Genomic DNA, 144179 nt, shown 5'->3' on the forward strand with positions numbered 1-144179 from the left:
TTTAAATTCAGGCGTCGATTACAGTCCGCCTGGTTCAAATATTGAGCATTTATGCAATCTATATGAATTATTGCATAGTCATAACACTTCATCCAACGTTAACTGCATGCGCAATTTTAATGCTCCTGGTGTTCATTGGTCTTGCATGAATGTAAGCGGACACGAAGTAGCTATCGGGCTAGAGGTGGTCCACATTTCATTGTACTGTGACCTGCACCAGATCCTTCAGTATTTCACTCGGCGAACTTCAGTCCTTGATCATGTGTTTGTTGCTACATCTCTTTTTAATTCCCGTTACGAATGCGATGTTATTGATGGAATATCTGACCGCAATGCTGTGCTAATTTCAGTTCCAGGCAGTGTACCTAAATCCCGCCATATCTACTGCACATTTCCTGACTTTAACCACGCTGATGGTTTGGCGATAACAGACGCCCTATGCGATTCTTTTCATGAGCTTAAACTAATAAGTAATCACTAGGGATACTAATACCTCAACAAGATTCTTCGAAAATCTTGTCATTGAGTGTATCAACCTTTTTATTACTTTAAAAACAAAGAAAACAAACACTGAAATTCCTTTGATTACTAGGGACCTTTTGCATTTATCACTTTGTGTGGTCAGATTACGTCGATTGAAAAACTCTGCTGACTCAACGAAACACATGCAATTCCATAGCGCATAAAGGAACTCTGTTCTACAATGGTTGCTGCAAAATAATTTTATTGCAAGGCAACCGTGCCTAAATTCATGATGACTAATCCTCGAAAATTTCGGAAAGCTATCCTACCACCTGGGTCATCCTCGGAACGTTAAAAATTAACAATGCTGCAGTTTCTGATTCACAGACAATAGCTTCTTCTTTTAACACCTGCTTCCACTCTGTCTTTACGACTGGTAATTCTTGAAACCCTGTTTTTGATACCGAACCATACCTTCCAATCTAAGATATATCACTGTCTCCTGAGGGTGTGCTTAACTTAATCCTAAACTTAGACACCAAGAAGTTGTGTGGTCCGGTCGGTATCTGGATTGTTTTTCTCGTTCGATACCCTCTTTGGTGCAGCAGATATCTAACAATTATATTTAAAAACTCTCTCTCAACCGCCACCCTTCCTCCCTCATGGAAACTTGCTTCAATTCTGACCTTATTTAAGTGGGGTAACGCTCAGTTGTTACCTATCGATAGGCCAATCTATCTCCTTAACAGCACATTCATGTAAATTACTCTAACATATTATCTTTAAATATATTCTGGAATTTCTTGAAACTAGCAAAACTTTATACACTTTCCAGCGCGGTTTTAGACGTGGCCTTAGCACTATAACTCAACTGACAGAATTCGTTCATCACATCAGCTACTCTTTAGACATAGGTGACCACATTGATACTATTTTATAAACTTTGCAAAGGCCTTCGACATGGTGTGACACCCTAAACTTATGCACAAGCTGTTCGCTATACTAAAAATTCATTTTTGGTTGGCTGGATATCTGACTTTCTTTCCTAGCGTTCGCAACATGTATGTTCCAACTCTACTAACTCCCCCTTGATGCCTGTTTCATCAGGGGTCCCCCAAGGCTCAGTACCAGGTCCTGTTTCATTCCTGCTTTATATTGAGGATCCGCCCGTACACACCTCTGTTAAAATTCGCCTTTTTGCAGGGGATTGAGTTTATATTGCTACCGAACAGTATTAACAATGGCGAATAAGCGAGCACTGTGAAGACGACGACGATTAGAGGCTAGCGCGGGCTGTTGCCTCTTGGCTTGTAAATATACTAGTATATAACTTTTCGTTTGCGTCTTCCTACGTAACAATATCATACCATTAAATCTCCTTCTGGTCATATTGTCCTTAACAATTATTTTGCTGACTTCTGTAACTGGTGCAAAACATGGCAAATGAATATACATTTTTCCTGAACAGTCTCCATGTCCTTTACGCGACGCTCATCCCCTTCCTTCTTTGGCTATGCTTTTAACAATATTATTTTAACTGGGGTCTAAGAATTCCCATATTTAGGTATCCTACTAACACACGATTTGTCATGATGGAAACACATTGATGTCACTAGTAACAAGGCCCTTGAAAGACTAGGTTACTTATACCGCACGCTGCGTCCCGCTCCTCAAAAAACGAAACTTTTTACATATAAAATGCTCATTCGCACCATCCTCGAATATGCCTGCGTTGTATGGAATCCATACAAACATTGTGACGTCAAAAAACTAGCATCAGTGCAAAAAAAGGCGGTGCGATTTGTTTGTAGGAGACATTACGAGGAATTTTCGCCGTCTCTCTTCCGCAACTTGGTCTCACTGGTCTTGCAGAGCGTCGCAGATTTGACTCCCTCAAATTCCTTCACACGTTAATGAATTCTCCTCGCCTCTCCTCTCTAGATATCTATCTGACTTTTTGGAAACCGTAATGTACGAGGAGTCACCATGCTAGAAATATCTCAACCTTTTTTGCCCGCACTGATTCCCTTAAACCGTGCAAGATCCGGTCACTACCACTGAAGCAATTCACGCAAGGTTGTTTATAAATTTTGTGTGTTTGTTCATCCCAATCCTGCAATAGCCTCGCTGAGGCTACAGTATGTCTGTATTTAGGTATGTATGTATGGTGGTGCCGCGGTGGCGTAGAGGTAGAACACCCGCCTCGCGTGCAAGAGGTCCGTGGTTCGAATCCCGGTGCCGGCAATTTTCCACCGGATTAAAAAAAAAATCCGCGTGTTGATAAAATTGCACAAACAGGCCTGGAGTGTGGCCTGATCCCGGTGACCAGAACCGGTAACGCACTCCCTCACCAGAGCAGGATTGGCCACCCTGGTGCAGAACTTGGCCATAACCTCCTATGAACACAACAATCAAACCCCGGCCCTCAGTCCCCAGCAGCTGCGAAGCAACTGACCACGGCGGCGGTCAGACCTGCGACGCAGCAGAGGGTGCTAAGAATCACTGGCTCCGGACAGGCCGCCATTGGAATATGAACCTGGCAACGTTTAACGCTAGAACGTTATCTAGTGAGGCGAGTCTAGCAGTGCTATTGGAGGAATTAGAGGGCAGTAAATGGGATATAATAGGGCTCAGTGAAGTTAGGAGGCCAAAAGAAGCATATACAGTGCTAAATAGCGGGCACGTTCTGTGCTACCGGGGCTTAGCGGAGAGAAGAGAACTAGGGGTCGGATTCCTGGTTAATAAGAATATAGCTGGTAACATACAGGAATTCTATAGCATTAACGAGAGGGTGGCAGGTCTTGTTGTGAAACTTAATAAGAGGTACAAAATGAAGATTGTACAGGTCTACGCCCCTACATCCAGTCATGATGACCAGGAAGTCGAAAGCTTCTATGAAGACGTGGAATCGGCGATGGGCAGAGTGAAAACTAAATACACTATACTAATGGGCGACTTTAATGCCAAGGTAGGCAAGAAGCAGGCTGGAGACAAGGCAGTGGGTGAATATGGCATAAGCACTAGGAATAGCAGGGGAGAGTTATTAGTAGAGTTTGCGGAACAGAATAATATGAGGATAATGAATACCTTCTTCCGCAAGCGAGATAGCCGAAAGTGGACATGGAGGAGCCCGAACGGCGAGACTAGAAATGAAATAGACTTCATACTCTGCGCTAACCCTGGCATCATACAAGATGTGAACGTGCTCGGCAAGGTGCGCTGCAGTGACCACAGGATGGTAAGAACTCGAATTAGCCTAGACCTGAGGAGGGAACGGAAGAAACTGGTACATAAGAAGCCGATCAATGAGTTAGCGGTAAGAGGGAAAATAGAGGAATTCCAGATCAAGCTACAGAACAGGTATTCGGCTTTAACTCAGGAAGAGAACCTTATTGTTGAAGTAATGAACGACAATCTTGTGGGCATCATTAAGGAGTGTGCAATAGAAGTCGGTGGTAACTCCGTTAGACAGGATACCAGCAAACTATCGCAGGAGACGAAAGATCTGATCAAGAAACGCCAATGTATGAAAGCATCTAACCCTACAGCTAGAATAGAACTTGCAGAACTTTCGAAATTAATCAACAAGCGTAAGACAGCTGACATAAGGAAGTATAATATGGATAGAATTGAACATGCGCTCAGGAACGGAGGAAGCCTAAAAACAGTGAAGAAGAAACTAGGAATTGGCAAGAATCAGATGCATGCGTTAAGAGACAAAGCCGGCAATATCATTACTAATATGGATGAGATAGTTCAAGTGGCTGAGGAGTTCTATAGAGATTTATACAGTACCAGTGGCATCCACGACGATAATGGAAGAGAAAATAGTCTAGAGGAATTCGAAATCCCAAAGGTAACGCCGGAAGAAGTAAAGAAAGCCTTAGGAGATATGCAAAGGGGGAAGGCAGCTGGGGAGGATCAGGTAACAGCAGATTTGTTGAAGGATGGTGGACAGATTGTTCTAGAGAAACTGGCCACCCTGTATACGCAATGCCTCATGACCTCGAGCGTACCGCAATCTTGGAAGAACGCTAACATAATCCTAATCCATAAGAAAGGGGACGCCAAAGACTTGAAAAATTATAGACCGATCAGCTTACTGTCCGTTGCCTACAAAGTATTTACTAAGGTAATTGCAAATAGAATCAGGAACACCTTAGGCTTCTGTCAACCAAAGGACCAGGCAGGATTCCGTAAAGGCTACTCAACAATAGACCATATTCACACTATCAATCAAGTGATAGAGAAATGTGCAGAATATAACCAACCCTTATATATAGCTTTCATTGATTACGAGAAAGCGTTTGATTCAGTCGAAACCTCAGCAGTCATGGAGGCGTTACGGAATCAGGGTGTAGATGAGCCATATGTAAAAATACTGGAAGATATCTATAGCGGCTCCACAGCCACCGTAGTCCTCCATAAAGCAAGCAACAAAATCCCAATACAGAAAGGCGTCAGGCAGGGAGATACGATATCTCCAATGCTATTCACAGCGTGTTTACAGGAGGTATTCAGAGACCTGGATTGGGAAGAATTGGGGATAAAAGTTAATGGAGAATACCTTAGTAACTTGCGATTCGCTGATGATATTGCCTTGCTTAGTAACTCAGGGGACCAATTGCAATGCATGCTCACTTACCTGGAGAGGCAAAGCAGAAGAGTGGGTCTAAAAATTAATCTGCAGAAAACTAAAGTAATGCTTAACAGTCTCGGGAGAGAACAGCAATTTACAATAGGCAGCGAGGCACTGGAAGTCGTAAGGGAATACATCTACTTAGGGCAGGTAGTGACGGCGGATCCGGATCATGAGACGGAAATAATCAGAAGAATAAGAATGGGCTGGGGTGCGTTTGGCAGGCATTCCCAAATCATGAACAGCAGGTTGCCATTATCCCTCAAGAGAAAAGTATATAATAGCTGTGTCTTACCAGTACTCACCTACGGTGCAGAAACCTGGAGGCTTACTAAAAGGGTTCTACTCAAATTGAGAACGTCACAACGAGCTATGGAAAGAAGAATGATAGGTGTAACGTTAAGGGATAAGAAAAGAGCAGATTGGGTAAGGGAACAAACGCGAGTTAATGACATCTTAGTTGAAATCAAGAAAAAGAAATGGGCATGGGCAGGACATGTAATGAGGAGGGAAGATAACCGATGGTCATTAAGGGTTACGGACTGGATCCCAAGGGAAGGGAAGCGTAGCAGGGGGCGGCAGAAAGTTAGGTGGGCGGATGAGATTAAGAAGTTTGCAGAGACGGCATGGCCACAATTAGTACATGACCGGGGTTGTTGGAGAAGCATGGGAGAGGCCTTTGCTCTGCAGTGGGCGTAACAGGCTGATGATGATGATGATGATGATGTATGTATGTATGTATGTATGTATGTATGTATGTATGTATGTATGTATGTATGTATGCATGCATGTATGTATGTATGTATGTATGTATGTATGTATGTATGTATGTATGTATGTATGTATGTATGTATGTATGTATGTATGTATGCATGTATGTATGCATAAATAAATAAATAAGGGCTGCGCAGCTCGATATCAGTAAGGGTGCAGATCAACTTCATTGGGAGTATTGGGCCACGATTTATGAGAAATTGTTCATACTGGTGAGAAGGTGCATTGCCTTCCTAAGCACTGGTAAACCCAGGAGAGGAAAAGGATGTTCTCGCTCCTTTATCTGTTGTCTTCGTGCAAAGCTGTGCTGGGCGAATCTATTGAAGAAGGGGAGATAAGACCTAGCTGTTACCCCCCCCCCTGCTCTTCCCGCCATCTCATGCACTCTGACAGACATGATGGTAAATCAGCGCTAACAACACTGTTTGTGCACTGCAGAAGGATGGTGCTTACGTGCAGCAAAAGACGCACGTTGTTCGCAGCGCCACCCATTGATGTGCACTACAAGCATCTGTAGCGAAACCTGAGGCCAGGCTGTCTGCTGGGGGTAGCAGACGACGAGATTTTCGACGCCCCCTGGAACCCATAGTGTTAGTAGGAGAGCCAGTCACGACTGCCTTTTTAGGGAAGCCATTCTCGGCCCATTTTGTTAGATTGCAATGTCCATGATGATGACACTCTTTGGAGGAAACACGGCAGTAGTTTTGCCACAAAAGTCTTTTTTTTTGCGTTGATATTTAGGCCGTAACAAAGCTTTGGAACATCTTTACGCAGTTTACTTACGCCACAAGAAGTATGCGCCGTAGGCGATGCCGAATAACATAAACTATATATGCACGACTGCGCTTGCCACGGCGCCACCCGTAGCTTCCACTCCACAGCAAGTCGTTGATACGGAGCATCTGGTCGCTCGCACAAATATACCTCCGAGAAGTGGCGCACACTCGACCCGTAGTACTGCTAACTGCGCGTATCACGTGACCCGGCACTACGGGGCATCATCGCACATATGGGGCCGCAAGAGGAACACTTGCGCTGAACGCACTCGACCAGGGAGGGACGGGGTCGAACGCTATCGAAAAGCAAGGCAGTTAAAGATCCAAAAATTGAAACAGGCCAAAGTCATCCACAGTACGCTATGATGCCAAGGCTGAGCTAATTAGGTTAGATCGCACACCTTACGTGCACATATATAAATAATCAGGGTCCATTTTAGCATAAACCTCATTGGCTAGACTCATTCGCAAGAGCAAGTGCCTGACAATTATGATGCTTGCTAGGTTATTAGCGAAGGCCGTCAGGCAGTGGCAAAGAGCACTTATGAATGAACCGCTTTTTGGAGTGGGCCCCTGACCACTGTCTCACCTGGTCGTTCCGACAAGATGTCTGCTCCAACAAGTTTCCTGCAGGTTCCTGACAGGCTGCAAGTGCACAAGAAGCCGTCTTTCCGACACGCCACCTGAACGTTTACGTGCCCCTTTCACGCGATGTAACTGCATAAAAAGCGGCGCAGACATAAAACCTCATTGCATGAAACCCAGCACATGGCGCTTAGCATAATTGTACCGGGAAGAGTATTTATGGAGTCCGTGCAAACACTAAAAACACAAAAAAAGTGTCACAGTGCTAGTGTCAGCGTGTTACAGATGAAAACAGACAGGGTGTCAATAGGGGATGGCACGATAGACAGAGCAAAAAGAAAAATGAATTTTACGTTTTACTGTCAGAAAAGCATGCGAATCCTGACGAATGCGGCAGTATAACGGCGAGCGTGGACGACCAATCCAAGCCACCTAAAAATGACGTCAAATCCGCACATTGATGTATTCAAAGACACGCTGCTTTGCTGATGTTTGTCGCAATTCACCCGCCCGCATTTCTCTACGTTCTGTCCCAAAAACGCCGGAAGCACATATGCAAGGGACAGTGATCAATATGCAGCCTAAAGTTCTGAGTGAGTGCACGTGGCATCACACAACCTGTATTCTGCGATATCTCTCTAACTTGGCAAGGAGAGGGCCGCAGCTCTACGCTTGCCAATGAATGGCGCAGAGAGAAACTAATCCTGATCCCTAAGGCTCGGGGGGTTGATGAAAACCTGTGTTCATTCCGGTGGAACGTTCTATGTCTTGTGGTTAACGTGGAAACTAAACCTTATCTTTTCTCAAAAGGCCATTTCTCGGTTTTTAAGATTTATGATGCATCTTTTCTGGAAACCTATTCATCAGATTATAGCCAGTCGTTTATAACTCATCGTTAAACGTATTGCCAAGAAGCATAACTTAAAATATTAAGACATCCTTAATGCAATATAAAGAAAACAAATGAAAACGCGGAGCTCTTTTAAAAGTAACGATAAGTGCAAAGAATATTTTCCCGTAAGGATGCCTGTAAACACCAAAATTTTAAAGTTCCGTTCGAACAGAGTATTATATTGTAGTGCTGGCCAATTTAAATTGTCATCCTGTCAATAATTACATTTACGCCTACATCTCTATCTTCATAGAGAAATACAGAAAATATTAGAGGTTCTGAGTCGAAAAAGCTGTTTAATGTTAAGGTAGAGGGCATCCCCATTCAACACGGTAAATTTGAGATGAGATAGGAAATAATTTTTGCTGGAGAATTCGAAAACCGATGTGACCCATTAAACCCACCATTCCCCCTTAAGCGCGGATGTTCGAAAAGCAAAAAAAAAAGACAAAATTTTCGCGTGGGGACCTATCCGCGTCACCCGGCGTTCACGCCAGATGAATTTCTTTCACGTTTCGACCTCGACATTCGCTCTGTTACCGCGTGCCGCCAACTTGGTCAGACATTGGCTTGTCAAATGTTGCCTCCAGATTTGATATATAGTTTGCTTGCCACAAACGCGCTTTCGCAATGTATAAGAGCTTTTTAAAGACAGCTCATTCTTATTTTAGCCAGTTTGGTCTGTGGTCACCGCGATGATGCGTGCTCGTCGCCTCTTCTCGGAGTCTGCCTTGCTTCTCAAGTCCCGGCCAGGGTCGGCGCTGGCGTCAGGCACAGGCAGGCTTCGGCGCTCGGCGAGCGCAAACCGTTGGCCGAAACTGTTTTTAAGGGCAACATAGCGACGTTGTGGGTTATAATGTGCCCGCCCAAAATGCATCGTAAAGTTGTAGCCTGTGATCCGAGCATTAGACGCAGTGATTTTTGCTGGTATTATAATGTTCATTGGGCCGTAATACACGTTAATGAGTATCAAGCTAACAAAACAGCGGCAAGGAGGAAGAGGCGATATGCCGGTGCAAAAACACGTGCAATTTCTGGAAAGTAGCGCTCGGCAAAGGAGCTCATTTGTGCACGAGGAACGTGGCCGCCGCATGTCCCTTGGTTGTGCTACGTTAGATGTAGTTGTATTCTTATAGATCCGTGGTATAGTACGGATATTGTTATTTGGCGCTACTCATCGACAACTTCAGTATAACAACAAATGTGTCATATGTACCCTTTGATGCCAACCGGAGGCGACAACATTACTGAATGCTGTTACTGCCGGTGATATAGTCGGTGGCCCCTTGTTTTCAGTTCAGCAAGGTATGCATAAAGTTTTTAATTTTGCATGCTGTGTTTGTTTCTCCAGTCTTTAGCTTTTGCGCGAACGCATAATTTGAGCACGTATCCTTTCCCTTACACCCGGACAGCCTGAACGCTTTTCAAATGCAGTGGCTGTTGTTCAGCGTCTGCGATGGAGTCACCAAAGACTCCAACAACGCTGCGTCCGCGGCTGAGTTCTGCACATCACTAACCAAGGTGAGACATGGCGGAACCTGGCTTTCCTGCCTGCTTAAGAGAAACGGCGAAACTACACATACTATTAGGCACTTGATTTGGCACTCCACAAGTTCACTTCCTAATGCATTTTTCTAAGGTATCGAAAATAACAAAAAAGCTTACTTTTTCACGTCGCATATATTATTATCCATTCAATTAAACTAAGAAAATAAAATAGATCGTGATAAAGCTTACCCCACATTGCGAAACTGCGGGTTTGATGTTTTCTGCTCCTTGAAGAATCGCACAGTTGGCAAACGGGTGTGCGTGTTGCAACAAGGTACAGTGCTAAGCGAGTGAAACGCGATACTCTGAGCCCATGGCTTCCGTCACATTTCGCAGCACCGACGAGCGCTGCTTGATCGATGGATGGTGATGGGTGACACGTGACGTCACAATGCGCCATAAAGGCTCAAGTTCTCATCGCGTGCCAGAACGCGTCAACTCGGTGCCCCCAGCTTCCAACAATGGTGCAAAAAGCACCGGAAGCCAAGCACTCCGAATACGCATTTTAATCGCTGAAAATTTAAGCCTTTATTTTTGCTGCTAAAAATGTAGGCAGAGAAGTCACTGCAGAGAAATTCTTAGAAAAATTCAACAGCCTCTTTAAGCGAGCACCTGCAACAAAGCAGAGTGGCGAACTGAAGCAAATACCGGTTTGGTTCGGGTTGTGGTTCAGTTCGCTCCGGTTTTGTTCCCGTTTAATTCTTGCTTGGAGAAATCAACAATTATAAGAATTCGTAAACCGATTCGGCGTAGTCCATTGTTTCATGCCCCCCCATGGCAGCATAGTACTATCGACTTTCCTAAAGGCACATGCGCAAGCGTCATCAAGAGGATTCACGAATGAATTCTTTAAAAAGCCATCCGATCCCGCACGGCCTTTCATGGGTTTAGCATCACCACAACTATGGTGACAAGCTCTCACCTACGACGCTTGTTTGTCACGCAGGCAAACTACTACTATTCCTTATTCACCCCTCGACGTACTCGCTATGCTTGGCAGCGCCAGATTACTGGTGCTGCGAAACCTAAGCTGTTGTTACGCAATTTTTTACGACTATTTCCGTGTTCTTCGGCAAATACTAATTTTATCCGGTGACATCGAGGTTAGCCCCGGCCCTAGCACCCGCAGCAATGAGGCGCCATATGATATAATGGAAGCACTTAACGAAATCCATACTGGCCAAGCATCATTACTAAATGGCATGAAGTCAATCAAGCAAACATCTCAGAGCGACAAATCTTTTGATGACATAGAAAAGACGACTAACTAAAATAAGGAAAGACTGCTCAGCACTTATCGAGGTAAAATAATGAGATCGACGAGCTCGGGATGCTCGCCGAGCAGAGCGCAGATAAGATTGTGTCCATTGAGGCTAAACTTGACGATCGCAAAGATACGGTGCGAACATCAAATCTTGTCTTTGGCTGGAGAGACACTGAAAATGGAACGTGGGCTGCGCCCGAAACCCTGGTGATTCAGCACTGCACTACACAAACCCATTGAAGATTTAGACATAGAAAGAGCCCACAGATTAAGTCGCTTTAATAGTAACAGAAATGTGCCTGTAGTTGTTAAGTTCGTCCTTTTGAAGCAAAAGAGCGCGTGTTGTCGTGCGCTGACAAAAACTAAAAGGAACTGACTACTGGATCTCAGAAGACCATTCTCCTAACACCCTAACTGCTACAAGGCACCTAGTTCAGTTTGTCAAAGCGCAACATAGACCCTTCAAACTGCGCCACGACAAATTACTAATCGGACGTGCATCTTACGCATGCAACCATAGTTCTGATAAGATAGTGGCTCGATCGCCGGGTTACTAGCATTCGACCGTCCCAATACCCGTCCCGATAACTGTCCCAACAACTACCTTTCAATTCTTTACACCATTATCCGCAGTATTCTACCCAAACTTGAGGCCCACCAAAGCTTGCTCAGTGCAACGTCATCGAACATCACCATACTTACTAAAACTTGGCTTAGCCCACGCATTAGAAATGCGGAAATTCTTTCACATTTCCCAAATTTTTCTATTTTTCGACGCAACAGAAGCCATAATAGGAGTGGCGGCGTGATGATATGTGCACACAAAAGTCTTCAGTGGGCTGAAATAACAGTAGCAACAGCCTTAGGAATTGTCTTTTTGATGAGTAACGCTCCCAGCCCAGCTGTTGTTATCGGTGCAAGCTAGCATCCACCAGACGCAGACCGCTCTTTCGTAGGTGACTTTCATTACTTCAATCGGAAACAGGGCTTTATCCCCAGTCTCCTCTCATGCTGTTCGGCGATTTCAACTTCCCTGCCATCAATTGGTCCAAGATAGCTGAAAGCCTAAAAAACACCGTTGAAGGTGATCTAATTAATGCGTGTCTCACGTTTGGCCCAACACAAATCGTCAATAACCCCACGCGGCGAAATGAAAAGTCTATTAACATACTAGATCTTATCCTCCCTAAGCACTCCGATAATGTTTCGCCACTAATGGATTTACCCGGCCTTAGCTATCATTCAGTTCTACATACCTCATTCCCATGTGGCATCCCTGCCTTCATTAAATCTAGAAAAATTATTTCGCTTTACGGCAAAGACAACTGCACTGATGTGAGTAATAAACTTGCAGAATTTGTCACCTCTTTCTTTACCGGTTTCTCAGAACGTTCTGTTGAAACTAACTGGTTCATTTTCAAAAATACCTTACAAAAACTTGCATACCTACTATCACTATAGCAGAAAAGAACTTATCACCGTGGTTCAACACGGCACTGAACCGACTCAACAATCAAAAGAAAAGGCTTTCCCGCGCTGTAAGGCACTCTGACTTTGAGTGTGCATGGCATGAATACTACAACGCTGAAAAAACGTACCTATCGCTTGCCAGTAAGAAAAATACGCCATTTTTTACACTGCCTTACCAAACACTCTGCAATATAACTCTAAACAATTCTGTAATATTGTAAATCGGAAACGTTCGCAACCACTTGCACTGTGTGACGAGCAAAATAAGCCTATTCCTGATCGTGAAACGGCCGAAGTACCTAATCACGTATTTTCCTCCGTGTTTACTAATGAACCCAAAGGTGAACTTCCTGGTTAACTTCCTGAATTACCATATTCAAATTAGCATACGCCAGCAATCGCCTTTAGTTTTGATGGCATCAGGAAATGTATTGATTCCTTGAAGCTGTATTCCTCCCCTGGCATTGATGGTATTAATTCCAAAGTCTTCAAAAATACTAAATATATAACCAGCGAAATCTTAGGTAATTTTTAAGCAGTCTTTGTCATCAGAAATGGTGCCGCATGACTGGAAAGTGGTTAAGGTCATATAAGTCCCCCCACCGCCCCCCCCAAAAAAAAGGTCCATAATCATTATGTAATAGTTACCGCCGAATTTCTCTCAGCGGCGTCTTTACTCTCACATTGCTACGTTCCTCAAGTTTGTCAATTTCTTCTGCCCTGACCAACATGGCGTCCGCAAATGTATTTCTTGTGATAGCCAATTAGCTCTATTTATAAATGATGTAAGCTCTAACTTTGACCAAACATCCTAGTTGATGCCCTCTTTTTACATCTCGAAAAGGCGTTAGATAAAATTCCGCATCGACGGCTTCTCCTAAAACGTTCTCGCTTGCACCTAATGCTCTTGTTTTAGGCTGGATACGCATTTCTTAACTAACAGACGACAGTGTGGGTATGCTAACAACCACTCCTCCTCTTAAAGCCCCGTTCTTTCCGGTGTACCCTAAGGCACAGTCCTTTTGCCCCTTCTCTTCCTTATATATATTAATGATTTACCCGCTAAACTTTCTTCCAGCATTCGCCTTTTTGCTGACGATTGTATCATATATCGCCCAACCCTTACTTGTTCCGACAACCGCACATTGCAAGATGATCTTGCCAAAGTTACCACTAGGTGCAATGTGTGGCTAATGTCCCGGAACGCTACGAAGACTTTACTAGTACCTTTTTATCGGTGGAAGCATCACCATACCCCGAAGTACGTTCTCTGCAAGTCTGAAATATCATTTGTGGAGTCATGAAAGTACCTTGGCCTTACACTTTCAAGTAACCTTTCCTGGTCTTCTGATATTACAAACATCACTAACGCAGCCAGTCGCACGCATGGTTGCTTCCGCCGCAACTTGCGTTTCGTACCCTCTTCCTTAAAAATACTAACCTATCCATCTTTGTCAAACCTAAACTAGAACACACATGCTCTCTTTGGGACTCGCACCGAACGGCCCTTTCTAACCATCTAGAAGCTGTTCACCATCGTGCAGCTTGTTTGATTTATTATGATTATTCATACCACTCTAGTGTCTTTCAGCTAAAATCAAAAGCAGGAATTTCCAATCTAGACATAAGGCGTCATGTTTTTACACTATGTCTTTTCCACAATTTTTATCACTCGGCTCCTAGTACTTCAGACATCATTCCAGCGCATTGCCAGTCTGGCCGGCTACGTCACGAAAAGTCTGTGTGCCCTCTGCCTGACCGGACCACTGCGCACCTTCATTCTTTTTTCGTGAAGGCTGGCCGGGGCTGGAATGACCTTTTCGCCGACGCCGTGCACAATTCCATTCCATATCATTTTGAGGCTGCCATTGAATCCGCATTTCACTGAAGGGATTTTAATACCCCTCATGTAATACCCCACACAAGGGCATTCGAGGTATTAATAACAAAATAAATAAATAAATTAATTAACGCCGGTTGAGGAGAAATTTTTACACACATATCGTATTAAAGACCGAGTTGATTAGTGACAATACTTGCGTCAGCGTAAGGTTGGCGTAGCTTCCACACACGTTGCTTTCACAGCAGCCGTCAGGTAATTTTCGTTTTGCATCAGTCGTTACACACGTACATATGTTTTGATGCGAAACCATCAAATGACCCGTCAAGCGAAAAAGACGGCGTCTGTCGTCTGGACAAGCAAAAGAGTGCAGCTAAACCCTGTTCGCTGCGACGCCACGGCACGACCGCGCCTCGATGGAGCAGAGCAGGCGAAAGGGGACACCTGGCGGCCGCGATACCATGCCACGTGTTGCGTGAGAGCAAAGGGCATGGCCGTGACCCCACGTCACCCTCGCTCTCGAAAGCCTGGGTTTTCCGCGCGTTGCTTGTTCGCGAAAGCTCGGCTGCGGGCTAAGTGCCCCTCCGTAAAGCCAAATCATAACGAGGCCAAGCCATTGTCTCCTAGATAGCCGACCTGGGTACTGCGCATTACGACGTCATGCTACTTGGACCAAAAATTTCCTTGCAAAGCCCGGCGTAACGAAAGCGGTGGCGTTAAAATCACTGCCGCTTACTCAGGAGCGTCTCCATTAGATTAGATGGAAGTCGAGCAAGGTAGCATGACGTCACGGATCGAAGCGCACCGGTCTTGTGACATCCAGGAGGCGCTGGCTAAGCGCCTCAACGCGCTCGCTTCCCTACGAGGAGTCAGGTTGTGGACCGCTCAGCGGCGTACAATCGTACAGGAATACTTTCCCATTCACAGCTCATAAGAATCGCTTAGATGTCATCGCATATTTCGTCGTACATTCTCAGGAAACGCAACGTTCGAAAAACATGAAACACAATAAAATGTTTGAGTATGATTAAGCGTGATAGCCGGGACAAAGTAAAGTGAGGCAGACGGGTCAAGCTCTACTAACAACGGCGAACGTTTACGGAAAATTTTCGCCGCAGCAGCACAATGTTGCCGCATGCTCCCAAAACACACTGAAACTGGCAATAAATAGGAGCAGGCTGGAAAAGAAGGCGATACGCAAAAATTCGTACAACGCGTGCACTATCACTTACATGAAACTTGTCAAGTGGGAAGAATGTATAGGCTGTAAACTGCGCGCAACTGGCACAAGTGGCATAAAAAAATAAACAGAAGGGAATGAACCAGCTTAGTCGTAGCCACCCGTGAATCACGCTTCTTCTTTTAAAAAGTATCGCCAAACCCACGCTAATGCGCGCATCAGATACACTATTCTTTATTAACACTGCTTGCAAAAGCTCACATTCTAATTTTGTTTTTGTTTTTTTCACGGCCTACAACTTTCGCATTCTTCAAACGCGGGTAGCAGCTGCAACTTTTGCAGTGGAAAGCAAGATCTAGCGTTCTCCTGATTTCAAGCACCTAAAGTGCTGTCGCGGCCTGTCGTACAGGCACTGGCTAGTTTGTCCCATGCAAGTAAACACGACCGCACCTTAAAGGAATTCTGTACACGACACAAGTAGTGCACAGGAGATACTGACGCTCATATTACGTCGTACAGTATTTCGTTATTTGACTGGCCGCGACCCCTTCGCACAGTTGTGCCAACTTGCATGGTGCAGAAAACACAAGAACGTGAAGTCACGAAGTTGGAGTCAGCCAAGGCCAAATCGACTGCGCTGATGAACCTGCATGTGTTGTACAAGCAAGTCAAGGACGTTAAATCGGGAGCTCTAAGAGTACTTTTCTCTGAAGTAGTGTTTCCTAAAAACAGACAACAACGTGTGCCCCTTGAGCATAATTGTCTCCGAGAAGGGGAGCTGGCAGAGTGTCCTGAGCAGTTCCCTGCTCGCGCACTTAAAGAAGTTTTCATCCGGGGATCGCTTCGAGGTGAGGAGCTACGAATATGTGACAGATGCTCTGCGAACCTTGGTAGGTCCATCGACGTCGAGGAACTATTTTACGCTGTCCCACACGGCGAGTTGTTTCTAGCTGTGAGATAACTCATTGACTGTTCCCGCAAGGTTGCCTTTCAAAACGAATGGGACGTTTCCAAGGAGCAGTTGCTGGAGCTGGTGAGATGTTATCTTGACGCTACCTTAGCTTATTTCGAAGAAAACTCCAACATTCAGAAGCAGGGCATCTGTATAGGCTGCTCTGTAGATCCTGTCCTCTGTAAAACTTTTCTAGCCAGCGTTGACAGTCAACTCGTCCGTTCGAGGCAACCCTATCAGGTATAGTAAAGCTATCTAGATACTCCGACAATTTCTTAGTTAGTTTAAAATTGAAAGTACCGACACGCTTAACATTGGTGGCTATGTCGGTGCTAGAACTTTTTAGCCCGTGGTATTCCTCACCGAACTTGATGTTTGAGCTGCAGCAGGCACATTTCATGGAGTTATTAGACCTTCGCATACTTTGTCATGAAAGTAACCACATCTGCAGAGCTGGCATGCCAAGATCCAAGGGAATCATTCTACCCTTACATTTAAAACTGTTTAAAAGTGCAATCACTAAATCATGTTTGAGGTCGGTTCCTTTCCAAGTCCTACCCCCCATACGATAACGAAAAGATTGTCACCAGGCAACACGTTTGCAGCAGGCGGTTGCCCGCGTCCGATCTTTTAAGCTGTCGCAGAAACGCTGCTTAATCAACGGTGCAAAAAAACTGCGGTAGACGTTGGGGGTACCCCGCAGAAGAGGCCTTTGTAGGTCCATCGACGTCGAGGAACTATTATACGCTGTCCCACACGGCGAGTTGTTTCTAGCTGTGAGATAACTCATTGACTGTTCCGGCACGGTTGCCTTTCCAAACGAATGCGACGTTTCCAAGGAGCAGTTGCTGCAGCTGCTGAGGTGTGATCTTGACGCTACCTCTTGGTTCCTTCTACCTAGTTAATCCGAAAATTGTGTTACTTTGCCGAGCCTCCCGGATGAGGGACTATGAACTGACGCAAAGCAGAGGCCAACGGCCCGAGTTTTCAGTAGATGCAAGGACGCCTGAGGTCTTGGTCATGGGTGATGGTCTTGGCCTAGTGGTGACTTTGGCAAGGTCATCATGCAATGTGCGGTTGTCGCAACAAGTACGGGTTGAGCGATATATGATACAATCGTCAGCAAAAAGGCGAATGCTGGAAGAAAGTTTAGCGGGTAAATCATTAATATATATAAGGAAGAGAAGGGGCCCAAGGACTGTGCCTTAGGGTACTCCGGAAAAAAGGGGGCTTTTAGAGGAGGAGTGGTTGTTAGCATACCCACACTGTCGTCTGTTAGTTAAGAAATTACGTATCCAGCCTAAAACAAGAGCATTAGGTGCAAGCGAGAACGTTTTAGGAGAAGCCGACGATGCGGAACTTTGTCTAACGCCTTTTCGAGATGTAAAAAGAGGGCATCAACAAGGATGTTTGGTCAAAGTTAGAGCTTACATAATTTATAAATAGAGCTAATTGACTATCACAAGAAATACATTTGCGGACGCCATGTTGGTCAGGGTAGAAGAAATTGACAAACTTTGGGAACGTAGCAATGTGAGAGTAAAGACGCCGCTGAGAGAAATTCGGCGGTAACTATTACATAATGATGATGGACCTTATTTTTGGGAGGGGGGGGGCGGAGGGGCGACTTATATGACCTTAACCACTTTCCAGTCATGCGGCACCATTTCTGATGACAAAGACTGCTTAAAGATTACCTAAGATTTCGCTGGTTATATATTCAGTATTTTTGAACACTTCGGAATTAATACAATCAATGCCAGGGGAGGAATACAGCTTCAAGGAATCAATACATTTCCTGATGCCATCAAAACTAAGGGCGATTACTGGCGTATGCTAATTTGAATATGGTAATTCAGGAAGTTAACCAGGAAGTTCACCTTTGGGTTCATTAGTAAACACGGAGGAAAATACGTGATTAGGTACTTCGGCCGTTTCATGAACAGGAATAGGCTTATTTTGCTCGTCACACAGTGCAAGTGGTTGCGAACGTTTCCGATTTACAATATTACAGAATTGTTTAGAGTTATATTGCAGGGTGTTTGGTAAGGGAGTGTAAAAAATGGCGTCTTTTTCTTACTGGCAAGCGATAGGTACGTTTTTTCAGCGGCGTAGTATTCATGCCGTGCACACTCAAAGTCAGAGTGCCTGACAGCGCGGTAAAGCCTTTTCTTTTTATTGTTGAGTCGGTTCAGTGCCGTGTTGAACCACGGTGATAAGTTCTTTTCTGCTATAGTGATAGTAGGTATGCAAGTTTTTGTAAGTTATTTTTGAAAATGAACCAGTTAGTTTCAACAGAACGTTCTGAGAAACCGGTAAAGAAAGAGGTGACAAATTCTGCAAGTTTATTACTCACATCAGTGCAGTTGTCTTTGCCGTAAAGCAAAATAATTTTTCTAGATTTAATGAAGGCAGGGATGCCACATGGGAATGAGGTATGTAGAACTGAATGATAGCTAAGGCCGGGTAAATCCGTTAGTGGCGAAACATTATCGGAGTGCGTAGCGAGGATAAGATCTAGCATGTTAATAGACTTTTCATTTCGCCGCGTGGGGTTATTGACGATATGTGTTGGGCCAAACGTGAGACACGTATTAAAGAGTTCACCTTCAACGGTGTTTTTTGAGGCTTTCAGCTATGTTGGACCAATTGATGGCAGGGAAGTAGAAATCGCCGAACAGCATGAGAGGAGACTGGGGATAAAGCCCTGTTTCCGATTGAAGTAATGAAACTCACCTTCGAAAGAGCGGTCTGCGTCTGGTGGACGATAGCTTGCACCGATAACAACAGCTGGGCTGGAAGCGTTACTTATCAAAAAGACAATTCCTAAGGCTGTTGTTACTGTTATTTCAGCCCACTGAAGACTTTTGTGTGCACATATCATCACGCCGCCACTCCTATTATGGCTTCTGTTGCGTCAAAAAATAGAAAAATTTTGGAAATGTGAAAGAATTTCCGCATTTCTAATGCATGGGTTAAGCCAAGTTTTAGTAAGTATGGTGATGTTCGATGACGTTGCACTGAGTAGGCTATGGTGGGCCTCAAGTTTGGGTAGAATACTGCGGATAATGGTGTAAAGAATTGAAAGGTAGTTGTTGGGACAGTTATCGGGACGGGAATTGGGACGGTCGAATGCTAGTAACCCGGCGATCGAGCCACTATCTTATCAGAACTATGGTTGCATGCGTAAGATGCACGTCCGATTAGTAATTTGTCGTGGCGCAGTTTGAAGGGTCTATGTTGCGCTTTGACAAACTGAACTAGGTGCCTTGTAGCAGTTAGGGTGTTAGGAGAATGGTCTTCCGAGATCCAGTAGTCAGTTCCATTTAGTTTTTGTCAGCGCACGACAACACGCGCTCTTTTGCTTCAAAAGGACGAACTTAACAACTACAGGCACATTTCTGTTACTATTAAAGCGACTTAAACTGTGGGCTCTTTCTATGTCTAAATCTTCAATGGGTTTGTGTAGTGCAGTGCTGAATCACCAGGGTTTCGGGCGCAGCCCACGTTCCATTTTCAGTGTCTCTCCAGCAAAAGACAAGATTTGATGTTCGCGCCGTATCTTTGCAATCGTCAAGTTAACCTCAATGGACACAATCTTATCTGCGCTCTGCTCGGCGAGCATCCCGAGCTCGTCGATCTCATTATTTTACCTCGATAAGTGCTGAGCAGTCTTTCCTTATTTTAGTTAGTCGTCTTTTCTATGTCATCAAAAGATTTGTCGCTCTGAGATGTTTGCTTGATTGACTTCATGCCATTTAGTAATGATGCTTGGCCAGTATGGATTTCGTTAAGTGCTTCCATTATATCATATGGCGCCTCATTGCTGCGGGTGCTAGGGCCGGGGCTAACCTCGATGTCACCGGATAAAATTAGTATTTGCCGAAGAACACGGAAATAGTCGTAAAAAATTGCGTAACAACAGCTTAGGTTTGGCAGCACCAGTAATCTGGCGCTGCCAAGCATAGCGAGTACGTCGAGGGGTGAATAAGGAATAGTAGTAGATTGCCTGCGTGACAAACAAGCGTCGTAGGTGAGAGCTTGTCACCATAGTTGTGGTGATGCTAAACCCATGAAAGGCCGTGCGGGATCGGATGGCTTTTTAAAGAATTCATTCGTGAATCCTCTTGATGACGCTTGCGCATGTGCCTTTAGGAAAGTCGATAGTACTATGCTGCCATGGGGGGGCATGAAACAATGGACTACGCCGAATCGGTTTACGAATTCTTATAATTGTTGATTTCTCCAAGCAAGAATTAAACGGGAACAAAACCGGAGCGAACTGAACCACAACCCGAACCAAACCGGTATTTGCTTCAGTTCGCCACTCTGCTTTGTTGCAGGTGCTCGCTTAAAGAGGCTGTTGAATTTTTCTAAGAATTTCTCTGCAGTGACTTCTCTGCCTACATTTTTTAGCAGCAAAAATAAATGCTTAAATTTTCAGCGATTAAAATGCGTACTCGGAGTGCTTGGCTTCCGGTGCTTTTTGCACCATTGTTGGAAGCTGGGGGCACCGACTTGACGCGTTCTGGCACGCGATGAGAACTTGAGCCTTTATGACGCATTGTGACGTCTAGTGTCACCCATCACCATCCATCAATCAACCAGCGCTCGTCGGGGCTGCGAAATGTGACGGAAGCCATGCGCTCAGAGTATCGCGTCTCACTCGCTTAACACTGTACCTTGTTGCAACAGGCACACCCGTTTGCCAACTGTGCGATTCTTCAAGGAGCAGAAAGCATCAAACCCGCAGTTTCGCAATGTGGGGTAAGCTTTATCACGATCTATTTTATTTTCTTTGTTTAATTGAATGGATAATAATATATGCGACGTGAAAAAGTAAGCTTTTTTATTATTTTCGATACCTTAGAAAAATGCATTAGGAAGTGAACTTGTGCAGTGCCAAATCAAGTGCCTAATAGTATGTGTAGTTTCGCCGTTTCTCTTAAGCAGGCAGGAAAGCCAGGTTCCGCCATGTCTCACCTTGGTTAGTGATGTGCAGAACTCAGCCGCGGACGCAGCGTTGTTGGAGTCTTTGGTGACTCCATCGCAGACGCTGAACAACAGCCACTGCATTTGAAAAGCGTTCAGGCTGTCCTGGTGTACGGGAAAGGATACGTGCTCAAATTATGCGTTCGCGCAAAAACTAAAGACTGGAGAAACAAACACAGCACGCAAAATTAAAAATTTTATGCATACCTTGCTGAACTGAAAACAAGGGGCCACCGACTATATCACCGGCAGTAACACCGTTCAGTTATGTTGTCGCCTCCGGTTGGCATCAAAGGGTACATATGACACATTTGTTGTTATACTGAAGTTGTCGATGAGTGGCGCCAAAGAACAATATCCGTACTATAACACGGATCTATAACAATACAACTACACCTAACGTAGCACAACCAAGGGACATGCGGCGGCCACGTTCCTCGCGCACAAATGAGCTCCTTTGCCGAGCGCTACTTTCCAGAAATTGCACGTGTTTTTGCACTGGCATATCGCCTCTTCCTCCTTGCCGCTGTTTTGTTAGCTTGATACTCATTAACGTGTATTACGGCCCAATGAACATTATAATACCAGCAAAAACCACTGCGTCTAATGCTCGAATCACAGGCTACAATTTTACGATGCATTTTGGGCGCGCACATTATAACCCACAACGTCGCTATGTTTCCCTTAAAAACAGTTTCGGCCAACGGTTTGCGCTCGCCGAGCGCCGAAGCCTGCCTGTGCCTGACGCCAGCGCCGACCCTGGCCGGGACTTGAGAAGCAAGGCAGACTCCGAGAAGAGGCGACGAGCACGCATCATCGCGGTGACCACAGACCAAACTGGCTAAAATAAGAATGAGCTGACTTTAAAAAGCTCTTATACATTTCGAACGCGCGTTTGTGGCAAGCAAACTATATATCAAATCTGCAGGCAACATTTGACAAGCCAATGTCTGACCAAGTTGGCGGTACGCGGTAACAGAGCGAATGTCGAGGTCGAAACGTGAATGAAATTCATCTGGCGTGAACGCCGGGTGACGCGGATAGGTCCCCACGCGAAAATTTTGTCTTTTTTTTTTGCTTTTCGAACATCCGCGCTTAAGGGGGAATAATGGGTTTAATGGGTCACATCGGTTTTCGATTTCTCCAGCAAAAATTATTTCCTATCTCATCTCAAATTTACCGTGTTGAATGGGGATGCCCTCTACCTTAACATTAAACAGCTTTTTCGACTCAGAACCTCTAATATTTTCTGTATTTCTCTATGAAGATAGAGATGTAGGCGTAAATGTAATTATTGACAGGATGACAATTTAAATTGGCCAGCACTACAATATAATACTCTGTTCGAACGGAACTTTAAAATTTTGGTTTTTACAGGCATCCTTACGGGAAAATATTCTTTGCACTTATCGTTACTTTTAAAAGAGCTCCGCGTTTTCATTTGTTTTCTTTATATTGCATTAAGGATGTCTTAATATTTTAAGTTATGCTTCTTGGCAATACGTTTAACGATGAGTTATAAACGACTGGCTATAATCTGATGAATAGGTTTCCAGAAAAGATGCATCATAAATCTTAAAAACCGGAAAATGGCATTTTGAGAAAAGATAAGGTTTAGTTTCCACGTTAACCACAAGAGCTAGAACGTTCCACCAGAATGAACACAGGTTTTCATCAACCCCCCGAGCCTTAGGGATCAGGATTAGTTTCTCTCTGCGCCATTCATTGGCAAGCGTAGAGCTGCGGCCCTCTCCTTGCCAAGTTAGAGAGATATCGCAGAATACAGGTTGTGTGATGCCACGTGCACTCACTCAGAACTTTAGGCTGCATATTGATCACTGTGCCTTGCATATGTGCTTCCGGCGTTTTTGGGACAGAACGTAGAGAAATGCGGGTGGGTGAATGCGACAAACATCAGCAAAGCAGCGTGTCTTTGAATACATCAATGTGCGGATTTGGCGTCAATTTTAGGTGGCTTGGATTGGTCGTCCAAGCTCGCCGTTATACTGCCGTATTCGTCAGGATTCGCATGCTTTTCTGACAGTAAAACGTAAAATTCATTTTTCTTTTTGCTCTGTCTATCCTGCCATCCCCTATTGACACCGTGTCTGTTTTCATCTGTAACACGCTGACACTAGCACTGTGACACTTTTTTTGTGTTTTTAGTGTTTGCACGGACTCCATCACTACTCTTCCCGGTACAATTATGCTAAGCGCCATGGGCTGGGTTTCATGCAAGGAGGTTTTATGTCTGCGCCGCTTTTTATGCAGTTACATCGCGTGAAAGGGGCACGTAAACGTTCAGGTGGCGTGTCGGAAAGACGGCTTCTTGTGCACTTGCAGCCTGTCAGGAAGCTGCAGGAAATTTGTTGGAGCAGACATCTTGTCGGAACGACCAGGTGAGACAGTGGTCAGGGGCCCACTCCAAAAAGCGGTACATTCATAAGTGCTCTTTGCCACTGCCTGACGGCCTTCGCTAATAACCTAGCAAGCATCATAATTGTCAGGCACTTGCTCTTGCGAATGAGTCTAGCCAATGAGGTTTATGCTAAAATGGACCCTGATTATTTATATATGTGCACGTAAGGTTTGCGCTCTAACCTAATTAGCTCAGCCTTGGCATCATAGCGTACTGTGCATGACTTTGGCCTGTTTCAATTTTTGGATCTTTAACTGCCTTGCTTTTCGATAGCGTTCGACCCCGTCCCTCCCTGGTCGAGTGCGTTCAGCGCAAGTGTTCCTTTTGCGGCCCCATATGTGCGATCATGCCCCGTAGTGCCGGGTCACGTGATACGCGCAGTTAGCAGTACTACGGGTCGAGTGTGCGCCACTTCTCGGAGGTATATTTGTGCGAGCGACCAGATGCTCCGTATCAACGACTTGCTGTGGAGTGGAAGCTGCGGGTGGCGCCGTGGCAAGCGCAGTCGTGCATATATAGTTTAGTTATTCCGCATCGCACACGGCGCATACTTCTTGTGGCGTAAGTAAACTGCGTAAAGATTTTCCAAAGCTTTGTTACGGCCTAAATATCAACGCAAAAAAAAAAGACTTTAGTGGAAAAACTACTGCCGTGTTTCCTCCAAAGAGTGTCATCATCGTGGACATTGCAATCTAACAAAATGGGCCGAGAATGGCTTCCCTAAAAAGGCAGTCGTGATTGGCTCTCCTACTATCACTATGGGTTCCAGGAGGCGTCGAAAATATCGTTGTCTGCTACCCCCAGCAGACAGCCTGGCCTCAGGTTTCGCTACAGATGCTTGTAGTGTACGTCAATGGGTGGCGCTGCGAACAACGTGCGTCTTTTGCTGCACGTAAGCACCATCCTTCTGCAGTGCACAAACAGTGTTGTTAGCGCTGATTTACCATCATGTCTGTCAGAGTGCATGAGATGGCGGGAAGAGTAGAGGGGGGGGGGGGTAACAGCTAGGTCTTATCTCCCCTTCTTCAATAGATTCGCCCAGCACAGCTTTGCACGAAGACAACAGATAAAGGAGCGAGAACATCCTTTTCCTCTCCTGGATTTACCAGTGCTTAGGAAGGCAATGAAAGCCACTGAATTGAGCACCTTCTCACCAGTATGAACAGTTTCCCATTAATCGTGGCCCATTACTCCCAGTGAAGTTGATCTGCACCCTTACTGATATCGAGCTGCGCAGCCCTATTTATTTATTTATGCATACATACATACATACATACATACATACATACATACATACATACATACATACATACATACATACATACATACATACATACATACATACATACATACATACATACATACATACATACATACATACATACATACATACATACATACATACATACATACATACATACATACATACTGTAGCCTCAGCGAGGCTATTGCAGGATTGGGATGAACAAACACACAAAATTTATAAACAACCTTGCGTGAATTGTTTCAGTGGTAGTGACCGGATCTTGCACTGTTCAAGGGAATCAGTGCGGGCAAAAAAGGTTGAGATATTTCTAGCATGGTGACTCCTCGTACATTACGGTTTCCAAAAAGTCAGATAGGTATCTAGAGAGGAGAGGCGAGGAGAATTCATTAACGTGTGAAGGAATTTGAGGGAGTCAAATCTGCGACGCTCTGCAAGACCAGTGAGACCAAGTTGCGGAAGAGAGACGGCGAAAATTCCTCGTCATATCTCCTACAAACAAATCGCACCGCCTTTTTTTGCACTGATGCTAGTTTTTTGCCGTAACAATGTTTGTATGGATTCCATACAACGCAGCCATATTCGAGGATGGTGCGAATGAGCATTTTAAATGTAAAAAGTTTCGTTTTTTGAGGAGCGGGATGCAGCGTGCGGTATAAGTAACCTAGTCTTTCAAGGGCCTTGTTACTAGTGACATCAATGTGTTTCCATCATGACAAATCGTGTGTTAGCAGGATACCTAAATATGGGAATTCGAAGACCCCAGTTAAAATAATATTGTTAAAAGCATAGCCAAAGAAGGAAGGGGATGAGCGTCGCGTAAAGGACATGGAGACTGTTCAGGAAAAATGTATATTCATTTGCCATGTTTTGCACCAGTTACAGAAGTCAGCAAAATAATTGTTAAGGACAATATGACCAGAAGGAGATTTAATGGTATGATATTGTTACGTAGGGAGACGCAAACGAAAAGTTATATACTAGTATATTCACAAGGAAATTACCCGCACTTGGCCAAGAGGCAACAGCCCGCGCTAGCCTCTGATCGTCGTCGTCTTCACAGTGCTCGCCTCTTCGTCATTGCTAATACTATTCGGTAGCAATATAAACGCAATCACCTGCAAAAAGGCGAATTTTAACAGAGGTGTGTACGGGCGGATCCTCAATATAAAGCAGGAATGAAACAGGACCTAGTACTGAGCCTTGGGGTTCCCCTGATGAAACAGGCATCAAGGGTGAGTTAGTAGAGTTGGAACATACATGTTGCGAACGCTGGGAAAGAAAGTCAGATATCCAGCCAACCAAAAATGAATTTTTATTATAGCGAACAGCTTGTGCATAAGTTTGGCGTGTCACACAATGTCGAAGGCCTTTGCAAAGGTTATAAAATAGTATCAATCTGGTCACCTATGTCTAAAGAGCAGCTGATGTGATGAACGAATTCTGTCAGTTGAGTTATAGTGCTAAGGCCACGTCTAAAACCGCGCTGCAAAGTGTATAAAATTTTGCTAGATTCAAGAAATTCCAGAATATATTTAAAGATAATATGTTAGAGTAATTTACATGAATGTGCTGTTAAGGAGATAGATTGGCCTATCGACAGGTAACAACTGAGCGTTACCCCACTTAAATAAGGTCAGAATTGAAGCAAGTTTCCATGAGGGAGGAAGGGTGGCGGTTGAGAGAGAGTTTTTAAAGATAATTGTTAGATGTCTGCTGCACCAAAGAGAGTATCGAACGAGAAAAACAATCCGGATACCGACCGGACCACACAACTTCTTGGTGTCTAAGTTTAGGATTAAGTTAAGCACACCCTCAGGAGACAGTGATATATCTTAGATTGGAGGGTATGGTTCGGTATCAAAAACAGGGTTTCAAGAGTTACCAGTCGTAAAGACAGAGGGGAAGCAGGTGTTAAAAGAAGAGGCTCTTGTCTGTGAATCAGAAACTGCAGCATTGTTAATTTTTAACGTTCCGGGGATGACCCTGGTGGTAGGATAGCTTTCCGAAATTTTCGAGGATTAGTCATCATGAATTTAGGCACGGTTGCCTTGCAATAAAATTATTTTGCAGCAACCATTGTAGAACAGAGTTCCTTTATGCGCTATGGAATTGCATGTGTTTTGATGAGTCAGCAGAGTTTTTCAATCGACGTAATCTGGCCACACGAAGTGATAAATGCAAAAGGTCCCTATTAATCAAAGGAATTTCAGTGTTTGTTTTCTTTGTTTTTAAAGGAATAAAAAGGTTGATACACTCAATGACAAGATTTTCGAAGAAACTTGTTGAGGTATTAGTATCCCTAGTGATTACTTATTAGTTTAAACTCATGAAAAGAATCGCATAGGGCGTCTGTTATCGCCAAACCATCAGCGTGGTTAAAGTTAGGAAATGTGCAGTAGATATGGCGGGATTTAGGTACAATGCCTGGAACTGAAATTAGCACAGCATTGTGGTCAGATATTCCATCAATAACATCGCATTCGTAACGGGAATGAAAAAGAGATGTAGCAACAAACACATGATCAAGGACTGAAGTTCGCCGAGTGAAATCCTGAACGATCTGGTGCAGGCCACAGTACAATGAAATGTGGACCACCTCCCGCCCGATAGCTACTTCGTGTCCGCTTACATTCATGCAAGACCAATGAACACCAGTAGCATCAAAATTGCGCATGCAGGTAACGTTGGATGAAGTGTTATGACTATGCAATAATTCATATAGATTGCATAAATGCTCAATATTAGAACCAGGCGGACTGTAATCGACGCCTGAATTTAAAGACATATGTTCAAGTTGAACTTTACACCACAAAGACTCAGTATAAGGTGGGGCAAGGAGTACAGAAAAGTTAAGGTGAGATTGAAGAAATAGAGCAAATCCAGCTCCTCTCCCGAATTTTCTGTCTCGCTGAACCATTCAGAGTTTGAAAATGTTACTGATGCCTGGAGGATTTTTCTTTGTTTTCCAATGTGGAACCTCCACCTCACCGCCCAATAAAAGTTACGTTGTTAAACTAGTTGTTAAACAACTATTAAACTTGAAGCTCATTTGGTCACTCGGTACATGGGAAGGGCAAAAAATAAAAAGCTCCTTCCCTAGCTGCTTTCACGCAGGCAAAACATTGCACAAAGAATATAAAAACATGAACATCAGTAGTGTATTGAAATACCATCAATAACGTCCTAACATCATAACATCAATAGCATAGTAGGAATAGAGTAGTAATATCCTGTAAAAAACAATAGAATGCAAAAAAAAAATTAGCGTCTTTATCACACCGTAGACATTCTTGCACCCTTCAGGCTGCCGTTGTGTCTGAGCTAGCCTCAAGCTATGAAAGCAGCCCCGGAACGCGAACCTCTAGCTGAAAGGACCAGGAAGTACATGGCCACGACAACCCTTACAATGGCAGCCCTAGTGCCGCCAACATCGATCGTGCCGCAGCAACCACGTTCCACGGATCAATATTTGACGGACCGGAAAGCTGGCACGAGACGTATGAAAAGAAAGGCTCGCTACATTTAGCAAGTCGAACAGCGACGACAACCAGCGCCACTTCTTGTCCTCATTGGAAGAGACCGCCAGGACGTGTTTCGAGAATCAGGAAACCACCTTAACAGCCTGGGACCTGTTCCGCAACGGCTTCCTCTAGACCTTCACGAACGTCGTGCGTAAACAGCGAGCGGACACGCTTTCCTACAAACCCGCATGGAGCTACTCAGCGAGAACAAAGGGATCGTCATCGAGACGACTCGCCTGTTCCAAAACGCCAACACCTACCTGCCCGTGAAGCAGAAAGTTCGTTTCCTTAAGCGTGGTGGGAAACAACCGAACTGATGCGCAGCCCACCGAACACCGTAGAGAATTTCTCACAGAGGCCACGAACATTGACGAGACGCTAGAAAGGCGAACTAGACAATATAATCGCCGCTCGCTGTAAGACTACGCCGAGTTTTACGCACTCTACACGGGTTTTCGTGGGCAGCGTAAGAAGCGCGCAGGAAGAATTGCGATGAATATTTTTAACGCCGGAGCCCCATGTTCCATTGCAACAAATTCAACAGCCGCTAGGAGCCCCAGAATAGCCGCAGCATCGACCTGAAGGAATGAGCTACGCAACCACAGCTCGCCGTGAAGTCCCTCCTCCGCGCCCAGATGAAGTACTCAGATGAAGACATACGCGTGGCGCGCTCCTGACCACCGTCCACTCTGCTATCACTGCGGAAAAGTGGGCCACGTGCACCGCCGGTGTCCACACCGCGAGGAGGGACTATGAGGGTTCACCGTCAACGCGCCACCCCCGTAGTAAGGTGAATGGCCTCATGATATCGCTGAGTAAGTCGCCGCGACGCAGTGGAGTCCCCTACGTTCATCCCGTTCCCCGTCACAGGATGCTACCAAGTGCCGCAGCGCCGACCGTACTCTGGTCCAGACCCGGGCTGGTCCGTAAATTCACATCGGAAAAGCTAAAAGCAGCAGCAGATGGAGGTACAGTTGCTGTACGTCGAAATGCCCAAGATCCTCTGCCGCTGACGACAACGTTGCAAGAACTACCTCGACGATGCCGCAGTGAAACGCCGCCATTCAGACACTGCTTCGAGGTAAAGATGGCACGACAAGGAAACCCTCCGACGCTACGTCACTGCACCGGGAAAAAGCGACGCAGCCGTGATCCAACGCCAAGGCCTAACTGCAGCGCAAAGCCAAGAACCGTCGAACTCGACGTTCTCATCGATGGCCAAAACTTCCCGGTTCCAGTGGACACGGGAGGCGACTACTCTGTCGTCAGTGAACTGTTCGCCGACGAGTTGAGGAAAAGTAAAGACTGCTTGGGAAGGCCCTCAAATCCGTACAGCTGGTAGACACCTGATAGCATCGATAGGAATCAACACGGCAAGAATTACCGTTCATGGCCGGACATACCCTTCCGCCTTCCTTATCCAGCAGTGCTCGAGAGACGTCATTCTCGGCTTTGACTTCCTGAACAACCAGGACCTGATCATAGACCTGAAGTCCAAGTCGATAGCTCTATCCGAAGACCAAAAAATACCGCCGGAAAGTTCTCCGAGTTACTGTGCCTAGAGTGTACTCAAAGATCAAGGCAACGTCCCGCCTCACTCGATTATCATTGTTTCCGTCGGCACCGAAGCACGCGTGGAAGTAGGACGCGTCGTCGAGGGCAACCAACGTCTACTGCTCGGCCGTGAAATTTGTGTCACAAGAGATATCGCTCGACTGCACGGAGGAAAGGCGAAAGCAATGCTGACAAACTTCAGTCAAGAATTTAAACACCTTAACAAAGGCACCAAGATTGCCTGCATGCAAGAAGTTACAGCTGCCAACGATACGTTGGCCCTGTCAGATTCAGCCAATGCTACGGCGACTTTCTGTGTTTCTGAAACAGCCTTCGATATTAATCGGAGTCTTCCCAAATATAAGCGCGTGTAGTTCAAAGGTCCTCGAGAGATACAAGGACTGCGTCTCGCCGTCATCAGGGATTAAACAAACATCACTTGCTAAGCATCGGATAATAGCATAATAATGCGCTCGACCACTCCACCAGAGCCCTTACCCTGTTTCGACGCGTAAACGTGAAGCAATAAGGCAATAAGTCGACGAAATGGGGCGCGACAACATCATCCAGCTGTCAAAAAGGCTGTGGGCGTCTCCTGCAGTCATGACCAAGAAAACGACGTCAGGCTTATAGAGACACGGACGAAAGGAAGGACGAAAGACAAGGACGAAAGGAAGACGTGACACATACAGGCGACGTGTTACCAGCATACAGAGACTGCTCCATTGTAGGAAGAGCCAGAGGAAGATTAACTCGCGAAATTATGGAAGCAGAAATGATTGATAGGCTCGGGGGATAACTGTGTTCAAAAACCATCAATTGCCCTGTCCCGCAAAGAGTTAGCTTAGCTGCGTAATGGCATGTAAGATATTTATTTGCAAACAGCGCATGTATAATGATGTATCCGAAAAAGTTGTATATATGTGTGGGTCCTTTCCTCAAAATAAAGATTGTTGCAAGTTGCGCCGGCGCGTGTCACGTCTTCCTTTCGTCCTTGTCTTTTCACGCGCTATAAGCCTCACGATGTCATATCAACAAACCCAAATCACTGCCGCATACACGACCAGTTGGACCGGCTCTGCAGTGAAAATATTTGCCGTCGATAGACCTAAAAGAGATGCTGCTGGCAAATCGAAGACGACGTGAGGGATAGAGAGAACACCGCCTTTTTCACCCCAGACGGGCTATATGCATTAAAAATCGTGCCATTTAATCTTTCTCGGCACCGCAACTTTCCAGTGTGTAACGCACACAGTATTGGCTAGATTAAATGGCAGACTTGCTTAAAGTCTACTGTGATGACGTCGTCGTCTTCGCCTGAAACTTATATGATCACATTATTCGCCCTAGAACACTACTAGAGTCCATCAAGTCATCTGAGCTGCCTCTGAAGCCGGAAAAATGCCGCTTCGGTTACGAAGAACGCGTCAACCACACGCTGCCTCTCGACATCTCCCGATTAGCGAGGCAGTCGCACACTTGGCTCCGTTTGCAACGTGCCGCACGAGAAAGATTGTCTGCGCCAGCGAATACATCGCGTAATGAAAACAGGTATGCAGCTGCACTCAGATTTCGCATGAGGGAGTATCGCACTCCTTGGTGACTTTTTTTATCCATTCTTCCTATTGCGCGGTCGCCAAACGTGCCATACCATAGGCACCTTACTGCCCTACCACCCCAATGCCTTCGAGTATGCGCCATTTCCGGAACTTCCCGATATGCCGAAGAATGGTAGTCAACTGGCCACGTGCTTCACTACGACCGACCAGCAGAGCCAGAAGGGATGGCGCTCTACCGTCGCATCCATCTCCGGCCGTCGCCGGCAGAGAAGAAATGTGGGGGTGCTAAGCTGCGAAGAGTAGGAGGACCGCTGGAGGTGTAGGGCGCGAGCCCCCCTTGAGCCGCTGCTGGTGGTAGTAGCAAATACTCAAGTGGGAACCTTAATAACTGAAGTGGAGAAAATGGTTACCTGTGCACAGTAGTTGAACATGGGTCAGTCAGTCATAGGCAAAGAAGAAATCCTTTCAGAAGCGGGCGTGTTTTATTTTTCTGAAAAAAAGACGGGTGTTTTCTTGGGAGAACCTACAGGAAGTCGAATCTGTGTCAAATGCATGGCTGCAATAACTTAACATATCACTATCAAATAACACCGAAAACAAAGCTTATACGTGTTCGCATGATGAAAGATCGATTACGATGTCAAAATAAATACAGTGAATCTTTCCTCGAACTTCTAGGCTGTCGCTCAATCTTAGACCTTACTTTTCTATCAAATTTACAGTGGCCTCATCATGTGAATATCGTTCGAGGGAAGGTAGTTATGTCTATCGGTGTGTTCAGTCACCTTCGGAAATTTGTGCCCTCTAGAATAAAGATATAATTCTACTTTTCAGTCATTCACTGTCATTTCAACTATTGTTTCTTGTTTGGGAAACGGAAAATAAGAATGCCGTTTATTGCATGTGAGTGAAGCTGTTGGTATTTCTTTTTGGATGTGTGACACTACACACAGTTCTTGTTGCCTCATTGTTTTCTCGTCTCTTTTTCTTTTTGTTGTAAACACCTTATGGTTGTTACTTCGAGTGAAAATAGCAGCAATAGTAGGGTAAATTTTAGAACGCAGCTCCTTGGCTCCCGTTTCTGCGGCAAGCGTCGGCATGCCTCAGCGTAGTAACTCCGCGTGACCGAGCAAGCGAGCAGAACGAAAGATGAAAGCCAACGCGGATCGCAGCGGGGGATGAAACACGCCAGAAGGAAAGCGGAGATGAAGCTGCAGCGACACCGTGAGGCGGAAAGCGGAGAAGGGTATGGCGAAAGCGGGATAAGAAAAGCGTAGTGCGGCGACAACAACTACGAGATGGCACCAAAGTAGCGTGCGTCCTCTGGCAGGTCTGTCAGCGGCGGCTGCTGTGAATCACACCCGCGCGCCACCCACGCGTTGGTTCTCGCATCTCCAGATTAGCGAGGCAGTCGCGCTGCACTTCACTCCATTTACTACGTGCCACACGAGACAGCTTGTCCACACCAGCCAATATATTGCGAAATGAAAACACGTATAAAGCCGCACTCAAATTAGGAATTTGAGAGTATCGTAATTGTCGGTTAATTTCCTTAGCGTGCCCTTACGAATGAACATTGTTTATTAATGTGGATGCAATCTTAAAATTTCTGGTTTAGCATATACTAAATGATGCTGTTTCTTTGTGTACAGAAGTGATGCTAACCTATCACGAAGCGGGAACAGGACCTTTGTCAGGAAGTCGGTAGCCTCCTTTTTACCTGACATGAGGGCAAATATATGTATTTTTCAAAAGTATAAACAAATAAATAATATACAGGAAGAGTCTCCCTTCAGCTTGTAACGGAGGTACAGAAATGGAGAACGTTTATTATCTTAGTAATACTCCAGTCAGTAATATTCTACTGAGTGATAAGAACAGAATATAAAAACTAATATATTCTTGACATATTCAGGTCTGTAAAGAATATGGTCTCGTTCTGATCGCATCACGACCAAGCAAAATATTCTGCAGTAAGCATGGCATACGAGTTTGGAAGTAAGCGAACCTTGTTTATTCGTGGGATTGCACCTCAAGGGTAAAGTTTCCTGTGTGACAGTTCAACTGGAGCTTTGAAAGAAATTACTAAATGCACTATTCCTCCCTTAAGAGGTGTTATACTGGACGCGTAGAAGGTTTCCACGTGTAAAATTACTAAGGCAGCGAATTTATACGTGCATAGATCAAATAGCATCTGGATAATGCTGAGTACATAGCCAGAATACCTAGGCTAGAAAAAATGCTAATTGATACCTTCGGATACAACGTCGTTGCTAGAAATTAGGTAGTGCTTCTGCAAGGTCGCACAAAGCACGATACTTTTTTTACTATGTTACTGCTCGCACATTACGCATGCTCTTGAAGAATCGCGCAATGTTATCTTTAAAACTCAGATATGAATTATTCGTAAAGTCTTTCGAAGACCTGGCTCTACTACAGGCTATGGAAGCGTATTTTGAACATGAAAACGAGGTATAACTAAACGTTACCACGGACCAGTCGACGATACGAAGCAGCAACACAGGCAACTTAGGGCAGGTTATTTACCACAACACTGACGTGAACCTCCAAAGCTAGATAACTGGTAAATTGACGAGTGCTGTTTCACAGACTAAAGAAACCATACCAAACTGCACTGTGACTTTACCTACCATTATTTGTTTGTTCTTCATTTAGCGAGTTCTTTAACGCCACTACGCTTTCTTGCGGGTGGCTAACACCTCACCAAGTCCCCTTCTATGGCTAGACAAACATGGCTGCAGTGGCCGACTCCGGAATATTAACTTGAGCACGTGCAAGTCTTTAACGTGCACCTCAAGCACGGCAAGCGAGCGTTCTTGCATTTCTTCCCCAACTAAATTGTAGCTCGGCTGCGAGTCGAACCTGCCACGTCGTGCTCCGCAGCGCTACGCCGTTAGCTACTTGGTCGATTGCGGCGAGTTCTACAACGTCTGTCCTGCCTGCAAATTGCATTGTGGTAGAACCGAATATCAGGAGCAAATAATAGCACTCTCTGACGCAGTCGGTATAAAACAGCTTTGGATTCGGTTGCAGTAATTCTTAAGTGGTAATGACAGACAAACTAGATAAAGTGTTAAATGGTACACGGCTTCAGAAAAATACAGTGAAATTCGTAAAAGAATTGAAATGTTGGAACGCCATCAGCTTAAGAATGGATTTCATTTTTGGGGTTCACAGAGATATTCATCTCTATATACACTATAGGAGCGCTACCATGGCTGCCTCGAGGAACGCCAGTAGTTACGCGTTGAATAAAGGATTCGTGATCACTCACGCATACGAGCGAAACCGAGGTTAAATATTAGGACAAAGCGTGTTATATTGTATTCTAGGGACACTGGTTGGCCAAAGTCTTCCTTCACATATATTTGCAACTTCCTGCAGCGTTGACTCAATGGCTATGGCATAGATATTAGCAGTTTAGTATCTGGCTGCGGAACCCAATGTCTTGCGTAAGGCTCCTGACCCCGAAAGCCCTAATCGTAACCAGTTGAAAGTAAGAAAGACTCCGCTGCCTTGACTTATATCTGCGCGCGATGGAAATTAGCGAGAAGAGGGAGAAACATGCGGAATAAAAAACGTGCAAAGCGAACCATCTGGTCGGCGGCACAAATGAAGCTGACAACGCTTTGTGCGTAATAATTCTCCAAGAAACTGGGCCTGCAGCTTTGCAGGTTGGCTATTTCACGCCGCATCACGCACACACCTGCTGTCATCTCATATTAATCTGTGCGGACACAACGTGCCACGTCACGGCCTGCAACCGCGGAAGGCGTGCCTGTCAAAGCTTTCCCGATGATGCTAAGTCTATCACTGGGCGTTGACACAGGATCCCCTTTTTCTTGACTCGAGCGAGAGTTAGGTTGCTCTGCACTCTTGATATCATTTACTGCTTGCTGTAATTGCTGCATAATTGCACTCTCAGCCGGCACACTCGAAGGCAACGGTGAACGCTGCATGAGAAAAGACGCAAGGTTAGGCGAGTTTCGGGGCTTAGCTCGAACATCGTCATTTCTGTGACAGAGAATTATCCAGAATTATCCGCAAATCGCATGACCGGGTTTTTTTACACCGTGCAACGGCCACTCATCTGCTTTCTACGTGTACTGCAACAAAAGGCGTGTCAAATAGTGACATTTCGTCGAAAAGAGTCCTTTGTTCAGGCCGAATGAACAAAGTGGGCCTGAATGGAGCACATAAAGTCAGACTTTATGAAACGACTATATGGTAAAGATGTTGTGCCCCTATTTAGCGCGCATTCTTTGCAGTACGCGTACTACAGACAGTTTTGAGCAACGCGGTCACCAGGTTGGAAAATAGCGTCGGCCTCTACTGCAACACACGTTGGCATACATGTCCACAATGGTCTACTAAGAGGGAAAATGCGGCAGCAGCGTTTAATGGATAAGTATGTTCATTCTGCGCACTGAAGGCATGGATTTCAGTGCTACTACACAGTATAATAGAGCGCCGCTAATCGTGGGAGAATCTTGGTTTGAGCTAGTTGTTATGCCACACGTCAGGGAATAAGCGGCGCAATACGCACCAATGACAGGGGGTAGCGCGATTTTGTAAACTTATCGCATTGAGACCTCTACAGCTGGCAAAATTGATGCATATATAGAGCGCGGTTTGAGCTAACCTCATCGGTTTCATCGGTATACGATCATCATTATCGCAGACCTTCATGGCTGGTGCTATACTGCGGCCTCGCCTAATGAGTGCGTTGGGTCTGGTTCCATCTTTTTAAATGGTGAAGCATCATATATATATATATATATATATATATATATATATATATATATATATATATATATATCCTCCTGAGACCCGGGATGCATTTGGGTGCACAGATTTTGAGCAAACTTTCAAAATAAATCAGGATGGTTATGAAGGTGAAAAGTGTTAAATGTTTTTTCAATAGCCGTGATAATTTCAGCTCAGTGCGATGTCCAATATATTGGACACTGGGATGCTACCCGGTCTTCACCCAGGGCGCACGTAATGACATACCGCGGATATTACGCAAAACTCATGTGCAAAAATATTTTAACAACTCAAAAGGCAAAGTATTCAATAAAGTACACAAGAAGAGCATTCCTCTGCTCAAAAAAAATTTCGCTCTTGTGTTCACTTCCCATGGGCAATTTCAAAACACCTGTTTGTCCTTGGTGATGCAGAAGAAGAGCTGACATTTGGTGCAAAAGAACTTTGTTTTCATGTCGCAGCCCTGTAGTCTGCAGCGGGCAGCGTTTGCAGTGTCTGCCAGTTTTGAGTAGTGGGTAGTGCTCTTTTCTTGCGGTTCTCGAGGAGACAGCCGAGCCTGCTTTGATGGCGGATGCCACTCGGCTTCGTTCTCACTCTCCGTTTCATCCTGCTTCTTCCCTTGAGCCACGAGAGTCTCAGCAACAGATTGGTGGAGCTGCATATATTTGAGTATTTATTTCCGCTGTTTCTTTAGGGAGCGTATGTCCTGCGTGTTCTGCACCCAGGAGTTGTTGAGGGCAATGTCGAAGAGGTGAAAGATGGCTCTGATTGTCCACTTGTTGACGCCTGCTTTTATCCTGTAGTAACTTATCATTCGGTATGCCTTGTCAACAACGCCCATGTTGAAGTTGTACATGCGAACAATATCTGGTAGAGGGATATTGATATTTTTTTGCCTTACGAGACCATCTGCGACAGTAGGTGTCTTGCGGATCGAAGCCATGGATTGAAAAAAGAAACGTTATTGGATTAATTCATAAGACACGCGAGGCCGGTCCCCCGAAGAAAAAAACAGACGCAATTTCGTCCGCAAGCCGCTAAACGCCATCAGTACTCGCCTACTGTTCATAACAAGGCCATTGAAAAAGCGCGGTCAAAATAACCGGGTTGAGTCCTAGCGTCCAACGTAATGGACACGCGAAATCAAAGGAAGAGTAAAAAAAAGGTAAGCGCGCGAATAGTTAAAATTTTTTATTCTGCGCATACGCTGTTGTATCAACTTTAATATAAAATCAAAGATATGCCCTAAAAGCAGGTAAAAATACGAGAAACAGTGCTTACTTCTCCGGCAGCTGCCGTAAAACGCCGCGCAGCTTAATGCCGCCATTGTGGAACTGTTTCGGCGGGAATTTTAACGATGTATTTTCATCAATGCTGCATAGATTGCGCAAGCAGGTGTCCAATAAGTTGTACAGTGCGGTTTTATGAGGATGAAAGCCTTGTCACAGGAGTACTGTCTCATATCTGAATGTCCAATATATTGGACAAATCCCCATAGCGGGGTCTCAGGAGACCCCTCAGCGGGGTCTCATATATATTCCTGTCCTTTTTTGTATTCATCGGGCGACACGTTTCACCACCTAACAAACGTTATCATACAGTGCAAAACACGCCTGCATGTATCGGAAGTTTCTGGAATGTCATCGATGTTTCCATCCGCTGTCTGTAACCGAATCTTGCGTAATGTGATCGCATGTGTGCGCGACGAGAATAATGTAGAACTTTGTGGAAGGCACGCGGGTCCCAGCGATTACTCTGGTACGTTCGATGACTGATGTATAAAAGCCGACGCGCTTGACCCGCTGATCAGATTTTCGACGATCGCCGACTGTGTTCGCCACTGTCGCCGTTATTTGAGGGTAGCCTGTTTTTGAGGGCCCAAGTTCGCCCAATAAAACGCTACTTTCGCCTTTCCCAGCTTGGCTGCTTTCTTAACCGCCACTACCACGTGACAACATTTACTTCGGTGGCGAGAAAGCACACTGGCTGCGTTAGCATAGCACAAAAGAATAAACGTTAAGCACGTGGAAACACGTTCTTTCTTACTTTTTGCTCTCAAATGGTTCGGCTGAATAGCCTGTATTCGTCCGTGCCATACGTAGCAGTATGATAGCATACATATATATATATATATATATATATATATATATATATATATGTATATATATATAGATACATTGTTACGCCCACAACAGGCGTTACTTGGAAACTGGGTAGAGTTAGATGCGATGGCCTTGATCAGCTGAGCGCCTGTCGAGATTCAGCTAGCCAGCCACACGTCGTCTTCTTGGTTCACCACTCTTCGGTGCCCCCCCCCCATATTGTTTGTGGAGGCGTGAACCCACTATGCAGGAAAGAGGCTCGCTACGTTTAACAGCTGGAACAGCGACAAGCTGCGACATGTCTATTTCGCATTTGAAGACGCCGCCTGGACGCGGTTCGAGAATCGAGAAGCCACCTAAACGACGTGGGACCTATTCCGAAGCGGCTTTCTGGAGACATTCACTAGCGTCGTGCGGAAAGAGCGCGCCCAAGCTCTACTACAAACCCGCGTACGGCTGCCCAATGAGACCATAGCGATCTTCACGGAGGTGATGGCCTGTCTTTTGCGGCACGCCGACTCGGAAATGGCGGAGGAGAAAAAAGTCCGTTTCCTGATGCGGGGCGTCAAGCATAAACTTTTCGACGGACTGATCCGCAACCCACCGAACAGCGTAGTTGAGTTTTCTAGAGAGGCATCAGTGACTGAATTGGAAATGCGCACTAGGCAATATAACCGCCAAGTGCTCACGCCCCAGTGTGCCATCCAAGCACTCCGTTCCGAGAACCTTCAAGAGACCAGGGCCATTGGGCGAAGGGCCATTGTGCGCGAAGCACTGCGCAAGATCTTGCCTTCGTCGCTACCCAGGTGGCCTCTGTGACTGGCATTGTCAAGCGTGAACTACTTTGATCACTTGGAGTTTCTGAGGGGCCGCCCGAATCACCCCAACCCCAGCCAGAAGCGATGATGTACGCCGCCGTCGCCCGCCGACACTGTCCACCTATGCGCAACGCCAGGGCCCCGCAGTGCCGCAATTCCGTCGTCCACCGCCGCCGCTGCCAGAACGCCCGACCGTTGCCCAGCGCAGCGTTCCAAGGAATACGTACGTTTGGCGCGCCCCCGACCATCGTCCACTGTGTTATCACTGCAGACAAGCGGGCCACGTTTACCGTCGGTGCCAGAACAGCGAAATGGGACTACGATGGGTTCGCCGTCAACGCTCCGCGCCCTAAGCAAGTTAAACGCCCTCGCGATATTGTCTACTACTCCACCACCACTCAGTGGAGCCAACCTTCCAGTTGGCCGTCACCAGGCGGCTACCAGCTACGACTACTACTACTACTACTACTACTACTACCTACTACTGCTACTACCAGCAGCCACCGATGAAGATGTAAGTTCTCCCTTACGACTGGAAGTGTGGGAAGGTCATTCCAGTACACAAAGCAGGCAACAGACTGTCCGTTAAATTACCGCCCCATATCTCTAACCAGTGTGCGTTGCAAAATAATGTAACATATCATGTACTCTCAGATCATGCAGTTCCTTGATTCGTAAAGCTTTTTTAATCCCTCTCAACTTGGATTTCATAAAGGCCTCTCATGGGAATCCCAGCTAGCCCTTATTCTTCACCACCTGCATGCTAACCTCGACAATAACCTACAAACAGATGCTATTTTTCTTGACTTCGCCAAAGCTTTTGATAAAGTACCACACAAGCGTCTACTAATGGAGCTCCGACGTTCTAAACTGAATCGCCCAATTTCTCACTAACCGCTCTCAGTTTGTTTCCCTTAACAGTGTCAAGTCTAACTCGCTCCCTGTAACGTCCGGCGTGCCGCAGGGATACAGTCCCGCCGGGACAGGATACCAGTTTCTCTGGTATCCTGTCCCTAATTGAAAAAATGAAGTTGTCATCTTCTACTGGTATGGACGAAACAAATTCGAACGAAGTCGACGGCACTGAGGCGACTGGGGTGTGGTTCACCGGGATCCAGAACAGGCAGGTCAAGGCGGAGAGTACTGGCGGAACAATCCATGAGAGAAAAATGTGCGGAGAGGAAGTCAAAGCCGAGGATGATGTCGTGGGGACAGTGGGCGATGACTGTGAATGGCACAATTGTGGAGCGATCGGCGAAGGAGACACGGGCGGCACACATACCAATTACGGGGGCTGTTCCGCCATCGGCGACACGGACAACATGCGTCGTGGCGGGCGTGATTATTTTTTTCAGGCGGCTATGAAGGTCAGCTTATTACCGACAAATGCGCCCCAGTGTCTATAAGAGCAGATACAGGAACACCGTCGACTTGCACGTCAAGAAGGTTCAGATGAGTGGGCAACGTCAGTAGAGGATTTGGCGGCGTAGGGAGCAATGCAGCGTCACCTCGAGGCGCTGCATCATCTAGTTTTCCGGCCGGGAGCAGCGTCCGAAGGGAGTCGGCGAAAAGGAGCGACGGGGCTGGGGAGAGCGAGATTGTCGTCGTTGTGGCGAAGGTGAACGAGAATAGGGGCGGTTCGGCGCAGGAGAGCCAGTGGCGGCATTATCGGAGCGAGCGGCATAGGGACGAGAAGGGCCACCTGAGGGGCGAGAGTAGACAGTATAAGCAGACCGGGTCGGGGAAGTGCAGCGACTTCGACAGTGCCGAGCAATGTGCCCGATGCGACGGCAGTGAAAACAAATGGGCTTGTCGTCAGCAGTGTGCCATTCAGATGGGTTGCGGAAGCGTGGTAGGTAAGAAGATGCGGGACGGGGCGGAATGGAAGAAGCCGGATTGGTATCAGGGCTATGGGCCGAGCAGATGGTGTGAAGGCCCCTGTTTTCGAACTCCTGGCGGACAACTGCCTGGATCAGGGAAACCGTGACTGCAGGTGCGTTGGTGGGGCTGGAGTCGAAGGCAGCCGGATAGGCGGCCTCGATGTCACGCCCGACGATTATGGTAATATCGCCAGTGTTCTTCGGACGAGGAGCGTCGGCACAGGAAGATGTCGCTGGGGTGTTGGGCAAACTGCTGGTCGATACGTCGGCTTTTAGCGAGTTCCAGGCGGCGGCACTCTTTTATAACAGCATCCACCGTCGCGACGTTGTTGAATACGAGCAAGTTGAAGGCGTCATCGGCAAAGCCTTTAAGGATGTGGGATGCATTGTCTGACTCAGTCATGTGTGCATCAACTTTGCGGCACAGAGCCAAGACGTCCTGAATGTACGTGACATAGGGCTCTGTTGACGTCTGCACACGGCCGGAAAGCGCCTTCTGCGCGGCAATTTTGTGACCGTAGGGGTTGCGGAACAAGTCTCGGAGCTTTTGCTTGAGCGAATCCCAACTGGTGAGCTCATCTTCGTGCGTCCGAAACCAAACTCGAGGTGTGCCACCGAGGTAAAAGACTACGTTGGCGAGCATGATAGAAGGGTCCCACCGGTTATTGCGGCTGACGTGTTCGTAAGGCTGATCCAGTCCTCGACGTCTTCCCATCTTTGCCCGAGAATACGCCAGGATCACGAGGAGCAGGGAGAGTGATGTAGGTCGTCGAAGTGGCAGTAGGTGTCGGAGGCGGCTGAGTCGAGTTGTCATCGCCGGGAGCCATGAAGCTAGGCTCGACGTACCGTCCACTGCGAAGCTCCGTGACGAGGTACAGGGAACCTCAACCTCCACCAGATATGTTACGTAAGAAGACGCAGATGAAAAGCCATATACAAATATATTTACAACCGATTGCTACGGTATAGTATTACCGATGAGGAACAGGCAAGCAGTAAGAAGACGACGACGACGATTGGAGGCTAGCGCGGGCTCTTGGCCAAGTGCGGCGTAATACGGTATTACGCCAGCGTCGGAAAACACCTCAGGTGCTACCTGCGGGTCATCTCCAGCCGATCACTGTCCCTGTGGAACCGTTCTTTCGTGTTGGATTAGACCTCCTCGGTCCCTTTCGCACGTCATCCTCTGGGAACAAATGGGTAGCCGTCGCAACTGATTCCGCCACCCGATACGCTATCACGCGGGCTGTCCCTACCAGTTGCGCCACTGACGTCGCAGACTTTCGCTTGCGTGACATTATCTTACTTCATGGCGCCCCGCGACAGCTGCTCACTGACCTTGGTCGTAACTTCCTCTCGAAAGTTATCACCGGCATTGTACGTTCCTACTCCACTCAACACAAGCTGACAACTTCATACCATCCTCAAACCAATGGCCTGACAGAGCGGTTAAACCGTACTCAACCGATATGCTGTGCAAGTACGTTTCCAAGGACCACCACGATTGGGACATTGCCCTTCCTTACGTCACATCTGCTTATAATTCTTCCCGGCACGACAACGCCGGATTTTCTCCCTTTTATCTACTCTACGGTCGCGAACCGGCCTTGCCCCTTGACACGGCACTTCCTCCTGCTTCGATCTCAACAAGCGAGTATGCGCGCGATGCCATCGCCCTCGCCGACCACGCACGCCAGCTTGCCCGTGCTCGACTGACGGACTCGCAAACCACTCAGCAGTGTCAGTACAACGCCCGCCACCGTGACGTACAGTTTTCGCCTGGTGCGCTCGTGCTCTTGTGGTCACCCTCTCGTCACGTCGGACTTTCACAAAAGGTGCTTTCGTGATACACAGGGTCCTACCGCGTGCTGCGCCAGGTGAGGCCTGTGACGTACGAAATTGCTCCTGTGAGCTCAACCTCGTCATCTACTCTGGCATCTAGTGATGTCGTGCACGTCAGTAGGCTCAAGGCCTACTACACTGCTTCCGAGTCCGGCCTTTAGTCGCTCCGGGACGGCGCTTTTGCCGCCGGGGGTAGTGCTACGGAATAGTATCACCGATGACGAAGAGGCGAGCAGTAAGAAGACGACGACGACGATTGGAGGCTAGCGCGGGCTGTTGCCTCTTGGCCAAGTGCGGCGTATTACGTTGCAAATATACTTGTATATAGCTTTTTATCTGCGTCTTCTTACGTAACAGTATTACGCCGCACTTGGCCAAGAGGCAACAGCCCGAGCTAGCCCCCAATCGTCGTCGTCGTCTTCTTACTGCTCGCCTCTTCGTCATTGGTAAAAACTATTCCGTAGCAATATGATCGCAACCCGACATTGCCGTTTGACACCATCCTCCCTTCTGTGCCACGTGTTGTACCTGAGTACGCTTGTGAAGTCATCGATCGCGCTCACATGGCACGTCCAGTCGCCTGATCTCGTTTATTAGCCTCGCAGCATATACAAAAACAGCGTTAGACCGGTGCTATCGCGATCGTAAAGGGACACTAAAGTGAAAAATGATTTCTTCTGCATCAGTAAATTACCGTTCTACAACACCAAAAGCACCACTACTACAACGTTAAGACGTTTGTTAAGCCAGAAAAGGCGCAAGAACGAAATACGGGTGGCGACGCCTACTTAAGTTCCCGCACCTGGGGGCTGTGACGTCTTGGATTATTATGGCATCTTCTAGGGCCTACTAATTATATATGGCGGTACAGATGGACTACACTGAGTTCTAAAGGAACCAAATATTAAACATGGCAAGTTTCGGGAACCTTTATTCAGCCAACGCGGCCCAAATGCCAAACACTCTTTGGAATCCCTGACCTCACGCTGACGTACGGCGCTGGGGTTTCGGCACGAAATTCAAATACTGATACTTGGACCTTCATTTTCTCATCTAATAATCAAACTATCTTTTTGAAATGCCTTCCTGCAGGGTTCTGAAACAATGCTTCATTAGTCTAAACTGATTTATTGTTTCGCATTAGTGTCCCTTTAAGTTCGCGCCAGGTGCTTGGTTGCTCCTTTGGTCACCATGTGGTCGGGTTGGCCTCTCCCGGAAGCTTCTCTCTCTCGCTACACAGGGCCCTATGAAGTCCTACTTCAAGTTAACAACTTAAAATACGAAATTTCACCGCTACAGTTTGATACATCCTCAAGTCTGATGCCTGTTGACGTCGTCCACGTTTTGTGGCTGATGCCATACTTCGCTCGCAATTCTTCGCCTCCCATGCACCGAGCCGGCGCTTCACCACCCGGGGGTCCTGTTACGGAAGGATGAAAAAAGATAGGAAGAACAACATCACGGGGCGCTGGCTGTTGCGTGTTGTTGGCGGGCAGCCATCTTAACAGCTCTGACTCATTTTGTATATATATATATATTGTAAATACACTCTTTCTATACTCCCCAACATACCCGTAATAATGTCATTAATAAAAATCGGGCCCCTCGGGTAACGCCCTTTCTTCTCGTTTATTACATAACGAGGGTCTCGAATCCGGCATCACTGATGCCTTCGGCTAGCATGTGTGGGTTTATTGACCGGTTGCCTTCATCAAAAGAGATCATGTTTTCGTGACGCCTGCGGCAGAAAGGATGTTCCACATCCGCCGCCAAGGTTTACGACCGGTGGCGCTGGCTAACATTTGTTCCAGGATTCTACTGGAAAACATATATACACAAGAAAGTAGATGGGGGAAACGGCGCCGCGGTAGCTGAATTGGAAGAGCATCGCAAGCGTAATGCGAAGGTTGTGGGGTCGTTCCTCATCTGCGGCAAGTGTTTTTTTTTTCATCCACTTTCATTTCCATTAATTTATTCTTTCTTTATTTCATTTATTAAGCACAAGTAATTTCAAACTATGTTGTCTTTGGTGTCAGTGTTTGTTCGCTTGTTATCGATGAGGGCGGATACTCACTGTCAAAAAGGGACCACGACACATTTTTCATCAACTGCGGCGCTTTTCTTTCTGAGGAAATCGTATGGGCTTCCTTGTAGTGCTTGACAATATATTTTTTTACATTTCAAAAGCAATGGGCTCAGGTGAAGCTGCAAGTTGAACTGTGGTCCACTTGTCGTTTGTGATCCATAACTCAATTCCTTAACGCGTACTAGTTCTGCTGAAAAGTAACGACGTAGGAGATTTTTATAGACACAGTACGAACTCAGAAACCATTTATGCCAGAGGAACTTTCGCTAATGTTACGTATAAGTTTATGTAGCATTGGCTCCTCGATGCGAGAGCGTCTCAACATACTTTGAAACTGTGTGGTTAATAAAGCGGAACGGGAAAGCTTTACTTATTTATTTTATTTACCAAAGATGGCGGCAGCAAAAACTGAAAAAAGAAGATATTAAAACGCCTAGTTGCATAAGCCCCTGCAATTATGCCATTGTAAATTCTTCCTATTTATGCTTACACAACATCCCCTATAGATAAAGAAAATATTTATGGAGTTGTAGAAAGGTGAGAGCCTCGTTCAGAATAGCAGAAACGAAAGTAAAAGAGACGAAAGACAGAAGCAACTCTATACAACAACAAACCAGAAGAGAGGTCAAAGCTATCTGTTCCTTTCTATGGAAAGCCATAGAATTATTGCAACGGCGCTGCACCGGAGCAGCCGCTGTGTCCGTCGGTGACTGCAGCACCACCGTCGTGTACACAGTAGTAGCGCTGCTGAGCGACCCCAAGCTTCCATGCCGAAGCCCGGAACTCGATCAGCGCGAGCAGCGCCTGGCGAACATCCGCTGAGCGATTGCTGTCCGTGAACGAGTCCCGGAGACACTTGGCCAGCACCGCCGACAGGTGGGCATCAGCTCGCTGGATGCTCTTGCCGGCAGTCATGAAGACAGATCGGAGGCACTGGATCTGCGGAAGAAGTTGTTATAAGTGCTGGGGCTTGGCATCCCGTGGCAGCGTCTGAAGTAAGGGGACACCTTTGTCGGCGCCTGCGTTTAATCTTAACCTGCATTCGGGTTAACTGGAATAATGCCAGTGCACAGATTATTTTCCGTTCAAGCTCCACCGAACTGTAGCTGATGCGATCAATAATCGAATGCGTGTACAAGAGCGGTTATTGTCATCTGGAGTTCGCATGAAGGACGGAAGCAAGGTCTAAGAACACAAGCGGTACGTTAAATGGGGCATAAAAGAGAGAAAGGCACAGCCCTTATGTCGCATTTTGTGCCACATTTCCGTGGAAAATATTATGTACGAACTAAGCCTAACAAGGCACTTTCTACAAATTCATGATCTACCGCGCGATAGGTTTTTCCGGAGTTTATTCTGAATCATGCAGCGGAATCCTTGAAAGATGCACATCACCCTAGCCTTCGGTAGCTAATGCGAGTTTTGTGTTTGTCAAGCCGTTAGAATCGTCTGTACAGCTCCTCCGGCAAACGCAACACAGCGAACTTCCACGCCAAGCCGCGGCTTCGTTGAAAGAAGCTTGCCGTGAAAGTTCACTCCACGTACTCAGGTGTTTAGGGCTAAGAAAAAACTCGCTGCTAGCTTTTGTGTACCTATGCTTTCCGGGGACTTAATAGGTACTTTCATTAGTAGTGAAACAATACAATGCACCTGCGATGAACTCAGCGCAATTAATGGTCGCTGAATGACATTCACATGCAATTCATTCAAATGGAGCTTAATCGAGCAAATTCCTCACAACTACTGCTGAAAGTGTTTGCTACAAAACTTTCGTCTCTGGCCTTGGTATATACGTGGATACTTGCATTTGCGTGCATGCGTGCGTGCGTGCGTGCCTGAGTGCTGTACACAAATGCCGCGGCAGCATTCACCAAGATCTGATATGATGACGTATATGTGATGTAGACAAAACTCCGTCATTTCGCCTTCGAAAAGCTGGGTTCGACGGTTCAACGGAACGGATGTACAGCGCGAGAGTTAAGACGGAAGAAACAGAGAGGCACTAAAATAAATAAAAAAATTAAATATTCTGCTGTTCTACGTGCCAAAACTATGCTATGAATATGAAGCACGCCGTAGTAGGAGACTCAATAATAACTGTGGCCACCTGAGGTTCTTCACGTGCACGTAAACCTAATTATGCTAGAGTATATTCAATTCATGCCCCATTGAAGTCAGCGGTACAAGACGTGCATGCGCATTTGCGCAAATGTGTTGCGTTTCACGGTGACGCATAACGCATCGCGCAAAGCGAGAAGGTGCACCTGTATCTAAGTACACTATCACTTTCGCACTTCGCTCCCCCGTCGAAATGCAGCATCACGGCGGGAGTCGAACCCGCAACCTCGATCTCAGCTGCGCAAGGCCATAGCCAGTGTGCAACAGCGGCGGGTACCCAGGTGCAGTGAGGAAGACTGCACAGCGCTAAGCACTTTGAGTTTCATCTAATATCTCTTGAAGAAGGCCAATTACTAACACCTCTAATACCTAGATAACTCGAAAAACGTCTGCATAAACATCTTCTAAATACCATCACGTTGTGTTACCCTGGTTTACTCTCTCCTCCCAGCTGCCTGGATGCTTGAGGCCATGTACAGTGGCCTGCCGTTTCATTCCAAGAATCTTCCTCAATAATTATGCGTTACCGATACTTCATGGTCGGTCAAGCTTCTCAGTAAGTAGCACTTTTTGATGAGCATCGTTCACCGATAAACATGACATCGTTACTTGCCTGGTTCGATGGAAAAAAAAAATCTAGGCCATAGCTTAGCGCCATTAACTTTGTGTCATACTTAGAATGCGATTATTGTGAACGTATGGAGATCTGTACGCCCGCGTCACGGGCAGCCTTGCAAACATTCATGAATGTGACGTTTCTGTACATCGTCATGTCTTACAACTTGCCATTTCGAGTACACGGTGACACGCTCGCTTACGCTCAATGCACATCTATCTTTCTGGTAACCTTTTAATGCTCTGACGAAACACTGCGTCGATGGTGAGATCACAATTATAGGTCTACCAGTATGCAGTGCAATGCTAGAATCATTAGGCTACAATCACACGGATTCTTGTATCGCGGAAAAAACGCTCTTTCGAAAGCATGGCGCATGTGCGAAGTGCCAGTTTCTCGCATTCCTCCCTCGTGAAAGTTAGCGCATTGCGACTACACTGCCTAAGGGATCAACCCATGTTTTTGCTATGACCGATACATATAAAGTAGGTGAGGTCCGCTTATAATGCTATCGTATTAAAAAAAAAGAAAGAAGGTACCGTCATGTGCCCACTTGTCCATTCTAGAATTGAGCTGCTGCTGATACAGGGACTACCTTTGCCATCCATTGATAATTAAAGCTGCAGATGAGTTACGCATGCAACAATGCCAAGTGTTTATTGAAGGATGCAGACAACAAAACGAGACCCTTTTTTGCAATTCTAGGGAAAACAAAGTATTGGCAAGCGAGACATCTGTTGGTAATATCACTAGGATAAAATGTCAGCTACGCCAACGTACTTTTTCAGAAGTTTACCAGCTCGATAAGCCCTCAAAACCGCAACCATAGGTGTGCTTGTTTTCCAGTCGTCTTCTGCACACAATTGGATGGCAATGTTCCGACTAGCGGTTAATGTTTTCTTTTTTTCTTCTCGAAACATCTAATGTCGAGGACAAACTGAGTGGAAGAAAAATAAAATAAACGGACAATGCACTATCATTGCAACTTCTGACATATCAGGCAAATTATTATGATAAAAACAACACGAGACGCTGCAAACGTGGCTGAATTCACACGCATCACAAAGAAAAGATGAGAGTGTGTGACAAGGAATGTGAAAAGAAAATCAAACATGAAAACAATATAGGCGTACAACTATTCATTATATTCACCTCCTATATGAACGCAACAATCAAACCCCGGCCCTCAGTCCCCAGCAGCTGCGAAGCAACTGACCACGGTGGCGGTCAGACCTGCGACGGTGCAGAGGGTGCAAAAAATCCCTGGCTCCGGACAGGCCGCCATTGGAATATGAACCTGGCAAAGCTTAACGCTAGAACGTTATCTAGTGAGGCGAGTTTAGCAGTGCTATTGGAGGAATTAGAGGGCAGTAAATTGGATATAAGGGCTCAGTGAAGTTAGGAGGCGAGAAGAAGCATATACAGTGCTAAAAAGCGGGCACGTCCTGTGCTACCGGGGCTTAGCAGAGAGACGAGAACTAGGAGTCGGATTCCTGATTAATAACAACTTAGCTGGTAACATACAGGAATTCTATAGCATTAACGAGAGGGTGGCATGTCTTGTTGTGAAACTTAATAAGAGGTACAAAATGAAGGTTGTACAGGTTTAGGCCCCTACATCTAGTCATGATGACCAGGCAGTCGAAAGCTTCTATGAAGACGTGGTATCGGCGATGGGTAACGTCAAAACAAAATACAGTATACTGATGGGCGATTTCAATGCCAGGGTAGGCAAGAAGCAGGCCGGAGACAAGTCAGTGGGGGAATATGGCATAGGCTCTAGGAACAGCAGAGGAGAGTTATTAATAGAGTTTTCAGAACAGAATAATATGCCGAAAATGAATACCTTTTTCCGCAAGCGGGTTGGCCGAAAGTGGACGTGGAGGAGCCCGAATGGTGAGACTAGAAATGAAATCGACTTCATACTCTGCGCGAACCCTGGCATCATACAATATGTACACGTGCTCGGCAAAGTGTGCTGCAGTGACCATAGGATGGTAAGAACTCGAATTAGCCTTGACTTGAGGTGGGAACGGAAGAAACTGGTACATAAGAAGCCAATCAATGAGTTAGCGGTAAGAGGGAAACTAGAGGAATTCCGGATCAAGCTACAGAACAGGTATTCCGCTTTAACCCAGGAAGAGGACCATAGTGTTGAAGCAATGAACGACAATCTTATGGGCATCATTAACGAGTGCGCAATAGAAGTCGGTGGTAACGCCGTTAAACAGGAAACCAGTAAGCTATCCAAGGAGACGAAAGGTCTGATCAAGAAACGCCAATGTATGAAAGCCTCTAACCCTACAACTACAATAGAAATGGCAGAACTTTCTAAGTTAATCAACAAGCGTAAGACAGCGGACATAAGGAACTATAATATGGATAGAATTTAACAGGCTCTCAGGTACGGAGGAAGACTAAAATCATTGAAGAAGAAACTAGGAATAGGCAAGAATCAGATGTGTGCGTTAAGAGACAAAGCCGGCAATATCGTTACTAATATGGATGAGATAGTTCAAGTGGCTGAAGAGTTTTATAGAGATTTATACAGTACCAGTAACACCCACGACGATAAGGTGAGAGAGAATACGCTAAAGGAGCTTGAAATCCCACAAGTAACACTGGAAGAGGTAAAGAACGCCTTGGGAGCTATGCAAAGGGGGAAGGCAGCTGGGGAGGATCAGGTAACAGCAGATTTGTTGAAGGAGGGTGGGAACACTGTCCTAGAAAGATTGGCCGCCTATATACACAATGCCTCATGACCTCGAACGTACCGGAATCTTGGAAGAACGGTAACATAATCCTAATCCATAAGAAAGGAGACGCCAAAGACTTGAAAAATTATAGACCGATATGCTTACTGTCCGTTGCCTACAAAGTATTTACTAAGGTAATCGCAAATAGAATCAGGAATACCTTAGATTTCTGTCAAACAAAGGACCAGGCAGTATTCCGTAAAGGCTACTCAACAATAGACCATATTCACACTATCAATCAGGTGATAGAGAAATGTGCGGAATATAACCAACCCTTATATATAGCCTTCATTGATTACGAAAAAGCATTTGATTCAGTCGAAACCTCAGCAGTCATGAAGGCACTACGGAATCAGGGTGTAGATGAGCCATATGTAAAGATACTGGAAGATATCTATAGCGGTTCCACAGCCACCGTAATCCTTCACAAAGAATGCAACAAAATCCCAATAAAGAAAGGCGTCAGACAGGGAGATACGATATCTCCAATGCTATTCACAGCATGTTTACAGGAGGTATTCAGAGACCTGGAGTGGGAAGAATTGGGGATAAAAGTTGATGGAGAATACCTTAGCAACTTGCGATTCGCTGATGATATTGCCTTGCATAGTAAATCAGGGGACCAATTGCAATGTATGCTGACTGACCTGGAGAGGCAAAGCAGAAGGGTGGGTCTGAAAATTAATCTACATAAAACTAAAGTAATGTTTAACAGTCTCGAAAGAGAAGAGCAGTTTACGATAGGTAGCGAGGCACTGGAAGTGGTAAGGGAATACATCTACTTAGGGCAGGTAGTGACCACGGATCCGGATCATGAGACTGAAATAACCAGAAGAATAAGAATGGGCTGGGGTGCGTTTAGCAGGCATTCTCAAATCATGAAATCATGAACAGCAGGTTGCCAATATCCCTCAAGAGCATAGTGTATAACAGCTGTGTCTTACCAGTACTCACCTACGGGGCAGAAACCTGGAGGCTTACGAAAAGGGTTCTGCTGAAATTGAGGACGACGCAACGAGCTATGGAAAGAAGAATGATAGGTGTAACGTTAAGGGATAAGAAAAGAGCAGATTGGGTGAGGGAACAAACGCGGGTAAATGACATCTTAGTTGAAATCAAGAAAAAGAAATGGGCAGGGACCGGACATGTAGTGAGGAGGGAAGATAACCGATCGTCATTAAGGGTTACGGACTGGATTCCAAGGGAAGGGAAGCGTAGTAGGGGGCGGCAGAAAGTTAGGTGGGCGGATGACATTAAGACGTTTGCAGGGACAACATGGCCACAATTAGTACATGACCGGGGTAGTTGGAGAAGTATGGGAGAGGCCTTTGCCCAGCAGTGGGCGTAACTAGGCTGCTGCTGATGATGATGATGATCATGATGATGATGATTCATTATCTTCAGTATTAAGCCGGAAGTATCCTATTCGATTGCTTAGTGGTTAAAGAAATTATTATAATAAAAACAACACGAGACGCTGCAAACGTGGCTGAATTCACACGCATCACAAAGAAAAGATGACAGCGTGTGACAAGGAATGTGAAAAGAAAATCAAACAGGAAAACAATATAGGCGTACAACTATTCATTATGTCCAGTATTAACCCGAAAGTATCCTATTCGATTTCTTAGTGGTTAAAGAAATTGCTTTTCGTAGTTGTCGAATATTCTTTGCTATTCGAAAATGGTAATGCAAAACGGAGATGTTTTGACCATATGCCGGGAGAAACACCAACGGAAGTACCAAGGTTTTCGAATGATTCTTCAGCAGGACAGACGGCGTTGTTGTGCAGCGGCTCCTGTCACATAACGAGTGCGTGCAAAAGACAACTCCTGCTCAGTATGTTGCAGTAATTTATTAGGCATAAGCCTGTCCTTTAGACAACCTCCAAAATGGATATATAAGATGCTCTTGCCCTAGCTTCTTTTGTAAATATTTTGTAAATATATCGTTCGCCTAAATGTCCACTCCGACACGCTTTGGTTGAGGTGCGGGCTACGTCACGCCTCGGAACGAAACTCCGCAGCCGCCATCGTGTTGCATATATGTCTCCAGTGGTGGAAGACGCAGCGCCTACATCAGCGCCCGCCGCTTCAATAGATATGCTGTTGCAACCCAGGGATCCTGGCACGTTCGGGGCTTCCGGTGAAGTGGACGTTGAGACTGGCTGGCGGAGTAGGAACGCGTAAGTGCTAACAACCGATGGAACCCTACTCTGATGTTGGCAGATAATATTTTCTACCTCAAGGACACAGAAAAACTATGGTTTGATAACCCCGAAGCTGAGATCGGGAGCTGGGACAACTGCACAGGAATACTGCGCGACGTGTTTGGGAAGCTCGTTGGCCAGATGATCGCCGCGATAAAGGTGCTCGCGTCACGTGTGCAGACGTGTACAGAATCTTACGTGTCCTGCATCGCAGACGTGTTATGGCTGTGTCGAAAGTCCGATGTCCAGTTGCCTGAGGACGAAAAGGTTAGGCATACCTTGAAAGGGTTCACCGACGACGCCTTCAACTTTGTAATGTGCAAAAATTTCTGTACAGTCGAAGGTATTACAAAAGAGTGCCGGCGTTTTCAGCCGGCTAAAAGCCGGCCCATTGGCCATGCATTTGCCCGTATTCCCAAACGCTGGCAACGACTTCTTGCGAAGTCCAGACGCCACCCCAGCCGCCAGTTCCACCAGACTGGGAACACGGACTGTACGCCCCCAACTTGAGGCCATGATACCCTGCTCCAGTTCACGCCTGTGACTCGAGCCTGACTACGAAACCATTCGTCCAAGCCATTGCCCGACAGGAGCTCGCCAGCATGGACATTCCCTCTGTGTCCACCGTGGCCAACGTGACAAAAACTTAATGGCGTCCACGCTCATACTATAAAGATCGGTTCGCTACGCGAACTCGTGACCCTGCTGCCTGGAAAACCCTTGAGGATATCGTCGCCCATTACTGCGCCACTCGATGGTTCTCGCCGCCTCGCAAGCCACCTACCTCTTAGCACCGTCCGGATAGCAACCACTTCCCGCCTTCCACCCAGTTTTATTTCTCCATCGCCGATGCTCCCACAAGGATAACTAGAAGCTCCCCGTCGCCGCGTGGTCACCAGCCACGCTCGCCACCAAGCTGTCGCCCATCGTCCCGCCACGGACGCTCAATGCTCACCGCAGAGTCGCTACCCCTCGTTCCTTTTCAGCCCTGCACGTGCTTATCAAGAAAACTAAGCAGTTTAGCTTCCGGAGGTGACGCTGCATTGACGACACCCACCATAAATCCTCTCCTGATGCTGCCGACTAGACGAAGCTTGTTAAACGTTGCTGTTGTTGGCGCCAGTATTTCTGCGCTCATCGACACTGGGGCACAGATCTCTGTGACGAAGGCAGATCTTCGTCGTCGCCTTCATAAGGAGGAGGAGGAGTAGATTTTAATGAAGAGAAAGGAGGAGAGGTCGGCCTGGAGAGCGTGTCTATAGCCTGCTGCACCTCACTGGAGAAAGGGGAAGTGGGAAATACAGGGAAAGGTAGGTGGCTGGCGATTATGTTATGGTACAATGAGATACAATATACACGTTGTCCAATATGCTGATGCGCATGCAGTGCACTGAAGACGCCATACACGTAAGAGTAATCTTGTCACAAAAAGTTATTGCGCAAACACATTTCGCACTGACTGCACGTCTCACAGCTTCTAGAGGCGTCGTCTGAACCAGTCTCACTAAAAAAGTTCAAAAGTGATATTATGGCATGTTGGGCACAGTCAATACTCCTCCACGCGCCCAAAAGCTTTTCTTCTGAAAAGGGGCAAGAGTCAGCAGTAGATTTGAGTGTTCTTCGTTCGGCCGCATATTGAGGGCACACGCAAAGCACGTAAGCTGTTGTCTCGAGAGTGTGACAGACGCTACATTGAGGGTCCCGTGCTTGTCCAATCTCTTGACGGTATCGGTAGGTGTATGTCACACCCAGTCGCAATCGATGAATGAGTGTTTCCTGGCTTCTCCGCAACCAAAGTGGAAGCCGGAATTGTAATCAGTGCTCTCAACTGCTGCCTCCCGCATCCTGCCGTTCTCGAGTGCGCACCTACCGCGTCTGCATTGCTGGTCATCTCACTTTAGCCGTCATTAAGAAGTGACCCCAGGACTTGATCCTCCGCTTAGATTTTTGTCCAGTTGTTCTGTCCTAATTGAGTGGGCGACCGGTGCTCTTCAGCTTGAGCTGCCCCATCTTCCCCATATTCCAGCCAACATAGCACCAAGCTTATGCTCTCGTCATCACGTTGGCGTGCCAACTCAAGCTGCTACATATGTTATTTTGACGTCTTCACACGATATTCCCAATGGCGACTACGTATTGTTTCGGATTATCGACGTTCTGTTACCCCGTAATGTCACCCTTGCTCACATCATTTTTTCTATTGCTGACAATAGAGTGGCCGTTTCCATTCTCAACCTCAACCTGTTTACGAAGGTTGTCCCGCAAGCATGTCGCTGAGATCTTACACTTTGTCGGTCTCCCTCTAGGTCAAACGTCTGTCGTGACTAATCGAATCAACAATGGTGACGCTAACCCTATACTTAGAATTCATATTGCGTATCCCATCGTGAAGTGATGTCATCCAGAACGAGGTCGAAAAAATTATTACAGAAGATGTAATCGAACCTTCGTTTAGCCCGCGGGCATCCCCTGTCGTTCTCATGAAAAAGAAGGACGGCAACTGGCACTTCTCGGTTGATTATCGGACTTTTCACAAGGTAACCCATGAAGACATCTACACTTGTGCCTGATATCGATGACGCCCTCAAATGCCTTCATGGAGCCCAATATTTCTTGAAAGTCGACCTTCGGTCCGGTTTAGGCAGATTTAAGTCGACTCTATGGACCGCCGAAACGCCACATTTATTATGCCAGATGGCCTCTACCAATTCAAGATCATGCTGTTGAGACAGTGTAAATGATGTCATTATCTACTCGCCCACGTTTCACAGCCACCTCTCCCGTTTATTGGCTGTTCTTGCCGTCTTCCGTCGAACCCATCTTCAGCGCAACTGTGCCAAGTGCCGTTTTGGGCGAAGCCAAATAACTATAGGCTCGGTCACCTCGTCAGTTCTGCCGGTGTTCAGACCCCGATAAGGTGCGAGTAATGCAACAGTTTCCCATGCCATGATCAGCCAATGACGCCCGGAGTTTCATATGATTATGTTCGTACTTTCTTCGCTTTGTCCGGAACTTCGCGTAATCGCCCGCCCACACACAGAACTCCCGAAGAAGGAAGTTCGTTTCGTGTGGGGACCCGAACAGGGAGCTTGGTTTTCTGCTCTCATCCCGTCTACTGACTACACCACCAATACTGGCCCATTTCGACCCCTCATCGCCTTCGCACCGATGCCAGTGGTCTTGGAATTGGCGATGTCCTTGGCTAAAAACAGCACGAGAAGGAACGTGTCATCGCCTATGCCAGTCGCTTTTTTTCATCGCGAGAACGAAACTTTTCCATCACTGAACGCGATTGCCTGGCTTTAGTCTGGGCTGTGGCCAAATTTAAGTCTCACTTGTTTGGCCGAACTTCATCTGTGATTACAGGCCAGCATGCCTTCTGCTGGCTTTCGCACAGAACGTTGTCGCTACATGAGAACGTTCTGTAACTTCGTAATCACTGCTCAGATGGATGGTAATGACAGCTCAGCTTCTGCTTGTTCTACCTCGCATTCTCCGATCCAGCGTTCTTCGCCAGCTTCACGAAGTACCAACTGCCAGTCACCTAGGTGTCTCGCGTACATGCGCTTGCATCGGGCGCGGTTTTTCTGGCCTGGCATGTACCGTTTTGTGCCCCGCTACGTCACTGCTTATGAACGCTGCCAATGCCGCAACCACCCTTAAGTGTTGCCTGCGGGCCAGCTACAACCGATTAATTAGATATCCCTGCAGAGCCATTCTTCCGCGGCGGCTTTGACCTTATAGGCCCTTCCCCTACGTCCATCTCGGGAAATAAGAGGGCTGCGGTCACGATAGACTACGCCACGCGCTTCGCAATCTCCCGGGCATTGCCGACAAGCTCGTTCCACAGACCTCGCGACGTAATTCTACACCATGGCGCCCCTCGGCAGCTATTCACCGATCACAGGAAGTATTTCCTCCCACGAGTGATCGATGACCTTCTTCGTGCCTGCTCCGCTGAACATAAACTCACCACCGCTTATGATCCACAGACGAATGGACTTACCGAGAATCTCAACCGAACGCTAACTTAGATGCTAGTGTGCATGTTTCACCTGATCACCGTAACTGGGACAGCACGTTGCCATTTGTTACCTTCGCGCACGATTCGTGCCAGCATGACGCCGCTGGACATTCTCCGTTTTTATTTATTGTTTGGCCGACATCCTGCATTGTCATTCGAGACTCTCCTTCCATCGGCTCCTCACTAATTTACTGAATACGCCAGCGACGTCGTTGGTTGAGCTTGTGCAGCTCATCAACTTGCCCACGGCCAACTCTGTGCTTTCACAGCACTCCCCAAAGTCCCGTTACGACCGCCAACACAGAAATGTGCAATTGATGCCTGGCTCTCTGGTCCTCCTATGGTGGCCATGCTGCCGCGTTGGCCTATTAGAGAAGCTCCTCCTACGTTACACCGAGCCCTACAAGGTGCTGCGTGAACTCTGTGGCGTTAATTACGAGATTATACCCCTGGGCCCTGCTTCTTCGACGTAGCTACCAACTGATGCTGTTCACGTTTCCCGGCTGAAGCCCTATTTCCCTTCTAGCACCTCACCTTCGCAGCAAGCGCCAGGACGGCGCTTCCGCTACCGAAGGGTGATATTACGGAGCGATTGATACATGGATGAACGGGAGTTCTTGCAGAGCGATGAAGACAATTATGAGATCACTTGCACATTGGCCGGATCAGATATCATCTGTTACCTTAGCTTTCTTTGTAAATATTGTGTAAATATACCATTCGCCTACTTCTCGCCTCCGTCATTACACACACAGAGACATATATATATATATATATATATATATATATATATATATATATATATATATATATATATATATATATATATATATATATATATAGGTGGACACAACCACGAATGGGATTTGTACAAGTCGAATGCTGAAGGAAGGCACCTGCTGACACTCTAACAAAGCGGCCGAAGCGCCCCAGCAACAGCAATTCCTCATCGTCTCTCGTCTGCACATCCAGCTCTGCATCACGACACTACGCCGCGGGGGTTGAAGCGCCGATCCGGCGCAAGCGATTATCGCCGGGCAAAGGGACGCACGTAGGGCTTTAAACGGGGTATAGGAGCAGCATCGGTTCTTGGCTTTACGGACGATGGACCTGGCTCTTTGGGAGCAATCTCGTACGTCACAACGGACAGCTGTCGCAGTATTCGGTAGAGACCTGACTATTGCAAGAGAAGTTTTTCTGATAGGCTCACGCGACGGGACGTTGACCACCGGAACACTAGGGAGCCAGGTAAATACTGCACGTGCCAATGGTGCGTATGGTAACGAGAGTCCCGCGAAGTCTGGGAATCAGTGAGGCGAGCGCGGGAAATCTGACGCCCTGTGCTACCATAAAAATCGCATCGCGGGCATAAGCAGTGTGCGACTGCGTGACTTGTGGAAGTACAGTGTCCAGGGGCAAAACTGGATCAGGGGCAAAGCGGGATCACAGCCAAACAGTAGACAAAACGGTGAGCAACCTGCTATGTCGTGGCGGGACTTTTATGCGACGGTGACATTTGGCAGAGCGAAGTCCCAGTCCTGGTGGTCTGGAAAAACGTACATAGCTAGCATGTCGGTAAGCTTTCTGCACAGTCGCTCTGCGATACCGCTAGTTTGTGGTCAGTAGAGCAAAGGTGGAAGATATTATCAATGATCTTTGACAAGAAGTAACGTCCGTGATCCTTGAGGAGCTCACGTGGAGCTCGTGGTGCAGGATGACGTTGTGTAGGAGGAAATCCGTGACGTCAGTGGCACAACTTGCAGGCAGAGCTCCCGTAATGGTGAAGCGCGTGGCGTAATCGGTTGCAACCGCAACCCATTTGTTTGCTTTAGTTGAGAAAGAGAAAGGGCCATGTAAGTCGAGTCGCAGGCGTAAAAGAAAACACTCTATGGGAATATCGACGAGTTGTAAAAGACCAGCTGGAGCCATGGGAGTGAGCTTCCGGCGTTGGCACAGGTCGAAAGCAGCCGCATACCACGCACAGAGGGGTAGAGATCGAGCCAGAAGAAACGGTGCCGGACTCGATTGAAGGAGCAATTAACACCGAGATGGCCAGTAGTGGGCGCGTCGTGAAGTTGTTGAAGCGCGGTGGTTCGAAGGGGCCCTGGTACGGCCAGCAGTAGGTGAGCACTATCAGGACGTAAGTTGTTTCTGCAGGTCTCCGTCGGAAGTACAAAAGAGACGCAGGAAAGGATGAGGAGTTGGCGAGCTTAGCCGATCTATCATGGTTCACAGAAAGGAATCACGGCGCTGTTCGTTGCCAATGTTGAGGAAGTCTGAGATAGACATAACGCTGGTGTCAGATTCGAGGTTTGTGGCTCCCGATGGGTCAACAGGGTGGTGGGTCAAGCAGTAGGCCTCCTGACGTAAAGGGCCGCATTTGTACATTACAGAGAAAGTGTACTCATGCAAGCGCAATGCACAACACCCAAGACGCCCTGTAGGGTCCTTCAACGAGGAGATCCAGCAGAGTGCGTGATGTTCAGTAATTACGCGGAAATTGCGACAAAATCGGTATGCGCGAAATTTCACTATCATCTAAACCACCGCTAGGCACTCTCGCTCCGTGATAGAATAGTTGCGCTCGGCCGTGGACAGAAGACGGCTTGCGTAAGCGATAACGCACTCTTGACCACGCTGACTCTGGGCAAGAACAACGACAATGCCGTGACCGCTAGCATCTGTGCGAATTTCAGTAGCTGCTGAAGGATCAAAATGCGCTCAATTTCGGGAGCTCGTAAAGAGTCTGATGACTGCTGTGAAGGCGTCGTCCTGCCGCTGTCCCCACCCGAAAGCAACGTCGTTCCTTAAAAGCTTGGTGAGAGCGCGCGCAATGTCAGCAAAATTTTGAACAAAGCGACGAAAGTACGAGCATAAGCCTATGAAGCTGCGAACGTCCTTAACTGAGCATGGCACAGTACAGCCTTGCACGGCTGGAACTTTGGCCGGATCATGTTGAATTCGATTGGCGTTTACAAGGTGCCCGAGAACGGTTAGTTAACGACGATCGAAGTGACACTTCGACGAGTTGAGCTTAAGGTTCGCAGCTTGAAACACAGCAAGAAAAGTCGCGGGACGCTCGATGTGGGTTTCAAAAGTTGGTGCAAAAATGATTACGTCGTCGGGATAACAGGCACATGATCCACTTCAAGCCTAGGGCAAGGGTGTCCATCATTCTCTCGAACGTCGGTGGGGCACTGCAAAGCCCAAAGGGCATGACTATGAATTGAAAAAGTCCATCAGGTGTAATAAAGGCTGTCTTCTCGCGATCCTTCTCATCAACAGCGATCTGCCAGTAGCGCGAGCGGAGGTCAATTGATGAAAAAAATTTCGCCCTATGTAGACATTCAATTGGATCATCGATAGCAATGGATACACGTCCTTCTTGGTGATCTTGTTCACATGACGATAATTAACAGAAGATCCCCAGGTGTTTTGTTGTCTTCTTGACCAGGACTAATGGTGAAGCCCACGGGCTAGCGGAAGGCTCCATGATGTTGTTCAGCATCTTCGCGGCTTCGCTTTGAGTGATGCTGCGCTTTGCAGCAGAAATGCCGTAGAGGCAGCAATGAACGGGACTTGCGTCGCCGGTGTGAATCCGATGAATGACTACGGCTGTTTCGCCGAGCGGGTGGTCCTCAACATCTAAAATGTTGCGGTAACTAAACAGAATGAGCCTAAGGTCCTCAGTTTGAGTTGGAGAGAGGTCGGTAGCGATCATTTTATTGACGTCGGGAACTGATAGGGCTGGCAGAGGCAGAAATAGTGGAGAATAACATGTGCAATAGACCTAAAGTGGACAACAGGATGCCAAGTAGAATTATCGACAACAGGGCGAATTCGGCAGAACACAGGGACTGATGGTGTGCATCAGAAACAAAGTAGCTGTCAGAATGAAGATCCAACTGCACGACACCTGTAGGGCAGTCTATTAAGGCAAAATAGGTCGAAAGAAATTCCAGCCCCAAAATCAGGTCATGCGGACAGCGCGTTAACAGAATAAAAAGACGGTAGTTTGATGGCCGGCAATCGTTACTCGTGCTGTACAAATGCCAACAATGGGTAGCGTACTGCCGTCGGCAACGCTTACTGTGAACGGTACGCACGGCAGGCGTGAGTCCATTTCTGAGTCTTTTGCGAAGGGTGCCACTCATAACAGACATCTGCGCACTCGTGTCGACGAGGCACTTGACTGGGACTCCATCCACCACAACGTCTAATATACTTCCAAGGGTATTCAATGTGATGAGAGGATTTGCAGGCTGGGTCGTTGATGCGTCACCTCCAGGAGCTGCGCCTGGGGCACGAACGCGGGAAAAGAAGAGCGACAGGCCTACGGCGAACGAGACCAGCTGGTTCGGCAGGTCGTAGGTACGTTGTCGGCATTGGTAGATGAAGGATGCACAGAGAAACGGGGAGCACCTTGATCTGGCCGGTCGGACGGGAAGCTCCACTTAGGAGGGCGATGACCAACGACTGCGGCAGTGACGAGCAATATGTCCAAAACGCCGACAATTAAAACAAATCAAACTATCGTCCGGTGTTCTCTAGTCGGCCGGGTTACGACGGCTAGTTGGAACCGTTGAAAACAGAGAAACGGTAGTAGGGCGGGGCCGGTTTAGACGGACAGCGGTATTTTCTGGTCCAGACAGAGGAAGTCAAAGTGGCTATTCCTGACACGAAGACGTCGAAGCTGTATTTGGTAGCCTGTTGAACTGCTGCGCAATGCGGCGACTCCTAATCAGCTCAAAATTGCGGCATTCTTTGATGATTGCGTCCACCGAGTCATAGTTCTTGCAGGCAAGCAGGTTGAATGCACCATCTGCTATGCCATTCAGGATGTGGCCACTCTCGTCGGCCTCGCTCATGTTTTTGTCAACATTACGACAGAAACCGAGGACATCTTGAATATATGCCACGGAAGTTTCTCTTGACGTTTGAGCACGCGTGAATAGCTCCTTCTTCCCTGCCAGCTAGCGACCAAAGGGCTTCCCAAAGAGGTCTAGATGTTTCTGCTTGCAGACGTCCCAACTTGTTATGTCGTGTTCGTTGGACCAGTACCATGCTAACGCTGTGTCTCGGAGGTAGAATATCAGATCCACTAGCAAAAGCGTTGGGTCCCACCGATTATTTTCGCTTACACGCTCATACCAGGAAATCCAGTCTTCTACGCCCGTACCACCGATGCCCATTGAAGGTCCCTGGGTCTTGCGACTTGGACACCACGACTGAGGTAGAGTCTGCGGCACCCGAGCTGGGCGGTCAGTCATTGTGGCGTTTTGGCTGTTGATCATCGTTTCAGGGCTCACGCGCCGACCGCTGCGGAGCTACGTGTTGGTACCACACTTCCACCAAAATTTTTCGAGGCAGAGACAAGCACGAATGTTGTTTATGCAAGTCGAATACTGTGCGTGCGTGCGTGTGTGTGTGGGTGTGTGTGTATGTGTGTGTGCGTTCATGGGTGTGTTTGTGCGTGCATGCGTGCGTGTGTGTAGGTGCGTGCGTGTGTGCGTGCGTGCGTGTGTGGGGGTGCGTGCGTGTGTGCGTGCGTGCGTGTGTGTGTGTGCGTGTGTGTGTGTCTGCGTATGCGTGCGTGCGTGCGTCTGTGTGTGCGTGCATGTAGGTGTGCGCGTGGGTGTGTGTGTGTGTGTGTGTGTGTGTGTGTGTGTGTGTGTGTGTGTGTGTGTGTGTGTATGTATGTGGGTGTGTCGCAAGTTTGTGAACTGTGCGATGCAATAGTGGTGAATGAGGAAGGCGAAGATTAAAGGCAGTGCTCGGGCGATCATGTTTGTATCCGTCCGGAATATCCTGCTCGCGTGACACACGCCGGCAGGATAACAACTTAGCAGCCAGCTCATCAGCAGCACATCAACATGGAAGTATTCCACCCACGCCGTGAAACCTGGAGGTCCCTGAATAAAACTTATAGGTAGCGAATTTTCTCCTCGGCCGGCCTCTCCTTCTCATGGCCTTCTCGCAGTTCGCTCTTTCTCTCGTACTTCGCCCTCGCAGTTTGCCCGTTCGCTCGGAAGCCCCCATAGAGTTACACGAGGTGAGATATTCAAAATGATTGTTGAGTGTTTGCACATTAATTTTTCACCCTACTTAATGATTGATTATTGTGTGCTTTGCTTGGACCGATGATGGAACGCTATCAAACTGGCTGAAGCAGATGTTTCTTGTGCTCTTTCGGCGCGTAACTGCACGCTTGTTATGTGACTTCGAGTTGGCTGCCGGTTTCCAGTTAGAAGAAGACTTTTGAGGCTAGTTTGGTGGACAAATTCTTTCAGTGTCGAGTACCAGCCCCAACATTGGAATTCTTTGTCTCGCTAATAATGTATACGTAATGTACACGATGTTTGTATAGATAACATAGCTTTGTTAGAGTGTGATATCGTCCGCGGCCATGCATTCTACTCCTAGGCAAAACACTGGTGGCTTGCACAGATCAACCCACTTCGCGAGATATTTCTATTGCATTCATCAGCTTCTTTATTTGGCTTTCTAAAGACACGGCCGGCGTGAAAGGGCTGCGATGAAGGTTTTGCCGGTACACGAAACGTTGCACACACGCTTGCGTGTGTGCATCACTATGTAGCTGTCGATTCAATAACTGGGATTCATTTGCGCTGCTCTAAGTGCGCGCATGTGTACTTGCGTGTATTCAATCGACTCATGCCTGTCCGGCTTGTGCAGCTTCATAATTTAGCTGTCTTATATCATGATGACCGAACGCAAGGCGCGGGACATCTTCGCCTGAATAACGCGAGCGTCATGTAGACACGTGCGGGATCAACGCGGAGGATCTCAGTTTTTCTCGTCGTTTCGTCATGACGATGGCATCACTTAATGCAGTGAAACTGGTCCTGCGCTTTTAAAACAAACTGGTGCCCTTAGCTCTCAAGCGTGAATATCAGAGTTGAATCTGTACTTCACTTATAAACAATGCGCATGCAAGGACAAAAGTTACACATAAAAATGGTTTTCATCAATGGACACTTGCCCCTTTTGCGCAGTTCCAAGTAAATATGAGCCAACAAACTCGTTCGCCACTTTACCTTGCCGAGACGGCGAAGCTGAGAAAGCCTACTCACAATAGTCTAAATCACATGCACTGGTAGTGAACAGCTTCTCCTCGAAAAATATATTTGCAGCGCCTAAGAAAAACATGGACGGACAAAGCTACGAATTCTCAGGGCTACAACAATAACACGCGTTACTTTTCTAGCACGATATATGAAAGAACCCAGCGTGCACACTCCATAGCTTCATACACCTGTTGACGATAGCGCGATCAGGAAAACAAATCTGAACGAGCACCGAGAATAGCAGAAATGCATAAGCTTACCCATGCCTGAGCTCCGCACCCCGTCAACAAAGAAAACAGCTCCGTTCGTAAACGGTTTTACCGCCAGTGCTCTTAAAATCGATCCTTAACCAAAAACAAAACAAAAACTCGGTTCTTCAGTGACGTGGTTAGCAACGAAACTTAGCCAAAACAGGCGAAATCCCTTACGAAAGCTTTGCCACGAAAACTCGACGGCCAACTGTCATGGTGGCGAGTGCAAAGAGACGCGGACAAGAAGAAAAAATAGAAAAAAGGGCACGAAAAATACCACGTTATGGCGCTCAACCAATTCGGAAACGCAGACCTTCTCTCCTGCCCCCAGGCATGCTCCTCTCAAAAGCGGCCAGGTAAAGGTATGCCGCTACCTTCCCGTCTTATTCAGGGACCTTATGAAACGTGAGCGCACTGCTCCCCCACCGGCACCGACGAGCATCATGACCGCATCACCGCAAGACTTGGAAATACCCAAGTATACTGGATCAGCGGACGATGGACCCGTGCATGACTAGTTTCGCCTCTTCGAGGTCCACGCATCCGTTACATCATTGTCGGAAAGGGATATGGTCGCCAACTTTTTTTGTTAGGTAGAATCGAAATGGCTCACCGGTGACGTAAGAAACCGGTGAAGCATTTCGATTCTACCTAACACACGTGTTTGATAACGATGAATCGTACGAGAAAATCACGGAAGAGAGATGATCAGTCGATTTAAAGTATACGCGTCAGACGTCCTCATTAGCCTACAGCTGGAGACATTGCAGGTAGGTCGCAGCAGTCACCCACAGTCTTCTCGTAGCGATCATCATATTAGCCACGTATTACCGGACAGTCAACAACTTTCCCTTGTAGTGAGGCTTCAGAGGACGCAGAAACTCACGTCTTGCATGATGATGACGACCGTGGAATCATCTTCACCATCTATGCTCTCGACATTTGACGTGCTCACACTGTTGTCTTGTACGCGCGGCCCGCCACCGGGTTTCTCGTCACATGACACTTCAACCGCTGTCAAGGAACGCTCCATCTCAAGCGTAGCCATTACTTATTCTGATGTAATTAAGCCAACTTTCGTAGTGCCAGAACTAAATCAGAATACAAGTTGCACCACCAACGCACAAAGCTTTCAAGGCGAAGAAAATTTGTAGCCATATGCATCTAGAGATCTAGCTGCTTCGTGACTCTCAAGCCTTCTTCTGCGTACCACACCATCAGAGAAGTCACACGAAAGCAAGCAGTGTGACGGTTGTGACAAATATGCCAAACAGATACTAGGATTATTCCTGAATCGATGCTACAACATCAGCTGTGGCAGCCGCATCATAACGATCCAAAACAATCACTCCCAGATCACCCTCGACTTCCTCGACAACTTCGACACGGACGACGTCGAAGGGCGTCGCCGAAAACAGAGTTGCACCAAGGAAAACGTCAGTGCGCAGGCCAACTAAACCCAAAGCGAATTCACCGAATACCACGTTTTGCAAGAAAGAACGTCGTCGAACACACCTTCAGCAACACCTATGATGACTGCTCCCACCCAAGGATTCCTGTGAGCAACGCTGTCCTGATTGACCAAAAAGACCCAGAAATTTTCCCGGCGTACCGGTCGAACAGAGACTACGCCTCAATGACCCAGTCCACCGAAGGTTCGATCAGCAGACACCGCGTGTCTAGAAGGCCCTACAACACCCAAGTTTCCACAGTTGCCATGCGTCCAAACCTTCCTTCATCGGGGCATGGATATGTCGTCCGGAGTGCAACCGCCAGCCTCGGCCACCAGAGCTCTGCTGGACGTCACGGGACTGCTAGACTGACATCGTTCATGTGAGGACACTAAGACGACGACTGCCTCGGTGCGAGGAGGAAGCGTGTTACCAACCGCACACGGACGGCACGATGCAATAGTGGTGAAGGAGGAAGACGAAGGTTAAAGAAGGCACTGTTCGGGCGACCGCGTTTGTCTCCGTGCGCACACTCCTGCTCGCGTTTATATATATATATATATATATATATATATATATATATATATATATATATATATATATATATATATATATATATATATATATATATATATATATATATACCAATAAAATGTTCTGTAGGTCTGGTGCTTAGGTAGTTGAAGAAACGAAGGTGCACACTTACCAAAATTGCAGCTTTATTGTTTTTAACGTTTCGGCCTTGGCACAGCCTTCGTGAGAAAAACCTGACGAAGGCTGTGCCACGGCCGAAACGTTAAAAACATTAAAGATGCAATTTTCGTAAGTGTACCCCTTCGTTTCATCAATTAACAATATATATATATATATATATATATATATATATATATATATATATATATATATATATATATATATATATATGAACGAGGAGAAAGAGGGTCAACCGAGGGGCCCGATCTTTATTAGTTATACCATACGAAGCCAACAAACACTGACACCAAGGACAACATAGGTGAAATTGTCTTTTGTAAATGAAATAAAGAAACGATACATTAATGGAAATTGAAGTGGATCAAAAACAACATGCCGCAGGTGGGAACCGAACCCACAGCCTTCGCATTTCGCGAAATGCGAAGGCTGCTGCTGGCAGTGGTGTCAGTATTTGTTGGCTTCTTATCGTATTACTATATATGTATATATATATATATATATATATATATATATATATATATATATATATATATATATATATATATATATATATATGTATATCATTGACTGATTGTCTGTTGGTTATATGTCGGGATTTAACAAACAAGTCGGGCAGTGCCGGCCCCTCCGACTCTTCCACCGCCATCCTCCGGTCACGCTACAGGACCGCACTGCTCAGCTCGAACCTGACAGCAAAACGAGCCGAGGAAGCCGCTTCGAGAGGAGGTCTCGGAATCGCGTCCTCGGCGGGTGCCCCAGACCCAGTAGAAAAACGCCAGACTCAAATCTTGTTGATTTGAAAATAAAAGTTTACGCTCTCTCTTATATGGTCAATAAATACATATTCGTTGATGTATTGATGTAGTATTGCAAATAACCTGTTAAAAACTTTGCGTTCATCTGCTACCGCATCTTTTGCTAATTTTGTAACCACCCCTCTCATTGGGGGGGAGGCGGGAGTGCACAGTCAGCTGCTTATAGCTACGCCCTTATGAAAATGGATTTAGAGTTCCTTTAGAACTCCTAATGAGTTCCTATGGAGTCAAAAGGGACTCTATAGGAACTCGCGATATATAGAGTCGTCTGCATAGAATCTCTATAAGAAGTCTATAGAAACCTTTCTATAGAAACAAGTCATTTCACACACAATAGATGTGCAATAGAGGGTGTATTGACGTCCTATGTACTGAATTCTATAAAGTAATTTTTATAGAATGTCTTTAAAACTTCTAACGCGACCTGTCTATAGAATGGCTCTCCATTCGTTCTCTATAAATGTTCCATAGAGAATGTATTGATATCATATGTACTAAATTCTATAAAATAATGTCTATAGAAAGTTTTTAACACTTCTAATGCGGCTTTTCTATAGACTGACTCTCCATTCACGCTCTATAAGCAGTCTATAGAGGGTTTATTGTCATCATATGTACAATATTCTATAAAATAATGTCTATAGAAAGTTTTTAACACTTCTAATGCGGCTTGTCTATAGACCGACTCTCCATTCACCCTCCATAAATGTTCTATAGAGGTCGTATTGACATTTTATGTACCAAATTCTATAGAAAAATTTTTATTGAACGTTTTCAGAAATGTTCTATAGAGGTCGTATTAACATCTTATGTGCCAAATTCTACAGAAAAAATGTTTATAGAACCTTTTCAGAACTTCTAATGCGGCCTGTCTATAGAATGGCTCTACATCCACCATAATAATTCTATAGAGGTCGTGTTGACATCTTATGCACCAAATTCTATAGAAAAATTTATAGAACGTTTTCGGAACTTCTAATGCGGCCTGTCTCTAGACTGGCTCTCCATTCCCGTTCTAAAAATGTGCCATCATATGGCATATGTACTGAGTTCTATAAAGGAACGTTTATAGGACATTAAAGAAGCTAAAGTGCGGCCTGTCTAAGAACGGCTCTATATTTTCACTCTATAAACAGTACCCAGTGCATCGCCGGATTATGGGTCCAGTGCCGCGCGCTGGATGCATGGGGCGCTGGGCAAGCGCGGCGTACTGGGAGGCGCTGGTTACTGGTGCGAAAAACAGCTCTAGCGCGTTAAATACGCGGTGCCTAGACACCGTATGTATTTTTTGAATAGAGAAAGCAACAGAGAGCGTTTTAGTGCAATGAAAAACGAAAAAAAGAACATGTAAAAACTGAAGCGCTCTGACCAGGATTCGATCGTCACACCTGCAAATCCCCAGCCCGGATCACTACCGCTACGCCACGCCAGCATACGAACGCAGGCCGATAATTTAGCATACCAAAATCGAGAAGCACTTTTAGTTTCACAGAGAGAAGTCTTGCACAGACGTGGTAGATGCGTTATCGCCCAGCAACTAAAACTCACACCTGTACCACAAAGAAAAATTTGCTTTCCGTATTCAATAGTGTGCTCGGAAGTGCCATAACATCGACTTTCACTTGCGATTGGTATTTTAACTTCGAAAAAAGTCCTAAATGAACCACCGACCCGGGACGCTGCATGAATGGGCTGTTACTGCCGATTTCGATAGCCGTTTCTTGTTCTTCACGCGAGGGGTATGCTATGTTTTCTTAGTTCAGTGATGTCTTTCAGTCTACACGTCTGTCTAGTCATATATATTCGTCAGAGAAGCGCAGGCTAGTGCTGGGAGCCTTCGGCGACAGCACATATACCTGCGTTTATGACGCGTCACATCGGCGCTCCTCACTTCTTGTGCTGGCACTGTAGACATGAAAAAATTGTTTATTTAAAAGCACCGATGCGAAATCTGAAATATAAAGTAATTTATCCTTATTAGACTCCTTGATTCTTGAGGTTAGACGCGCCGATAGCGTGCAGACAGACTCGGCGGATACGCTATGCCTAAGCTTCGGTGGGGACTGATCTCGGCGCGGGTAGCTGGCGAAAGCTAAAATGTGTTTATTTGAGCCTCAGAACTCTTTTTAGTACAATAGGGAAAGTGGAAGCGCACGAATCGCCTCAGCCTTGTTATCGGTGCGATAATATCAAGCAGCGGTAGGCTTCGAACTCGGGGTCCGTTCGAGCGCGTCTGAACGACTTCTGGATTTCATGTCCACTCCACAACACTGCGACAATGGCGATAACTCCCAATCATATGTTACGTGCGAACTACTAAAAAAGCGGCGTCCTCTGCGTTTGCATGGTTTCGTTCAAGAATTTAGCTATCCGCCTTGTCAAAAGGCAAAATGCAAAAACGAAAGTGATTTTCATTGTCACATGTGCAGGAATAAACAAGGCAGCTCACGCACCTTTATTCCATGCTGCGACACGAAATAGTTCTATGACCCTAAGATATAGCGTTATTTAGGACAAGAGACTAGTATGAAGTGATGAAATTGTATAAAGCATTTAATATTCAGCAGCGCTCGTCCTTGCGTACTGGAGCCAGCGCGGCACAAACACAACCAGCGCAGTTTCCAATGCGACCGTCTCTTCCAGTGTGACCCAGCATTGCTTAGCTCTTATCCAGCGTTCTCACTGGTCTCGAGTGAGTCCCAGCGAGCGCCAGCGTACCCAGTGCGATCCAGTGCTTAAAAAAAAAAAACAATAACAACGCGCTGATTTCACACTGGAAGGCACTGGAAGACGCTGGTTCTTGCAATCGGCATTTCCGAGGTTTTTTACTATGAAGTAAGAGCATCGTTAAAAAGACACTCATTGACGAAGGCAAACATCACACTAATCGAAATTAGGAAAACCAAAGAAATATAACGGAAGCGCGCATTATGGTTTATATCGCATATGCAGGTAAATCACAAATACCAAGAAACACTAAGCAAAACTGCGCCTTAGCAATCGCGTCATATCTATTTGCTGGCATGCAGTGACTGCAGCACTTGGGGCGGAAACACATCGAACGCCGCCGCACATTTCTGGCACACACCACTCAAATGCGACAAATGCACGCTGCAGAAACGATTTTTTTTTTTTTTAAGGAATCTTGAAAAGTCACAGACCACATGAGTGCGATCCGCGCATGATAAGCACATCGCCACGAAAGCAAGATAGGGAACACATAAGCGTAACCTGTGCCTCACGGGTAAAATTAAAAATCATCGTATATAAATTATGTTGCTGTGCGACGGACACAAGCGCACGGAAACATCACACACTGCACATGTGTACCTCCGAGGTTGTGTGGACAATTTCTGGGCTACATTTAAACGACAGCAGGAAGTTACTTCAATGAGAAACGAAATGAGGGCGCATGTAGTGCAGGTAACGGCTGCGCATAAAGTCAGTTAGGGTTTTAAGGCCAGTGACCGAGGTTGAAATCGTTAAAATCACACCCCAGCAATAGCTTACGCAGGGTAAATTGTCCGGATCTTGAAGGCCATGCCTTTTGCTGACTACATGTGGCATAAGCGATTCAAAAGCAAGAATACTGCATGTAATTTATTTCTGGCCTAAACTATAGCACACAATATGAGCATGTCAATGTTTCTTCTTGTCTAGCAACATATATATGTAGTTCGGCCCAAAACGGCACAAAACCTGCTGTAGTGGGTATTATTGTAGGAATCACGGAGGCCACAACAGCCGCACTGTTATACAGACGGCGCTGGCAGCGCCGGTATTTTCGTATTCAACGCGTCAGGTAGAATACGAAGATACGGCATGTTGTAATTGCTCCGTCTTCAACGGTTGTTGTGCGAGCTGCATCGATGTGTTTGTTTGATCGTGTGTTATTAGGTTTGCTGTAATGAAATGAGACGTAGTTCGCGAGCACGAAAGTGCCAGAAGATGGCTTGAGTCTCGCTGTAAGCACGCCGTATGCGTGGCGCGCCAGCTAAATGTGGACCAACGATTTTCATGCCGTGGAGTGCGTTCCCTTTGTCTCCGCTGGTTGTCGTGGAAAGCGGTAACACTGAACTTAGCGTCACACATTACTTCCCCCCTCTCCTTTGGCTTCTGGATTGGATTGGCGCGGCTCGCTACGTGCTTGCGCGCGCTTTTCCGAGCGCAGATTGATGCGCGCCTGGTTTCTGCACTAGGTGTTTACACCATCACTTTTTCGAGCGCAGATTGGTGTGCGTCTGGTTTTTGCACTAGGCTTTTATACGATCGCTTGTCGCTGCTTTCCTTTTCTCTGGTTTGATTGAACACATCGCTCGCTGCTCGCGCTTATATATAAGAAAACGCTGCGCCGCTGGCGTACCGTGTACGTGAGCGCGCAGCAATGCCGGGAAACATTCATACAAAAGCAAAGGGTGAGAACACTGCGCTTTGTTTTTCATTACTTTGTCATGTACCTTCACACTGGGTAGCGCCGAGCGATCGCTTCTAACAAACGCAGAAATGAGTCTTTGCAGCGCGTGTGGCCATTAATTGACTACCCAACCAGTGGCGTAGCTAGGTCGTCTGGCACCCGGGGCCCTTAGCTCTTCTGTCACCCCCCCCCCCCCCCGGTTGTAGTCGAGGAAGGCGAGGATATCGACAATTTTCGGGTGTTTTCAGACGTATATGACACCCCCCCCCCCTACTGGCCCCGTGCACCCGGGGCCCACGGCCCCCCGGCCCCCCGGCCCCCCCTGTTGCTACGCCACTGTACCCAACACAGCCATGTGAGGTGCGACTCCAGGCGGAGAGGAGGTGGCGCTTCACTTTCTGCATGCCAATAACTTTCCATTTTTTTGCGTGTGAACGCCCGTGATCGGGTCCACAAATTTCATGCTGTCTGGTTTAGTTTCCCATTGCAGATTGAGGCTCACTCCGTTAGCATCCACTAAGTTCGGGATGCAGTTGTATGCGGCCCATTCAATCGAGGCCGCCTGATGACGGGCGACAAGGTTCCGCCGAGCCGGCAAAATCACGGCGGCATTGCAGACCTTGGACCATGGGTATTCGGCATGACCTGCGTGACCACCGGGCAGTTCCGACTATTCAAGGTCGACAGACGAGACGCGGCGACGGTAGGCCCCATTATTGCAGCCAACGTTGAACCGGGAATTTCGCTTGCCGCGAAGGAGGCGTTCATCAATATGCACAATCCTTCGGGGCCACCGAGTGGGTGTCGCGCCAGCAGCTCGTCCCGCACGACCTCATGAGCTATCGCGGGCATTCACACGCAAAAACTAGCAAGTTAATAAACTGAAGCGCCACCTCCTCTCCGCCGGCTGCAGGGTAACTGCACCGCTGCTGGAGTCGCACCTCACATGGCTGTGGTGGGAGTCAATTAATGGCCAGACGCGCTGCAAAGACTCATTTCTGCGTTTGTTAGAAGCGATCGCTCGGTGCTACCCAGTGGTAAGGTACATGACAAAGTAATGGAAAACAAGGCGCAGTTTTCTGGCGCGCTTACATACACGGTACGCCCGCGGCGCAGCACTTCCTTATATATAAGTGTGAGCAGCGAGCGATGTGTTCGAAGACCAGCGCAAAAAAAAAAAAAAGCAGGCGCACACCAAGTATGCGCGCCTGCACCAAGCCGCACCGAATCAAGCCAGAGAAAAGGAAAGCAGCGACAAGCGATCGTATAAAAGCGCAGTGCACAAACCAGACGCACACCAATCTGCGCTCGAAAAAGCGACTGTATAAAAGCCTAGTGCTAACACCAGGCGCACATCAATCTGAGCTCAGAAAAGCGCGCGTAAGCACGTAGCGAGCCGCGCCAATCCAATCCAGAAGCCAGAGAAAGGGGGGAAATAATGTGTGACACTAAGTTCAGTGTTACCGTGGAAAGCTTGGTGGACGGCGCAAAGAAGTAATGCGTATTATTAGCGTGCCTCAGCTCGTCCACTACCCAGCGGCTTGTTTGCTGCAAGTAACATCGCAGACGCATCACTGGAAACTTGGAGAGCGCCTTTCGACCTCGCCGTACTGTTGAAACGGTAAGCAATCGTGCTCGCCAACTACACGTGCGTTCATCCGTGTTGTGTGTGCTTCCCGTGTGTGTATAGAGTGCCTTGCGAACGTAGCAAGTGGAACACCCACGTCAACAGTGAACCCTGTGCTGATACTTGCTACGCGCTGGTTGTAAAAATTGTGTACGCAACTCTATTGCTACAGTGCGGAATTGATAATCCTGATAAGCGTTTGCTTCCGCTGAGAAAAGTTTCGGAAATCGTGTTCACCTTGTGCAGCTGTGCGTGAGCTCCCGCCTGTCTGCTAAAGTTGCATAGTAACGACCCGTCTACCTCTTCATCGATTCTTTCTTCAATGACGTTTCCTCACTTATAAATGCTTCGACGTTGTGCACAATCTCTGCTTACGAGGTTTTTGGCTAACGAACAGTTCTAGGGAAAAAATGTAAGCCAATCACAGCTTGCTACTAGTACAGCTTTATTTCCAAGACAAGATGTGTTGACATAACTGACTTAACTAAACATGACAGGGGAACGTTGCCTATACTAAGTAATGGAAAAAACATTAAGATTAGATTGTAATCTGCTGCTGCGGCGCGTCCAAAACTTTATTTGATGTAGAGGTCCCTATTGTCATGACATTCGATAATTTCAAGCATTTGCTCTCTTTCCACATTAGTGCAGACATTGTTTTCATGACCGTTTTAGGTGCTGATTGCATATTTTCACGATATCACAGCTTTATTGTGCCACTGCTATAAGCTAACATAGACCTCATTTTGTAGTGGCGAGGCCGTGACCCACAACATAAAGTACAAGATCGAGGAGCCCCCAGAAATGCAGACCCTGTGGATATATGGCTGCAGCAGCATGGCGTGTGATCTGGATGGTCATGTCAGGTGTGTATGAAATGTATGTGTTCCAAAAAGGGGGCTTGGTGTCATTCATGGTGAATTTTGTCAACACATTCCATACTGCAGCTTACTAAAGAGACTAAATATTTATGCAACCTTATTGAACTTGCTACCTATTTGTGTGCATAGCCATTATGCCCACATTATTGTGTTCTGTATAAAACTATACCTAACCTTTCCTGATGTTTAGTATTTCTTTTGCGTAAGTTGCTTACCTGCAAGTTAAATATAATTTTTGCTTTGTACGTAGTGTATTTATGACTTTTTATTGTGGTTTTATTCTTTGAAAACTATTTCCTATGCTGTACCCCTTATTTGCATAATTTTTTTTCTGTTTGTGCTACAATCTCGTGCAGTTTTCTGTGCATGTAGGAATTCGAAGTGTAGTGGACTAAATATGTCACAGGTCTAAGCATGTAGTGTGCACACCTTTGTTTATTATTGATATCTTTACAGTTACTTCTCTGTTCCCTTAGTAACAGCCACTGCGAAATACACATTTGGTGAGCTTTAATTTCTTGAAAATTAATATGATGGTCAGTATTTCCTATGCTGCATTTACTTCAGTAGTACATAGGCACAGACTGATATGGATACCTTGTGACCTACACAGGATGCCTTTTTTGTTCGTTGCATTAAAAATGGCGGCTCACCCACATGTCTTACTATATATGTGGTATGCCTCATCAATTTCACTTGTCAATTTTTACAGTGGATGAAAACAGACGAACGATTGTAATCCAACATGAAGCCCCGTTGTGGAAATGTACGGCCAAGTTGGATGACCATACTGGTCTTTTGAATGAAATATGGTGGTCTCTTATACACATACGATACCGGCCAGTTTGCCCTATGTACACTTGACCACATGTGAAAGGGATACAGTACGCTGCCTGTGACACACACGCCAATTTTGGTGGTATCTTTCACCGAGCAAGCCTCCCTTGCCTGCTTGCCTTTCTCAATTCTCTTGCACACTGCTGTGCATATAGGCACCCCGACAAGAAAGGCTTGCTTAGATACCACTAAATTTGTCTTGTGTCTGTCAGAGGTAGTGTAGTCTATTCTTGTGATCATGTGTATATTTGGTCAAATGTACATGCAGCAGATTGGCCGGTGCCTCAACACGTGCCTAAGACAGCACCATAATTCACTCCCCGGATCAGTATGTTCGTCCCACTTGACCACGCACCGATGGGACTGGGGCTGCACGCCAGATTAGACTGTTCATCTGTTTTGTTCAGCTGCAACAACCAATTGACCAACAAATTCGCTGAGGAATGCCACATAAAAAGACTGGGTCACAATCTGTTTACTGAATTGTCTGCAACCTTCGTAGGAACAAATTTGTTTGTTGCAACTAGTTTTAGGCACGTTATTTCTTGTTAAATTTTCTGCTTGACCTACAGAGCAGTTATGCAATCAATTTTCAAAGAGACATGATTAGTATAATTTTTGTTTTCTGTTTTTCACATGCCATGTTGCAAGAAGGACCCTTTTTAATTAAAACTGAATTAACTTTTCAGTTGCAATTGGGAAGTCTTATCATTGCGTTTAGGATACATATCAGTGTACATACCTGTACTAGATTAGAAACTAATTGTTTCAATAACTCAAAAAGCTCGAATATACTGTGTCCATTGTATCTGACAGTGACACTGCGACTGTGTTCCAAATACCACTAATTGGCAGTTATCCATCATAATTTGCGAAAACAACTTAAAACATTATTGTTCCCCATACAATGGATACTTACATGCATCATCATGATTGCTCAAGCTCCATGTGAGAAATTTATTATTGGCATATTAAGCATAGTACATACCAACTATGGCTAGCAGCGGATGGAATATCAATTTTGTCTACCGCTCAGCAATAGAAGCCAGCAGGTCATTCCCTTCTTTTCAAAAAATTTGTTTCCTATGCACAGTGTGACGTCTGTATAGGACTCTTAGCTCATGGGTGTTCCTGCTTGCTTATCTTATAAATGGGGAATGTGTTGTCATTGCAAGATGAGATTAAGGTGTGACTAGGCTGTTGTCGTTTGGAGATGCTTTTCGTCATCAGCAATGATATTCTACTGCCAGGCACATTGGCCCAGTGCTGATGTCACAGTATCTTGGGAAAGTAAAGATATTGTCAAAAATGATTCTCAAAAGAACTGCCGCTGTTTGGCAGAGTGGTGGGGAGGTGGGGTGTTCTGCCACTTTTCTGTTAAATTTTTTTTCTGAAATACTGAAATGAAACTTAGCATAATGCTACAACTATATAGATATTTGTGGCATATTTGTGCCTGCTAATACATTATGGCTGAATCTTCATTACACCTTTTGAAAATTAATTTCAATTGTATTTTCCAGGCTCCAGCGTCGCCGTTACTAGACGGACCAAATGAGGCCAAAAACTAGCCTTTCCTTGCTCCTTTCCTGGGAAGTGAAATAGCAGGTGATCATGTAAGAATGAACTTGCAACATGTGAGCAGTAGCCAAAGCTCCATACAGGTCATGCTGGTGGTGGAATGATAAGACAAACCGCAATATTTATTTGTTTACTTATTCACTTAATATTTATTTATTCATATCTCGTGAATACTGTGCAGTTCTTCAGCAAGGAATCAGATAAAATAAAGAAATATCATTGCATCAAAGTAAACATGTTATTTCAAAAAGCATAATTCACGTAGCACAGTACCATGATAAAACATTCTCAGACAACTAGTCTGCTTTTGATACGAATTCATGAAAACTGTAAATTTTGAAGAAACAGAGCAGTAAGGTTAACAAATCTTACTCATAACTAAAAAATTAGATCACATTTCTGTTGGACCTAATACCATAATTTAATCTGGCAAATTAGAGATACCATATGCTGCTCTAATATACAATCACTAATTTATGAGTAGATGTGCGAAACTCTCAAACATTCCAACAATTTCATGTAAGCTGTAAATTCATATATAAAGTTTGTTGACTTTAGACATAGCAGATGGAGTCTGCAGAACTGTGATATCTCTTTCTGGCACAGAGACGGGGATTAGTAAGCTTCGTGGTGTTATTTTTCTTAAACCTGCCAAATAGTTGTTCCTGCAACAAGTTGAATTCTCAAATGCCACAAACTTCAAATTAGTCCTGTGGTTGTCTCAAAATTATTTCTGTATTTTGGATGTATTGGAGTAGGAAAATTTACAGAATTAGCGAACTTGTGCTAGTTCTTTATTTTTTTACACTTGCAAACTAAGTCCTTTTCCTTCAAGTTTTGCTATTTTCAGCAAATTTTAATAAATATTGATGGTTTTAATGTAAAACTATGATTTAAACATTTTTAAATGTATCAAACCTCATCAAATTTGATTCCATAGTTGCCGAGAAAAACTATTTTACTGTTTATGTGCATTGCATAGGAGCTCCTGAGCTAAATCTTTTTAGTCATTGCGTGTGTCGGTCTGGTTTGTATTTCTCACCCTAATTAGAATATTGGCTCTGATCTCAATATTGTTTCCCTTACAACGAAATACAAGCTTTTAAACTTTGTACGATATATGCTGTACTGCTCTATGAAAACCACTGTTTGCCACATTTTTGCAGGGTCTGCCAGTGCTAATTTTACACATAAACATAGACTAATATGCTGTGTGGTTTCGGTATATGGTGTACTTATCTGTGAAAGCCATTATTTGCCACATTTTCGCAGCGACTGCCAGTGTTATTTTTGCACTTAAACAAACTAAAATGCTGTGTCGTTTCGTCAGGCTGACACAACATTGCAGTGCACATTCATATCAGTCTATTTTCAGGCTTTAGTATCCAACCGTTCAATGTGCACTGCTGGAACAGGCACTCCTTTTGCAGTTTTAATGGTATGGTTTCTTGTCCTAGTCAAGCCTGTTATTGCCAGGTGTCAACTGTAATCAAGTCTGCCACTGATTCTTTTACCTCATGTTTCGCGTGTTTGCACCACCAGCTTGACCTGAGAAGCATGTTGGCAGCTACAGTTTGTGTGTTGCAAGTTCGAGTCTGAAGCGTGTATGTCACATATATGAAGTATGTATCTAGTCTGAAGTGCAATAAACATTTCAAACTGAATACTTTGTGGTTGTAGCACCAATTATTTTGCCACTGCATTTACTGTAGTCCTTATTGCCTACAGTAGAACTTTGGTAAATTGCAAGTTCTTTACACATATCGGCCTAGCTTTTATAGGCATTTGCTTGTAGGTACTCGAAAGCAACTGCATAGAAATATTCTATAGAATTTTGTCTTTAGCGTCTCTAAAGCAACTCGATAGAACTATTCTATAGAAATTTGCTTATAGCATCTCTAAAGCAACTCGATAGAAATATTCTATAGAAATTTGCCTTTAGCATCTCTAAAAAAACTCGATAGAAGTATTCTATAGAAATTTGTCTTTAGCATCTCTAAAGAAACTTGATAGAAATATTCTATAAAAATTTGTCTTTAGCATCTCTAAAGAAACTCGATAGAAATATTCTATAGAAATTTGTCTTTAGCATCTTTAAAGCAAGTCGATAGAAATGTTCTATAGAAGTGCGTCTTTAGAGTTCCTATAAGAATGCGGTGGCCAAATAACTTTTGAAACTCTATAGGAAAATTCTATAGGCAATCAAAATAAACACAATAGAGTTCTATAGAGAACATTCAAAAGACTTTCTAAAAAAACACATTAAAAATTTTTGTAAGGGCGAGCTCATCAATTGACTGGACCTACAGCAGTGAACAGCGTTACACGTGTCAAAAAATGTAAATGAGCATTTTTGCTGACGCGTGCTCCACGCTGCCTGTACACGTCCTGTTGTTTAGAACTTAGAAAAAACATGCGGCCTTCAATTCGATAATTGGACGCTAATTTTCTAGAATATCCTTATTCGTACAAATTCTGAAACATCGCTATTCGAACATTCCGATCTATGCAAGTAGGTGATCAGTTGATGCTTTAGCGTCACGACGATGCGACAGTGTAATTGGTACCACCCACAAAACTGACCTCTACGGTGGCGTCCTGCGCTGGCGAGTGGAGCATGATGTGGCAACATTCGCACAGCAGCGCCGCCAGGATGAAGATGCGTCCCGAATTCTCGGCCGACGATTCCGCTTCACTCACGGCCACCAGCAGCTCGGCCAGGAAGGCAACGTAGGCCATCCAGCTGCGGCCGGTGCCTCCGGGATTTCGCGCTGCCGTACGTGCAGTGCACCGCGGCAGCAGCAGCTCGCGCCGCTTTAACCACTCGCTGCACGTCTCGACAAGCCCGTCAAGGAACGCACTGGCGCGCCCCCTCTTCGTTCGTAGGACACAAAACAACTTTAAAAATCGGGAGTTTCGCTCGGAACGCGAAGCACTGACTGCCGACGCCATCGCCAGCCCTAACGAAAATAAGTGAGACGATTAGGGTATCGGCAGCAGTTAACGGTATTTAGGGCACACAGTGCTATAGTTATCGGTAAAATGTGCAGTTGCACCTTTATTGAGCTTTAGGAGTGCTGCCTCAATCCAACCTGTTCCTTCGGCTGCTGTAATTTATTGTTCGCACTTCTAGTGGTAACACAGAAATGTAAATGCTCCGTCTTTTAAAAGCATGCATTTTGGTTTTATACTTCCTAATGCACTCTCACAACTTCATTGTTATTATTATTGTTATTATTATCATTATTAATAATATTATTATTACTATCATTATTATATTTGACGATGGTGGCGAAGGTGATTCCAAAAATTTAAGCCAATTTAACCTCTCGTTGACGTCTGTCGAACATTCCTGTTCCAACACGGATTTCGTAATTATACGGTTCATCTACCCCATCCTTCGTCCGAACTCCCCAAGAAGGCGTCGACTTTCGTCAACTTCGGCTAAGCGTCGCGTGGCCTTGTAACTTTTCAATAATATTATGATCCTGATCCTGTTAGCTTTCTGTAATAATATTTTGCCCGATATTTATCCGTGCCGAACCAAGGTGACAACAAATACGACAACTTCGGGCGCCTGAGCCGGTTCAAGTGAAGAAAAAAGACCGAACTTAGAATGGATCTGCGGTTTGGGAAACGCAACAATTCTTTTCGTTCAAGCGATATCTGTCCGCTATGTGGTGCACTTGGCATGATGCCTTCTGCAATACTACCATACAAACGGCGCAAGCAGCCTGCTGTAGTTATTACTTGCAGCATTTATTTACACACGATCACCAGTGAAGCACGAATGTTACATGCATCTTTCATCGTCCAGATTTTTGCCCAAATCTCGATACTTTTCAAAGAGGTGTGATTAAACTTGTGTCAACACAGCGAGAGGTGCACAGGAGCCCCCCTTTGGTTCTGGGGCGAGGTGGGGTTAGTCTGTGATTGTTCACCTAGTGGATATGTCCATGTCTGCTACTAAAGTGCTCATTGGCAGGGCTGAACTACCACCGAGAAGGAAACAGGCGGGCAGAGCCAGTTTCTTCCTCCCTAGTTAAGGCCCAGTTCATCAACAGCAGCCACAAATCACACACTGCTATGTGGGCAGTTGCAGAATACTGCTCCGGAGACAAATTTTTGCACTACCCGAGTGGCCTTAAAGCGCTTTACAAAGATGAAAGGTTGCGTTCATCAGAAACTCTGCTCTGCTCCTGTGATGCGTTGGTACAAGTGGTTCAATTTCTGTCACGGCGACTTTGCTTCTACACTACCTGATTACGAGAACTTATTTAACGTACTGCAGAAGAGTATACTTTTTGTCCAGCTGGTGCTGTATATTTGAGTGCGCTTAAGCGCGATATACGGGACCAATTAAAGCGAGACAGATAGGGCAAGCGATACTAACGACCGTGAAAGTTTACTGGAAATCGACGCGACAATGTTACGGCATGCGCCAAAAACACGCTGAAACCGGCAACAAATAGGAGCAGGCGCAATAAAGAAGGCGATACGGAAAAAAAAAATCGTGCAACACGTGCACTATCTCTTCATAAAACGTGGTAATTGGGGAGAATGTAAACTGCGCGCAACTATCACAAGCGGCAAAAAAAAAATGAACAGAAGAAAATGAACCCGCTTAGTTGTAACTATCCATGAATCGCGCTTTTTTTTAAAATCGTCGCCAAACCTACGCTAATGCGCATGTCACATGCAGAATGTTTTATTAACACCGCTTCCAAAAGCTTACATCTAATTTTGCTTTTTCACGGCCTTCAACTTGCGCCTTCTTCAACTGCGGATAGGAACCGCAACTTTTGCAGTGTAAGCAAGATCCAGCGTTCTCCTGCTTTACACTGCAAAAGTTGCGGTTCCTATCCGCGGTTGAAGAAGGCGCAAGTTCTAGGCTGTGAAAAAGCAAAATTAAAATGTAAGCTTTTGTAAAGCAAGATCCACCGTTCTCCTGGGCATTCTCCGCTAGGGGCCGTGGAGTACTGACGTGCCTCACATGGGCTCCTGCATCCTGCGTTCATTTCTACAAGAAAGGCCACACACCCCTTTCATTTTGCACCGATAGAATCGGCAAGATTCAAGGAACCAGCGGATACCACCTACATTAAATGTGAGTGCGTTTTATTCAAGATATCGAGCTTCATCTTCGCCAATCACCCGGCGCCTTCCTACGCCTAACCCCGCGCAAGACCACGGTGGTCCGCCGGCGAGTACACCTGTCGCACGTGCAGCAGGCACACGGCGCGTGAAAGGAGTCCGACAACGCACGATGCCGCACGAGCAACAGGCGTTGCACGTGCACTTTGAGCCGAAGCCGACGCGTCCAACGCCCGAGGGTCGTTTCGCGGAAGATATGATAGGCTGCGTGCCGTTCTGAAGTCTCGGGCCAAGATGGTTTTCGCTTCGCCCGGAGAGCGCCCGCCACGCGTTCGCCACCGTCGCCATGCCAGTTTGAGTCTGGTGACACTCGGCCCTGCACACCTCGACAAACTCCGGGCAAGGGAGGACCTGGAACTTCGTGCCACTCGTATGCTGGGCCAGTGTCTCAGTCAACGGGCCACCACCATCGATGTCCCTGTGGATCCCCCCTTGCCTACTACGGCTTCGAAGCATCTCCAGGACGGCCCCCCAGTACAGGAGCTCCATGCTTCGGTCCCGCTGCCCCCCTCAGCGGTCGACGACATGGATATGTCCAGCTCCCGGAAACGCGCCCGGGAGACCGAGAGCGAGGACGAGGAGCCAACCGGGTGACGTAAGCAGCCGTCGAGCTCTCCCCCCAGCCCGGAGCAGCACACGGCAGCCAGCAGCCACGAGCAGCAACCGGTAAAGCCCCTGAATCTCCCAAAGTAGCGCCATTCGCTTCCCTCCTCCTCCGCTCGGCGCGGCCTCGACGGTGGCGCCGCCGGTGGTGGGCCTGCCGTAGCAGACGACGGCTAACACGCTACGGGAGGAAATTCGCAGAAAAGTTCGTTCGAGCCCTGAGGAGCAGTTTTTTCAATCGAGATCTTTCTTCGTCAGTCGGTAACTGGCCTTTAGAATTTCGTGTTGGAATTGCGGAAGAAATAGAGAAAAGGACCATTATTCAAGGCGTATTTAAGGCGTAAAGCGCGCGACGTTGAGAGTTCGTGTTGCTGAAACACGACGCAAGCTCGCGGTGTACTCAAACACGCGCGTAATTACCGAAGTTTCAGGTGTTCACAGCGTGAAAGTATGTGTACGTGGTTTCGTAGGTTCATTTACGCACCTGCAGGATACTTTTGCTCGGCCGGTGCGTGAGAGATTGCTGACCGCCCACAGCCGGAATGGCTGTGTGCGGCTGTGTGAACAAGTACTGCTCTAGGAGGGCACATGTAATGGCTAACGGAGGCCTCTGAAGAGCACGTGACATTACAATAATGCAGGCGTCGCAGGGAGTGTTCACATGCAAAATTGGCTGTCCGCGATCTTATACCCCCTTGGCATGCACAGGCTACGGCGAGCCCCATCCAGCCCTGCTTCTAGCTTTGGTGTTCCCGTTGCCGCTTTGGTGCCCTGGAGGCGCCGTCAATAATACGAAAGAATGGCAAGGTGTTACAACTAGCAAATAAAATTTATTGAAGAAATACAATCGCGCCGAGGCACCAACTTTTAAAGCAGTGCTAGCGCGCCCGCGCGAGTATTATGAAACGCCATTGAGGAATTTACCGGCCCACGTACGACTCTACGATCAAAGTGCACGTTAAACATCCCCAGGCGAGCTAGATAAAGTTATCCGGAGCCATCCACTACGACCTGCATCCTAGCTTTAGTCGCTTCGGAACGTTAAAAACGTTAATCACCACAAACCAAATCAATACATGCGGGCGTACATTCGAAGCTAAAAGACTGCATCGTAAGTCATACTGAGCCTTGCAAAAGCGTCGAGAATGTGCTAACTTCTGGTGGAGCTCAAAACACACCCTGAATAAAGTCGCTTTTATGTCACAGGCCAGCTGCAGATGCGTGCATTTCACCGCAAGACGAAACTATATGAAGCAAAGAGAGCACATTCGAAAAAAAAAAGTCAGACAACGCGCTAAAAACCACGCAGAGCATGAACACACACTTTTTCGAAGCCGAAGGCGTGATCTAGGCTCGAAATAAGAGGTTGTGAGTAGCCGTGGCCCTTACTTCACTAAGCCGTGCGTTCTTTGCCACTTCCTCGAAGTCAGCCCACCTGATCCTGCGAATCCACACTTCTTTTTGCGTTGCGCCCACCGGACGGCAAAGCAAAAAGCTTTTTGCCCTCGCTGTGTGTGTTGCGGCAACCGAAGGCGCAGCAGCATGGCATCGCAATTAAGTTCTCGGCCCTACACATTATATTACGCTAGCGCACTCCGTCAGTCCGCCTGCCGTACTTTCGTCGCGCAGGCCCAATAATGGAGGTCGGCGCGCGCTGGAAAGTAAAAAATATACAAAAGCGCGGCGCCTGCTCCGCGGTGGAAAGAAAAAATATACAAAAGCGCGGCGCCTGCTTCCACGTGACACAGATGGGCCAATGGGGGAGCGGAGGAGGCCTGGGCGACCGGAAGCGTGGAGGAGGACGCGCCAGGGTGAGCGGGGTGGCGGAAAGATCTAAGAATGGCGCTACTTTTGAAAAATTGAGGGGCTTTAGACCATTCACATTTGCCCTTCTGCTCATCTCATGGCTCATCCCGTTACGGCACAGTTAAGCGGCCAGACTCTGTCCCCTTGCGCTTGCGTTTGACCTAATACCGGACTCGCGAAACGCTATTGCGTCAGTAATCTTCCGGTGTAAGGTGACGGCCACAAACGCGCAAATCCTGGCGCCGATGGGATAGCGGCAGTCCGATGCGCAGCAGCCAGTTCGCTCGTACGCTGCCTTGCAGAGGGACACGATGTCGCAGCTTGACATATTGCCAGTCGCTACGTTTGCAGTCCACAAGGCACCAAAGTCGAATCATAGTGCTCGCGAAAAGACTGAGACCGACTCTGACCGCGGAGCTCTCGTCATAATGGAGTACGTTGTAACACAAGCAGACGACACTTGCTGTGTGCCGGAAGTGCTTAAGTGTACTGAAAAATTATTCTTGTGCATTCTCTTTATGTTATTTTCTTTTCATAAAAACAAATTAACTAACATTCCAACTATTACAAAGATCATTTGTTTACCATAAAGTTGGAAAAATTATCGATCACGCGGCCTTCTCAGCCAATCGGATAGCTCGCCCCACTGACGTCGTATGGGTGATTTCGGTCATATGGGTAGGTGCGGCTTAAAATTCCGCCGAGCAGTGTGCTGCGATCGGCAGTGATGTGCATTTTTAAAACCTTATAATAAATTACACGCTTTACGCGGGGCACTTAGATGTGTCAATTAATGATCAGAAGGACCTACTCTAACGACTCTGTACGTTTGTAGAAAATCGTCAAAAGCGTTTCAGGGTCCCTTTAACACAGATTAAAAAATTACTCTCGTTTCTACATACAAAAAACTTGGTCAGCATGGTAGTAAATTTTTACCTCGACTGGTACGTAGTAAAAAAAAAACCAGCAACGGGAATGCGATACAGGACGAGCGGTTTACTCCCGTTTCGCGTTATTTTTGTTTAGTGCGTATGCAGCACCAGCTGGACCAAAAGTATACTCTTCTGCAGTGCGTTAAATATGTTCTCGTAATCAGGTAGTGTAGAAGCAAAGTCGCCGTGACAGAAATTGAACCATTTGTGCCAACGCATCACAGGAGCAGAGCAGAGTTTCTGATGAACGCAACCTTTCATCTTTGTAAAGCGCTTTAAGGCCGCTCGGGTAGTGCAAAAATTTGTCTCCGGAGCAGCATTCTTCAAGTGCCCACATAGCAGTGTGTGATTTGTGGCTGCTGTTGATGGACTGGGCCTTAACTAGGGAGGAAGAAACTGGCTCTGCCCGCCTGTTTCCTTCTCGGTGGTAGTTCAGCCCTGCCAATGAGCACTTTAGTAGCAGACATGGACATATCCACTAGGTGAACAATCACAGACTAACCCCACCTCGCCCCAGAACCAAAGGGGGGCTCCTGTGCACCTCTCGCTGTGTTGACACAAGTTTAATCACACCTCTTTGAAAAGTATCGAGATTTGGGCAAGAATCTGGACGATGAAAGATGCATGTAACATTCGTGCTTCACTGGTGATCGTGTGTAAATAAATGCTGCAAGTAATAACTACAGCAGGCTGCTTGCGCCGTTTGTATGGTAGTATTGCAGAAGGCATCATGCCAAGTGCACCACATAGCGGACAGATATCGCTTGAACGAAAGGAATTGTTGCGTTTCCCAAACCGCAGATCCATTCTAAGTTCGGTCTTTTTTCTTCACTTGAACCGGCTCAGGCGCCCGAAGTTGTCGTATTTGTTTTATCCTTGGTTCGGCACGAATAAATATGCGGCAAAATATTACTACAGAAAGCTAACAGGATCAGGATCATAATATTATTGAAAAGATACAAGGCCACGCGAAGCTTAGCTGAAGTCGACGAAAGCCGACACCTTCTTGGGGAGTTCGGGCGAAGGATGGGGTAGATGAACCGTATAATTACGAAATTCGTGTTGGAACAGGAATGTTCGACAGACGTCAACGAGAGGTTAAATTGGCTTAAATTTTTGGAATCATCTTCGCCACCATCGTCAAATTTAATAATAATAATAATAATAATAATAATAATAATAATAATAATAATAATAATAATAACAATAATGAAGTTGTGAGAGTGCATTAGGAAGTATAAAACCAAAATGCATGCTTTTAAATGACGGAGCATTTACATTTCTGTGTTACTACTAGAAGTGCGAACAATAAATTACAGCAGCCGAAGGAACAGGTTGGATTGAGGTAGCACTCCTAAAGCTCAATAAAGGTGCAACTGCACATTTTACCGACAACTATAGCACTGTGTGCACTAAATACCGTTAACTGCTGCCGATATCCGAATCGTCTCGCTTATTTTCGTTAGGGCTTGCGATGGCGTCGGCAGTCAGTGCTTCGCGTTCCAAGCGAAACTCCCGATTTTTAAAGTTGTTTTGTGTCCTACGAACGAAGAGGGGGCGCAACAGTGCGTTCCTTGACGCGCTTGTCGAGACGTGCAGCGAGTGGTTCAAGCGGCGCGAGCTGCTGCTGCCGAAGTGCACTGCACGTACGGCAGCGCGAAATCCCGGAGGCACCGGCCGCAGCTGGATGGCCTACGTTGCCTTCCTGGCCGAGCTGCTGGCGGCCGTGAGTGTAGCGGAATCGTCGGCCGAGAATTCGGGACGCATCTTCACCCTGGCGGCGCTGCTATGCGAATGTTGCCACATCATGCTCCACTCGCCAGCGCAGGACGCCACCGTAGAGGTCAGTTTTGTGGGTGGTACCAATTACACTGTCGCATCGTAGTGACGCTAAAGCATCAACTGATCACCTACTTGCATAGATCGGAATGTTCGAATAGTGATGTTTCAGAATTTGTACGAATAAGGGTATTCTAGAAAATTTGCGTCCAATTATGGAATTGAAGGCCGCATGTTTTTTCTCGTCCGAGAAGCACCTCTGCCACTTGTCCAGTTTTCCAGAGTTGCCTCGGTAGATAGTGTTCACGGACTAAAACGAGAGTTCGTTTTTTCAGTGCGCTTGACGAATTTGGAACAGCGAAATGTGCTGATCGGAGACTCGTCAGGTACTCCTTTTGCCAGCGACGCCAAAATTGGTCGACCATCCTTTGTCAGTAGTGCCAACGACGGGTGAGTTGCCCAGGGGGCTGAACCACCTCTGTAGTGGAACCACTGTCAGGAAGAGTGGTCAGTCGCATTTCCACTAGTAAATGCGATGGTGCTAGCGGTTCGGGTTTGCTCGCCTCCGTGCAGACGTAGGTCAAGGGTCTAGAGTTGATGACATCTTCGATTTCAGTTAGGATTATCTTGAGCTCCTCGAAGTTGCAGTAGCTGTTTCCCAAGGCCTTCAGCGATGTTTTTATGGACCGAACCATTCTTTCCAGAATCCTCCCCACCAAGCAGCTTTCTCCGCTATAAATTTCAGCAGATGTGGTGGCTAGTGAAGAAGTTACTAATTTCTTCTCCTCTCATTGTTGTCCATAGTCGCCTTAGATCCTTGGAAGCGCGCTGGAATGTCCTGGCGTTGTCAGAAAAGATCACTCGACAAACTCCTCTCCTAGAGATAAATCTTAGGAACGCCATCAGGAAGTTTGAGGTGGACATGTCGATCACCAATTCAAGGTGTATTGCCCTGGTCACTGCACATGTGAAAATAACGATGTAAGACTTCCGGTTATTTCCTTGATCCTTTGTGTTCAGTGGGCCAGCAAAATCTACACCGGTAACATCAAAGGGTGGAGCTTGTGTCACCCTCTCACGAAGCAGAGGAGCGACTGGCTCAGTAGCAGCTCGGCTGTTGAAACGGTTGCAAGTCGCACATTTCTTAAGCACCTTTTTCACCATTTCCTTCGCCGCACGATCCAGTACATTTCCCTCAATTCGGTAAGAGTCTCCAGTGCGCCTGCATGCAGGAGACGTCGGTGGGTTGCGCTGATCGTTAGCTCTGTGAAGGGATGTCTTGACGGTAGGATAACAGGATGCTTCACGTTGTAGGACAACTCGGCTGCACTGAGCCTTCGTCCCACTCTCAGCACTCCATCGTCGTCGTAGATGACGCCGAGATCACGTATCGGGGAATCACTTGGCATGCGTGTCGAGCGGCAAAGACACTGGAGTTCCTTTTGGAAGGCCTCGAATTGTACTTGAAGAATCAAACAAGTATGTGCTTTTTGAACTTCCTCTGTCGTAATAGGTCCCTCCTATTTTTGGCCGGGGTGCTTGGCGTTGTGGAAAAATCGTAAAACCCAGGCTGTCACTCGAACCAGTCTAGAGAGGGAGCTATATTTCTGCAGAGGCAAGAGAGAGTCCTTTATAGCGACGTTGTGAACGCGAAGCGTTCTTCTTTCCTCCTCTGCAATGATCATGTCAGCGGTGCCTTCATGCTTTGGCCAGCAAGTAGATGGCTTCGAAAGCCAAGCAGGAACATTCCACCAAAGTGAGCTCGACTTGAGGGCCTCAGGTGTGACTCCCCTTGTCAAAAGGTCGGCGGGATTTTCGATCCAAGAACAGTGATTCCAGATGTCTGGATCCGATCGTTGCTGAATTTCCAAAACTCTGTTGGCGACAAAAGGTTTCCATTGTTGTGCGGGACCTCGCACCCGATGCAGCGCAATAGATGAATGAGTTCACAGATACCATCTGGCTATTGGAAGGCTCAGTGACCGCTCCAAATATTCCCTCAGTCGAGCACCTATCACCATGCCCATCAATTCCAGTCTTGGAAGAGAAATTCTCTTAATTGGTGCTACTAGAAACTTTGAGAGGACCAGAGTAACCTTTGCTTCCTTGACCCCGGAGATGCGCAAATATGCAACTGCGCCGTAAGCTTTGGGGCTGGCATCTGTGAAGATGTGTACTTCCTTCCAGCTATCGTTGGGTAAGCTACCATATCGTGTTGGCACTGTTATGTCCGTTAAATGGTGTAGCTGGGTGGGCCACTGCGTCCAAGCTGCTTCGACTTCTTCAAGCAGAGGGGCGTCCCACTCAATACCCAATTCCCACAGTTTTTGAAACATCAACTTGGTTGTAACTGTGACCGGAGAAATGAGACCAAGTGGGTCATATACACGAGCCGATGTTTGAAAAATGAATCGTTTGGTGTTGCTGTTTCGGTCTAGGAAATCTAAGATGGCCTCCATGGAAAATGCTAGGTGATCTCTGTCCTTATCCCATACAAGTCCGAGGACCGATGAGACACTTGTTGTTGGACATTCCACGTAGCCAAGGGCGCATCCGGTTCCGTCGTCGTTGAATAGCTGTTGCAGCTTCTTGGAATTGGAGTTCCACTTACGCGGTGTCATGCTTGCTTGATTCATGACATCTAGTGCCCCTCGGTAGAAATCTGTGGCCTCCTCCATTGTGTTCGCTCCTGTTATGAGGTCGTCCACGTAAAGGCTCTCACTGATGGTTTTTCTTATTCCTGGATAATCTCCTATCGTGGGGAGATGGTGGCGCACGGTGGCTGCAAGAAGGAATGGACTACTTGTCACGCCAAAAGGGACATGAGTCATTCTCCAAACCTCAATAGGAGGCTCTGGGTCTTCCTTCGTTGGAAGATGTGCATACCAGAGAAATCGGAGGGCATCGCGATCCGCCAGTTGCACCGAAATTTGCAGAAATGTTTTTTCAATGTCTGCACTTAATCCTATACGATGAATTCTGAAGTTCAGCAAAATCTTAAGTAAATCTGGATTGAAGTTCGGTCCTGGTTCTATGGCTTCGTTCAGAGATATACAACCTGCATCGTGAGAAGATGTGTCAAAGGCGACTCTAATCTTGGTCGAAAGGCTGTCAGGTCTAAAAACTGCACGATGAGGCAAGTAGTATAATCTGCTTACATCATTCTTGCTTTCTTGCGATGGAAGTCGTTCTGCGAACCCTTTTTCCAGGTACTGAGGGATAGCCTCGTCATACTTGATCAGTATCGTCTCATCTTTCATTAACTTCTTCGTAAGGTTAGTCAAGCGCTTCTTTGCAACAGCTCTGTTGTCGGCGAGTTGCATGTTCAAAGGTTTCCAGGGCAGTGCTACCTCATAGCGCTTGTCCATTTTCTCTACCGATGCCGAAAATGTGCTCATGGCTTCGCTTTCTTCGTTCGTTTGGGCACAAGAGTGGATAATTCCAATGCTCTCAAGTTCCCAGAACGATTTAAGCCCCTTGGACAAGCTGGTTGTGTCGGCGAACACTCCGGCACGACGCACTGCCACGGTTGAGCAGTAGGCAGCTGAGCTACTGCTGGGAATCGCTCCTTGTAGAGTCCAGCCAAATTCGGTCTTTAACGCAACTAGTGCGCCTTGCAGCATCTTGACTTCACCACACACCAAAGTCCAGTAATAGCACCGATAAGAATGTCAATCCCGCTTCCCATCAAATGGGCTGGCGTAACAGACATATCTGCCAGTTCACCCATGTCCGCTTGCACCTCTTTTAGGATCATGAAGCCGATCAGAGCAGGTCTGCGGTATTTCCAGAGCTTCGATAGAGTGCTCTTTACGGTCGTATTGACTTCTTAGCCAAATTTTTACTCTTCTGCGCTTGTCTTTGATAATGTTTCCTGCTCCTCCGAATGGGTAGATTGTGATGTACTCTTCACCTACAACCTCTAGTTGCAGTTCACGTGAAAGTCTTGTAGGGACAAAGCTTCGTTGGCTACCTCCGTCAAAGAGGAGACGAGTGAGCGCTCTTCGTCCCTCTGCCCGTAATTGAGCTGTTTGGAGCAGCACAGTTGGCACCTTTTCAGATTTCTTTTCTGTCCAAGAGTGCAACTCTGTGGCTTTGTTCTCGGGTGGCTTCCATGTCGGCTCACACACCTGAATCAGATGTCTTCTGCCACATTCCTTGCATTTTATTCTTTTGTTGCTGCATTCCCTTGAAGTGTGCCCTTTTATGCAGCATCGGAAGCACCGGTCAGCTGCAGTGAGCCTTTTCTTCTTTTCTTCCAATGAGATCTTCGCCTGACAATTGTGAGTCGCATGATCCTTTGCAGCACAGAATGCACGCGGATTGGACTGCTTCGAAGTACCCGCAGAAAAAAGAAAAGCTGCTGACCCTTTTTGGCGTTTGCTCTTTTCTTTGTCTCGATGTTTTGATACTCTGGCTGCGAGACTACCAGGTTGCAGTGCCTTTTCTCTGCTCTCTACTTCTGTTTTAAGAAAAGCTTACAAACTCTTGATGCTGATCCCGTCATCTTTGCTTGCAGCGGAAAGTTCTTTGTGGTATCCGACAACAAGATCGGTTGGCAGCATTCGCAGGAGTTCGGAGGAAAGCAGCGCGCCGTAACTATCTGTTTTGACTCCGAGCGCCGTGACACCAGCAATATTGCGTTGCAGGTGGTCACAGAGTCGACGTAAGCCGATATGCTCCTTTTCGTTCTGTACCAGTGGCAAGTCAAGTAACTGAGTCAGGTGTTCTTGAATCAGCACGTCTCGTCGACCGAAGCGCTCTTTCAGACGTTCGATGACCGTGGTGTAATTTGCCCCAGTCACTTGAATGCCGGCAATGGCCGCTGCGGCTTTTCCCGAAAGCACCGATCGCGAGTACAGAAACTTCTCGGCGTTGGAGAGGCCGTCGTTTCTCTGCACCGCTTGCTCGAACTGCTCCCAGAAGGACTGCCACCACTCCGTGGCGGCGCTGTTAAATTGTTGTAACTCGAGCTTAGGCAGTTTCACTTTGCACTCTGCCCCCACCGGAGGGACGTCGGTCTGCGCCCGCGTCGCCGCCATTTCTGCTTGTTTCGTTACCAGGTCTTTTTCTGCTTCATGGCGGAGTTTCGCCATGTGTGCGACTATACGGTCGTAGTATTCTATGGTCAGCACATAATTTCGCTCTGCGTCTTGGTCTTGCACTAAAGGCTCGATGGCTGCGTCCACCTCGTTTAGCTGTATTTGGAGGTCGCTAAGCCACGCAGACAATATATTAAGAGCTCCTTCGTCAGCATGACACTCCAAGAATAAGTCCGCTTCAAAAATCAGTTTAGTCACTTGAGTTCTCAATGCACTTCTCTTTAGTTTGGGCCGTTCCATCGTGGCATCAATGTTTACAGTTCGCTTACCGCGATGGGGCTTGAGTCGTGGTGTCGGTTTCGGTTGGGTGTGGCGTCCCTAGGCCTTGTTGTTGAAGGCACGCCTCGTCGACCGTTTTCTGCCCGAGGATCGTTGCTGGTTTTCCCCGAGCTCGTTGTGGTGTCGACGTCTGTTGACCTCCTTGCCTCAATGGTAAGTTCGATCGTTTCTCCCGGGTATCGGCACCATATATTGAGGAAATTATGGTGGGTCAAAAAAGAACCGACTACATCGTTTGATGTGAACAAAACAACTAAACTTTATTTCGATAGTGATGCCCGTTGCCGAGCGAGTTCTGAGGAGCACAGGGTTGCCCGTTGACGAAAAGAATGAGGATAAAGTGTCCAGTTTCAAGCAGGTGGTTTTACAGTTACAGTTCAATATGGGGCTACATAGGGTTTCTTAATTTTCCGTTTCTTTCAATGACTAATTTAATTGCGTTAGGACATGTTCACTACTAGTAACTGGCATGTTTAGAATGTACAGTGTATTTTTTAATCCAGGCAATTGTTTTTGAAGTAACAATATGGCTTCGTTTGGGCCAGAAGGTTAACATATTTTATTATTTTTGTTACCTTTGGCGTCTATAATAAATTCTATTCTCTGTCAGTGTGTGTATTGTGTATTTTTCCTTTCATCAATTAGCAACTGCTCTTGAAAGCGTTTGCTGGCCTCGGAGGCACTGCACTAGCCTATTCGCGAGGACGACTGCATGACAGCACACCGTTTGCAAGGAGGAGCTCTGTGATCAGCGAAAGGAAAAATAAAATGTTGAAGAAGTGCGGTGACGGGTCTATTCGCCATTGGACCACGTGTGCGCATGACTTGGTCAATTCAGCGATGGCCCTGTGCCGTTTATTGGGCCACGTGTGGCGAGCACGCGGTGAAATGCTTCGTGGTAGGAGGCCGCGCCTACGCAGTGGAAGACGGAATAGCACAGGCCAAAGTGTAGAACGCCGGCGATCACTTCGAGCAGGCGCAATGCGTGCTTGGTTGGCAGCTCACGGACGGCTGAGTTACCTTGAGCCTTGATCGCCGGCGTCGAACATTTCGGCGTGCGGTGTTCCGTCTTGGGCTGTGCAAGCGTGTGACCCGCGCCACAAACAATTTCACTACGTGCTTGCCAGAACTAAACAAAATGCCTTTACTGCCTTCACAAAAGTACCATTGTGTCTCTCTAATAGCGGTGAAGTGGGCATAATGCTGTACTCCCGTTGTATCCCGAAACATTGACAACCTAAATGGGAGTTTTATTGTACGCCCTTCCATTGCATGTACATTGCATGAGCAAAAACATGTACAAATGGGAATGCGCTAGCGGACAAGCAAAAAACGTCCATCTAGGTGTTTTTTGTTTACATTGCGTCATAGCCAATGAGACAACGCGGTGGTATTCGCGAGTTTTAAATTGGCCATGTACGTCAGCCTATATTCGGTCTCGCCACGATTTCACCAACCCTTAGCAAAGATGAGAGGGCGTGCTGCATGGCGTGCCATTTGCATAAGGAAATAAAGTACTTCGGATGTCTTCCTTTAAGGTGAGCTTGCAGAAATAACCGATCTGTTCCACGCTGTTAAAACTGATGCCCCTTACGTGAAGCCCATCAGTGAAGTAGGTCTTTGAACATTGACCAGTTTGAGATTAAATTCAACCCTTACTCTTGTCGTTTATCAAGCGTGTAGAAAAGGAACTCGGCGGGAACACGTCACCTCTAAAAAAAAAAAAATCCACGGCAGCGAAGCAGAACGTGACCAGGTACCTTCACGCAAATGTGCAAGTGGACGCGGAAGCTGAGGCAAACTCAGATTAAAGACGTCAAGCCATTGTCTTGATATCCTAAACATGCACCCATTACCAACATTTAGCAAGCTTGCATTATTCTTTGAAAATGAGCATTCCATATTACGAAAAGTACAGCGACAAATGACCTTTTGGCTGGTCAGGCCGCATGATCTGGTAAGGCCGCACCTGGAAAGGGCGCACAACCACACAATCGGTCAAAAAAATGTGGATGGGGGAGTGGGAATGCAAGCCGCATTTTTTAGATACTGCGCCCACGTTCTCGAAGCGCCACTGAAACTGCTGATTCACAGTCAATCAGCCAGCCGCTCGTCTTTGCGGTTATGCGATAAGCCATTCCCGATTAGCGCTCGGCGGTGAAAACTCTTAATGGGCTGTTTTTGTCCAGTACACAGCGTGTTTCATGGAGTAAAGAAATCCTGCCCAAGCTTTAACATTTGCTTTAAAAGAAATGTAGTACACCATGAATATGCGAGCTGTTCATAACTGTGCCAAATAAAAAAAAATAAATGGATATAAATCTTGCTGAAATGATTGTGTCTTTTTTGTGAAATGATTCTAAAATTGTTATCCTTTATATACGGAGTAAGTTGAGCAGTTGCTTGGGTAATAAACGCAGCTACGGTCATTTTCAGTAATTGATCTTATGGGGCTTAAGCACATCAGCATTTTCGAGCCAGTACTCGATATTACATAGCTCAGAGAAGCAATTTTTTAGAACATGTTTCTGTAAGAGCCATGTGAACAAAATTCTGTTATTAAACTCCTTGAAAGCGTAACTGACGCAGAAAAAGAACATCTGCAAGATCGGCCTTACGGTGCACAGCCTTTGGCAACATTGCCAAGAATAATATGGCTTCGTGAGTATGTTCCCGGCGGCCACACCAGATTTAATTTTTTTTATTCACGTTGTTTTTCTCAAAGGCAAGCAGTTCAAAGATTTACTCTCTATATACCAGCAAACGTGTACCGCCCAAAGCTTGCTGGGTCGCAGAAGAGATCCACCATGCAATGATAGTGGAGAGTTAGCGCGCCATTGCCAACAAGGAATTGCGCTGCTGCCGAGGTAAGGAACACAACGAAGGCGAACTGCTGCCGGTTATCATTACTTCCGGCATCAGCTTACTTAACTGCTACGAGATTCAGGAAATATGCAATTGATCTAGGCTTTTTGAACCCAGCGATAGCAAATTTTTCACAGTTTTGACACCTCCTATTCCCTTGACACAAAAATTAATTTCGCAGCAGGACAACAATTAATTTTCACCCGGTTACACTGTCGAACTCCATTACTAAACTTTTATCTTCACAGCCCTGGTCTGGTACTCTGCACTCTATGCAAGCACACGGACGAAGAAAACCAGACCTCCGGTGAAAACGCGGAGGATGGCAGACATCAAACGTACGCAGATTGGGCGCGAGAACAAAAGATCGCGCTCGACAGATTTACTCAAGAAGTTGTGACAACGATGCAGACGCCCTTCGTCGACGCCAAACTAGCACACATGTGGGAGGCGCGGCACTCGCTCACGCGAAGATGGAAGCGTCAACGACGAAACAAGAAGCTCGTCAAACGCATCGCGCTCCTCAACAAACAGATCGCTGAATACGCAACCAAGCTGTGCCGAGAGAACTGGATGAGTACGTGCGACGGGCTGCAGGGAAAGCTGTCGGCGCGCAAGACCTGGTGCCTGCTCAGACACCTGATCGACCCGTTGAGCAGCAAGACCGCAACCAACCGCAACCTCACCAAAGTTCTGAACGCGTACGATGGCAACGGCCAAAGGCTAATTGAAGACCTCAAGGCGATCTACCTCAAGACGGAGAAAGGGCGATTTCCGATACCGGAGGAGTACGGGGGACCGGAAAATCCGGCATTGGATGAACCGTTCACCATCACAGAGTTATTAACAGCCATAGACGAGAGTAATAAGACGAGCGCACCCGGAATGGACGCCATTACATACAAGCTGCTCAATAACATGAGTGATGCGGCGGCACGCGGGCTCCTGGGTCACATCAACAGAACGTGGGAAAGCTCGAAGTTGCCCGCAGAATGGAAAGAGGCCGAGGTACGGTTCATACCTAAACCCGGCAAACCTCTGACCATCGAGAACATGCGCCCCATCTCGCTCACGTCCTGTGTGGGCAAGGTCATGGAACGCATGGTTCTCAGAAGACTTCAAGCACACCTGGACGAGACAAGTCAGATGCCGGCGACCACGTATGGATTCCGCCAGCACCTGAGCACCCAAGACGTCCTGATCCAATTACACGAACTAGTGTTTAAAAGAGCAACGAGGCACGCGCCCCGGGGTATACTGGCTTTGGACCTCAAAGGGGCCTTCGACAATGTGTCCCATGGCAGCGTGCTCGAGAACCTGCGCAAGACGGGGTGTGGCCGCAAGACCTACGGCTATATTACAGATTTCCTAACCAATAGAACAGCAACTATCCGGATAGGAAATGAACGGTCAGAGCCTGTGGAGCTCGGAGACAGGGGTACCCCACAGGGGTCTGTCCTGTCGCCTCTGCTTTTCAACCTAGCACTCCTGCCCCTGCCCGAACTACTCAATCAGATCGAGGGCGTGGACCACGCGTTCTATGCCGACGATATAACGTTGTGGACGAACCGCACGGGATCCGATGCCTGGGCGGAGGAAGCCCTGCAGAGAGCGGCAACGACCGTCCACGAGTATGCCAGGACCTGCGGCCTGAGCTGCGCTCCACAGAAATCGGAGCTGCTCATGGTACAGCCTGGAAGACCAAAGAAAGAGCCGCCGCCGAACAGAATCATCACCATCGACGGCACAGAGATCAAACCAACGCAGCAGATCCGGATACTGGGCCTGCTGTTGCGCAGCGACGGCAAGGCGCACGCAGCCGTCAACAAAATCAAGACCATATCCGAGCAAGTCCTGAGCATGATCCGGAGAGTCACCAACCGGAACAGAGGAATCAAAGAAGAAGACGCACTGCGCCTGGTGCAGGCATTCGTCGTGTCACGCGTAACGTACTCCGCCCCGTACCTCCAACTTGCGAAGGTGAACCGCGAGACGCTGAACACGACGATAAGGAAAGCAGTCAAACTCGCCATGGGCATCCCAGTCTACTCGTCAACGCAGAAGCTCCTGAAAATGGGTGCCCACAACACGGTGGAAGAGCTGGTGGAAGCACACCAGAGAGTAAGGCTGAGCCGGACAGAGCACGGTCGGGCCGTCCTACGCAAGATAGGATGGCAAATTGAACAGCTACCGACAACGGAGCCGCTCCCCACAACGTGGAGAGACATTATTAAAACCAAGCCCCTCCCCCGGAACATGCAGCCGGGGAGGAACAACGAGAGACGCTCTACGCGGGCCAAGGCATTGGCTCGACAGCTGGAAGAGGACCCCGAGGTCCTCTACGCGGACGCCTCGCTTCCCAAGCACGGAACCAGAGCAACGGCGGTCGTCACCACCATTGATAAACTGGTCACAGGCGCGTCGATACGGACGACGAATACAGCCGAAGCAGAAGAAGTGGCCGTGGCCCTCGCACTCGCACAACCGGGACTGAGGACCATGGTCACAGACTCCCAGACCGCCTACGCAAGCTACCGCAAGGGGAACATCTCTCCCGCGGCTATAGCGATCCTCACCAAATGCAAATCACCGGGACGGGCCGTTGAGCTCGTGTGGGTCCCGGCTCACTCGCACGTGGAAGGCAACGCACTCGCCGACCACTATGCCCGAGAACTTTCAATCCGGGCCGAGGACGAGCCAGAGCTACCGCACCCCGTGACAAGCTACAAAGAAATCACGCAAATGTACAGAAGCGGCAGATGTAGGCTTCCCCGTCCGCATCCGCAACTCAACCGAATGCAGCAAACGATCGTGCGACGCACGCAAGCGGGGTCGCTAGCGCATCCCGTGCTCTTGCATAAGATGTTCCCAACAGAGCGTGACACTTCATGCCCTTTTTGCAGACGGTCAAAAGGCACTCTAGCAGACATCCTTGCAGAGTGCACTAAGCTCAAGATCCCCCCACCATCCCTACCCCCCACCCTCCCCCGTCCCAACCCCCCCGAGCGATGGGAGACCTTGTTGTCCAGCCCCGACCTACCGACCCAGCTCGCGCTGGCGGCTAGGGGCCAGGAACTGCTGGACGCATATGGGACCTGAGAAGAAGGTTCCACCCCATCTGGTGCCAGCGCGCACCAACCGTCACTAAGGGCTCAGCACAAAAGTTGATTCTCTCTCTCTCTCTCTATGCCCATTTTGTGCAGTAGATGAGTTCATGTGTCATTTTTTTTTCTTATTCTGCCGTGGTTTTTAAATTAAAAATTATAGGGTTTTACGTGCCAAAACCACTTTCTGATTATGAGGCATGCCGTAGTGGAGGACTCCGGAAATTTCGACCACCTGGGGTTCTTTAACGTGCACCTAAATCTAAGTACACGAGTGTTTTCGCCTTTCGCCCCCACCGAAATGCGGCCGCCGTGGCCGGGACTCGATCCCGCGATCTCGTGCTCAGCAGCCTAACACCATAACCACTGAGCAACCACGGCAGGTACCCGCGGTATTTCCTTTGTGGCATTACCGCCCGTCGCTTGTCTAAAAACACTGCTTTAACGCACGACCAGTGTTTCAACTAAGTGTCATAAATACATATTTTAGAAAGGCCCCGCAGAGCGCATCCACAGAGCGCAACCACAGAGCGTGATGCTTAGCCACTTTAAGCTGGTTTGAAGAATGACGCAGCGGAGTTAGCAGCGCCTCCCAAGTGCACATTCCACGAATTGGAGCCATGCTCTGGGCAGGGGAGACACTTGTACGCGTTTATGCGGTGGATCTCTAGCGGTGGTGGGATTCGAACCGGCCACCTCCCGAAGCCGAGGCCGGCGTCCTAACCACTGCGCCACGACTTCGGTTAGCTGAAACTCGATCCTCCTACGATGCTTTGAAATATATATATTTATTGCAGTTTTCCCCATTCGGTTACGCTTGGGCATTTCCGTGAAGTGCCACAGTATGTGTCCATAATTCCTCGGTATGAGATGCAGCGTATAAAACATGTTTTACCAATTTTGGGGTATGTTGCGCAGTGTTGGATTCGTTTTGTCGTGTGCATATTTATGTATTAGAAAAGTCCCATCTGGCGCGGCAAGGCATGTCCTGGGGAGATACGGCCGCTTTGTAAGTGTAACAGCAATGAAAAAAATAATTTGGTGTGATCCCTTTGAACGACGGAAGAGCTTACGATTTAAGGTGTTTTATTCTGTCTTCCATATTCGTACACGAGTCTGCTCATCAGACGGCACCTAATTATTTTTTCTCGCGTAAAGCCTATCCACTTAAAGTTATGCCGTACGTTTATAGGTCTTTTCACTTCGTATGTTTTTTGTTTTTTGCTAAGAACTATTGTTGCTTGGAATTCACTTCTTGTGGATGCGGTGCACCGCAACAATGTTGACGTTTGCCGCACGCGATAATGCCTTAATGGCGCTATGGTTCCCGTTTATGAAAAATGAATAAAGTTCAAGTAATCGGTGACGCTCTCATAGATTTATACTCTTTAGCTTTCACTTCCATGAGCCGCTCACCCGCCGTGGTTGCTTAGTGGCTATAGTGTTCGGCTGCTAAGCACGAGGTCGCGGGATGGAATACTGGCTACTGCGGCCGCATTTCAATGGGGGCGAAGTGCGAAACCACCCGCATACTTAGATTTAGGTAAACGTTAAAGAACGCCAGGTGGTAAAAATTTTGGCACTACTTCACTACGGCTTGCCTGATACTCCGATAGTGGTTCTGGTAAATAAAACCCCATTATTTCTTGGGAAATCTGCAGTACAATCTTCTCAGCAACAACTGCACCGAAATGTATTTGTTATATTGAACTTAAGAGAAACAGTTGAAATGTAGCGACTTCAGAAAGCGAATTTTTTTATCAGACTGGCACCATCTTTTTACATAAATGCTTAAAAAGCTGGGCAATCTCAATAAACAAGATTGAAGTATCCAACTCCTTACATCTGCAACAAAAACTATATCGCCATTCCGCAAGGTGCACCTAACATTTCATCAAAACTGGGCAAAAAATGCCACACTGAAATGTAGTACTAAGTTCTGGATATGACATTTCCAACACCCTTTCATACATTGTAAAATTTTCAAAGGTCATAAATTCATACATCAAATTTGCCCAATTTAGATGCCCCAACGAATGCAGTGTATACAAATGAGATTTCGCTTTGTGAGGCTGAGCTAGGAATTTGTGAACGTCATATTCTAATTTTTTTACATTTACCGATTCTAGGCAATTGTAAAAAAATTCCACGGCCTAAATCAAAATTCTCTTTGCTACAGTCACAGTGATTTAAGTATCCTAAATACAACAGTTCTCATTCAAATCGGTTGACCGGTTTTCTCATAAAAGCATTGTGTTTCACATGTACTTGGGGAGCCGGCACCACGGATAGGCCCGAGGTAAAGCTTTCTTTACTGCATCTCGCCGGTGCTATAGAAAACTCACGAAAGATAACGCTGACTATGCGCAAGCCCGCCGCTGCAGCGGAGCACAAATAAAAAAAAGCAAAGTGAAAACAAAACAAAAGAAAGGAACCTTCGCGGGGGCAGTTATCCCAGCCATACATCTCACTCTGAATGCCTACGAGCTGTCTGACCAGGTGCCCAGGAAAATGGCTGATCCATTGCCAGTCTAGAAAGCAGGTGGTCGTCTTCCACATAAGGCTGATACATAAGCGCATTCTTTTATAAGTACCGAGGTGAAGCAACAGTCTCCATGTGTGCACCTTTTTATTCTGTTTTCTTTAGTAGTGCGTCATGGCTTACGCGATGGCACGAATTTCGATTCTTTCAGGTGGATACTCCACGTGGTGGCAAAAAAACTAAACTGAGCGAGATGTCCAGAATTCGTGGGTACGTCATAAGCTATTCATTGTAAAAATATTGTTCAATATATTTCTATCTCTCTCGCTATGCGATTTGCGGTAAGTCTTTATTGGTGGCGCGAAAGTCCACCCTGCTCAATTTCGAAGCAAGCTGGTGTTGGCGAACCGCACGTGAGCATCACCTGTCTGTGTCGTACGGGGATTTATAATTATTGAGTCATCGTTCTCCTCTTTTGTAGAAGATATACTTCCGAATGAGAAAAAAAAATGTCATGACCAGTCTTTCTTGCTGTGTTGGCAAAACTAGCTACATGCATGCACTCTACTACCGAGTTAACGCAGCCAAAACAATAGCTATTCTGTTTAGAGCTAAAAAATAGCATTTAGCAGTACACCATGACATGGTTTAATTCGGTAAAATAGGTTATTACTGCAGGGCCTAAAAGTATAGGTGAGATATTTTCTTCTTATGCTGGGACAACAATTTGGAGCCCCTTCGTAAAAGACGTAGTCGTCTAGCCGATGCCCAGTATACCCCGTCAGAGCACATATAGTCACTCATCTGAAATTGCAGATTATCATGGTCTTTTTATAGCCGAAAGTAATTACGGTAGCTTAATGAAAGGTAATCGATGCGATTCAACACGAACTGGCACACGATCTTACAAAAGCTTTCCTTCTCCACATAGCCCACACTAACCAAAGCTCAACAATGAAGGGACTTTTTCAAAAATAAAAAAATTATTGGGCTTGTAAATTATTACGGCTACTACGTTTTAAGCGCACTTTACTAGGCCAAGAAAAAAAACATTACAAAGTGATGACACTGATAACATCACTGAAAGGACATAACGGCACAGGCCACAATCGCACTTTCTTTAATGCATGGAAAATAAAACTGCAAATTCTCTCTGCCGGAAGAAGAAGCCGACCAGTGCGTATGGGGAATGTTCGGCTCCCGCTTCTGTGCTCGTTTTCGGACTGATTTCTGTGATTCCTGGCAACGAAATGTGCACTATTCGACGCAGTTTCTTCTAAGGAACACGCCGATGTCCGATTTTTTTCCCGTCAGTGAACTCTTTTCCATTTCCGAGGCTTTTTAGTTCGGACTACGCCGCGGCTCAGCTAGCCTTACCCGACTAGGCCTATAGTCGGGGGCGAGGAGCGAGCAGGCCCAGGCCTCGCTCGTACGTGTGCGCGGCCGTATGCCCGTTATGGAGACCGTTGTGGAGGGAGAGGACATCTCCCAAGAAGAAGCGAATCGCCCAGGCTGGACGACGGCCATGGGCAGAAAAACACACCGGGACCGACCGTTCCGGACCGAGGCAACGAGGGACGAGCAGAGACGAAGGGCGGCCGCCGCACGGCCGGCCCGCAGTGCGCGGTCAAGCGCCTCGTCGCCGCGTCGAGGCTCCCCCGGCTACCGAGGGACCACATTCGCATCATAGTGAGGCCGAGAGACGGCCTCGACGTAAAAAAAGTGAGTCAGATTCGCCTGGCGCAAGCGCTAGCAATGGCGGCCTCACTCCCGCCGAACGAGACCGACGAAGACATCGTTTGTCCGAACGGAACCCAGAACATTCTCGTCGTGTCCACGCCAACCGAGAAGAACGCGAACGCATACGCCGGAGTTCAAAAGCTTCACCTAAGAGAAGGTGCATACAATGTGGCCGCATACATTGCGGCGCCGGACAACACGTGCAAGGGTGTCATCAGAGGAGTGGACCCCGAAATCAAGGAGTCCCAGCTTCAGGCCATGATCGTGAACTAAAGAAATTCCATGGCCTTGGAAGCTGAGCGGATCGAAAACACCTCGGCGGTGGTAGTGCTCTTCCACGGCATGAAAGTGCCGAACTACGTCATGTGTCGCGTAAGCCTAATACGCTGCACGCTCTACAGGGGGCAGAACGACGTGTGCTACGCTTGCGGTGACTTGGGTCACAGAGTCGACATCTGTCCTAATCCTGACAAGAAGAGGTGCCGCGGCTGCAGAGCCAACGACCCGGCTGCAGACCACCAGTGCTCGCCCAAGTGCGTCCTCTGCGGGGGCCAACACCCGACGGCGGACAGCAAGTGCAAGCAACGATACCAAATCCCTTACGTCGTGCGGCGCAGGAGGCGCCGACGCAGATATGCGCAGAAATCGCAGCTGCAAAGCCATCCGCAACAGCTGGAGAGTAGATCACGTGATTCGAGCGTGTCAAGCGCCCCCAGGGGAGGACGTTCGACAATGCCGACACTACAACAGCGCAGCCGATCGAGAGGCCGTTCTCGATCCAGGGGGCACTCCCGCTCCCAAGTGCGCAATCAAGAAGGGCCGACCTGGGCGGACCGGGCCAAGCCAAAACCGCAATCACAATCAAAGGTAACGCAGGTAGCATTGCCAAAGCATAACAAGGAAGACTCTAGAATAGCTCAGCTAGCGGAAGAAAACGCGCGCCTCAAGGCGGAGATTCAGCAAATGAGGGCGGATTTCGAATCGTTTCGGAAACACGGTTCCACTCCTCAGCTAGTCGAACAACAGCAGCAGCAGGTGCCGCAAAGTACACCGACCCCGCAAGGGGAGCAGTCGGTTCGCTCGTCCAAACGCAGGGCCCCTCCCCTGACGGAGGAGGGAAACCCGGCGGAACCCGAGTCCAGTAGCGTCCTATTGGGAATTAAGCAGTCGATTAGCTCTTTGCAGCTAATGGTCAAGCAACTAGCGGAAAGCATGGTAGCGCTCGCGGCAAGAGTGACGCGTATCGAAGGACACGTGGCGCCTGCGGGTGCTAAACAAATCCAAGGCATCAATCATGGCGACCAACTCAACTAGAGAGCTGGTAGTGTGGCAGTGGAATTGCGCTAGCTTCAAAAAGCGCAAGGCTCCGCTGCTACAGTTCGTTGCCTCACAGGCGGACAAACCGCACGTCATAATCTTACAAGAAACTTTGGGTAGCGAGGCGTCCCTGCCCGGCTACCGGGTCGCCTCGTCGAAATTCGAACAGGGTAAGCGCGGAGTGGCGACCCTCGTCGAGAACAAATGCTCTTTCCAGGAACGGGATTTGAAATTAGGCAACGCGAAAGCGGAGGTAACCGTGATCGAACTCATACCGAACAGTTGGCTGAAAAACAGCGTATTCGTAGTGAACGTGTACAGCCCGCCCTCTGACCACAGACAGTCGTTCACATCGATAATAACGAAGGCGGCCTCAATGGCCAGGGGGGCCCCACTAATAGTGGCAGGAGATGTTAACGCGCCCCACGGAGCTTGGGGTTACGCAAGGCCCGTGCCTAAGGGAGAGCGGCTATTGGTGGCAGTCACTACGTGCTCGCTAGAGCTGGTGACGGACCCCCGCTATCCGACTCGACTAGGCACGTCGGTGGCGCCGGACACGATGCCCGACCTGACCTTCGTCAAGAACGTGCGAGGGGCAGAGTGGCGCAACCTGCACGAGAACCTCGGCAGCGACCACTACATGCTGGCGGTCACGATCCCCATCAGGGCGGCACCACCGAGAGAATTTAAGGTCACCGACTGGGACGCCTTCCGCAAAATAAGGAAGGAAGACACAAACGAATACGCTGATCTAGACAGTCTTTTTAGAAGGCTCAAAGAGGACGTTAACACCGCGACGAGGGTTGTCCAAACTGAACTGAACGTGGAAAGGATGGACGCGAGATTGGCACACCTATTAGAGGCAAAGAATTCCATCACGGCCAGGTGGAAAACGCAAAGACTGAATCGCAGACTACGAAAGAAAGTAGCGGCACTAAACCGGGAAATCAAAGCGCACTCGATCGAGCTTTCCAAGCAACAGTGGAACGAGGTGTGCGCGTCGGCAGACGGACAAATGAGAACCAGGCGCAAATGGAACCTCCTAAAGCAACTGTTAGACGAAAGGCAATCCAAAGGCAATCAGAGATTGGCAGTCAATAGGATTTTACAACAGCAAAAGGAGCAGGGCAAAACGGAAAGCGAGTTCCTAAAGGAGCTGGCGGAGACGTATCTCCCACTGGGCCCGTCAGGCGACGGCGACTATCCACAATACCCCGGGGCAGAGGTCGAAGAACTTGACGCGCCCTTCACGGAATCGGAAATTTGGGATGCCTTACAAAGCCTCAACGGACGCTCCGCTACGGGCCCGGACGGGGTCTCGAACAAACTGTTGAAGAACCTAGACGGAAAGTCGGTCGAGAAGCTCACCGAAGAAATAAACAGAGTGTGGGAAACGGGACAAGTACCAGAGGTCTGGAAAGAGGCCTCGGTCATACTTATACCGAAACCCGGTAAACCACTTGCGGCGGAGAACATGCGGCCAATATCGCTCACCTCGTGCGTAGGCAAGACGGCCGAACATGCCATACATAACCGAGTATCTCGGTACATAGAGATAGAGGACCTCTTCCCACATAACATGGTGGGCTTCAGACCGGGCCTCTCCACACAGGACGTAATGTTATTACTCAAGAAGCATATAATTGACGGCATGACCAGAGACACGAGGGGCATACTGGCTCTGGACCTAGCGAAAGCGTTCGACCCGGTCAAACACAGATTTCTAATGGAAACGATCTCGATTATGGGGCTCGGCCGGAAATTCCACTCTTACATAGGCTCCTTCCTCAGAGACAGGAAAGCCGCGATCAAAATAGGACAGACCACTTGCGATTGGTACACGCTGGGCGCGAGGGGCACCCCACAAGGGGCGGTGCTCTCCCCACTATTATTCAATCTGGCAATGAAAGGGCTCTCTGACCGGCTGACGAGAGTGACCAACGTCAATCACGCCCTGTACGCAGACGACATTACGGTGTGGTGCCCGGGAGTGTCTGACGCAGAAGTCGAGCAGGCTCTTCAAGAGGCGCTGGACACAACGGAAGAGTACCTGAAGGAAACGGGACTCCGTCTGTCACCCAGCAAATCGGAACTGTTGCTGTACAGGCCCTCAAAACAAGGCATGAGGAATTTGACGCCGATCAATCAAATACCGATCAAATTACATACGAATGCCAGCCAGCCGATTCCCAGAGTGGACACTATAAGAATACCGGGGCTGCTAATTGAGGCGAAAGGTGGTAACACACAAACTGTCATGAAACTCACGTCCAAAATGGAGAACATGCTCCGGCTGATCCTGAGGGTGACGAACCGCAGAGGAGGGCTCAGCGAGAGCAATCTCATCAGACTTTACCACGCCTTCCTCATGAGTCACGTAAATTACGTAGCCTCGGCGCTAAAATGGACCAAGAGAGACGCGGCCAAAATAGAGACACTGATGCGCAAGAGCGTCAAAAGGGTGCTAGGTCTTCCGATCACTACAAGCACGGAGCAGCTCGATCGGTTAGGGGTCCACAATTCACTATCAGAAATCATGTCGAGGAGGACCTTCCCACTCCCCCACGCTAAACTCACTAGACCACAGTCATCGATATTCAGAATGCTTCAGACAGGGTCGTTCCCCTCGAGAGGCAGACTGAGCCGTTATTCACCAGAAGTAGAGCCGCAATGTCCGGATTGTGGCGAATCTTACTGCTCGCTAGCGCGCATGCTCTGGCAATGCTCCGCGTTAAGCGGCACTGTGTTCACTAAAGAAGAAGACTGGGTGGACGCCCTGCAAAGCGACGACCACCAGACCCAGCTCCGGGCCTTCCAGAGGGCTCACGAAATGGCGGAGGCTCACGGGATTCCCGTCCCAACGTGGGTGCGGCCCGCGACCCCTGCCGCCCACTAAAGCAAGAGTGGGTGGGGAGGGGTTCCTCAGGACACATTAAAGTTATTTCCTCCTCCTCTCTCTACCAATGTTCTCTTTCCAGGCCACAATAGCTCGTGCAGTTTTATCGTGTCAACACCAGCTAGCTCCTTGAGATGATGGCCACGTGTTGATGATGATCTGCATGCTATGGCACATATCCATAACAGCCAAAAATGCACGAAAGGGATGAGCAACTTTAGAGCAGTACACGCTTCATGAGAGCTTCGCTATGCATATATTCCGAAATTCGCGCTATACCTACATAACTATATTATTGGTTGTTATAGTATAAAGTAGGCGCGAAGAACATCATTTCATATTGTATCCTATGCAAAACATGTTCAATTTCCCCTTAAAGTTATGAGCTATATATAAAAGGCAGCAAGAATAACAAAGCAGCAACAGAAGCATTTACGTCAAGTCAATACACATGCGTGCCGCAAGCTAAGCTGTTTGCCGTACAACCACAAGATTATAGGCCCACGCCCCGTTGCTCGTGCGTGCCACATCGTTTAGGCTCATTCCCACCGCCATCGTGATCAGCAGCATTGTTTTCCGAGCGTCGGCATTAGGGTCAGCAAGGAGTTTTGTAGCCTAATATACCTGAATGCTGATTATTTGGTAAGCACTTTTAAATGCTCTTCGAACATTGAATGCCCGTGGGCGACAAATTATTTCAGGGGAAGCGCTCAAAATTTAACATCTTGCCGAATACCTTGCGTTCTTATACAACGTGAGCTCAGTCATAAGGCTGTGGGCATACTCGGGCGTTTTCGTCTTATTTCAGTTATCTCTGTCGGTTTCCCTACATTTTTGAGGCCAGCCGGCGTGCCGCAGTGGTTACGGCATTCTGATGCTGAGCACGAGGTCGCGGGTTTGGTTCAAGATCCCGGTAGCTTCATTTCTAAGGGGGTGGAATGCAAAAATGTTTCTGTGCTTAGACTTAGGTGCAGGTCGAACTACCATCAACGTAAAATATTAACCCGGAGCCAACCACGGCGTCGTCGTTTTTATTTGCGGTTTCCGACTGCTAAACTTAGCAATTTCTTGGTGTATGTATGACGTAACGGGCGTTTAAGCACCGAGTTAAGCACGACACTCGAGTCACCTTTGAAGCCGTTTGCGTGCTAAGTGTTTTACGTTACCACCCATAATAGCTGCGAACTAGGAAAGTGGACAGAACCTTCAGGGGCTCACGTACAGTGTTTTTTATTAAACCTGTTCGGAAAATGTTTAGCATATTCTGTTGCTTTATTAATGCTGACATTTACTGCAATGCCGAATTTTATGGTCCTCATGTTCGTCTGATGCGGTTACTTGTTTAGTTTGTAATGAAACACAAAATGCCATTTTGTCTTTACCCGCATACCTCCAGCTATCCACACTGCACTTAACAGCGAGTAATGGAGTTAGATCAAGGATAACGTTTTGCAGTACGGCAGACACCAGAAACGACCAGCTAATGTAATTGCAACGTTAATTTTGAAATCAATAAAAGCTCAACAACTGAAAAGGTGACGGCGAATTTCAATTTTTCAAAGCGATGTTTTCGCAACTATTCCCGCAAATTTATGTTGTGGCTGCTAGTTGCTGGCTGCTGTCTTGATCGATGGACCATCCCCTTGTATAGTGCGAACTAGTACCGGATATGGTGCAAAGTGAAGGGGCCCAGGGGGGCAGATGAGCTATATAATCACAAACACAAGCTCAAGCCGGCATATTAAGCCATCGTCGTCATGAAGTGTACATTATTCTGGCCGCCATGAAGGTTTCACCAACATTGCGCCGTCCTTAAACAATCGTCATGCCGTCATGGTCATGTCGTCGCCGTAGTCATGCTAGCGCCGTCATCCTATCATATCTGCAGCCGCCGACGTGCTGTCCTCTTCACACCGTGGCAATTATAACCGCCGTCATGCGTGGAATCACCCGCCGTGGTTGCTCAGTGGCTATGGTGTTGGGCTTCTGAGCACGAGGTCGCGGGATCGAATCCCGGCCACGGCGGCCGCATTTCGATGGGGGCGAAATGCGAAAACACCCGTGTGCTTAGATTTAGGTGCACGTTAAAGAACCCCGGGTGGTCAAAATTTCCGGAGTCCTCCACTACGGCGTGCCTCATAATCAGAAAGTGGTTTTGGCACGTAAAACTCCAAATATTATTATTATTATGCGTGGAATCCCCAGGTCAATATGCTACATGTTCACGTTTAGTGAGGCGCCTCCCGGCGAAAAGGTATCCAAATTGGTTCTGCGCTTTGTACTTGAATGTAAATGCTGCTAAATCAAAGCAATTTTTTTGCGAATGCCTGTGATATCTTCACCTAAACTCTCTACGTAAAAGTGAAACCCGATCACCTAAGTGATCATTTTACGTTTTGGTGAATTGCAGTTCCTGAGGTGTATTACAGAATGAAGCGTACAGTAGTTCTGCGGCCCACATATACAAAGGTCACATGAAGGTACCACCGAAGTGGCTGATTGCTGAACACCTATGCGCAGCTGTTTCTGCGTAATTAAATAAAATGAATTTCTACATAAAATCTGAATATGTAATCTCGGCTCCCGGATGTGTATAAAACACAGCGATGTATAAAAGGAAAGCTGAATTGTATTTACCGATTATTTCACTTGCATCGTTTTCCTCCATCTAGACACTCAGTATGTGCTATTGGGTGTGTGCTCCTTCGTGGTTAATGCTCCTGAATAAACATGTCTCATTACGACACCACAGCCACAAAATCGCAAATTTTGCTTGATACGTGTCACACTTTTCTGTGTAGAGACTGGTGGCCGCCATACTTACTTAAACAAGCGCCATACTTTGTCCTTGTGACACCACCGCGTAAACGTCCCACACTATGCCTCCGTCTTATCTGGTACTTGTATTTGACGTAGCTTGTATGTAGTGCATGGATATAAAAATTTAATGATAATAAAATTATCACCTTTGTGGTTGAGAAACACAAACATTTCATGTAATTAAATGCGAATAAGAATTATAGTATAGAAAATAGTACTGATTGCCATTCGTTGGGAATGATTTAATTACCTGCTTCATAACAGCTTCTCTTCAGGTACTTTAGAACAGGTGCGTTCGAGTTGCATATTTTTTTCCTTGACAAAGGAGAGAAGAAACAGTGCCAAGAGATTTGTGACACGGATAATAAAATGCGACAGTGATGCAAAATTTCAGCAAGATGAACGGAAGGGTGAGAAGAAATCTTTTTTTTTTCTAAAGTAAAAATACATATTACGGTATGCCGCAACGATGTATGCAGAGTACATGAACAGTTGTCGTACGGAATAAAGGGCTCTGCCACGATGGTATGTGATATAGCGAAATAAGGTCAGCGGTTTATTATGCTGTGTATTGGACGTCTTCGTGCGACGTTTTGTTACGTGCAGCTGATGAACAAGTCTATTTAAATTATATATACACGTAAGCCATTGGCGGCTAAGATGGCGATGATAATGATGAACCTCTGTCGTGGGTCGCACTCACTAAGGGGGATAGGCCAATAATCGGGCGTATGACGGCCCTGTATCAAACGGGAATACGCCGTCTTCTTGCTCTTCAGTGCAGCCACACAGTGGCGGCTCTTCCGCATTATCTCTCTCGGTAGTGAAAGGTGCGTGATAGGGCTTTTGACTTGCTACGTCAACGCTGTTACTTGCTGCTGACAACGAGGCGGGGTCGTCGGGGATGATTTCATATGTGACATCGGTCACTCGTCGCACCACCCGGCATGGAACAGTATAACGAGACAGAAGCACGTCGGAGACACGAACGCGGCGGACGGGTGTCCAGAGAAGCACCTTAGAACCCGGAGAAAAGTGGACATTGCGATGGTGGGAATCATAGAGGCGTCTGGGATGCTCCTGCGAGGCCTGTAAAGGGGAGCGGCCAAGCTGTCACTCGCGGTTGGCGCGAGCGATCGCGTTGCGGGTGTACTCAGTGGCAGAACGTGCGGGCGAGGGCAGCAAGTTGTCAAAGCGCAACGCGGGTCCTCGTCCATATAGGAGATAGAATGGTGAGTAGCCGCTGGTGTCCAGACGCAATTAATTGTACCCGAACCTCACATATGGCAAACGAAGATTCCAGTCGTAGCGGTGGGCCGCAGCGTACTTCTAAAACATGTTGGTGATGGTCTGGTTGAGGCGTTCCGTGAGGCCGTTGGCCTGTGGGTAGTATGACGTGCTGAATTTGCACTTTGTTGAGGAGGAGCGGAGGATGTCGCAGACAACTGCCGAGAAAATACTATGGCCCCGGTCAGTGTTGTAGAGAAGAAAATTTGCGACGTCAGCTGCGCAACCTGTCGGGAGGGCTCTCGTGTTGGCGTACCGCGTAGAGTAATTAGTAGCGACGGCGACCAATTGGAGCCCGAGAGAGGAACTGGCGCAAGACGTTCTAAACCAATACGGAAAATGTTCTGGAAGGAACAGGCTACAGATATCGAGCTGTAAACGCGGAGGGCTGCTTCCAGCACTGACAGGGCTCCCAAGTGGCAACGTATTGCCGCATAGAGCGGGCGGAGATCCAGCTAAAAGAAGTGACGGCGTATACGGTCGTATGTGCGCAAGACGCCCAAGCACCCAGAGAAGGGAGTATCGTGAAGTTCGCAGAGGACAGTAGAACGCAGGTGTCATTGCATGACGAGCAGAAGCTCACGGCCGTCGGGATCAAGATGACGGTGATGTAATGGCTGCTTCTTGAGGAGAAACGTCAGGAGAGAGGCTTCCCCAGATGTCGAATCTATCCGGTCGACGAGGGCTAGTGAAAAAGGATCGCGGTGGTAATTGTGGATGATTTGAAGCAACTGTGACACAGAAAACAGGAGAGATGGTGTCCGCGTCTACAGGGTAGCCGGACAAAGATTTTGCATCCTTGTCCACAATATACAACGGAGAACGTGTACTCTCGTAGGCTTAAAGCCCAGCGTGTGAGGGTAGCCAGCAGAGAGCGTGATGACAGCATGAACGTCCGTACAACTATGGACGAAACTTCGTAACTCGCCCCACAATAGCTAGGCATTCCCGCTCCTTGCTTGATCATTTGCGCTCACTCGGCTGCCATAGGCTATGACACGATCATGTCCATGCTGTCCACTCGCACCAGTTTGAACTTGCGTTGAGGCACACTGGTCAAAATGGGCTAGGTTCAGAAGGCGTGGTAAGCGAAGCAGTGAGATGAGAAAGAAAGATTCTGTATGACCAGAAATTCAGGAAAACGGAACGTTTTTCTGCAAGAGGTCGGTAAGGGTACATGCAATTGTCGCAAAATCCGTTGTAAAGCGCCGGAAATAGGAGACTACAAAGTTCCTAATCGCGCGAATTTTGTACGGATCAGGTCGCACGCGATTGTATTGCGAGGTGTCCGAGGCAAGGGAATTGGTGGCGAGTGAAGTGATATCTTTAAGCGTTCAATGAAGACGGGCCTGGCGGAACACGACAAGAATCACTGATAGACAATTTAGATGTCGTTGAATGTGGGAGAGAAAACGATGATGTCGTGCAGATAGCACAAAGCGGTGGACTACTTGAACTCCTGAATCAGAGTCCACCATTCGTTCATAGGTGGCCGGCGCGTTACAGAGATTGAAGGGTACCATTTTCAACTGATGAAGACCGCCAGAGGTACAAAATGCACTATTCTCTCAGTCGATGTCGACGGTGATGTGCAGTAGTCGGACTGAAAGTCGATTGAATAAAAATAGGTGGCACCGTACATGCAGTCTAGAGCGTCATCAATACGTGGTATAGGGTTAAAGTCCTTTTTAGTGATTTTGTTCAGGTGGCGATAGTCTACACAAAAGCGCCATAACAGGCAAGTCAAGGCGAAGTGAGCCGGCCGGAGTCAATGAGGGCAGAATGAGTGGCGAGAAAATCCATACTGAGAATGAGTTCGTGAGAGCAATGCTCATTGAGCCTGAAGAGGACGACGATATAGCTTGAAGCGGTGGATATTCGCGTAGAGCACATGCGAACAATAGCGACAGTCCCTTTGTCTGCGACTGGTACGCTCAGTGCGGGACAGGCGTGAAAACCCCCCTCTTCCACCAAATAATGTTTGACGAAATAGACCTGCGGAAACCCACAAGGTTAGCCTGGTTAGCATGGTTAGCTCAGATGGTACAGCGGCTGGCCTGGAAAGGCGGTGGTCCTGTGTTCGAGTCCCGGACCAGGACGAATTTTCTTCAACTGCGAGGCTTTTCTTTCGAGGAACCCAGTTAAATTGCTATGTTTGGGTATATCTCATTTTCCCTTTAATAAATAATGTTACGTATAGCTGACGCACAAGGCTATTTACAACATATTTACACGTAAGCCAGCGGTGGCCAAGATGGTGACCATATAGCATTCGGAAATATGTCATCTTCCTCTTCTTCAGTGCAGCCCACTGTGGCGGCTGTTCCGTATCAATATGAGGGAAATTTATTTTATTTCTTTACGTTGCGAACGCAGTTGTTGGCTCCTTAGTAGCACACGCATGTGCAGACTGCGCATTATACAAAAGTGTTTCATGTCTTTGTATATTTATCAAGATAGCATAGGTACTCAACAGTACAGCCTTCACTGCTAGCATAAAGGCCACATACGCACACATGTAGGGTTCTTAAATTAGCTTATCGGAAACATGCACCGTCCGTTGTATTGTGGGATGTTAGTTTCCATTTGTCTTTGTTAGTTTCTGCACAGCGAAGTTACACGAAGCTATATGACCAGGTTAAATAGGCTAGCGTTCGCTTTTGTTCGTAGATTTCTTAGGGAAATTAAATAGGGGGATTTCGTACTGCTCGTATTTCAGCATCATCACCGTCATCATCAGACTCGATACGCTCGGTGCAGGGCAAACGCCTCTCATACTTCTCCAACTACCCCAGTCATGTGCTAATTGTGGCCATGATGTCCCTGCGAACTTCTTAATCTCATCCGTCCACCTAACTTTCTGCAGCCCCCTGCTACGTTTCCATTCTCTTGGAATCCACTCTGTAACCCTTAATGACCATCGCTTATCTTCCCCCCTCATTACATGCCCTGCCCATGCCCATTTCTTTTTCTTGATTTCAAATAAGATGTCATTACTTGCTCGCATTTATGATTTTATAAATATCACAAAAGCGACGGGGCAACTGTTTTCTTTCTTACGTGATTATTCTTTTGTGCATAGAGCCAGGTTAGTGTAGGTTCTGCTATGGGTGTGCTGCCTGTAAACAGGCAGAACTGTACTGCTAGTAATTTTATTGCAATAGCCCTATATATATGCGTGCTAATAATAGTAGTTACAATTGAACTGAAATCAGTCACTACAGCGCGTCTCTTTTTCACGTTTGTCGCTTTTATCATAAACAGCTGCTAGAGAGCCAGCTTAGCATTCTCTCTGCGTGTGCATGATGTTCTCGGAGACCTACTCAGCATCGACGCTTTGATGACAAGCGTGTACAAGTGTTGGCCTAACCACTACGTAATTTTTGTTCCAGGATCGTGCTCGGGTGTGCGCTGCAAGTCGGCCTAGTGCCTGCAGCTACTGCGCTTGATGCTGGCCGTAATGCTGGTGTCGGCGAAAATCACTCCATAGAGCTGCCAGACGTGGTAAGCCGCGCCGTAAACGTTACGCTTACGGGACAGCCGGCGGTTGCTGCAGACATCGGCTTACGTCCCGCTAAACGTGATGAAAACAGGCCCCAACGAGCACGGCGTATCCCAGGAGCCTGTAACTCTTCCACGGCCACTGCGCGCCCTGCCTTAACGCAGAATCACACCTCGTGGGGAAGCATGGACGTCACTGCGTCGAACGTAAGCGTAGATAACGGCCTTTTCGACATCTTCGTGCAACCACGGCCGCTCGATCAAAACGCACACGTTGTGCGCTTTCATCGCACGGCCACGGTGTAACACAGCATTGGGGAAAATGTTGGCGTTGGTATGCACGAGATACAAGGAACGCTTCGGAACAGCCTTGCGATGGTTACGAGCCCCATGCTGACGCTGTACAATATCAACAACGAAATTAAAAACGTCCGTGTGAAAAACGTCAACATCTGCGCCTCCGCTCAGATCATAGGCGCCGAGTTTTTATTCTGCCACCGGAAGGGCGGGTGCATCGGCCCCAGTTCACACCCTCTGTTCATTTGTGCCCCCCCCCCCCCAATCAAGCTTGCTCCTGGGCAAGAGATATGCACACGCGGAGTCCAATATGAAAGCAGCAGCAAGCCTTAGACGGCTCAAGGGACATAAAATTCAATGTCCGGCTTTATGGCTCCCAAATTCATGGCATCAAAATTCATAGGGAGTCAAACCCACGGCATCAGGTGCGAGTTGAACCCATAACGATGGTTTTAATTCAGGCGAATTTTATTAGGACCCATGACTCTTGGTGGCTCGCAACCCGTCAGCCTTTGATAATAGTCGAACCCACGACTCTTGGTGAAAATTAGCGTCATTTAGGCAATAAATTGCTTTTAAGGAAGCGTGAAGCCAAAGCAAAGGAGAAGCGTGAGTACTATCTGTGGTCCTAATTAAGGAAGAGTTAACTTAGACACAGGTAATTGGGCTAGAGTTAGGGCACTCAAACCGACGACATAGGTGGCAATCGGAATAAAATTTGGAGATATGGCCGGTTCGTCCATATCGCCAAGTTGGATTCCGATTGCCATCGCGAAACTCGAGAGTCGAACCCGCGACCTCTGGTGGGAGTCAAAACCACTTGGAGATATGGGTGAACCGGCCAATATCTAAGTTGGATTCCAATTGGCATCCTGAAAGGACAGAGTTGAACCCCCTTCCTTTGCTCTTAATGAAGGCGAAGATAATAAAGGCACATCTAATTACGATATATTTATGTAAGGAATTTGAGCCCACGACATTTGGTGGGAGGCGAGCCCTCGGCTATTGGTGGTAGTCGAACTCCGGCCTTTGCTGTTAATTACAGCGAAGTTAATTATGAAACAATTCATTAGGTTGAGTTAATTAAGGCACTCGAACTCACGACCTTTGGTGGTAGGAAGTAAGGCATTCGAATGAAAATGTAAAGTAACGTAATGAATATCTCGTGAATCATAGGCTTTCTCCTTCATCCTGTTTAGCGTATGCTAAAGTGGCTGTAAAATTTTGTTCCTACGGTCGAGTGAATCTGCTAAAAAGAAAAACCGTATGATTCTCAAGATACTAAATAAGTAAATGAGAAGAACTAAAAAACAAGTAATTTGTTGGTAGACATTCATAAAGCCCTTATTATAAGTGAGAGAAAGCAATGGGCACCACCGATAGTTCTTCAACAAGCTAACAATTCAAATGTAAACTGATTACAAACCCTTCGTTTGTAAGAGCCCCTGGACAATACAAACATTTCCATGATAAGCTAACAATTCAAAAGTAAAAAGAAATCCTAAACTCTTCCTGTCTCAGAAACACTTGCCAATGGAAACATTTTCACAATACGGTAACAATATAAGATCTAGACAGTCATAAACTCATTGCCTTTGAAGAATGTAAAGGAGCTACCAAACTTTATAGAGAACAAAAAGATGAGAAAAATCCACAAAGGGGAAATGTAATTATGAAGCGGCGAAATGCAGATTTTACGAAAGCGGATAAATTAAGGTCACGGGCTGTGACAGCTTCAATGAAGCTGGGGCATTTCACTATTATGAAGTTCGCTGTCATTTTACACGAAGACTAACAAGAAACAAGAATATTTCTACGCACAATTGATCTCTAAATAATGTTCTCCGCGATGTCACTGAAATATATTTGGCGAGCGAACTCTTTGTGTCTAAGAAAACAGCTATGTGATTTAGCCACGGTTGTCCCCTTGTTGAGCTCAGGTACGTTTTGACACGACAGAGGCATGAAAACGATGTCTTCGGCATGCGTGATGTGACTGCGATAGTGATAGCAATTTAGTGAGGGTTAGCCGCCTGGGGCTAAAGATCTCGTACCTGGTCACAGTTGTCGCCCGACTGCATCTCCACAATACCCTGAAATGTTTCCATGGGTGTAATGCACTGCGTTGCTATGTCTGTGAGCATACTACGTTGAACCTTGATCTATTCAGGCTCAAAATATTGCCAGTAGAACTTCAAAACCTACGTTCTTTCACCTTTCGCAGTGAAAGAATGGTGGCGCTTCCGTAATAACGAAAGTATATCCAAGAATGAAACGGTTATCGGGAAAGCAGATTGGCTGGAATAATTGCGGCGATTACTCACAAACATCTCACAACCGTCCGCGTTGCACCATACGCTGCCGGCCGTGCCACGCAGCGTGGCGCCATTTCTCCAAGTAGGGGGCGCAAAACCGGCGCCGCGGAACCCACGGACCTCTGTCGTAGAAGAGAGCGCAAGCAACCCTGTCTCAGCGCAAAAAGATGACAATGACGTCTATGGTGCACTGCGTCAGGCTTTTGAACATCGCATTTGGAAACGACAAATTAAACTTCTGCGTACATGAAATTACAGCTGCAGTGATACTCTGAACAAAATTAGGAAGAAATTGGAAGCAATATTTTTTTTAGCTTGCTTGGGAAATAACTAGCCTATGTAATGCCGTCCTGTACAATGGTTTGGGCGCAAGAGACCGAACTTTATAAAGCATTGGCTAGTTGCCCGGATGATCACGTTTTTCTCTCCCCCCCCCTCACAGCGATGCTCACATGCTCTCGTTTCGTTCTCGCCTCATTCTCGTCCCATCGCATCTTTCAGTGCCCGTATAACAGCTCGCGATTTTCGCTGAAGGTCTCTTGAAATTCGCCGGTAAAGGGAGCTAAAAAGATTTCATGGGTAAAACTGATCAATCAGTGTCATGTGCTGCCACAGTTCTGGTGGATATCTGTCGTTTAGCTAGGAATCTGCTGTGTCCAATACCTCGTAGACCCGCTGGTGTTACATGTCATCAGCCGTAAGAATTACGTGAGGTATGGATCCGTCGTCACACCGTCGTGGGCTGTTCCTTTGCCTTGGCGCAGGAGCTTCTTTCTATTTAACATTTAGATCCAATTTACGCATCTCTGGGTGTGCCTCGTTCTGAAAACTTCAAAATTCATATTTTGATGACCTCTAAAACTCTACCTGATACTCTTGACCCTTTCTTTTTTACTGCTTGATCAAATCTCAGTGCTGCTTTTTGCAGCGTACTACTTATTGTTTGTAATCGTGGAAACATGAGTGTCAGGAGTTTGATGATGAAGCGTGTGTCAATTTTTGGCAGTGCTTTGAAAAATCCACTGGCTTTGGTTCTTGCGTTATTCGGTTCTTCTATGATAGACCATGAAGAAACGGTACAAGATGGCTATAGTTCTGAACAATCGACTTCAGAGAGGCGGTTTCTAGCGCCCACCTCGTGGGACAAAACTTCCGCAAGTTCACGCTCTCACCTTCTTTATAAAATACCTGTAACATATCTAAGCGCTTTGGTTAGCACCTTACAAAGTTTATCATTTTTGATTTCGTGCCCAAGAAATCGCGACACATTTCAACTTCGGACTCCGCTCCTGCATCACGAGGTTAAGCCTGTGTCCAAGACAGTGTACATACAGTGCTCACTGCTCCTCCTGTTTTGTGAGGGCTTGTAACACGCCATGCTGTCCTCATATTTACAGCGCCATCACAACATTGCCTACGACAAGTGTGAATGCTAAGTTTAATAGGGCAGAAGACGTCCTTTAAAAGGAAAAGAAGACTGCCCACTGGTATCCACAGTATGACAGAATTCAAGAATTGCTCATGTGTTTTGAACTTCTTTAGAACAACACGAAAGTAGATAAATACTTGCTCCTTAGCTGATGTGTACATCGTCTCATCTATGATCACAACATAATGCCTCACTTCGCGAATCTAATTTGTGTGTGAACGGAGAAAATCATTAGCCAAAGTCGTCAAAATTTTGTCAAAGTGTCGTGCGAGAATCACCAGTGCTTGGTTCAAGGAAACCATGATTTCAATTCTTGAATGCCATTGACGCGAAGTTCCAGAAGCTGCCTTAGATTACTTTCCGCATCATAATGAACACGTACTGCCAATCCCTCGCATGCTAAGTACTGCGATGAAGTTAATGTCGCTGTCAACGCTTGCCTTGCATCTTTATTTAAATATTTTACTTCCCAGGTGCACGAGCAGTTGCTCCGTTCGCCCCTTTTCACAGCTGCGGACCCGCTCATAGCCGCACGGTGGAGGTCCGAGGTGTTATAACTTATAAATTCTAACAAAGCTTTCTTCAAGTTAAAAACCTATTTTGCACACACGACAATCGAGAGACCTTACCCATAGAAATATTTGGACGAAAAATGTTCATCTCACAAGCAGCGCGACAGGTGTCACAACATACCTTGTCCACTGACGCGTCATACAAGGACCATTTGTACGCATGTTTCCAAGCTGGTTGGTATTGCCATCCTAGTTGTGCTTTAATTTTTGGACTGAATGCTCACGAACGATTCGCACGCGTGCGGAGACAGTGGTTACAGTGGCAGAGGTCGAGCCTGTGCCTCGAATGTGAGCCTCGCATAGGAATATAGCATCTCGGCCAAACAGTATATAAAACGGTGAATATTCAGCGGTGTCATGCCGTGACGAATTGTACTCAAAGGTAAAAATTGGTAACGCGCTGTCCCAGTCACGGTGGTCAGGTGAAACATACATGGTCAGCACCTCCCTTAGCGTTCGGCTCAGACGCTGGGTCAGTTTATTCGTCTGTGGATGTTAAGCGATGGCGAGCTTATGTTAAGTGGTGAAGGCACGAAGGATGTCATCTACCACTCGTTAGAGGAAGTACCGGCCGTGATCGGTGAGGAGCTGCCGAGGGGCGCCATGATGTAGAATTATGTCGTGGCGGAGGAAGTCAGCGTTGGCCGGAGAACAGCTTGTTGGTAATGCTCGGATAATTGCGAAGCGCCAGGCCTAGTCTGTCGCGACCGCAACCCATTTATTTCCAGAGATACACGTAGGGGAATGGACTAGAAGGTCAAGGCTGACGCGGAAGAATGGCTCTACAGGGATATCAATCGGATGTAGCTCGTCTGCAGGCAGGGCTGAAGGGCGCTTGCGGCATTGGCAGCGTTCAACAAGGAGCGGCGTGGCGACGCACAGAACGGTACATGCCAGGCCGTGAAAACCGACATGCGATGCGGGTGTAGGTGAGTGCCGAAGGTGGCAAGCGAACGAAGTCCATGGAACTGAGGCGACTAGGGTGTGGTTGAGCGGGATCCAGAACAGGCAGGTAAAGGCGGAGGGCACTGGCGGAACAATCGATGAGAGCAGAATGTCCGAGAAGGAAGTCTAAACCGAGGATGATGTCGTAGGGACAATGAGCGGTGACAGTGAATAGCACGATAGTGGAGTGATCGGTGAAGGAGACGCGGGCGGCACATATACCAATTACGGGGGCTGTTCCGCCATCGGCGACACGGACAACAGGTGTCGTGGCGGGCGTGATTATTCTCTTCAGGCGGTTACGAAGGTCTGCGCTCATTACCGACTATTGCGTCCCAGTGTCTATAAGAGCAGACAGAGAAACACCGCCGACTTGCAGGCGAAGAAGGTTTAGAAGAGTGGGCAACTTCAGTAGAGGATTTGGCGACGTAGGGAGCAATGCAGCGTCACGTCGAGGCGCTGCATCGTCTAATTTTCCGGCTGGGAGCGGCGTCCGAAGGGAGTCGGCGAGAAGGAGCGACAGGGCTGGGGAGAGCTAGATTGTCGTCATTGGGGCAAAGGCGAATAAGAATAGGGGCGGTTCCGCATAAGGGAACCAGTGGCGGCATTATCGGAACATGCGGCATAGGGAAGAGAAGGCCACCTTGTGGCCGAGAGTAGGCAGTATAAGTAGACCGGGTCGGGGAACTCCAGCGACTGCGACAGTGTCGAGAAATGTGCCCGATTTGACAGCAGTGAAAACAAATATGCTTGTCGTCAGCAGTGCGCCATTCAGATGGGTCACGGAAACGTGGTGGGTAATAAGATGTGGGACGGGACGGAATCGAATAAGCCGGGTTGGGTATCAGGGCGATGGGCCGAGCAGATGGTGTAAAGGCCCACGTTTACGAACTCCTGGCGGACAACTGCCTGGATTACGGAAACAGTGACTGGAGGTGTGTTGGAGGAGCTTGAGTCCAAGGTAGCCCGATTGGCGGCCTCGATCTCACGCAGGACGATTCTGGTAACATCGCCAGTGCTCTTGGGACGAGGAGCGTCGGCACAAGAAGGTGTCGCTGGGGTGTTGGACAGACGGGCAAACTGATGGTCGATACGTCGGCTTTTAGCGAATTCCAGGCGGCGGCAGTCTTTCATAACTGCATCCACCGTCGCCACATTGTTGAAAACGAGCAAATTGAAGGCGTCATCGCCCGTGCCTTTGAGGATGTGGGAAACCATGTCTGACTCAGTCATGTGTGCGTTAACATTGCGGCACAGAGCCAAGACGTCCTGAATGTACCTGACGTAGGGCTCTGTTGACGTCTGCACATGGCCGGATAACGCCTTCTGCGCGGCAAGTTGGGGACAGTAGGGGTTGCCGAAGAAATCTCGGAGCTTTTGCATAAGCGAATCCCAACTGGTGAGCTCATCTTCGTGCGTCCGAAACGAAAGTCGAGGTGTGCTACCGAGGTAAAAGACTACGTTGGCGAGCATGATAGTAGGGTGCCACCGGTTATTGCGACTGATGTGTTCGTACAGGCTGATCCAGTCTTCGACGTCTTCCTAATGTTTGTTCGAGAATGCGCCAGGATCACGGGGGGCGGGGAGAGCGATGTAGGCCATCGAAGTGGCAGTAGGTGTCGGAGGCGGCTGAGGCGAGTTGTCGTCGCCGGGAGCCATGAAGGAAGGCTCGACATACCGTTCACTGCGAAGCTCCGTCACGAGGTACGGGTACGTGCACCTCACCAAGAGAAGTTACGTAGGAAGACGCAGGCGAAAAGCTATATACAAGTATATTCACAAAGAAATACGCCGCACTTGGCTAAGAGGCAATAGCCCGCGCTAACCAGCTATCGTCGTCGTCGTCTTCACACTGCTCGGCTCTTCATCATGGAAAATAGTGTTCCGTAGCCATAGTGAAATCTCGGTGCGCTTACTTAAAAAATACTTTGTCTTTTTAGATCAGTTACGATAGATGCAATAACTTGACTTTTGATGCTCTGATTAGTAATGCTGTTGTTGCGCATGCTCTGCTGGCCTTGCTGGGACTACGCCGTTTCTAATAAAGCTCAGTTGATAGTCCAGTCGTTGTGGTGTGAACCTCTCTTCTGGTCCATTGTGATTTGTGGCAGGCTTTTTCCTTCAGCCTGATGTAGGCAGTGTTGGCCTTTGGCTAAGGTGACTACGCAGCTTCCGCACATGGTTTGTCTCTCGTGTCCGATTAGCCTGTGGCACCCCGTCACCTATGGAGTGCAGCTTCAACACGCATCACCAGTGCTTACAAACGCCCTACTACTTCGCTCATGATGGCACCACCTAGAAAAGCTCCTGCACTAAGCAAGGACGTTGACGGGTGAATCTCGCTTTAGTTCGGCTAGAGACACGCCAGCATGAATGAGAACGCCTTCGCGCTTTTGCGGCACAAGCTGCGAAGCGTGCCAGTTGCATTCCTGAAGCTGAGTGCGTTGCAGCTGGCTGCCAAAGACACTACAGAGTCGGGCCAAAGTGCTCATACCTTCGTAAAAGCGACTCGGCAGCAGGACTTCGCTCACGAATAGGACGGCCTTGCCAAGCAAGCCTGCAACATGGTCGCCAACCTGCAAATCGTGTGCCTTTCGCTGCAGTGGACGAGATAATTCCACGAGACAAACATGGAAGAATTTCCGTAAAGACACACTTAACTTTTGTGTTGTGCAGGTTCCTACGAAAGAGGTTTCTACCATATTTTTTTATACGATAACTGAAAATTCCGCAATTACCACTCAACGTCGGCTCCCGTCAGATGACCGCGAAAATGCATGCTGCTTTCTGAGCGCTACCAATAAGATAAAGAACTCCCGACCGCTTCCTCATCGCCAGTCACGATGTAGCCGATCTTGTTCACCGAACGTACCCTTGGGAGCAGCACAATATCTCTGCGGAAGTGCTCCGTCGCGTGGCTATTTTTTTATATTTCGCGGGCTTTCTTTACAACCCGGAAAAAAGGACTATGTGAGACGTATCGTAAAGGAAACAACTCGATCGGTGGTTTCTAAAGGTGCTCTAAAAATCTGGGTATCATACTTGCGGTTCTCAACCAAGAATTAAGAAGTTGGGTAAATAAACTAAATAATTCGTGAGTGATGGGTAAAAGAAAAACTGTCTGAGTTACTTTAGGCTATTGCGAATAGTATGTGTTTAGTTCGATTCGCTTCCGATGCACCTTTGATTTTAACTTCTTGGTTCAAGTTATTTGGGACACCCTCTATATGTGTGTTGCGGCAGTGAATAAAAGTAGTTGTTGGTAGTGCTTCTGTGTGTGTCCCCCTCATTTTGTGGTCCATCCTGGTCTTCGCTATTCTCTTTTACTGGACATGTATCAACTCACCCCACAGAAGTTTTACGGAAGATTTACCTTATTATGATGCAATAAATTTAAACTCCGGTGAATATTTCCATGCAAACAGCTCCAGATGGAAACTTTCTAAAGGCAAATGACAACTGGTCTATAAAAACAACTATGCAAGCAGTGGCATATAGAAAATTTCTTATCAAGGTGCTGTTACACACGCTCTTCCAAAGCGTCATCTGAAGCCGCAGCAGCAGTGGTTCCTGAAAACCATACAAACAATAAGTTATTCCAGTGTGGATGAAGTATGCAAGCACTGATACAGTTATAAAAGCTAAATTGGTTTCAATTTGCTAGCAAATGTTAAACCACAAATGTGCACAAAATATTACCTAACCCACAAGGCGTGGGTTCCTCTCGGAGCTCGTGTGAAAATGCGGTCTGCTGCGAGAGTGCAAGCCTGAGTTTGCAATGATAATCTGCCAACAACAGCGTTTTTACTACCGTCCACTTTCAATATGATATAAAGGAAATCGACATTATATGTAGTACCTTGCAAGCAACATGAAAAATAAATTGCTTTATGGCTGTCAAAGTTACAATAACGAAATTCCAATTCTGGACATGTTGTAGACTGCACACTCGGAGACAGCTTTCTGTAGCAATGGGGGGAACTCTACGGCCGCGAGGCAGCTGCACATGTGTTACAGCGCCAATCATTGCGCCAGCGTTTAATTCTTACAGTGTTTCTGGTTGCTCGGAACAGATGCTGAATCAACGCAGCTTCACTTGCCACTGTTTCGTGTTCGCCCAGACGCGAAAGGGAAAAGCCGCAACATAAGTAAACTTTTACGTTCAGTGGTGTGTTTTATCTTATTTACCTGTTGCTAATGATGTGTTTATGTTTTCTCTTCCCCAGCTTAAAATAATGTGGCTGAAAACACGGGGCTCTCTTCAGAATTGCTCTCATTTCTGCGTACTTTGCCTCTGTAGCTTCCCTTCATTGCCACAGAAAGTTGTCTGTGAGTACAGCACACAGTGCTCTACAGCATAATTCCGGAGCCCTGAGTTCTTCATTATAAAATGTAGAAAGAACAGAAATGGCTTGTGACGACAACGAAGGCAGGGATTATCTGCTCCGCTGCAGGTCAGTGAGCTATCGTTTCTCAGAAAGAGAGAATAAGAGAACCTTCTCTTATTCTCGCTTTGAGAGCTCATTGACCTGAATGAAATTAGGCACATCATGATGGACAAGTGTGTTCAATGCACTTAATTGGCTGGAGTTATGTGCTTTCATCGAGCAGACCAAGCAGTATATGTCCCAGTGTAGTCTGATACATAAGTGCCAAAAAAGGAGCTTAGGGTAATCATTCCTTCCCTTTTGTCCTCTTCTTCTCTTTCTCCTTATTGAGGTTCATTGCTTTTTGCACCTTCTGGTTAGGAGCAATTCCATTTCTCCCTATGTTTCTGCACGGCATCAGAAAGCAGTGACGTTTGAGCACAGAAGTGAAATAATGTTGCACAATGCATACACAACACTGACTTTACATTACAACTTTTTCTCTTTTCGGTTTCTTTCAACACAAATGTAACATTACAGTAAAGCTTGGACTTAAGTTTTCACCATTCTTGTTTGGCCTGACATTCAACTATTGACAAGCATTAGAAATATAACCTATGGCAAGATTTGCAGAATATTTAACTTTTACCTGGTAGAACTGCCTAAGAGAATATTAACATAACTAGCATTGCGCGTGTGTGCAAGACAGGCTCGTGTAATGCCATACCAACTTTAAATAAATGTCCGCCAAGTTATACGAGGTGTCATCCTCAACTAAGGTATTGCTTTCTTTTTGGTTTTTTTGTCTCACTTCAGTGGGAGTGCGAAGACTGTAAACCCGTTTCTGTAAATCACAAAAGTTCCTCTCAGAGCCCCGCGTCAACATTCGCACTCTTACTGCTCCTGCAGGACATTTGTGCCATTTTTTGTAGTCAAAAATAAATAATTATTATGATTTGAAATTGGCCCAGTTGTATAGTTCTTTTTTACCACAACTGCATTTATTGGATCTATCAATTGATGTCACATTGGACTTCTTGGGACCAATATGAAAGAACAAAAGCCCTAGATGGGTGTTAGCTTTGACATACCGCATGCACATTTGCAACTGCAATCGAGAAGCTTAGTCATGCATGAACACGCAAACAATTCCCTTCGATGGCTTATCAACCATTCACTGGTTCACTATGTCAGATGCTATATATGTAAGCAAAATTTGGTTGGCAAAGTGATGTCAATAATTGAAAGGAGGGGGTAAAGTTTCAAAGTGCATTTTTAACTGCCCAAAAGGCCATATGCTTCTCTCCAAACTGGAAGGCTCACGTTATAATTACGCTTTCATGATTGTCAAATTTTATTGTTTCACGGGTTTGCTCATGCAGTGACTTCAAGTTCGGTCCAATTGGCTTTTTAAACCTCAATGATGTCCAATTGTACGAACTTACACCTGCAGTAATCTACAAATGCGAGCGATTGGGTCCCATTGAAAACTCCAATTGCACTCAATGTTTTCTTTCATTTAGCCTTTTCGGCAACACAATATCACTGTGCACCGACACAGTACGGTTTGTGTCCCAGCTTACCTGCCATGTGAAGTACCTTGGCTTTATAGTATTCACTGGAGACACTGTCGTCGCCGGTCCACCATTTGGCACGGTCAATATCGACAACGCTTGTCAGATTAGTCTCTTATGGCACCGGGTTGATAAACCTCAGTTGTTGAGTCGACCTCGTAATGCACGCAACAGCGTTTTGTCGGGGAAAGCGCGCAGTAAGATTGTGACGAATGTGTATTGTAGAAGTTCCTGCAGAGGAGGACAATTCAAACAAAACCCATATGCATACGGTGCGCATTGAGCAAAGCCACCATAGACAAACACAGCGTCGAGCTATGGATACGACTTCAGGCAAGCGATCGAATCCGAACCATTAAATCGCGCTCCTAGTGGTGGTTGATCTGTATAAACGGAACTTAAAACACCAAAAAGCTCAGTATTTAAAAAAAACAGTATTCATACACCACTGCAAGCTGTATACCACTTTATTTTTTTACATTTATACGCTGGATTTAGTTCTCTGCATCGGAGAGGCCGCACAGGCAGAGTGCTGCAGGAAGGCCGAATGCGGGGCTAGCCGAAACAAATGAAACACATTACAAAGCACTGCCACTTGTATAGTCTGTTTTTGCGCGACCTTGGCAGTATCCACCACGATCCCCGCTCCCCATCTACTCAACAGGATAAGAGAAAAGCTTTTCACCACTGCAATAAATTCGAGCGAGTCGGTAGGGATTCATGTCAGTGAAAGGCAGGCGTATATACACAGGCATGAGTAACGAAAAGGGCAAGACAGGTGCGGGCGTTTAATTGTCTGAGGCAGCAGCGACGACGACGAAAGGACGCATCCTTACCTACTGTCTGCACTCCTTGCAGATATCGGCATATCATCGAGAAAAGTGGACATCCCGTCTGCTTTCAGCTGCACGCCTGCTGTGTAGGCGTAGCATCAATTGCTCAATTGTGCTTCTGTGGCCTTACCATTATCAGGACCTGGACGGCGCTGCCGAAACCGCCATCTACCCGAGCCCGCGGCAGTTTCAAGCTTCTTATCAAGTCTGTTCTGGGGGCGTTGTCTTTTTGGAACCGGCTTCACTCAGGCAGCAGCGGCAACGACGAAAGGACGCACCCTAACCTACTGTCTGCACTCTTTGCAGATATCGGCATATCATCGAGAAAAGTGGACATCCCGTCTGCTTTCAGCTGCAGGCCTGCTGTGTAGGCGTAGCATCAATTGCTCAATTGTGCTGCTGTGGCTTTACCATTATCAGGACCTGCACGGCGCTGCCGAAACCGCCATCTACTCGAGCCCGCTGCAGTTTCAAGCTTCTTATCAAGTCTGTTCTGGGGGCGTTGTCTTTTTGGAACCGGCTTCACTCAGGCAGCAGCGGCGACGACGAAAGGACGCATCCCAACCTACTGTCTGCACTCTTTGCAGGTTGGTCGACATTTACATTGCATGTCGTATGCACCATTAAGTCCGTCGCTGCTGCTGAGTTTTTTATTGGTTGCGTAGTAGTCAAACGAGTGTTTCTTTTTTAACTTTGAACTGTGTGCCTTTTACTTTGTGTACATACCAGTACCTTTGTGAAATTGTATTTCATCGTGTCTGAAACCATGGCGGATAAGAAATCTTGTGGCATAGGCAGCGTTGCAGAGGCCCTGGCTGAGAAGCAACCAAACAGCATCAAAGAGGACGTTAGGTTTTTAGCTGATCTAGTGGGGAAACTGGATGTGTTTTCAAATGAAGTGAAAGGTGAAATTTCTAAGGTCGCTTCCTCGAACACTAAAATATTTACTGAACTTGAAGGTGTTCGTGATGCTATTGGCTTCATGAACGAGAAGTTTGAGCACTTCAAGACTGACGTAGAGGCTTTCCGCAAAGAAATACATGCGGTAAAAGCTGACAGTGAGCAGTGCGGCATTGAAAATCTAGAACTGCGGAGGGACCTGAGGGAAGCTAGGCGGGAGAGTGTTGAGCTGAAGCAATACAGTAGAAATATGAATATCGAACTACAAGGTCTTCCACAAACCCAGAATGAAGACTTGCGGAAAACTGTTGGAAACATTGCTAACTGCTTAGCAACTGATGTCACAGAAGAAGAGATTGACATTGCGCATCGCGTATGGTCGAAAGATAAAAAGAAATCTAATGTGATCGTCCGATTCCTCACTAGAACTGCGCGAGACAAGCTGCTGTCTGCTGCAAAAAAGGCTAAACTAGACAGCAGTTGTCTTGGTTTTGACAAGAATAACCCAATTTACATAAATGAGCACCTGTGCATGGAATAGAAGATCCTGCTCAGTAAAGCACGGCAAGCAAGGCGTGAAAGGGAATGGAAATATGTGTGGGTATCACAGGGCAAGATTTTCATGAGGAAGGCAGACGGGACACCCCTTTTACATGTAACTACTGATGCCGATCTGACTAAAGTAGTCAAGCCTAGTGCCATCATTAGTACGATTTTTGTGGGGACAAATGGCGAAGCATTCCAGTGCCTCTGAATTGAACTCGTATGTAAGTGACCACCATATGCAGTTGCTGACATTTCTGCATATTAATATGCAATCAGCTCGTCCAAAAGAAGAAAATTTTCTCTTATTTCTTGATGAGTTCAACTTGTTATTTTCCGTTATTATGATGACTGAAACTTGGTACCGTAGTGATACAGACGTGTTTCGCGTTGATGGATATAATGTTGTATACCAAAATACAAAAACAAAAATTGGCGGCGGTGTATGCATACATATAAAGGCTGGATTTGTGTACGAATATGTTGAAGATTTGTCGGTGTGTACAGAGGATATTGAGGCGTTAACTTTAAAGTATCAAAGCTATATGTTTGTAGTGATGTACAGGCCACCTGATGGCAATATTGATTCATTTATACAATATTTAGAAATTGTATTTTCTATTGTCAATGAGCTTATTTATACATTGGTTTTGGGAGGCGACTTTAACATAGATATGTTGAGCAATACACCTAAACAGATGAGGTTTTCAGACTTTCTTGCATCCTTTTTCTTAAGAAACGTAATCACTATGCCAACGCGTATTACCGATAGCAGTTCTACTGTTCTAGACTTGTTCATTACGAATAGTACAAATAGTACAATACAGGAAGGCGTCCTTGATGCCCCAATAAGCGATCATTTGCCCATATATTTAGTCCTTGACAACGTAACTAATAAGAGGAGTCAAACCTTTCCTGCCACTTATTTTCAACAAATAAATCCACAAATCTTATCGGCTTTCAGAGACGAAATTAGCACAATAAGTTGGAGTAACGTTATATCTTGCTCCTCTTCTGATCTCGCTTATGATGGTTTTATTGATGCCCTATGTTCTGTGTATAAAAACATTTTACTTACAAAGCTTTTAAGAGACCGAGGCGGGCTCGCAAACCTTGGATTTCTTCAGCAATACTAAATATGATAAACGAAAAAAATTGGCTATATCGAGCGTTTCTGATAAAGCGAGACCCGGATAAATTCAAAGCTTTCAAGGCATACAGAAACAAACTCACTAACATACAGAAACAAGCTAAACGTAATTATTACTTCATGATCTTTGATGGTGTCATTGATTCCAAACAAATGTGGAACAAACTAAATTCTATCATACCTGCTAGACAAGTTAGTAACGATATTCGTGAGCTCTCTATCAACAATGAATTGTATAAAGGAGCCGTTCTAGCAAAGAAGTTGAATGAGTATTTCACCTCATTGGTTGACAGTACTCCAAATAGTGATTCATTAGATTATTTGCCTCCCCCACTGACGGATTCTTTGTTTGCGAATCCCACAGACGCGCAGGAAGTCATCAGTGTTTTTCGCAACTTCAAAATGAGTAAAAGCGAGGACATAGATGGCCTAAAATTGGAACCTATAATATTTGTCCTTGATCTTATATGTGCCTGCTTAGTTCACATTTATAATCTCGTGCTTACCACAGAAGTGTTTCCGCAGAGAATGAAAAGCGCTAACGTAACGGTTACATATAAAGACTGAGACAGGGGCATTTTAGGTAATTTTAGACCCATATCAATTTTGCCGCTTTTTTCTAGGGGCTGCGAAAAACTTATTTTCATTCGACTGTCTAAGTTTTTAATAGACATAAGGTTATTACGTCTTCACAGTTCGGCTTTCAGTCATGCCTGTCTACCGAAAATGCCTTACTTTACCAAAAGGAATTGATTCCAAGGAATATGGAAGCAATGAAACTTACCTTAGGAATATTCCTAGATTTCTCCAAGACATTTGACAGGATAAATCATGCTACGATGTTAGAAAAACTGCAATGTTATGGAGTCCGTGGTGTCATTTTAACTTTAATCAAAAGCTATTTATCTAATCGGCAACAGTGCGTCTCAGTCAACCAAGAGCTATCATCACTCATGAAAGTTAAAGATGCGGTACCTCAAGGAAGCATATTAGGACCCCTGTTATTTATTATGTTTATTAACGATATTGTACAAATTGACGGCTCTGTAGAATATGTAATCTACGCGGATGATAGCAGTCTATTTTTTTCTGGTGAAATGGCTGATGACCTCATCGTGTCTTCAAATGAAGTGCTAAATAAAACATATGCATGGACTATAGCAAATTCACTTCATATTAACTGCTCTAATACCAAAGCTGTACTGTTCCGTGCGAAATCCAAATTATACGAAACGACTCTCAAGCTAACCCTTCATAATAACGAAATTGAATTTTCCCAAACTGCTAAAACTCTCGGTGTTCTCTTCTATGAACATATGGCATGGAATCACCATACGGAACACATTAGCCATAAACATTGCAGAGTTTTAGGCGTGTTGCGTCGGTGTCACAATATAGTACCTGTAATATTATTATATAACGCTCTCTTTTATTCGCATTTACACTATTGTCATCTGGTTTGGTCCACAGGCTCTAAAGCCTCATTAAATAATCTGGTCGTGCTGCAAAAGAATGCCCTGAGGTGTATTGAAGGTGTATCGTATAACGCACACACCGCTTCAATATTTATAAAGTATAGAATTTTTAGAGTGAACAGTTATTACGAATACAAGCTCTTGACAAGTTTTAAATCAGAAATATGCAGAGGAGGTACCCTCTTACATACGTTGGCCGATTAGCAACCAAGTCCGGCCAGTCGCCTCACCAGACATACAAAGAATTGGTATGTACCATGTCCTTGTACTAATTATGGACTGCAAACATTACATTTCTGCCTTCCGAGTTTACTGAACAAATGGAAATTAACAATTGACAGTTTACGTAATTTGTCCAATACTGATATACTACATAGAATGTCCTGAATGTCCTATTCATGTAATGTCAGGTGACTTTTGTGATGGTTAATTAATGTCATGCGATTATCTCTTGAGTTGTTGTTTAATGTTTTTTTATATATTTCAGAGTTTTATTTCGCTTTTGCTGTGACCGGCCACATGTGTGTTCCTTTTGTATTGTCGCTCTCCGCTGCCTGTAATTTTGTAATGAAATGTTGTTTCCCGGGTGATGGGGCCAATCAAGCTGTTAAATGCAGCTTTTTTCCCATCACACCTAACCACGTTCATGTGCACTTTCATGTACCTGCCATGTGGTTGAATAAACTCAAACTCAAATCTTTTTCATCCTTCTGGCAATTTTTAACCCTTTTTATCGTGCTTGCATATCTGTCCTACGTTGTCATAAAACCTTTTTCTTTCCTCCATGCAACTAGTCCGCCAGCACATCCTCATGAAACGAGTGATGCAGGTGGCATTAAATGGCCCCACTTCTTTTAATAGTGGCTTGTATGCAGGCCGTAAATGCGTCAGCATGCCCATCAACGAGAGTTTGTCGTTCAGCATATTAGCGCAAAAGCTTGCAGCTTGCGCAGTCATGCAGGAACGTGACGTTTATTGCAAGAATTTTGCTTCTGTGTGATTAAGTGTATGGATACGTATTTACAGAAAAGATTAAAAGCAAGCGTATGCCTATGGCTTGCGTGAGAAACTAGAGCTGCGAAAAAATTGTAATGAGATGTTTTTTAATAATGCGTGTGACTTCCTAACGTAGTCAATACCTAATTGAAACACGCGCGCGTGTGGAATCCAAAGTTACGATAGAGTGAGTTACGATAACCTGCAGGACAGGAGCCATAACAGGATGTACATGAAAATTTGCCGACGTGTAGCGTGCACGCATAACGCAGAAACTGTTGGTGATATTTTGTATCCATATTCAATCATCATCGAGGATATTATTCAATTTTTTCTAAGATACCCGTGGAATCTTTTCAGTGCAACGAGCATATAAATGCTGTTTGTAGCAAACATATTTACATGAAGAAGAACCCCACATTTCTTTGAAGGCTTTCGTTCATCTCCTGCATACGGGGGTGTTTGCCTGTTCTTTGCTTCCTCCTCTTGAAACGCTAGGGTTCAGCGAGAGGAAGGGGAAAGTAAACATGTCCGCAATAAAGATTAGTAAGAGGCGATTCAAAGATTGGTGGATGAAAATTAGACAAACGACGAGCAACGACGGTGCACAAAAACGAAGTTCCCAATAGGGATTCCGATAGCCTGGTACAAGATGTTGGAGGCGCAATGAAGTACCCCGTCCCAAAGTGAATGCTCATAGCATTCATTCACCGATCCTTCCTCGACGTAGGATCCTTAGGTAACAATGCCATCTATCTGCGTGTCAAGCGAGAAACGACCCCTCCAGCTGCGTGACTGAAGCACGTTCAGCAGCTAGACCGAAATTTAGTAGTGTATGAAGTGTCGGGAATAATGTCAAAACGTTACCGGCAGTATCTGCTGCCTGGATTGAGGTGCAAAGTGCCTAGGCAAACTCGGAAGTACGCGTCAAAAACAACCACACCTGTCGCCGTTACTAATAAGGTACGTATGTGTACATTGGAAGCTTCAACTTTATTAGAATTCATTGGAGTACAACCACCAAATTAAGAGCGGATAACAAGCAGCAATACTTAAGCGATATGTTAAGAAAACGACACACCAAGCGCCGTCTTTATAGCCGGCATGACTATCGGAAAAATTACGGGTGGCCCACGTAACATTTTTGGTGCTGTGCCACGGCTGCCATCGATTATTTAAAGCCTGTTTATTGGCCTGTGCAGCAAGCAAGAGCGTGGCACCGGCACCCGCAGCGGTAGGCAATGGCGTTGCACTGCTGAGCTCGAGGTTGGATACCGGCCACAGCGGCCGCATTTCGATGTAAGCGGAACGCAAAAATTATCGAGTACCTAACTTTAAGTTCACGTTACTCCTCCACTGTTGCATGCCCCATAATCAGATCTTAGGTTTTGCGCGTAACACTCCAGGATTTATGTTGTTTAACGTTGCCGGAACGCGCTGGGCCGGTACGCTGAAGGTGCAGAAAGTATTCACCGTTAACCGCGGGACATCCTGGATGTGAAGACTTATAACATTCCTTTGAATACGTAGCTAATTACCGCCCGTATCGGAATCGAATATAAATAAGAATTTAAAAAATCGGACGCAGCCGACTCCGCATGGTATTCATGGTGCTATGCATACGATTTACCTTGCACAATTTAGTTATTGTGTGTCAACATTCCTCAAATCTTCATTGCAAGCACAATTTCCAGATAGAACACTCGATATTAGCATTGGCATATGTTGGGCGTGTTGGTAAACTGAAAGCATATTTAGCGCCAGCAAACAAGGACGGAAGGTAGACGACACCACAATGTGCTGACTTCAACAACTTCATTTTCAGGAAATACACCTATATAACCCATGGACAGTGGCGACATCTTATCCAAATCTTACTCATCCAAAAAAGCCGTCTCTTTATCTAACAAGTCGACTGAAGGGGCACTAACACACGTGTCACTATTCCGCCAGATAGCCAGAGCCTAAATAATCTCTCGCACGTCTTTATCTTTGTGCTTCGCAAGAACCCGGCAGGATCCACACACCGGCGCACAGCTGCATTCCTGACAGTGGGTCGACAGATGACCGTATTGCTTATTTTTCACATTTTGGCAATGTTCCCGTGATCGTTCATTAAGACATCTCCCTGTCTGTCCGATGTATTTTTTCCCATAGGACAGCGCAAGCTCATATAGTACGGCTTCTACGCATCCCACTGCGGTGCTTTTCGATGATTCGTAGAGCATCCGGTAGCTGGCTTACGGTACGGGTCCGTTAAGCGACATATTTTTTCCAGCTTTTCTGGCACGGAAAAGACCACTTTTGAGTCCATCCAGCTAGCCATTTTTTAAAGTTTATGTGCCGTTCTATGGAGGTAGGGCACTACCGCTACCTTCCTTCTACGTTCCATCCCTTGATTTGCCGTGTCCCGAGTTGTGCTATTTGACCTGCACTTTTTAGCATCCCCTCGACGACCGAAACTTGCACTGATTCTGGAAACCCTGCTGCTGATAACCTTCCCGATTGATCCATAAGACTCGTATAGATCTTATGGTGGCAAGACTTCTTTAGAGCATTTTAGAGTTGGCAATGCTCATCTTGACGAGCTTCGAGTGGGCTGACCGATACGATAACAGTGGCGTATTAGCTCTAGGTTTATACTCCCAACACGTGTGCCGTTCCATGAACTCGAGCTGAATATCTAGGAAACGCAGCACGGTATTGTTGGGCTCTTCAATCGTGAGAGTAAGTGGGCTAAGGCCTGCAGAAAAAACTTCCTACAGCTCGCCTACTGTAAAACGTGCGTCTGGTTCAAAAAGAACGAGATAGTCGTCAACGTATCTTACAAATTTAACCACCCTGTGCTCCGACACGGTACGAGACAAGTTCCTGTTATGGTGAGCTACAAAAATGTCACTTAGTATGGGCGCCAAACATGAACCGATGTAAACCTAAAGCACAGAATATTTAAACCTTTGCACCACTGATATCTCTTTCGACAAGCCCCATACGACACCTTTGGGGATTTCTCTAGGGCAAGCAAGCGTGCTGAGACATTTGACGAATTTAGATTGGGCCGTCCATCTCTGGGTCAACGGATTGACAACTCTGTAAATGTTCTGGAGCGCGGACACTACTAGCTAGCCGCACACTTGGTTAGAAAACTAGCTTTGGTCGACAGCGGCTCGCGAATGTACAACTGTGGACCAGAAACACGCGATGGAAAGTAAGGCACAGGCATACACTCAGCAAAAGCAGGTCCCACGCAAAAAGGGCGCCTTGGGAACTTGGGGGAGCTAACAGACACACAACCTTTCTCTTTGAAACGCAAATTTACTCTCTGTATGACACAGACTGCTGTACACCGCTGGGGTCGTAAGACGCAGAGCTCGAGGTGGAGGGGAGATGCCTGCGGTCAGCAAAGGGGTTCGATCCGGAGGTGGCGGCGAGGCTGCAGGCATGCATCCCGCCTCTTGCGAGACTGTCTCCTCAATCTCTCAAGCCGTGGCACCTCGGTTTCTGAGAAAAACGGGGCCTGGTAGTGACGGCACCATGTTCGTTGTTTACACTCGACCATCCTGCGCAATCTTGTCCCAAGAGGGTCTCATAAATCTGACTCGCTTCCGCGCTTGCTGTCCGATGCAAATTGAAATTGTTTCATCTTGCTTGCATGGGCGTTTGTGACATAGTCTGGCCACGTCGATACCTTTGATATTCGTAGGGTCGAGATGCGGTATGTGTCTACAGGCAGCACTTCTGTAACAATGTGCGGGCCTCTGTGTTTAGGTTGCGTCTTCGTGGGCTGTCCTCTGTCCTTAACTGTTGTGGTTATGGAGGCGGCGGTAGTCGATCGCCCTATTGTATGTGCCTTCCTTTCTTCCACGTGAGAACGGGGTGGCTGTACGCGGAAGTACTATTATAGATTAATCTATATGGTATCAACTCTTCAGCAATCTCTCTCCATGCCCGGCTCTGGTAGCAGGCGCTAGGGTATGGTGGCTGGGAAACCGGCCTGCTTCGAGGGAGCTGGACGATTTTCACCTCAGCGATGCCAGTGCACCCCAGTTCTTTGATTCGCAGTGTGCAGCAATTATTATGCTTGTTAAGCAACGTGCAGGGCTTTGTTCTTTCCTCGCCATAAGTGATCGAGCCTACATTATTATCGTCTCGGTTTATCAGTTGCAGCGCATGGGCGTACTCATTGGCGGTCCGCAAAATTTGCTCTGGCATGTTGCAAGGAGCGGGTGGACGCATGAGTATTTGTCCTTGCTTTATGTGCAACTTGACATTGCTGTAGTTCGCAACCAGGACCCTGAAAACAGCAGGTGCATCAAGAGAAGGCGTTCCCGATACAGAGAGAACCGTCCGCGGGGAACCCTCAATGCTTTCGTGACACTTGACCACTTCTCTTGCTCTTTCCAATTCTTCGGCAGTACCTGTCAGGCTTTGTGCTTGCCTTTGGTCCAGCACATGGGTACATCCACCAGTGCGGACCAGGAGCAGATCGGGCAAGTCGATCATGTCAGTGCGAATGATGACGCCCAGCCCAACAAAAGTGTTGTCGCTGACTATGTAGAAGTGGACGGCAGGAAGCTCCACATCATCAATGTGCACCTTTAAATCCAGTTAGCCGAGGGATGGTCGCTTTCCACCGACTCCGCGTATGGCCACTCCGGGAGGCGCCATAGGCTCCCTGTTCAACTGCACGGCACGCGTCATCTTTATCAAGCTCAAGTCCGTATCGAGAAGGGCGATCATCTGTTCACCATCAATATACATCTTTTTGTACACCCTTTTTGAAGACGTGGTGCATATAGTGTTAGCCAAATTTCCTGAGCAGCCCTGATGCTTCATTAAAACTTCTTTCTGGGCGAGTCGGTGCATACTTGACATAAAAATTGTTACAGCGCAATCACATGCAACCACAAGTATGAAGGATCAGCGCTTGTGTTCCGTCCTTCATACTCGTGGTTGCGTGTGACTGCGCTGTAACAATTTTTATGTCAGCCCTGATGCGGACGCGATTTTGCGCTGTGCCCATTACGGTTACATTTCGTGCAATAAAGTGGGCGCCGTGTCTCAGGACACTGACTCGACATGTGGCCCGTTTGTTGGCAGTTGTAGCAACGTACCCCATCCGCTCGGCGCTCTCCTTCTTGCACGGTACTGTTGAGTACTGAATCATCTACGTATTGACACAATGCTGTGGGGCTCCCGCACCGCGGGACAACGCGCGCAACGGCCGGCGCCATGGAAGACGACGAAGCGCGGACGCTTCACGCTCTTCTTCTGGCCCGCCATTAAAGAGAAGCGTATATTTTGTAGGATTCGTCTTCAATTTACGTTACATTTTTCTGGTAGAGGTGCTGGGTACATGCTACCACGCCCAGATCGAACGCCGTCTACAAGCCCAGTACGAAGTCCGGTCGAGCTGAGTGCTGTTCACGTACGGACAAGCCGTCGACTTCAGGGACTGCCACATGAGCACGGGCCTCTACCCAATCGAGTCGGAAAGATGAGTACATCAGTTCCGTCTTCTTTCTCAACGGCACCGACCGAGGTCGTCCTTAACTATCCTCGAATCCCCACATCCTTCCATGGGGATACTTTCGAGGATGTTAAGGACTGGCTCGATCCCTTTGAGCGTGTCGGAAAATTGCGGACATGGTTTGAGAACCGTGAGGCGGCCTTATCGACATGGGACGAATTCCGACGCCAGCTAATCAGTACATACGCCAGCCTCGATCGCAAGGAGCAAGCTGAATCTGCAATTCAGGCGAGAGTACAGCGGCCGAACGAAAGCGTCGCAATGTTTGTCGAAGATATGTGCCAACTTTTCCGACGCGCGGATCCATCCATGCCGGAAGAAAAGAAGGACAGGAACCTGATGCGTGGTGTCAAGCAAGAATTATTCGGTGGCCTAATGCGCAACCCACCAAAGACCGTCGCAGAGTTTCTCGCGGAAGCCATATCAATGGAAAAGGCACTGCAGCAACGAAAAAGGCAGTACAACCGCGATGTGTCGACCCTATCGCGTGAGCCTCTCGCTATACCCTTGGACAATACGGATGCCTTGCGGGAGCTCAATAGGCTTTTTGTCCAAGAGGAGCTCCAAAAGCTTCAGGTGGCTCCGGTATCGGTACCGCGACTCGCTCTGGCTGAGGTCGTCCGGGAAGAAATCAGCCAGGCAGTACAAGTCCTGGAGCGAAGCGAGGCACCACAGAACGAGGTACGGCAGCCACGGCCTCGCATGTCGTATGCGGAAGCTGCGCGAAGTTCGTTGTCTCCGACTTTTCACGATGCGCGCGATGTCCCGGACTTCCATGGTGTGCGCGCCATTGAACAAGCAACTGCTGACTTCAGGACTCGCCGCACGCCATTCATGGCTGAAACACAAGCACCCCGCAAGAGCGACGTATGGCGCACTGCAGACCGGAGACCCTTGCGTTTTCATTGCCTTGAAGCCGATCACCTCTACAGGGGCTGTCGTTACCGCCGAGCTGGGCTCCGTGGATTTTCACTGAATGCGCCTTGCCCACGCAATGGTGAACGCCCCCTCGAGGTTGAAGCCCACCTCACGGACGCCAGGAGCTCGTTTGGCCCACGATTCTGTGACCCCCGGTCACCATATCCTGCCCAATACAGGTCTTCCAGCCCCGTCCTCACGCCGAGCACAACAGGGTGTCGCTCACCCAGCCCTGCCTCCCGGGAAAACTGAGTCCAGCGACCTGCGGAGGTGAGGTCGCTGATGTTGCGAATGCTGAAGATCCTCCATTACAACGACTGCGAAATGAGGTAATTGCGACGCAGAGAAAGCAGTGTAGTTCGGTGTCAGTATATTGCGACGTACCAGTTACCGCAGATGACCACTAAGTCACGGCGCTAATCGACACGGCTGCGGACACATCTGTTATGAGCCAGAATCTCGCGAGCACACTGAACAAAGTTTCCACGCAATGGACCGGAACTCAAGTTCGTACTGCAGGAGGGCACCTCATAACTCCGATGGGCCAGTGTACGGCATGAGTCAACATTCGGGGCTTCACGTACATCGGCGACTTCGTCATTCTTCCTGAATGTTCAAAGGACCTTATGCTCGACATGGATTTCCTCCAGGCGAACGGTGCCATCGTCGACCTGCAAGAGTCCAGAGTTAGCTTTGCTACTACGCAAGCCATAGCAAACAGTAATGACAAGGACAGTGACATCGCGCTTCGCGTAGCTGACGATCACGTCACGTTGCCACCCAAGGGCAGCGTGCTTACCCTTGTCCGATGCGACATAGAATACGACGCCGAAGGAATTGCTGTGGCCACGATCTGCCTGCTTCTTGAGCGCCACATTTGCATAGTCAGAGAACTTCTTCAGGTCCGAAACAAATGTTCAGTCGTTTTGCTAACAATCTTTAGCGCTCGCATTCGATCCCACAGATGAGATGAACATATATATATATATATATATATATATATATATATATATATATATATATATATATATATATATATCGTAGTGGGTAATATGCATGTGGCACTGTGCGGACTGCCACCGCTGCGAGGCGAGACCCGAGCACGGGCTGTTGATGCGAAGCGCTAGGACTCGTGATCTAGAGCTACCTCCTATCCCTCGAACGAGCTGCAATAAACCCCATTTCATTTGGTGGAGCTGCGGGGTAACCTTGAAAACTGGAACTCCGAAGCCGGACGCTACCGACTGCTGCGACCATGCCTGACGAAACCACCCAGGAAGATGCACCACAGCCTCCGACGGTTATCGTTTCCGGTGCATTGCGCCAGCGTGATCCTGCCATCTTTAGCGGTACCGATGATCATGACGTGGAGGATTGGTTGTCATCTTACGAAAGGGTGAGCCAGCATAACAAGTGGGACGACGTCACCAAGTTGCACAACGTGCTGTTTTACTTAACCGGCGTAGCGAACCTCTGGTTCCGAAACCACGAGCACCATTTCACAACGTGGAGCAGATTCAAGACAAGTTTCACAGAAGTGTTAGGGCGCCCCGCTTCGCGCAAGCTTCGCGCAGAACAACGCTTACGGGGGCGTGCGCAACATCACGGTGAAACTTTAACAAATTACATCGAAGATGTCATTCACCTGTGTAAGCGCGTGAATCCGTCAATGTCAGAACAGGACAAGATAAAACACATTATGAAAGGCATTGATGAGGACGCCTTTCAAATGTTGTTAGCGAAGGATCCGCGTACCGTGGCCGAAGTTGTCAATTTGTGCCAAAGTTTTGACGAGCTGCGGAAACAACGCATCTTAGCTCGGCGCCCACCGTCTACGGAAGATTCGTTAGCAGCATTCGTTATTGGCGACAACCACACAACTTTGCTGACGCAAATAAAAGAATTTGTGCGCGAGGAAGTCGCGCGACAGCTCTAGATTTTGCCGACCACGGAGAAGCCTTCTCGATATTTGGCTCTAGTGATCCGACAGGTAATTCAAGAGCAAGTGACCGAAGCTCTTCCACCTCCATGTCAGCCGGCTCCCGTGGCCGCGCCTCTGACGTATGCTGAAGCCGCTGCACGGGCGCCTCGTCTGCCGGGATTCTCTCCGCCGCCTTCAGCGCCTCTCCAGCCGGTGTTCTCTCCTCCGCCTTCGCCTCGCCAGCCGGTGGCTCCCTTTTTCAGCGCACAGCAGCAAGGTACAAATCATTCGCGCAGTGCTACAACCGCCCAATATGCCATGCCTGCGGTACACCGGGACATGTAGCCCGCTTCTGCCACCGGCGCTTGCCGGCCTTCGTGCACATGGGCACCGCGCGACCACACAGCTCCGGCTTCCGACCATTCCGTAAGCCTCAGCGACCACCACCGGAAGTCTACGCTGCTGATGACATATCAGCACCGCAGTCACAGCTCTACAGTACTTGTCGCTCGCCTTCCCCTCGTCGGCGCTCACTCTCACCCATGCGTCGTAGGCCCAGTGCCAGTACTACAGAGGCGGAAAACTGATTTCCGCAGTTCCTGAGGCACGAACTGTGTTATCGTCGGAACATCAAAGTCCTCGTTCTTGCCCCGCTGACGTTATTGAAGTGTCCGTTGATGGCATCAAATGCCTTGCGCTCGTCGATACAGGTGCTGCTGTATCCGTGATTAGTGAGGAACTTTGCAGTGAATTACGGAAAGTGAACATGATGCCTTCGGTACTATTGCTTAGAACAGCCAGTGCACAACAAGTTCAGCCAGTCTCTATGTGCACTGCCAAGGTGCTGATTCAAGACATTTTGTATTCGATTGATTTCTTTGTTTTAACTTGTTGCTCCCACCATGTGATTCTCGTTTGGGATTTTCTGTCGCGCCATCACGCCTTCATTGACTGTGCACGTGCTGAGGTTCAGTTCTCCGTCCTGTGCGATTTGCCATCTCATGACTTTCAAGCTCATGATGTTACCAGGATCTGTGTAGCTTCAGATACTGACCTGCCCCCTCACAGCGCGGTATTTGTCCCTCTTTTATGCGCATCACTTGCCGAAGCGACGTTCATGTTTTCACCCGCCGCCGTCTTCATGCGCCACCAGCCTATATTGTTGCTTTTCACCCTCCTCACGGTTCACCATGGGCTGCAAAAATACTGATTTCTAACCCAAATTCGCACGATTTGGCTTTGCACTGTGGCGAGACTATTGGTACCATCCAGACTGTGGACGCTGACGTTATTGTGCATTTCCCTGTTGCCGACGATGTCGATACTGCCAACGTAACAGCACTGGCGCCCCATGTGCCATCTAACCGAGTATCACCGTATGTTTTTTGTCGCTCTATTGCCGATGACCTCGAGCCGACACAACGTGAGCGGCTTATTACTCTTTTCAATGATTTTCACGCCTCTTTTGACTGCAACCAAGCATCATTAGGCCGCACAACTACCGTCTCTCACCACATTGATACTGGACATCACTCACCTTTACGCCAGCGTCCATACCGCGTGTCATCCACCGAGCGTCGTGTCATCGCCGAGCAAGTTGAAGACATGCTTGAACGTGGTGTTATCAAGCCATCCTGCAGCCCCTGGTCGTCTCCCGTAGTACTCATTAAGAAAAAAGATGGCTCGATTCGTTTCTGTGTGGACCATCGTCGCCTCAAGAAGATTACACGAAAAGATGTCTATCCTCTACCGCGCATAGATGACACCTTGGATCTTCTTCATGGTGCCGAATTCTTTTCTTCTTTGGACTTGCGATCGGGCTAATGGCAAGTGCCAGTGGATGAATCCGACCGCTGGAAGACAGCTTTCATTACGCCTGATGGCCTGTATGAGTTTACAGTAATGCCATTCGGCCTCTGCAATGCACCCGCGACATTCGAAAGGATGATGGACAATATTCTACGAGGCTTCAAGTGGAAGACGTGCTTGTGTTATTTAGAGGACGTGGTAGTTTTCTCTCCTGATTTCACCACTGACATCTGTCGTCTACGCGAAGTCCTTACTTGCCTTACCACCACCGGCCTTGAAGTTAACTTGAAAAAGTGCCGCTTCGGAGCCCGCCACCTGACCATACTTGACCATGTCATGTCCAACAACGGCGTCCTTCCCGACCCTGACAAACTTCGTGCTGTCGCAGAATTTCCGCGGCCGACTACAGTGAAAGAGCTCCGAAGTTTTGTCGGTCTTTGCTCTTATTTTCGACGCTTTGTGCGCAATTTTGCCTGCCTCATCGCTCCCCTGACGAAGGTCCTGGCTGGCACTGGTGACCTTCGCGACTGCACTCCGGCATGTGACCAAGCCTTCACCACTTTGCGTCGTCGGCTTACTTCACCGCCTGTTCTACGCCACTATGACCCGAGTGCACCGACTGAAGTTCATACCGACGCCAGCGGCGTTGGTCTTGGAGTCGTGCTTGCACAAGGGAAGCCTGGCTTTCCAGAATATGTGGTTGCATATGCGAGTTGTACTCTCACGAAGGCCGAATCCAATTATTCTGTCACGGAAAAAGAATGTTTGGCTATAGTTTGGGCCTTAACCAAATTTCGCCCTTACTTGTATGGCCTTCCGTTTGACGTTGTGACAGACCACCACGCGCTCTGCTGGCTTGCGTCACTGAAAGACCCGTCGGGGCGTCTTGGACGTTGGGCTCTTCGGCTCCAAGAATTTGACATTCGCGTCATTTATCGATCCGGGCGCCAACATTCTGATGCAGATGCGCTCTCCCGTTCGCCCATGCGATCCGACGAAACGCCACCTTCATCCATAGAGTGCCCGGTTGCTACGCTTGCTGTTACAGACATGCCGCCTGAACAGAGAAAAGATCCGTGGATTGTGTCTCTCATTGACATTCTTAGCAGTTCTTCAACGTCTACATGCCCTAGAGCCCTTCGTCACCAAGCCACTCATTTCGTGCTACGGGACGCCATCTTGTACCGCCGAAACTATCAGCCAGATGGTCGCAAATGGCTGCTAGTCATCCCTCGCCATCTGCGTTCCGACGTATGCACGTATTTCCTTCCAGACCCAAAGCAAGCTCTTGCTGGCGTCCTGAAAACCTCGAGCGGCTCCGCCAGCGGTACTACTGGCGTGGCATGTATACTTATGTCCGCAAATACATTCGGTCATGTGCAGCCAGTCAGCGACGCAAGACACCGTCTCACACGACAGGCCCTCTGCAACCTTTATCGTGTCTTGCACGTCCTTTTGATAGGGTTGGCATTGACCTTTATGGGCCTCTTCCATGCAGTGCTAACGGAAATCTTTGGATAATTGTCGCAGTAGACCACCTGACAAGATATGCTGAAACTGCTGCACTTGCTTCGGCTGCTGCTACGGCATGTCGTCTTACGGCATGGCGCGCCGCGAGAACTGCTCAGTGACCGAGGCCGTGTCTTCTTGTCCGAAGTTGTTAATGAGCTACTCACCGCATGGCGCGCCGCGAGGACTGCTCAGTGACCGAGGCCGTGTCTTCTTGTCCGAAGTTATTAATGAGCTACTCGCCGCGTGCCGCACTATTCACCGCACCACTACGGCGTATTACCCACAAACTAATGGTCTAACGGAACGATTCAACCGCACTCTTCGGGACATGCTCACCACGTATGTTGCGTCTGATCATTCCAATTGGGACGATGTCCTCCCTTTTGTGACGTACGCATACAATACCGCCGTTAAGGCTACTACAGGCTTCTCACCATTTTCCCTTCTTTATGCGCGTGAACCATCCGCTACCCTCGACACCGTACTACCGTATCACCCGGATGCCTCTGAATTCACCCCTCTTTCCGAAATTTCTCGCCATGCTGAAGAGTGTCGCCAACTGGCGCTCTCGTTCACGTCGGATACCCGAGGAATCCACAAAGATCGCCACGACAACGATCAGCCCTCACAGTCCTTCGCCGTGGACTCTCACGTCTGGCTTCGGCTGCCCTTCCAAGCTCCATGCCTTAGCCCAAAGCTTGCTCCGAAATATCAAGGTCCGTACCGGATCGTCGCGTGTACTTTGCCTGTGAATTATGTGGTCTAACCGGTGACGCCATCTTCAGACAAACGCCGCCGTGGCCGCGAGACCGTTCACGTCAGCCACCAGAAGCC

At 47.1% G+C, this 144179-nt stretch overlaps 1 protein-coding gene and 2 long non-coding RNA genes across 3 annotated transcripts; 2 read left to right on the forward strand and 1 right to left on the reverse strand.

The window, feature by feature from the left end:
- The first annotated feature begins 21068 nt into the window (after positions 1-21068).
- On the forward strand, positions 21069-114639 carry LOC142591633 (uncharacterized). Its single transcript, XR_012830463.1, has 3 exons — positions 21069-21149; positions 100910-100968; positions 114151-114639. It is a non-coding gene; the product is annotated as an uncharacterized LOC142591633 (long non-coding RNA).
- On the reverse strand, positions 45665-79392 carry LOC142591627 (uncharacterized). The gene is made up of 2 exons (XM_075703925.1): positions 79176-79392; positions 45665-46149 (listed from the first exon to the last, which is right to left on the reverse strand). Exons 1-2 carry the CDS (start codon positions 79329-79331, stop codon positions 45874-45876), a joined length of 432 nt encoding a protein of 143 aa, XP_075560040.1. The 5' UTR covers positions 79332-79392; the 3' UTR covers positions 45665-45873.
- LOC142590622 (uncharacterized) lies at positions 73099-78408 on the forward strand. The gene is made up of 3 exons (XR_012830201.1): positions 73099-73287; positions 74046-74159; positions 76535-78408. It is a non-coding gene; the product is annotated as an uncharacterized LOC142590622 (long non-coding RNA).
- Positions 114640-144179: the final 29540 nt, after the last annotated feature.

Source organism: Dermacentor variabilis, chromosome 8 (assembly GCF_050947875.1).
Source record: "Dermacentor variabilis isolate Ectoservices chromosome 8, ASM5094787v1, whole genome shotgun sequence".
Lineage (NCBI taxonomy): Eukaryota > Metazoa > Arthropoda > Arachnida > Ixodida > Ixodidae > Dermacentor > Dermacentor variabilis.

What these genes read in the sequence shown, in the direction of transcription:
- LOC142591627 (XM_075703925.1), bottom strand. Translation starts at nt 79,331, where the DNA reads ATGGCCTACGTTGCCTTCCTGGCCGAGCTGCTGGTGGCCGTGAGTGAA. An exon ending in CGCAGGACGCCACCGTAGAG is followed by an intron (nt 46,150 to 79,175) that starts GTCAGTTTTGTG and finishes CTTCTTCCGCAG; the next exon opens with ATCCAGTGCCTCCGATCTGT.